The sequence below is a fragment of the Hibiscus syriacus genome, unplaced genomic scaffold (genome assembly GCF_006381635.1).
Source record: "Hibiscus syriacus cultivar Baekdansim isolate YM2019G1 unplaced genomic scaffold, ASM638163v2 tig00014773_pilon, whole genome shotgun sequence".
Classification (NCBI taxonomy): Eukaryota; Viridiplantae; Streptophyta; class Magnoliopsida; order Malvales; family Malvaceae; genus Hibiscus; species Hibiscus syriacus.
The window spans coordinates 155,978-297,804 of record NW_024062337.1 but is presented as its reverse complement, the minus strand read 5'-3'; the positions used below and the strand labels follow the sequence as shown (position 1 = coordinate 297,804).

The window sequence follows — 141,827 nt, the reverse complement described above, 5'->3', positions numbered from 1 at the left end:
TGTAGGAAGGGTACTCAAGTCGATTTTATGTAATTTCAAGCCAAGGTTCATGCAATTTTAAGAACCAAACGTACCAAATTTGACCTAAATGGTTAATTACTGTTACCGGTACGTTATGAATATTAAAATGATTAGGCTTAAATGTTCCATTGCCACCTGAATTATATCATTTGTACCTAGTTCCTGAATTATATCATTTGTACCTAGTTGCTCCTAAAATATTTTTTGGGACGTTTTGTCCCCCTCAACTATAAATCGTTATCTCGTTTGTTCCATTTCATCAACTCCGTTAAAAATAAATCTCACTGACCAATTAAAACACACCAAATCACCCTTTAATATTTAATTTTTTTATCTGAATAAGTAAAAAATGATATTTGCAACTATTAAAACATACAAGCGTATCTTAAAGGAAAACTCAAAACAAGGCCAAGTCTGAAAACCAAAGCAAAAGAACGAAGCTTCAACAAACATAAATCAGCTAAACAAAAACCCACCCTCAAAACCTCTCTTTTAAGACTTGAGCATCTCGAAAATGAGCCAGACAGGGTGAGGAACCGCTTTCGCACCGGAGTAAAGTAACGTGATCTCCGGTCATTTGTGTGTCGCAGGAAGGCGTTAATCTGGTGGACCTACCCACCAAAGATCCTTGCGAGCTGCCTCTTCAACTGCAGTAGGAGCCTCCTAAATCCATACTATAGGGCTGGAGAAGGTTTTTCAGGCCTCGGCTAGAATATGGGCAGTGTTGTTCAACCTCCTTGAGAAGCTCGAACGACCCCCTTTTTAGATTTTATATTTGAAATTACTGGGCAGATGTCTGATCGGTCTTCCTTGCTGGAGTTGATTTTGAGAGTGATCGTTAAGGCGTCACCCTCAACCAAAAGTCGGCGAAACCCAAGGTCTTCAGCAAGGCATAGAGCCTGATAGCAAGCGAGAGCTTCGGTCATCTCAGGACTTGCCACGATCGAGTTTGGGTGAGTGGCAGAAGCCGTTATCTGTCCCATATAATTTCTATGGATAATCCCTGAAAATGATTGATGCTTAGAGTAATCCACACATGAACCCAGGAAAACTAAAAACCATGGCAAATTCAAACATGCTTAAACACAATAAGTTACTCAAATTATATAATCCACATCAAATGGGCAACGATTTCATTCTAAAAAGAAAACCCAAATTAAAGATGAAAAAACGTGAGTTTCTCGAGGATGTTGTCATAATTAAATATTGAAAGGTTCAAAATATTAAATTATTTAAGAAAAATATAAAAATTTATTTAATATTTAAATTCGAAATTCAATATGAATCAAACGATATTAGTGATTAAGAGATTGTTGTTATGCTTGAGGTTCTAAGTTCAAACATATATATAGGGGTATGAGCGTTTATTGTCAAATAATTAAGAATGTTTAGACAAATACTACCTTGTATTTACATTAAATTTAAAAAAACTCAAAACTAAAAAGATAAATTTTAATTTGTATAATATTTAAATTTATAATGACATAAATTATAATTAGATAAAAAAATTGAAAACACACAATTATTATTTTTTAATTTAATCCATATTTAATTAAATATTTAATAAATTTATATATTTTTAAAATTTAAATATTTAGTTTTACATAAATTAAAATATTATTAAATTAAAATTATATAAAATATATAAATTTTAATAGGAGCTAGAGACTAGGCCCTAAGGGAGTTTCGTGTCCGGTTCCATATACCTCTTTAGATTCTTCTTTTTGGATTTTAACTTAAACCCATTAAAATTTTACTTAAAAAACTGGCGAAAACAATCCAAAAAATGTGTGTATATATAAGTATTAACCCGTAGCTTAAAGGAGATGGGAAAAAAGCTTACGATTTCTGTCTTGTCTTCATCGTTATAATCCTCGGTTTTGTTTTGCTCGTCATTTGCAGGTTGTTCATTGGAAGAAGAGTTTTCGGTACGACGGAAGTCGCCGGAGACAAGTGGCTTCCCTGGTGGAGGTGATCGGTAGAGTTTGGAATTTGGCCATCATTCAGCCGTGAAGAAGGAAAAAAGACCGAAGAGGGAATGGGAGAAGAGGGTCTGAGACATGTGGGGGAAGAGGGTATTTTAGGGCTATCCTTTCTTTTATTTTTTAATTATTTAAATAAAGAAAATAAAAATTAGGATGACGTGGAGTGTTCTAATTGGATAATAATTTTTTTTTAACGGAGTTGACGGGATGAGGCAAACGAAATAACGATCTATAGTTTTGGGATAAAACATCTCGAAAAATACATTCGGATGTAACTCGATACTAATGGTATAGTTCATAGGACAACGAGACATTTAAGCCAAATGATTATGTTAGACTATTATAAACCATGTAAAGGCTCAAAACTCGAATTATAAATGATAAGCGTAAAACTACACATTCATCAACATGCTCATGCATCCAAATAAATAACGTCAAACTTAAACCGAAACATATAAAATGAAACAAATGAATATCATGATGTCCTTCTTACACTTTTAAACTAAATGAATCATATCATAATCTCCTGTGTACACCGTAGCAGCTTCTCCTACCTTTGCATAAAACATTGCTGCCCCAATGACCTTGCAAATGATAAACGCACGGACATAACAAATTAATATTCTTTTTTTTAATTAAAGATACATTAGTTATATTTTTTTTAAAATATAATTAAATAGTATTTTGGTCTTGTGGTTAAGTGGATTTTATAACGAATTCAAAATAAACGTTTTGATTATTTTATTAAATGTTGACGACCAATTTTAATATTGTGATTTTTATTTATATAAGTAAAACTAATTTACAATGGCATGAATCACATACTAAGAGAGGGAAAGATACACGTAAATATCATTCAGAACAAGAGAAAAACTACACTTAAATACAAACGTAATCGGCCACGTAAAAGGGGGAGAACCAGCCGACAGCGGCAAACTGACTTACTGGTTTCCTATGCCTTTAAGGTATGCTAATCAATCGTGCACTTGGCGCACTTGGGATTATCATAGTGGTATGAACGTTGCTGCACGAGTGGATCATTTGATGTGAGCCTTGTGATGCATGTATCACATATTCACGGCTACCACATAGCCGGCAGTCCCCATGATAATAACAACCAGGTTCATTACGATGGCATCGTCGTGGGGGCCAGTGTCTCTGTGGTGGCAGTGGTGGAGGCAATTCAGTGGGCGGAGGTGGTGAGCATATCTGTGTTGGTGGCGGCGACGGGGACGCTGGGATAGGTTCTAACTTGCATGGTGGTACCTGACGTCCGTACCTGGTTTCAGGTGGACAGTAAGTAGGGGTATAGGGTATGGCCGAGGCTGGCGGTAAAGGAGGATGAAGAAACCCAACAACAACAAGTAGAAATAATAAACTACCATTGCCTCTTTGTTTTCCCATGGAACAAACTTTGATCATTCCATAATGCAACCAGTGGTATATATAGGAAACGCAAATTAGTGACACTTAAGTTCCATCCAACAAGATGGAAACAAATTGGGTCATCTGTTGAAACCAACAAGCCAGTGTGATCATTGAGTCTTCCATTATATAGTTGGTGGGAGATATTTACCACTCTGATTTATGATGGTTAAGGTTTTTACATTGCTATGTTAAATACTTTTTCTTTTTTTAACTTAGGAATTCAAGTTATTTGTAGTTTTATTAATTTTTTTAGGAGATTTCAAAATTTCAAGTAGTAAGTAAAATAATAATAATAATAACTAAAATAATAACATTAATCATAAATAAACTAATATTATTCTACTATTATTTCAATTTAAGATTGGGAAGGATTCAGGGGATTGGGTCTTTGTTTTGGGAAAGGTTGGGCATCAAAGGGATAGTGGTCACGGTTTGATTAAATATTATATATAAGATTTTGTTTATTAACATATATGAATTCTTTATTGGCTTTCTTTATTTTTAATAGTTATCCATTTCATATATCAATTAATTATTTTTTTATAGTGTTCTATTTTGAATAATGATATATGCACCACAAGACTCACATTAAATGAAGATGAGCTTGATTCATATGTCCGAAGCCTTAGAAAAGATTACCAAAACAATAGTTGACTTGACTTTTTGAATGAGATTCATCTGTTATTTGGTAGACATGTCTTTTGGAGGTATGACCGCCTATCTCTTAGCTTTCCAAACATACTTGAAATGCGTCAATCCGATATCGGTAACTCAAGATACGTTTATTTTAGTGAAGATAATACATGCAAAAGTTCTTATACGATATTAAAACATGATTTGTAGATATTACGGATTTTTAATATTTTATTGATTATTTGTAATATAATTTAATATAAGAGTTACATTATATTTTAAGACTAAATTTATTATTTTATTAGGAATTAGAATAAAATATTATATTTAGTTATTATTATTTTTTTATTAGTTACTTAGGACCTTGAAACTCCTCTCCTATATCTATATAAAAGAAGCTCTATTTATCAATGTAAATCAGTTTTCTTTGGATTGATGATACAACATGAGAATATTTTTACAAGTACCGATTGTCTTATGTATTCAAAGCATTCTTCATCATAAAATTCTTCAAATTCTTAATGGATGAGATCTTCACACTTCGGTTTGCTTTTTCATTACTATCATTTTAAAGAAGGGATCGATCTTTGTACCATTGATCCTTTTGGTAGGGGTCTCGACCCTTCTTTTGTTTTGGGTCGCGTAGGTGGGGGTTTAGCTGTGGTGTGGAATATGTCGGTTTTCTCTCTAGAAAGCTCCCACTCAAACCAGAGATTCATCTACATCTCTGGTAAGTGGTTAAATTTGAGTGATTAACTATCAATAGTTTGCGTTAATGCTCTGAACAATGAACATTACAGCAGAACAGATCTCTTTGTGGAATGATCTCCTTAGATTGAGTAGTGTGGAATCAAACCTCTGGCTAGATGCTGAGGACTTTATCGTAGTCCGCAACAAAAGTGAGAGAAGTGATTGTGTGGGGGGGGGGGGGTTGTGGGGAATCTATGAATCCAATGATTTCATCTCTAATTGTAAGATGGTAGACTTACCGATGATAGATAAGAAATTCATGTGGTTTGGCCCGGCCAATAAAAGGAGCAGGCTTGACCGTTTCCTAGTGGATGAAAAGTGGTTCTTCGGAGGAGATAATTTTGAACAGTTTGGCCTCAAGTGTTTGGTGTCTGACCATGACCCGATAATGCTAGTTATGGGTGATGTTGACTGGGGTCCTAGACCCTTTAAGTTCTTCAATGGATGGCTAAATAATACAAATTGCTGTAGTTTGATCAAGGAAAAACTTCAGCGAAATATTGGTAACAGGGAGAACTTGGTCTCAAAGTTATAGAGTTTGAATGGGGCTTTAAAGAAATGGAAATCCCATCCCTCGGCTGACTTTAATTCCATGGCGAAGGCTTTGGAAACAGAAGTTAACAGTTTGGAAGAAGATGGCAATGTGTCGAGCTTGAGCTTGAGCTCTCGGGATCAGTTAAAATTGAAAAAACTGGATAAATAATTATGGGAAGCTTTGATATTTTAGGAGCATTCGTGGAGACAAAAAGCTAGAGTCAAGTGGTTTCGTTTGGGTGATTCCAACACTTATTTTTTTCAGAAAGCGGTTAAGTTTCTTGCTTGTAATATCACACTTGAAGTCTTTGGAGTGTAAAACAAATGGAACCAAAGAGGTTAAAGTCGGCTGTTTATAATCATTTTCAGAAGCATTTTGATTGCCAAAAGCGGGATTGGAATTCTATGTAAGCTCAAGAATCTGGATTTTGTGTACTTTAAATGTGCAGTCCCCTTTCAATTTCCTTTGGCGAATTGGTTGGCTGTATCTAGTTTATTGAGAACAAGTTGGTATAAAGCGTGGTGATGATTGTCCGTGTTGGTGATCGCCCTCATATCATGTCACACCTCAATTTAGGGGTAAAAATTTATTGATTTAAAGTTTGAATTAAATTTCAAAATAAGGGGAAGTTGGAGGATTTAATGTGTAGTTTTCCCATTTTTTTTCTTAAAAAAAAGGATATAAACCCACCCACAAGTTTGGAGCCAATAAAAAATCACACCCATTTGTTTTCTCTCTCTCTCCATCTTTCTCTTTTAGTTTTTCTTCCAAAGAGCTTCCACGGCCATTTCGTCATCGTCCACTGCTCCGTTTGCCTCACCGCCAGTACCATCATGTTTTTGAGATTGTTTCGAGTCGATCGGTGCTCAATTTATAATCGAAAATTGTGGCGTGTAGGAGGGTAAACGAAAAGAAATTTCGATCGGTTTTAAAAGCATCTCTCTATCGTCCACCGTCACAAACCAAGTGTGGTATGTGCTTTAGAATCGTCTAAAACATGATTCTAGAATTTTTGGTGGCCGTTCGACGACCTTAGGTTGACTCACGCGCCCCACAACCGCCTCCTTCACGTGGGGGTTGTTTTGCAGTCAAGAGGTTTTGAAAACCAGTTTGAGCCGGCTGGATCGAGCCGCCTAAGTTGAACCACCCAAGTAGCCTAAGCTGAGTCGTTCGAGCCGCATAAGCTGAATCGTCTGAGTCGCGAGCTGAGCCGTCCAACCATTGATTGAGTTGCGTTGACTGTTGACTGACCGTTGATCGGTCGTTGACTAGCGCTGACCGAGTATTGACTCTTTTTGGGACACCTATCCTATTTTTTTGATGTCTTGGGTTCATTTTTGGGGTTTGTTTCATCAAATTCGAACACGATAAGCTATTTTTCAGTGTTTTATTTTCTAAGTTGATCTGATTTTCATAGTTAAGACCTATTTATGATTTTCATAGTTAAGACCTATTTTCTATTTTGAACTTTTATTTATAAATTATTTACGCTTTGAAATAGTTTTAAGAAATTTTAATTTTTTCTCGGTTTTTATAATGGGTCGCTCTGGTGACCCTAATATGACACCTTGAATCGGATTGGGTCACCCGCATCGATCTGAGGGGGTTGCATATAAGAAGTTTTCTATAATTTTATTGCAATTGTAACCCTTTTTTGGAGGTGTTTGTCCGTGTCAATTTTGTCCATGGTGGGGCCCTACCTTGAAGGTTAGTTTATATTGTTTATAGGTGTTCGTGAGGAATGTAGAGTTGGTGTAACACCCTAAACTCGATGGGGCCTAAAGTGTCACATTGGGCTACCGAGGTAACCCATGAATTAAAAAACTCCCTCATTATCTTTTAAAATATACTCAATAGTAAGCATACAAAATTTTCATTGACACATAATTTAAAGAAAAATAATACACATTGAGGTTTACAACTTAAATACACAGGTAAGGTTCTATGAATATGCATACCCACTAAAGCTACAGTACAATACTCTGAAGGAGATACTGGAAGTTCTACTGTGACGGTGCTCCACGATCTACTAACCTGCCAATAGAAACATTCGAAGGTTGAGCTTACAAAACCCAAAAGTATAATCACTAATCAAGAACAACATTAAGAGTTCATAATCATAAGCATGCTAACAATATGCTACTAAGTAGTAGGTACATACATGACCTAGATCAAACGCTACCTACCTAAGGCTTAGTTGTCATATATATATATAGAAAGAGATAGAGTAGGAGTTTCGTACTTCCCTATATCCTTTACTAAAGGTTTAATCATGAATACACCTTTAAGAGTCTCTAACCTTAATGACTATATCTACTGCACATTGTCTAAATGAGCTATTGACGCTCTTATGCATTATATGAATACAACACTAACTGTGCTATGAAACATATAAACATAAACACATGGTTGAGGTAGGCAGCATGGTGCGGCAGAGAGGATACATCTCAGAGTTCACGCATCCCTCTAGCCTACTTAAATTACTATACAACACTCACAAATTGAGGTAGACATCATAGTGCGATTGAGGGACTACATCTTGGAGCTCACATACACCTTCAGTCTACCTACAGTACTATACGACAAACAAGCTGAGGTAAACATCATGGTAATACTGAAGGACTATATCTCGGAGTTCAAACACCCCTCTAGCCTACCTAAGAACTCGTGTGTAAACTAGGGTGAGATCCAAAACTACAACGAAAATGTACACCCCACCAACTTACTCCATCAAGTCTTGGGCATTTATGCCCAGCTGGCGAAAGAAAATGTCGTAGCATTAATTGGTATATACCTGGACATACAGAAAAATATACCATTGCCCTACTGCTAAATTAACGCGGGTGTTCTGATTGTTTCTCGAGTGTCATAAAAAGGAAAATTTTATGATACCTATATCTTTAGTTACTTAAGCTATTTTTGTTCTTGTTTGCTGCTCTTCCTAGCTATTACCTCGCTCGTTCCCTTATATAGAACATTATGCGAAGGTTTTTTAGTATTTTATTGCTATTATTTATTAGGCATGCTCTATTCTGATAGTTTGATACTTAAGGGCATTTTAACCATTCTCTTCCTATGGCAAAGTTTGTACGCCTTCTTGGGGTTTTACGACTATTTCTGAGTTTTCTGTTTATTGAATGTATTATTTGTTAGCCCGATGTCTGAATTGAGTTCAACAATGGGTAGCGACATTCTGATCACCCTCATTGAACTTTTTTTCAACACCTTTCGAATTAAAAGGACGTCTTATACCTCCTAGGTTCACTGACATTCTCGAAGCCTATGCTCTTCTCTATTTTTGAATCTAACTTGCTCGATATTCTGTTGGTCGGTATACAAGGTCGGGGTTATGATGTTGAAAGCCCTGTGCAAATTCTTAAAAAGAGGCCCTTAGTAAAAATTGCAAAGCTTGAATGCATTATATATAGGGAGATTGGTGATATTACTAACTCAAATCCTAACGGCGTGGGATAGGGAGATCATGAAAATGAGCTCATTTCTCGTAAAGTGGAGTTATACCCAAAAAATGAGATTTTTATTGTAATAAATCTAATTTTTTTGGGCCCTTACTATTCTGGGGCCCTGTTTCGTCGCTCAAGTTGATCTTGTCATAGCCCCTCACCTGTTGGTATATCCATTGTAACGATATTCGTTCCCCACTATCCACAAATGTGCTCGACTGAAGATACTTCGACGTATACAGTTTAGAATGATTACCTCTATGGTAACCCATTTCCATAAGTGTCTCTAGGCATGTTTAGGCGTTTAGGTCCCTCAAAGACTTATTCTTACAATTACAAATCGTTCTTAGCTCTTACGGGCCTTAATCGGGTCAAAACTGACCATCCAAAAGGAGTATTATTGATACTCTACTTGTAGTAATGATACCCTAGGGTTAGGTACCGATACACTATGAGTATCGGTACCAAAAATGCATTATGTTTTGGAAAATGGGGCTCAGTGTCATTACTGACATCCTGAGTATCGATACTTTTGGGTCAGCATCAATACTCCCTTGGCAGTATCGATACTCCTAGCCTGAAATCCTTAATTTTTACCCCAATTCATCCAATATCGATATTGTTCATCCCAATATCGATATTCAAACCTTGAAATGATTATTTTAAGCCCGGGAGAACAACTGAAAACCATCCTAAAGGCCATAGTTTGGTTGCTAATCACATGTTAAAGCTTTAGGGAGTTAACTAGGGTCTTAAAATAGCATAAAAACTTCTTTTTAACTTCTAAAACTTAATTTGATCATAATATCAAATATAAACCCTAAAATGCTTAAATACTCAAATATTAGCAAAACTTCATACTTTGAAAATCATAACACTTCTAAGGATTAAAAATACACTACTTTGATGCTAGGATCCTGAAATGAATCTCCTTGCTTAACCCAACTCCTTTTCTTGAAGATTTTGATGAAAACTCCCACTTTTCCTTAGCTAGAATTAAACCAAGACTTTGATTTACTAAAACAAAGTTGCTAAGGAGGATTAGGAACGAAAATGATACTTGAGAAAAGCTTAAACTCTTATATTGTCTTGACCTTTGAAGAGGAAAAAGAAGAATGAGAAATGAAGAAATTGAAAGAATATAAAGACTTTATTTTTGAAAAAGGAATAATAATGCTTTTGGTCCTTCCTCATCTTTCCACTATTCAAAAACTCTCTTTATGATTAATTGGGTCCAATCCCAATCAAATTAAGCTCAATGACTTAGATAAAAAAATTCACGGGTCAACTTACCTTTCGGGTAAACCCGAAACTACTAACCGAAACTTGGGGTGTTACAGTTTGTTTTTTGTTTGGTTTTTTATGGATGCGGGTTAAGGGTCTTGTTTCGCTCTGTTGAGCTCGTGTCTTTTAGTTTGTGTTGTTTATGCCCAGTTTAAGAGCACTTTTTTCCTCCATTTTGGCTTAGGGAAGTTTTAACGAGGCTCTTAATCTCGGTCCTAATTAATAATAAATAAAATCCTTCTCGTCGGACAAAAAAATATGATACTTATACTCACGTTGAATACTGTAGCAATATCGCAACATCATTTATACCTCTAAACCTTGATTACACACTCTCCAAAATAGTAATTATAAATTAAAAATATAAAATAAAAACCTCACAAGAAAAAGATATTTGCACATATAATACTTGAGCAAATTGATAATTAAACCCATAAGTGTTTTTACAAATGAAAAAGACAATAGCTAACTCTAAAACTCTCTCATATTGGTGTATGCTTTAAATAATGTGTCTTCTTGTTGATGAGATTTTTTAGCTTTTTTTTATCCTCTTTATGATTTCTTGTAATTAGGAGTTATTGGGATGCAATAGAGTTATTATCAGCAAAGAAACACAACATTTATGACACCAAGGATTGATTATTTTTCAAATATTTGATCGTTACCAACCAAAGGATCGTTCTTTCGAGAGAAGGGATCGATCCTTCGAGAAGGGATCGATCCTTCGAGAGAAGGGATCAAATCTTTTAGGCTTTTCTAGAAAGGGATGAATCTTTTTTAGAAGTAGATCTGTCCAATAGCTATTGAGATCTCAAGGATTGGTCGTTTTGAAGAAGGGATCGATCTTTGTACCAAAAGGATTGACTTTTTAGATAAGGGGTTATTTGAAAAAGTCTAATTAAATTGGAAAATATTTAAAATATATTTTATTAAAAAAATTCAATCAACTCAAAATTCAAATTTTGCAATTATTTATTACATTATATTTTAAGTTCAACAATATTCCCTTTTGGTATAGCAAATCTCTCTGAAAATTGGTTTGAGAATTCATCTTGGACACCCAACATAGTCTTCTTAGTTGAATGTAGTCAAATGAAGCTATGAAAATGCTCATAGTGTACATATTTACATATCTTTATGTTGAATATGTATATGTCTAAGGTTGAGCTTTTGCTTTTAATGGATTCATAGCTCAAGTTTGGGTGTTCTAGTGAGAAGGACTTGATGAATCCACCAACATAAAATGATAAGTTTTACATTTTTAATGAATTCATAGCTCAAGATTTGGATGGTCCTAGTGAGTCAGACTTGATGGAACTTGACGAATTCACTGAATTGATAAGATGAACTATTAAATGTTCTTAATGAGTTCATATCACAAACTTTGGGTGGTTCTTGTGAGACAGACTTGATGAATTCACTAAATCTTAAAAAATGAGAGGTTGAACTTTCTAAATGCTCTTAATAATTATCTCTGATTTGAGTGATCTATAATGAGATGAACTTGATGAAATCACCGACCAAATTGTGAATGATTAGTCACCTTTCATGAAATATTTTGGGTTGTAACGTTCTAATCCAATACTACCCGAAGATTGATGGACCAAGGATTCATACTGGACCACCGGAGTGGCTAACCCAAAAATTTTCATTTTAAAACAATTAAGACATCTATTTTAAGTCATCCATAATAATAATGAAAAAAATGAAATAGTAGTATTTGATTTACAAAGTACGGGAGTCCCCAAAATACATTCCAATTAAATTTAACGATATTTCAAAATACAATTACAACTCGAATATATGAAGGTCTATATACAATACATACCCTCTAAAAATATTCTCAATACGTACTCAAAAGCTTGTGTCGCTCTGGCACGTAGACTGTGCAATTCGCTCCTCGAATGCTCCACCTAACCTGCGCACGGAAACAAATTATGAACGCTGAGCTCACAAGCTTATTGCCACACTAATAAGTAAACTATACTACATGCTTCCTCTATATGCACATGCTAGTAAACATAAATATTAGCATACAAGATACTAAGCTAAACATGCATACAGAGGTAGGCATCATGGTGTGGTTGGAGGGTTTTGCTACATCCTAGAGGCACACACCCATCTAGCCTACCTAGGGTGAGAATCAAAATTTTTACATCAGAAGCGTTCACTCGACCAGCCAACTCCTTACGAGTACTTAGGAAATCTACGCCTAGTCAGTAAAGAAGTGACTTGTTTGGAAATTTCTAACAAACAAATGTTCACCCTGTTAATATAGTAACTCGGGGGTTGTGGGTTTTTCCCGAGTATCATACAAGGGCTAGTTTTATGATTTCCTATTTTTAGCTCGTTTCTAAATGTAATTATAATTATTAGCGTTGTTCTCATTTGGAATCTTATTTGAGAAATTTCCATGGCCTTTACTTGTCCTACTCATATTCTTAAAATGAATAGGTTTTTTTATCCAAATAATGACGAGTGTAACACCCTAATCTAGTCTAACTCAAAGATCAATGGATTAGAACGTTACACGGGACCACCGAAGTGGCTAACCCAAATATTTCCTTAAAAATGTCACTCAACATAGATAAATCAAATCCATAAGGTAAACATGATTTTAAAAACATCACAATTTAACGTTTACAAAATAGGAGCTCCATCGTAATAATCAAAATATACATAAAGTTCAAATAAGAAGAGTTACAACTCAAATACAAGTATGGTCTCTATATAGTACATGCCAACTAATAATATCTAAGATGTACTCTAAATCTAAAAGATCCAAACTGGGAGTCATAATTGGCGATAGCTTCTAGATCCAATCGCCAAAGAACCTGCGAATATAAACACATTTCGAACGTTAACCTCACTGTTGAACTATGTTTCGGTATAACAATTTAAGGCAAAATGGTTTTTGGACTTGAATTGAATTTACAAAATGTATTTGGACTTAATTGAATTTATTCAAAATTTACAAAAATAATTCAAAGTTTTTAATTTAAAATTGAGCACAAAAATGTATTTGTGAATAGTAATTTACTATTTGAACAGTAAATCACGTTTGAACAGTACCGAGGCTCAAAAATTTCAGTATGTAAAAGGGGAACTGATTCCCCTCAAGGGGGGTACCGATTCCCTCACTGTTCATCAGCCCAACGGTCATAATATTTGAATATTATGAAGGGGTATCGATTCCTATGAATAGGGGTACCGATTCCCCCATTCTGGGCAGCCTATTTTTGCAGAAAAATCATTCCCAAACGGCTCCAAAAACATCCCACGGCTAGAATGACTTCAAACAATTCCAGCTATAAATACAAGCTAAGGACACTTGAAGAAGAGAGAGAGAACCTATCCAAGTAATCAAAACACAAGAGAAGAGGTTTTTCATTCTTATTTCATTTCTCTTGTAAATATTTTGTTCTTGTGAGCTTAATTCTTGTAAACACCTACCTTAGAGAGGTTTTCTTGTTTACATTTTTATCCTTTTGTAAAGGGGAAAGGTTCTAGCTTAGCCGTGTAAAAGCTAGGGAAGGGTTCTAGTTTAGCCCGGAAAAACTAGGGAGTTTGTAAGGTTACTCTTATCCTCAAAAGAAAGAACAAATTAGTGAATTTTTGGAAAATCCTTGGTGAGGAGCTAAGGTAGTGGACGTAGACTTTGATTGAGAAAGTCGAACCACTATAAATCGGTGTCCAATTCTCTATCTTTCAATCTCCTTACTCCCTAAACACAAAACCATTCCGACCCCTCTTTGCAATCGTTCCGATTGTCGTTTTGAGCTTCCAAAAATCCTAACAATTGGTATCAGAGCCTAACTCGTTAAGAAGGTTTAACCACCTTGACGATCCTAGAAGAAGCTCTACCAATTCCCGACACAACCGAGAAGATGGCTTTCACCTCTGGCTGTTCCACATGGAATCCTCCCTACCAACGAACAAGCCTCCATACTTCAATGGAGACAACTATTATCATTGGAAGAAATTAATGAGGTATTCATCCAATCCAATGATCTTGATGTATGGGAGATAATCGAGAATGGCTACTCTTCTCCAAAAGAAGGAGAAGAAGCGGAGTGACAAAGAACGGAAGAAATCTCAACTAATGCCAAGGCCATGCACATGTTGTTTTGTTCATTTGGTCCTGAAATCTATGAAGGGGTTTCTTCATGTTCAAGTACTAAGGAGCTTTGGAATAAGCTCGAGGAAATCCATGGACAAGAAAGAAGAACCAACAAAGGTGGTGTCTCTAATGGCTTATGAAGAGCCCGAGGTATCTTCTAACTCAAATGAACTTAATTCATATACATTTGATGAGTTACAGATGCTTTTAATAGGTTATATTCGGAGTTTGAGACCATGAACTCCAAATATAAGAAAATGATTTCAAAATTTAAAATTGAAAACGATTTTCTTTTGAAAACAAAATAGATTTTTGAAAGCCAAAATGAAATTTGAAAAAGGATTTAGAGCTTTCAAAAATAAAATTGATAGTTTTGAAAAACAAAATTTTGATTTAAAAGTTAAGCTTGAATGTTTAACAAAAGAAAAAGAAATCATTTTAAATAATTCATTTGTTCAATAATGACATATGCTCACATTGTCATTATCATGGTCATTTGGAACATACTTGTCCTTTGAAGAAATGAAAACGTTTTAAAATTAGGCAAGTATGGGTTCCGAAAGGAACAAGGGGCATTGAAACTAACGTCCAAGGATCCAAAGAAATTTGGATACCAAATCTACTTAAATGTCTCTTGTAAGTGTGTGGGAGCAATGATCAATCGCCAAAGAACCTGCGAATATAAACACATTTCGAACGTAACCTCACTGTTGAACTATGTTCGGTATAACAATTAAGGCAAAATGGTTTTTTGGACTTGAATTGAATTTACAAAATGTATTTGGACTTAATTGAATTTATTCAAAATTTACAAAAATAATTCAAAGTTCTTTTAATTTAAATTGAGCACAAAAATGTATTTGTGAATAGTAATTTACTATTTGAACAGTAAATCACTGTTTGAACAGTACCCGAGGCTCAAAAATTTCAGTATGTAAAGGGGAACTGATTCCCCTCAAGGGGGTACCGATTCCTCACTGTTCATCAGCCCAACGGTCATAATATTTGAATATTATGAAGGGGTATCGATTCCCTATGAAGGGGTACGATTCCCCCCATTCTGGGCAGCCTATTTTTGCAGAAAAATCATTCCCAAACGGCTCCAAAACATCCCCAACGGCTAGATATGACTTCAAACACATTCCAAGCTATAAATACAAGCTAAGGACACTTGAAGAAGAGAGAGAACAACTATCCAAGTAATCAAACACAAGAGAAGAGTTTTTCATTCTTATTTCATCTTTCTCTTGTAAATATTTTGTTCTTGTGAGCTTAATTCTTGTAAACACCTACCTTAGAGAGGTTTTCTTGTTTACATTTTTTATCCTTTTGTAAAGGGGAAAGGTTCTAGCTTAGCCCGTGTAAAAGCTAGGGAAGGGTTCTAGTTTAGCCCGGAAAAACTAGGGAGTTTGTAAGGTTACTCTTTATCCTCAAAAGAAAGAACAAATTAGTGAATTTGTTGGAAAATCTTGGTGAGGAGCTAAGGTAGTGGACGTAGACTTTGATTGAGAAAGTCGAACCACTATAAATCGGTGTCCAATTCTCTATCTTTCAATCTCCTTACTCCCTAAACACAAAACCATTCCGACCCCTCTTTGCAAATCGTTCCGATTGTCGTTTTGAGCTTCCAAAAATCCTAACAATTGGTATCAGAGCCTAACTCGTTAAGAAGGTTTAACCACCTTGAGACGATCCTAGAAGAAGCTCTACCAATTCCCGACACAACCGAGAAGATGGCTTTCACCTCTGGCTCGTTCCACATGGAATACTCCCTACCAACGAACAAGCCTCCATACTTCAATGGAGACAACTATTATCATTGGAAGAAATTAATGAAGGTATTCATCCAATCCAATGATCTTGATGTATGGGAGATAATCGAGAATGGCTACTCTTCTCCAAAGAAGAAGGAGAAGAACGGAGTGACAAAGAACGGAAGAAATCTCAACTTAATGCCAAGGCCATGCACATGTTGTTTTGTTCATTTGGTCCTGAAATCTATGAAGGGGTTTCTTCATGTTCAGTACTAAGGAGCTTTGGAATAAGCTCGAGGAAATCCATGGAAACAAGAAAGAAGAACCAACAAAGGTGGTGTCTCTAATGGCTTATGAAGAGCCCGAGGTATCTTCTAACTCAAATGAACTTAATTCATATACATTTGATGAGTTACAAGATGCTTTTAATAGGTTATATTCGGAGTTTGAGACCATGAACTCCAAATATAAGAAAATGATTTCAAAATTTAAAATTGAAAACGATTTTCTTTTGAAAACAAAAATAGATTTTGAAAGCCAAAATGAAATTTTGAAAAAGGATTTAGAGCTTTCAAAAATAAAAATTGATAGTTTTGAAAAACAAATTTTGATTTAAAAGTTAAGCTTGAATGTTTAACAAAGAAAAGAAATCATTTTAAATAATTCATTTAGTTCATAATGACAATATGCTCACATTGTCATTATCATGGTCATTTGGAACATACTTGTCCTTTGAAGAAATGAAACGTTTTAAAATTAGGCAAGTATGGGTTCCGAAAGGAACAAGGGGCATTGAAACTAACGTCCAAGGATCCAAAGAAATTTGGATACCAAAATCTACTTAAATGTCTCTTGTAAGTGTGTGGGAGCAATGATGATGAGAGTGATGATATTCAAGATGCTCTAGCCACACATGAAAAAGGAATGGGTAACCTCTAAGCTTAATGCTTTTAATTTAGGTTATTTGGTTGCTCATTTGATTTTAAGCATGCATGAGTTTTGGTTTTAAATGATTATGCATCATTGTTTTAATCTCATGTATGTTGAAAAGATGATTATGATGAACATTTATTTTTGAGAATTTTTAGTTCATCATAATGAATTTTGGTCAAAATTGGTTTTAAATGCTAATGATATCTCTCTAACAATTGATATCAAATTTCAAAATACTTTGATTTTATAAATTTTAATTTTTGGCCTAAATTTGAATGTTTATGCATGTGGTCTAAATGAAAATGATATCTCTCTAGCAATTGATATCAAATTTTTAAAATTGCATAACATTTTTGGAAAACTTTATGCAAATGCACTTAATTTTAGCAATTGTTATTAATATCAAATTTCAACAATTGGTATTGCATAAAGTATTTTAGACTTGGATATATTGAATTTCATGTGCTACAAACATGTTTGTTATTCTTTTTAGAAATTCAATATTTTGTTTAAGTGTCAAGATCTTAAAAGCTTAATTTTGTTTGGAATACATTTATTGAGGGAGAGCTTTGATTTTTCAAATTATTTTTAAATGTAAAATTTACTACTTACTCTCCAAAGTTATTTTAAACTTCAAAGATTGAATTATTTTTGATATAACAAAAAGGGGGAGAAGTTTAGTTTGAAAAATTCAATTTCTTAATGAAAAAGGGGCAGTTTAACATTTTCATATGTTTTCCAACAACTAGTATCTTTTTCATTAAACATTTTATTAAGGGGGAGTTTTTGCCAAAAACATTTTTTTCAAATGTTTTGTTATATCAAAAAGAGGGAGATTGTTGAACTATGTTTCGGTATAACAATTTAAGGCAAAATGGTTTTTGGACTTGAATTGAATTTACAAAATGTATTTGGACTTAATTGAATTTATTCAAAATTTACAAAAATAATTCAAAGTTCTTTTAATTTAAAATTGAGCACAAAAATGTATTTGTGAATAGTAATTTACTATTTGAACAGTAAATCACTGTTTGAACAGTACCCGAGGCTCAAAAATTTCAGTATGTAAAAGGGGAACTGATTCCCCTCAAGGGGGTACCGATTCCCTCACTGTTCATCAGCCCAACGGTCATAATATTTGAATATTATGAAGGGGTATCGATTCCCTATGAAGGGGTATCGATTCCCCCCATTCTGGGCAGCCTATTTTTGCAGAAAAATCATTCCCAAACGGCTCCAAAACATCCCCAACGGCTAGATATGACTTCAAACACATTCCAAGCTATAAATACAAGCTAAGGACACTTGAAGAAGAGAGAGAACAACTATCCAAGTAATCAAACACAAGAGAAGAGTTTTTCATTCTTATTTCATCTTTCTCTTGTAAATATTTTGTTCTTGTGAGCTTAATTCTTGTAAACACCTACCTTAGAGAGGTTTTCTTGTTTACATTTTTTATCCTTTTGTAAAGGGGAAAGGTTCTAGCGTAGCCCGTGTAAAAGCTAGGGAAAGGTTCTAGTTTAGCCCGGAAAAACTAGGGAGTTTGTAAGGTTACTCTTTATCCTCGAAAGAAAGAACAAATTAGTGAATTTGTTGGAAAATCCTTGGTGAGGAGCTAAGGTAGTGGACGTAGACTTTGATTGAGAAAGTCGAACCACTATAAATCGGTGTCCAATTCTCTATCTTTCAATCTCCTTACTCCCTAAACACAAAACCGTTCCGACCCCTCTTTGCAAATCGTTCCGATTGTCGTTTTGAGCTTCCAAAAATCCTAACAATTGGTATCAGAGCCTAACTCGTTAAGAAGGTTTAACCACCTTGAGACGATCCTAGAAGAAGCTCTACCAATTCCCGACACAACCGAGAAGATGGCTTTCACCTCTGGCTCGTTCCACATGGAATACTCCCTACCAACGAACAAGCCTCCATACTTCAATGGAGACAACTATTATCATTGGAAGAAATTAATGAAGGTATTCATCCAATCCAATGATCTTGATGTATGGGAGATAATCGAGAATGGCTACTCTTCTCCAAAGAAGAAGGAGAAGAAGCGGAGTGACAAAGAACGGAAGAAATCTCAACTTAATGCCAAGGCCATGCACATGTTGTTTTGTTCATTTGGTCCTGAAATCTATGAAGGGGTTTCTTCATGTTCAAGTACTAAGGAGCTTTGGAATAAGCTCGAGGAAATCCATGGAAACAAGAAAGAAGAACCAACAAAGGTGGTGTCTCTAATGGCTTATGAAGAGCCCGAGGTATCTTCTAACTCAAATGAACTTAATTCATATACATTTGATGAGTTACAAGATGCTTTTAATAGGTTATATTCGGAGTTTGAGACCATGAACTCCAAATATAAGAAAATGATTTCAAAATTTAAAATTGAAAACGATTTTCTTTTGAAAACAAAAATAGATTTTGAAAGCCAAAATGAAATTTTGAAAAAGGATTTAGAGCTTTCAAAAATAAAAATTGATAGTTTTGAAAAACAAAATTTTGATTTAAAAGTTAAGCTTGAATGTTTAACAAAAGAAAAAGAAATCATTTTAAATAATTCATTTAGTTCAATAATGACAATATGCTCACATTGTCATTATCATGGTCATTTGGAACATACTTGTCCTTTGAAGAAATGAAAACGTTTTAAAATTAGGCAAGTATGGGTTCCGAAAGGAACAAGGGGCATTGAAACTAACGTCCAAGGATCCAAAGAAATTTGGATACCAAAATCTACTTAAATGTCTCTTGTAAGTGTGTGGGAGCAATGATGATGAGAGTGATGATATTCAAGATGCTCTAGCCACACATGAAAAAGGAATGGGTAACCTCTAAGCTTAATGCTTTTAATTTAGGTTATTTGGTTGCTCATTTGATTTTAAGCATGCATGAGTTTTGGTTTTAAATGATTATGCATCATTGTTTTAATCTCATGTATGTTGAAAAGATGATTATGATGAACATTTATTTTTGAGAATTTTTAGTTCATCATAATGAATTTTGGTCAAAATTGGTTTTAAATGCTAATGATATCTCTCTAACAATTGATATCAAATTTCAAAATACTTTGATTTTATAAATTTTAATTTTTGGCCTAAATTTGAATGTTTATGCATGTGGTCTAAATGAAAATGATATCTCTCTAGCAATTGATATCAAATTTTTAAAATTGCATAACATTTTTGGAAAACTTTATGCAAATGCACTTAATTTTAGCAATTGTTATTAATATCAAATTTCAACAATTGGTATTGCATAAAGTATTTTAGACTTGGATATATTGAATTTCATGTGCTACAAACATGTTTGTTATTCTTTTTAGAAATTCAATATTTTGTTTAAGTGTCAAGATCTTAAAAGCTTAATTTTGTTTGGAATACATTTATTGAGGGAGAGCTTTGATTTTTCAAATTATTTTTAAATGTAAAATTTACTACTTACTCTCCAAAGTTATTTTAAACTTCAAAGATTGAATTATTTTTGATATAACAAAAAGGGGGAGAAGTTTAGTTTGAAAAATTCAATTTCTTAATGAAAAAGGGGCAGTTTAACATTTTCATATGTTTTCCAACAACTAGTATCTTTTTCATTAAACATTTTATTAAGGGGGAGTTTTTGCCAAAAACATTTTTTTCAAATGTTTTGTTATATCAAAAAGAGGGAGATTGTTGAACTATGTTTCGGTATAACAATTTAAGGCAAAATGGTTTTTGGACTTGAATTGAATTTACAAAATGTATTTGGACTTAATTGAATTTATTCAAAATTTACAAAAATAATTCAAAGTTCTTTTAATTTAAAATTGAGCACAAAAATGTATTTGTGAATAGTAATTTACTATTTGAACAGTAAATCACTGTTTGAACAGTACCCGAGGCTCAAAAATTTCAGTATGTAAAAGGGGAACTGATTCCCCTCAAGGGGGTACCGATTCCCTCACTGTTCATCAGCCCAACGGTCATAATATTTGAATATTATGAAGGGGTATCGATTCCCTATGAAGGGGTATCGATTCCCCCCATTCTGGGCAGCCTATTTTTGCAGAAAAATCATTCCCAAACGGCTCCAAAACATCCCCAACGGCTAGATATGACTTCAAACACATTCCAAGCTATAAATACAAGCTAAGGACACTTGAAGAAGAGAGAGAACAACTATCCAAGTAATCAAACACAAGAGAAGAGTTTTTCATTCTTATTTCATCTTTCTCTTGTAAATATTTTGTTCTTGTGAGCTTAATTCTTGTAAACACCTACCTTAGAGAGGTTTTCTTGTTTACATTTTTTATCCTTTTGTAAAGGGGAAAGGTTCTAGCGTAGCCCGTGTAAAAGCTAGGGAAAGGTTCTAGTTTAGCCCGGAAAAACTAGGGAGTTTGTAAGGTTACTCTTTATCCTCGAAAGAAAGAACAAATTAGTGAATTTGTTGGAAAATCCTTGGTGAGGAGCTAAGGTAGTGGACGTAGACTTTGATTGAGAAAGTCGAACCACTATAAATCGGTGTCCAATTCTCTATCTTTCAATCTCCTTACTCCCTAAACACAAAACCGTTCCGACCCCTCTTTGCAAATCGTTCCGATTGTCGTTTTGAGCTTCCGAAAATCCTAACACTCACAAGCTTAGTTACACACAATTAACTCTAACATACTATATGCATTCATCAAATAAGCATGCGAACATGAATTATCATGAACATATGATCAATACAAGACTCAACAAAATTGGGTGTCATTGTGTAGTCGAAAGATCACATAGCATCTCGAAACTTACACCCCTATATCTTACTTGAGGCACCCTAGATAAGACACGAGTCACAAACCATCAAAATATTCATCTAGAAAGGCCCCTATTGCCTAGTACCTAGGACGCCTCTGGGGTCATATAGCATCAGAGCCTACGTCTTGTTAGTCTACTCCTCAGAGTACTTTGGACGTCTCTGGGGTTGCATATCATTAGGGCATACGTCCAACTAGCATTTAAAGTACACATGCACTGACTTCACACATTCGGATGTCTAATCATACAAGAAGATCATCATAAATATAAACAAGTTCGGGTGTCCTCATCGTTTCTCGAATATCATACAAGGGCTAGTGCTATGTCATCTTAATTTATGTCATTCTCAAGGAAGATCAAAACTTAACCTTCAATTGAGTTTCTTACTCGATCAAGGATCAAGGTATCAATATTGGTTGTCTAGTATTGATACTGACCTTAGGAGGGTATCAATATTACCTCGAGTACTGATAACAAAAATTGCTTCGATGTTATAAAAATTCCCTCAGTATCGATACTCTTATCTAGAATATCTATACTCTAACACATGGGTATTGATACTTCCCCAATTACCGATACAAAAAATGGTTTCGATGTTTTGGAAAATACCTCAGTATCGATACTCTTCCTGGGAGTATCGATACTATACCCCTAGTATTGATACTCCCATGGGTACCAATACCAAAAATGGTTACTGGAATTTGAGTTACTGTACCAGTATCAATAACATTCCTATGGTATCGATACCAGTGGAACAATATCGATACCATATGAGCAAGTATCGATACTCTCTACCCAAAACTCCCATCAATTTAGACTAATCGAAGGGAGATATCAGTACTGTTCATATAGTACCAATTCTTGTGCCCAGAAACATCTTTTTTCTATGAAAATACAACCCTAAACCCAATCATTCATCACTTAAACCCCTATTTGTTATTTTTCATGGCTAAAGTTTGAAAAGGTACACTTGGAAGAAATCTTGGAGGATGAGGATTCCATTTCTTATCTTATATTTTTAGATTGGAGAGGCGAGGTTCACAAAGTTATCACCTTTTTTTAATCTACAAGAAAGGAGATGGAAAATGGAGTTTGAATGGAGGAAGGAGAAGATAAAGTGGGGAGAGAAATGAGGATATCATTTTCCTTGTTTTTTCTAGGTGACTTCACAATATTGAATGAAATTCAGCCTTTGAAACAATTAAGGGGTTAATTGCTCTCCTAGTCTTCCTCATTTCATACTCAATTCAAAAGCACCCTTTTTATGCCTTAATGGGGTCAAGCCAAAACCAAAACAAGGTAAACCTTAACCCAACATTCCTAACTGGTTCCTTGGCCTATTTAAAACTCACATGGGTTTACCCAAAACTACCAACCCATAAATTGTGGCATTACAACGAGCGTATGGATACTTTTAATTGGAGTATCAATACTAGGACACTAGGGTATCAATACCAAATTTAGTTTTGATGTTTCAAAAATTTCCCTAGTATTGGTACTCCTAACTGTAGTAATGGTACTTCTATATGAGGGTATAGATACTGCCCTGGGTACCGATACCAAAAATAACTTTGATGTTTTGAAAATTAACCTAGTATCAGTACCCATATTGGGAGTATCGATACTCGACTCTCAATATCGATACTCTTCTGTGTATCGATACCAAAATTGGCTACTTGAATTATAAACTTGGGAATGGTATCGATATTACCCCTTGAGTATCAATACTTGTTATATGAGTGTTGATACTCTAGACCTAAATAACTTATGCAGTTTAATAATACGAAAAACAATATCGGTATTGTTCATCCAGAAATATCAATTTTGGGTACGAAAATGCCACCTAACACTACCCATTTCCCCCTTAAGGCCATAAAATGATGTTTAAGTCTTATGTAAGTTTATAAGCGTCATAAAGAGTCATTTTGCATCCTTAAAAACACTTAAAACTAGAACTACAATAGGCATGCTCGTATACATCATAAACTAATGCAAGCTAAGCAAGGGAACTTAAAGGTCCACAAATGGTATAGGAAGGTTAGAAATGTGTTATCTTATCTTCATATCTACTGGAAACATCTTCAATCACCCAAGATCAACTTCTCTTTGTCCTTGTCTTTGGAGCTTTCGCTAGTCTCTTTCACTATCATATCATGAGAAAATGAGTTACTAACTCACCTAAAGGCTTAACAAGATTAGAAATATGGTTTCAAACCTCTACAAATAGATTAGGATCACTTACGAACTCTAAAACCTAAAACCCATTTTAAAACCCCCCATCTAAGGCTTTCTGTAGTCAAATCTTAAAATAGGAGGCTTGGATGAAAACTTAGGATGTTAGGACTTTGTTTCATAGATTAGAAATTATGAAATGTGATTGAGAGACAAGAAGTTCTCACATTTGTTAGACTTAAAGAATGAGGAGGAATGATTTTGAAAAGGGATGATGAAGAAGGCAATGAGACAAAGTCTCCCAATGAGACATAGACACTCATAAATGGGAATAAACCTTTAGGAAAATTTAGGGGTAATTTACCTTTTTCCCCCCCAATTTGCTCAACTCTTAAAAATATCATTTTAAGCCTATATGGGCTCAAGCCCAATTCATGATAAGCCCAAATTAACCCTAAACATTTAATTGGTTACTTGGTTTGCTCTAAAGCTCACTTGGGTTACCCGAAACTACTACCCTGGGATTTGGGGTGTTACATGGGAGGTTTTTCTAGTGCAATTACCAGCATCATGGGGTATATGGGCTAAATTTGTTGATCTGTCACGGAATTCACTTGGTGAAGAATTTATTCGTGTGTAGTGAATTTACTTGTATTTTAACAAGTTCTAGATTTGTTCATTTATTAAGAGAAGAATTGCTCATTCCACTATTTATTAGTTCCAGATATAATTAGTTTTACTTATACAAATAAATTAGTCCTAAAACTTTTGAACATTTCAATTTCATCCCCCATCTATGACCTTTATTCTATATTAGTTCTCAAACTTTTTGAACATTCTAATTTCATCCCAAACTATACATATATACTAATCACCTTCATTATTAATAAAATCGTTAGGCCAATTCATATTAATTATATGTTAAAAAACAAAATTTAGGTTACATTAAGGTTGAAATTAATTACATATTTGGATGGATTTGGGGATGAAATTAGAATAGTCAAAAGTTTAAGGACTAATTTAAAATGAGAGTTATAGTTTGAGGACATATAATACAATTAACTCTTTAAATCATTAAATATCATTTTGGGCCAAATCATTTGATTATTAGTGTTAGGCTTAAAGGCATTTAAGGCCTCAAACTTTTTTTAAAATAAATTATTTAAGGCCTCAAACTATAAAAAAAATCAATTTGAAAACATGGTATCAAAATAATTTTGTGTGATGTGACAATATCTTATTAATCGAAAAATAATTTCCTAACTAAAAAATGATAAAACTTAAAATGATTAAATATAATAATTTAAGGACATATGACCAAAAATAGTTTAGGGGCTTAAAACAAAAGGAGAACATAGTTTAAATACTTTTACTTTAAGCCATTTTTTTAGTATAATATAGGGACTAAAACCAAAATTTAACCTAAAACACTATTTTAGGAAAATGAGGAAAAATGTGTGGTTTCTCTTATGGTTGAATATTGTGTTTTGATATTCGAAACCTATAAGAAGATCCCATCTTTCCTCCCATTCAACCAAATATCAAAATCATGGCCAATATTAACATCAACATTATTCTTCCCATTTGCCTCATTTTCTTGGCCATGGTTTCTTCTGCTACTGAGCAGATCGAAAAATCCCATGTTTCGATCTCTAAATTGTTTCTAATCCGACATGCATGTCAATCCACTCGGTTCCCGCTATTATGTGAAAGCTCTTTAGCACAACCCTCCCTTCTTCCTCCCAAACCAACCACCGTCCAAATCATCCAATCCGCCATTTCCGTCTCTAAGGACCACCTTAAGAAAGGACAAGACATGGTGGCAGAAGTCACCGACAGCGTCCCCACCGCCCATGTTAACCACACCACCCTCATCCTTATTTGTTTGGAGATCCTTGCATACTCAGACCACCGCATGGAATCTGCCAGCCACGCGTTAACACAAGGGAAGGTAAAAGATGCACGTGCATGGATGAGTGCCGCTCTTGCCTACCAAAAAGGAAGTTGGGGCAACATCAAGCGCATCAATGACACCATGTCTATCGCCCACGTGATGACGTCTCTGGAGGAGTTGACTCGTCTCAGCAGCAATGCGTTGAGCATGATGGTGGCCTATGATAATAACGGGGAGGACACTCTCTCATGGACCCCTCCCAAAACGGAACGGGACGGGTTTTACGAGGACCGACCGGGTCAGAAATCGGAGTTGAGATTTGAAGGGGGGGTTCCCACGAACTTGAAGGTGGACATAACGGTGTGTAAAGATCATATAGAGTGTTACAAGACGTTGCATACTCAGACCACCGCATGGAATCTGCCAGCCACGCGTTAACACAAGGGAAGGTAAAAGATGCACGTGCATGGATGAGTGCCGCTCTTGCCTACCAAAAAGGAAGTTGGGGCGCCCTCAAGCGCATCAATGACACCATGTCTATCGCCCACGTGATGACGTCTCTGGACGAGTTGACTCGTCTCAGCAGCAATGCGTTGAGCATGATGGTGGCCTATGATAATAACGGGGAGGACACTCTATCATGGACCCCTCCCAAAACGGAACGGGACGGGTTTTACGAGGACCGACCGGGTCAGAAATCGGAGTTGAGATTTGAAGGGGGGGTTCCCACGAACTTGAAGGTGGACATAACGGTGTGTAAAGATCATATAGAGTGTTACAAGACGGTGCAAGCGGCCGTAGACGCTGCGCCGGAAAACGCAGCGAGTCATTTTGTGATTAAAATAAGGAGCGGAGTGTACCGTGAAACAGTGAGGATTGCGATTGAGAAGAAGAATTTGGTGTTTTGGGGGGAAGGGATAGGTAAAACCATTATTACAGGTTCTTTAAATGTGCACCAACCTGGGATCACTACCTTTAGTTCTGCTACTGTGGGTAAGTCTTATCCCTTTATCTGTTGTTTTTCAAAGTTTCGTTTGCTTTATATTTATATATATATATATATATAGTTTGATGTATTGCAGGTGTTCTTGGGGATGGTTTTATGGCGAGAGACCTCACGGTCGAGAACACGGCAGGCTCCGAAGCCGACCAAGCGGTGGCTTTCAGATCAGACAGTGACATGTCCGTGATCGAGAACTGCGAATTCATCGGCAATCAAGACACCCTGTCCGCCAATTCACTCCGACAGTTCTACAGAAACTGTAGTATCCAAGGCAACGTGGACTTCATCTTTGGAACCGCAGCTTCGGTGTTTCAGGATTGCCTACTTTTGGTGGCTCCCCGAACATCAAATCCCGAAGAAGGTGACAACAATGCCATCACGGCTCAGGGCAGGACCGATCCGGCTGAATCAACAGGTTTCGTCTTCCATCATTGCGTAATCATTGGAACGGAAGAGTACATGAAAATCTACAATAAGAATCCTCAAGTGCACAAGAACTATTTGGGAAGGCCATGGAAGGAATACTCAAGGACGGTTTTCATAGATTGTAATATCGAAAAACTTATAAGTCCAGAAGGATGGACGACATGGAGCGGAGACACTGGATTGAAGACCCTTTTCTATGGAGAATTTAGGAACATCGGAGGAGGATCCGATTTCTCCAAGAGAGTTCCATGGAGTACCCAAATTCCACCACAGTTTGTACATGCCTATTCAGTTGAGAATTTCATTCAAGGAGATCAATGGATTCCCAAATCACAATGATTTTTTTTTAATTTCATAAATGTAAAGTTCACTAAGGTTTTTTTTATATAGTTACACCTCTGTTTGTAAAGGTAAGAAAAAAATTTACAAACATAAAAATGTTGTAGTATTATCAAAAGATCCATCATTGTAAATTTGTAATAAATACTTATTTTATCTCATTTATTAATACAAGAAACTATCATTATTTTCAACTTTTTTACTATACATAAAAAAAATTTGTATTAGAGAACATCATATTGAACTCCCTTAATGAGTATATTTCTTAAAATTAATCACAACATCACTCATAGTGATAATTATTTACATGATCCATACACTTGAGATCGTCATTATCTAAACATCATAAATCATATATTTTGGTACGTCAAACGTCCAAAGTAATTGATTATTACATAAAGACTTATGATAGTGTAAAAATGATCCTTAAACTCGGATTGAATCTCGACTTAAATGAAAAATTTACCTTTGGAGTTGTCATGACCTTTTAAATTAGATGGGATCGAATACTTAAAAATTATCTTTTTAAAATAGATCTATGTCTTATCAAATTCACTTGGAAATGTTTGAGATTCAATTACACATTAGGAATGATGAGCATCTCACAACATCATGAATCAATATCAGACTAGTTATATGTTTTCTTAATAATGAAATTTATAAATTCACCCAGATTTAAAACGCGACCTTTATACTTATAGAAAAAACAAATATCAATTTAGATATATAAATAAAATATACATTAAAAATATATCTTATAAGAAAAAAATATACTACTAGATTAAATTATACATAATACATATATATAATTAAGAATATACTAAATATGAAAATATATATAATCACAAAATAGTATAGTATCTATTAATTAAAGTAATAAGAAATCAAAAGTATTATATATAATTATTAGTATTATTTTTAAAATATACTAATAATATAATAATATGGTTCAAAATATGTACCAAAGATCCTAAAATATTTAACTTGATTTAATGAATGTTTATGTTCACGAATTAGACTTCGTATTGAGCTTGCTAGAATTTAGTCCAGACTGGATCTATTTACACGACCTACTTTCTTATCCTTTTAACATCAAATTTCACGAGACGAGCGAGAGATACTTGAGTCTAACAAATGTTTGTTTTTATTATTCTGGAGTTAAGAATGAAACTCCTTTGATTTTTGTTTGTGTTTAATGAGGTGAAGTCTTCTTACATCCAATGATACATCTAATGATATAGATCATTTATATCGACGATTAAGATTAAAGTATATATACACAATCCTCCTATTTAAGAAAATTAAATCAAGACTAAGAATATATTTAATAGATATGAGATTACATCAAATATGGAAAAATTATAAAAGAAAGTTCGTATAAGTATTAAACCTATAATCTTCTTGTCATAACTAATATCCATGGGATCTTCAGCATTCCCCATGGGAAGAGTCAACTTGGAGCCCAAATAAAAATTGAGTATTACAGTTGTTCATCTTTACTCATTGTGTGGAGCTGGAGTAGAGTAAAGACAAAAAATAATCGATTTTCTCATACTAGGGTGATTTGGGTTTGAATGAACTAGGAAAGTTATTTGAAATATCATGTATATCAAACTTGGAAAAATTAGAAGTTGGTCCACTCTATTACGAATTAGGGCTAGATAGGAACTATATTGATTTACTTCACTTCTGCTTTAAGATCTGGTTTGATGCACTTCACTACTACTTCAGGAAGATCAAATATGAAAAAAAACAATATTTTATCCACTCTGTTGTTTCTTCAAGAAGACATGATATGTATTGATTAAATTTAAAAAAAATGATATTCATTTCAGATGCGAGAGTGACTTATGTCTCACTCGAGGTACTAGTCACGTGGAGTCATTAGATGTATGTTTTGATGTGAGTATGATTGATGTATCATCCAAAGTATATATATTAGTGGGCTAGAAGGGTGTGAGTCTTATGATGTGCATGACCTCAAACTATATCATGATACATGCTTGTGTGTGTTAGATGGGTGTTTGAGCTCTGTGATCCCAATCTCATCCTTAGTATTATATTGAGTTTAGGATGCGTGTTTAAGCTTTGTGGTCTAAGTCTCATCCTTGTTGTTGTATTGTTATTGTGATTGCAAATATACATTGGATAGATGGCTTGATAGTATTGATGGCATTGGTAACGTTGTTTCTCTAACTATACTTATTGATATATTAATTTTATGAATGCATGTAGTATAGTAGAGTTATTGTGCGACACTGAGTTCTTTAGTTCAACATTCAAAATGTGTTTATGTTTATAGGTTACATGTTTTGTGGAGCACTATGGGACAATAATATTATTGGAGGAGTCTCAATAAAATACTATAATACCACTGTGACAACTTGGTGGGCATGTATAGGTTATGGTTTGAAGTTGGGTCAAAATGTATTATCTTATTTATTTATGTATGTATGTATGTGTTGGATTGTAAATAAGGGACAACTAGACTTGATTATGAATCTAACCATATAAGGCAACTCTTCTAGTTCAACTTGTACACTTAATAACAAATTTTCAAAGTTGTCTGACAGAAGTTATTTTGAGTAGAATCTGCTGCCCTGTTTTCTGACCTATACACGATTAAAAATTCATATATTTTTGTGTACACCTCGAAAGCAGTCACCATTTATTTTAAACGAATCTATACTGACATAAAATTCTAACAGTGTAGAGATCATTCTCTAATCAATTCTTTATAATTTATGGTGAATTTCTAAACTCACTGTTCGAATTCTAATTTCTAGACAACTTTCCTTAATTAGCATCCTTAGCTTAATTTTATAATTTTGTAAGCTTAATAAATGAACCTTTAGGCTAGAATAACAATTCACATAACATTAGGAGTCACTTCTTACCATAGTAACTTCGTCACTAGCTCATCGCAAGACAATGTTTGTACAATAACACAAACACAAATTAAATGCACTCACCTTTACCTTCCTGTCGAATCTCCTCCTCGATAATTTTCTCAATTTCTGCACTTTTTCCTTCTTTTTTGAGCTACTTGGATCACTAGATTTATTGAGGTCTAATGATGTCATATAATAACATAAAATGTTCCAGGTATATGTTAGTATTAAACTTACATAATTTAAGCGTAAATATAAAATTCGATAGAAATAAAATCGATATAAAACTAAATTGTAGTCCCATCAAAATTTCAAACTTCTCAAAACATTTCCTTAAATTCTAAAAATATATATTTCCATTATCAACCTTTCAACTTTTGCTAATTGCACAATCAAACCACTAATTATGAATCCTTTCTAGAATTCACCATAACTTCTCATTAAATTCATAATAGTCTTTCACTATTAAGGTCATGTCACATTAGTCACTAAAAATTTCCAGCACCATAATAAAATATTCAAATCAACACTTGAACATTTAAAAACTTGCAATTTCATCCTTAGCTTTCTAAAACTTTTCAATTTCAACCACCCAACTTGATAAACTTGAAATTCGATCCCAACTCAACATTTTAACTCCAAAATCAGCACATAAATAAAATTTCCAGAAATGTACAATTTTACCCAAATTGTACTTTCATATTTAAAAACTTGAAATCAAGTCCCTATTTCTCGAATTCCACCCCTAAATTTTACCAAACTTGCAATTTGGTTCCAACCAATTTTGTAACTTAATTTTCCAACATCTTAATACTAAATATTATTATTGAATACTCCAAATATCACATTTATATAATAATGTCTCGCAATCCTTAAAACTTGTAAACTATCCCTTTTCACTTTTAAGGTTCCAAATTGATCCAAATCAATCTCCAATTCACATAGAATACTTATAATATCATTTTTAAACCATAGGAAATTTTTCAACATTTTTCCCTTAATATTTTCCCTATGGCCGAATACCCCATGTCACTTTAGGGAAACTTTTTGTTCAATTTCAAGCATGAATTCAATCTTGTTACAACAAATTCATGCTATTCTAATCATCACAACATCAAATTTAATCCTAATCCAAATCCAAATCATCTCTTAAAATCTTAGCCATGACCAAGTAATATATAAGCACCTACGCTTCATTTTGGTCATTACAGAAGCTTTAGAATTAATCAATAAACAATATTTATCAAATATCAACATCCAAGCATGTTTAACAAGAATTTCTTATACCAAAAGATAGAGAATTGAATGTAGAACATTTTCCTATTTCACAACTTAGTCCAAAATCCTTCTAAAATAGCTCAAAAATGGAAAATAAAACTTTTTCTCACCTTGGAGGGGTTCATGACAGCAAGCTAATAGAGAAGAAGAATTCTTGATTTTTCTAACAATTTTCATGATACACGTGGCATTTAAACAAATTAAATTAAATTTAAAATTCAATTAATGAAAAATCTCCAAAATACCATTAATGAAACTTGATATTTACCAATTGCCATTACAATATCTTCCATCAAAATATTCCTTAGTCAAAGTCGAACCAATTTGATTTTGACCTTCTACTTTGGCCATGTAATTTTCAAAAATTGCACTTTAGTCACTAAAATTCTACTATTCGGTCAAATCTAAAAATTTACACTATACTGAGCCAAATTTCTATGATCTAAAATATGGAAATACTATTTCTAAACATTTTCTAACATCCTTCAATTTTTCACAAAATTCCAATTCTATTCGATTATCCGATTCCAATACCGAACTTTTTCGCTTTATAGTTTTTAACACAAATCCCGTACTGAAAATCTGATTCTCACAATAATCCTTGTTTTAGACCAAGTTGTTCATTTACGGGCTAAATAAAATATGTAACTTTTCAAAATTACATTTTTTGGTCCCTAAACTATTCAAAGTTTGCACTTTAACCACTAAACTTTCAAACCTTACCTTTTAATCACTAGATAAAAATTTGGGGTATTACAATTCCTTCCCCCTTAAAGAAAACGCGTCCTCGAATTTTCCATACGTATCTACATACCTGAAATAAACAGACAAGGAAACTCTTTCTTCATATCTTCTTCTCGATCCCAAGTCGTTTCCTCAACTTTATGATTCCGCTAAAGAACTTTTATTGACGGAATCATCTCATTTTTTCAGTTCTTTGATTCCATATGCTAAAACTTTTAATGGTTTCTTTTCATATAACAAATCTGACTGAATTTTGGTTTCCTCTGTGTAATCACATGTAAATTATCTAATCTATACTTTCAAAGCATCGGTATATGAAACACGTTATAAATTTTATCCCTCTCCAAAATTAATGTTAACTGGTAAATTGTCGGACCAACTTTCTTTACAATCTCATACAACCGGTAAATCTTTGACTTAACTTCCTTTTATGCTCAAGTCTCATAACCTTTTTCTAAGGTAAAACTTTGAGAAATACTTTATCATCTCCTTGACATTCAATCAAATCTGACAATACTGATCTCCACATCAACTCTGTAACAAGTATACTATCATTTTTCATTAAAAACTAAACATCTAAAGATCTTAGGACATAGAATGTTTTTCAACTAAGTGCATCAGCTACTGCTTTAGCTTTTTTCGGGTGATAGTCAATAATCACATCATAGTCTTTTAAAAGTTCAATCCATCTCATTTACCTTAAATTTAATTCATTCTGAGTGAGCAAATATTCCAAACTCTTATGATATGTATAAATGTAACATCGCTCATCATATAGATAATGACGCCAAATCTTCAAGGTGAACACCACAACTTCTAACTCTAAATCATACGACGGATGATTCCGTTCGTGTGTCTTTAACTGCCTTGAAGCATAGACTACCACTTTACCTTCTTGCATTAAAATACATCCCAAACCATTATGAGATGCATAACTATAGGTTACATAATATTTGTATGACTCTGGCTGCACTAATATCGGTGTCTCTGTTAGAATATTTTTAAGCATATCGAAGCTTTCTTGGTATTTTTTAGTCCAGAAAAGTAGTACATCTTTTCTAAGTAGTTTGGTAAGTGAAGAAGCAATCATTAAGAAATTCTTCATGAATCTCCGATAATAACATGTTAATCCCAAGAAGCTTCGAATTTCAAAAACATTCTTTGGAGTTCTCCACTCCACTATAGCTTGTACTTCCTTGGGATCTACTCTGATTCATTTCTGTTGAAATTACGTGGCCCAGAAAAGTGACCTCTAGCAACCAGAATCCGCATTTTGACAACTTAGCATACAAATTCTTATCTTGCAGCACCTGAAGTACAGTGCGAAGATGCACATCATGTTTTTCTTTAGTCTTAGAATATACCAAAATATCATCGATGAATACGACTACAAACTGGTCCAGATACGGTCGAAACACCCGATTCATCAAATCCATAAATGCTTCTAGAGCATTAGTAAATCCAAATGGCATGACTACAAACTCATAGTGAACGTATCGGGTCTTGAAAGTCGTTTTTGGTATATATTTTTCTTTATTCCTTAACTGGTGGTACCCCGATCAAAGATAAATCTTTGAAAATATGGAAGCGCCCTGAGCTAATCTAATAGGTCATCAATCTTTGGAAGAGAATACATTTATTCTTCATCGTCATTATAATAAGCTAACGCTAATTTATACATAGCTACATCTAATCATCTTTCTTTTTAAGTAACAGTAACAATGTACCATACAAAGTTATATGCGGTCTGATAAAACTTTGATCAAGTAATTCCTGCAACTGAGCCTTAAGCTCTCTGAATTCTATTGAGCTATTCGGTAAGGAGATATCGAAATAGGTGTTCTGCCTAGAGCAATATCAATCTTAAACTCTACCTATTGATCAAGAGGTAATAAGGATAATTAATCAGAGAATACATCTGGAAATTTCTACTTATTCACTTTACTCTCATTCTAAGACCCAAAAGTTTCATTGATATAATAAATAAATTCTAAGAAAATGCATGTTTAATTCAATCTTTTATTAACACCGCTTATTCAAGAATTCTATTCCCAACATTAAATTACTACTATATTACTTGAAGTCATTCTTCATAAACTTTCTCATTTCAATCTTACTCCAGTTACTATAAATCTTGAAACTCTTCAAGTTCTTCAAATAAACAACTATTCTTATTTGAACTCATTTTAAATCTTTTCAAACAATAACATAATTATCATTTGATTCACTAATAACTTAGCTTTCTTTAAACTTTTAGTATTCAATCTACTTACCTATAAGAATTCCAGGATCATCGATAAGTTCAATACTTTTCGGATCCTCCTCAGTCTTAACTTCTCTTATAATCCTTTTAAACCTTCTTATATATTCCTCTAATTATGTTACCTTATTAAACTCTGGGTCATTTCTTTCACAGAATGGAGAAAAATCCCTTACAGGTCTAACCTTTCTTGGGTGAGATACTAAAGTCCTCCTGGATCCATTTGGATCGGTTTTAGTCTCGATTCTATTTCTAGTATTATCTTCGTTCTTACTCTAGTTCTTAACTTCCGACATCTAACACATACATTTCCATATCACATTAGTAAGGAGTAGCATCATCAATAAAATCATAAAACCATACCATATCATTAATTTTGATATTCTAGTGACATGTACATATTTCTAACATAACATAGGCTCAATTTAGGCCAAGAATCGACTAAACCTTGCTTTGATACTAATAAATCTAACACTCATAGCCTGTATACGACTCAAAATACAAGCTAAAGAACATCAACTTTAGGAACTTTCACTGAAAGTAAATGCTAAAAATTTAGTTTCATTATAAAACATTCCTTTATCAATTTTATTTCTCACTTCATTTAGCATGCATATTCGTAAAAATAATAATTTATCATTCCAAAATAGGCTGATCTTATGCAGCATTTAGGTAGTTCCATGCGGTTTCTTATATATATACATCTGCCTAATATTGCTTAATTTTAAAACCATTTATAAACCGTTCAGAATATTCGTCCATATTTACGACTATAACTAAAATTAATAAAAAATTAAACAGTCATAAATTACTATTATGGGCCCTTTGAAAATAAATCTGATAAAGCAACCTAACGGATATAATGTACATGCCACTAATAAATCAAAGTTAGGATATCTTACTGATATTGTCGGTAGGTTTGATTTCAATAAGATGCTGGCAATCTCCTTACTTCACGTCCTTTACTTTATTCAAACCTACGCATGAAAATCATCATGCACTAAGTAAAACATAGTGAGGCAATAACATAACTAAAATGATATAAAATATAAATTTCAAAAAATATTATAACATGAAACTGTAATTTTAATGAAAATACTAAAGCTTTCGAACCGAGTTGTTCAAGTTGATTTTCCCTTGAAACATGAAAATCATTCTCACATGATTTCATCAAAAATCATGTAAATCAATAATAATTGTCGTAAACAATTCATTTTCTTGTCATTTTAACTTATAAACTCATAAAGATTCTGATGAATAATACAGATAAAATCACAATATCATGATTTCTTTTAACTGGACGTCATTCATAACTTTCATATTCATTTTCATATTCTGTCATAACTTTTATATTTATATGTATAGCCCAATGTATATGCAAGAGAATATAAGGTACAATAGTTTAAGGTGCGCACTAGGCACAACACGGTGCCAAATCATAACCGAAACTGTGATATGATGCACTTCAGTGTAATCATAACCTAAGCACCAACGGTGCTGAACATTGGTATACGAATATACCAAAGCTGAACTAATATCTCATAACTGGAAAGTACTCACTAAATGGCATGTCAAATGTACCTATGACTCTCAATACAACATACAATGGGCTTATATGTATCATCATAGAATCATTTATTAATTTGTGTCTAATAACTATAAAACATCTTATTTCGATAAATATCTGATAACAATAATCATCTAAATATTTGATAACTATAAACATTTAGAATTTATCATCATAAATATCATACTTGGGTAGTTCATACCCAAAATCATTCATAAAACTTGTTGAAAAATATTATAGAAATATTCCTTACTGAAAATTTATAAATCATGCTGGAAAATAAAATGAGATTGACTTATTACAAGTCGTTCTCGGTTATAATAATCAAATAAATAAACTGCACTCACTTTAACACTTTATTTTTAAAACAAAAATCAAAATATAAGCCTAACTAAGCTTTAGATTTAAATCATTTGCCTTCCACTACTTTCAATACACAATTCATCAAAATTTCATATTCAGGTAGTTTGCACAACCTTCAAACAAATATTATTATGTATTAATATATATACTGAAAAATTATTTTGTTTATACCAATGAAAACTAGACTCGAATAAAAAACTAACCATATAAGGCAACTCTTCTAGTTCAACTTGTATGATTAATAGCGAATTTTCAAAGTTGAGTGACAGAAGCTATTTTGAGCAGAATCTGTTGCCATGTTTTCTGACTTATTCACAATTAAAAATTCATATTTTTTGCGTACACCTCGAAATCAGTCATCATCTATTTTAAACGAATCTAGACTGACATACAAATCTAATGGCGTAGAGATCATCCTCTAATCAATTCTTTATAATTTATGGTGAATTTATAAATTCACTGTTCAAATCATAATTTCTAGATAACTTTTCTTAATTAGCATCCTTAGCTTAATTTCATAATTTTGTAAGCTTAATAAATGAACGTTTAGGCTAGAATCACATTAGGAGTCACTTCTTACCATAATAACTCTGTCACTGGCTCATCGCATGCCAATGTTTGTACGATAACACAAATTAAATGCACTCACCTATGGTTGAATACCCCATGTCACTTTTGGGGAACTTTTTGTTCAATTTCAAGCATGAATTCAATCTCCTTAAAACAAATTCATGTTATTCTAGTCATCACAACATCAAATTTAATCCAAATCAAAATCATCTCTTAAAATGTTAGCCATGGCCAATTGATATATAAGCACCTACACATCATTTTGGTCATTATAGGCAAATGAGGGTATCGATACTGTAAGGTCAGTATCGATACTAAGGGTAAGAAATGGGTTTTAGTTCAAGAGGAGTATAGAAGCAAATGAGGTTTCCCAAAAGCTTTTAATTACTTCCTAATAAGACTATAAGTGGAACAATATTAATGTTTAATTCAAACGTAGAAACCAAATAATTAGTGACAAAAAAGACTAGCATTGTTTGATGCTCGAGAAATGATTCAGACACCCGAGTTCCTTTAGAAAAGCTAGTGGAGTAAAAAGTATAGATGCGGTTTGGATATACCCTTAAAACCGACTAACTAAGGCCAAGACATAACACTCGCAAGGGGTGGGTTAGTCAGTGATATGGTGTCCGATGTAGAATTTCGAGAGGCATATCCCAGTAGACTAGAGGAGTGCATGAGCTCCCAGATGCATTAATCCCTCAACCGTACCATGATGTCTACAATAGCATAGAAAGTGAATATCGCAAGGATATTCAATAGGCAAATCAAATCCGTAAACTTGATAGTTATCCTTTCAGTGATATGCAGTTAATATGTTTTAGCTATTAGTGTGTCGCTAAGCTAGTTAGCTCAGCCTTCGGATTGTTTTCGTGGGTAGGTTAGTAAATCTAGCAAGTGAGGAGTAGTAGATAGACCAAAACCTAGTTCAGAACAGTGCAGATTCAGAGTGCATCTCAACATTTTTGAAAGGGCATGTATATTTGTAAACTTTATTGTCCAGTTGAGTCGTAGTTTCAGTAAAGTGGTATGTATTATTTTTGTAAAGTGTAAATATTTTAATTTGGAGCTCCTCAGAGTAAAGATTTTGTTTATTCTTTAGTTTATTTTACAATTGTTTATATTTAAATAAAGTAAGAAAAAATTGGTCAGTCACTTCGGTGGTTTCGTGTAACACCTTAAATCGATCGACTTTGTGTCGTGCTATCTAGGGTGTTACATATTATTATTGTCCATGCCCATAATAATATTTGATTAAGGATCTTTTAATAATAATCATATTATTATATGGACATTATTATCTTTTAGCTTATTTAATGTACATAAATATAATAAAAGAAAATAACAGTAATGCCTTTATTAAATAAATACGATAAATAATCTATGACAGTGTAATCATCATATGATTCGTCTTTAGACATACTCTAACAAAATTAACCCTTAGAAAAAAGATAAATGAAAAAGGGGCCAAACAACCGAAAACATGTCAGAAAACATAAAAAAAAATTATCTTAAAGGTAGATAAAAATGTATCATACATACAGACTTATTGAAAATAAAAAAAAATATAGACATTTGACACTTATCAAATAAAGTTTGAACCAACGTCTTTTTAGAGGTTACTATCCTTTCAAATTAAAATGTATTTTATAGTTTTGTGATCGCTCAATATGTGGTACTTAACCATTCAAGTAATATATCCAGATTTTCATGGAAAATATGACAATGACAAAGTCAAGATCTTATGCCACATAATTCTCCTCACACGATTTAATTTAACGAGAAGCATAGGGCATAACCATCATCTCCCCATTATAAATCAACATTTTTCTGTTTTGTAGTATAACTTAACATATTTAGTATTGTTTTATCCGACAGTTATGTTTATACTTTGACATCTGTAATCATTTGGGAATCCATTCATCTCCTTGAATGAAATTCTCAACTGAATAGGTATGTACAAACTGTGGTGGAATTTGGGTACTCCATGGAACCCTCTTGGAAACATCGGATCCTCTTCCGGTGTTCCCAAATTCTCCATAGAAAAGAGTCTTCAATCCAATGTCGCCACTCCATGGCGTCCATCCTTCTGGACTTACAAGCTTTTCGATACTACAATCTATGAAAACCGTCCTCGAGTATTCCTTCCATGGCCTTCCCAAATAGTTATTGTGCACTTGAAGATTCTTATTGTAGTGTCTCATGTACTCTTCCGTTCCATTGATAATGCAATTGTGGAAGACGAAACCGGTTGATTCAGCTGGGTCGGTTCTGCCATGAGCCGTGATGACATTGTTGTCTCCTTTTTCGGGATTTGATGTTCGAGGAGCGATCAAAAGTAGGCAATCCTGAAACACAGAAGCCGATGTTCCGAAGATGAAGTCCACGTTGCCTTGGATACGACAGTTTTTGTAGAATTGGCGGAGTGAATTAGAGCACAGGGTGTCTTGATTGCCGATGAATTCGCAGTTCTCGATCACTGACATGTCACTGTCTGATCTGAATGCCACTGCTTGGTGGCCGTCGGAGCCTGCCGTGTTCTCGATCGTGAGGTCTCTCGCCATAAAACCATCTCCAAGAACACCTGCAATACATCAAAACCATATGTGTATATAACAAACGAAACCCTGAAAAACAAGTGATAGAAGGGAGAGGACAGACCCACAGTAGGAGAATTAAAGGTATGGATCCCAGGTTGGTGCACATTTAAAGAACCTGTAATAATGGTTTTACCCATCCCTTCCCCCCAAAACATCACATTCTTCTTCTCAATCGCAACCCTCACTATTTCACGGTACACACCGCTCCTTATTCTAATCACGAAGCGACGCGCTGAGTTTACCGGCGCGGCGTTTACGGCCTCTTGCACCGTCTTGTAAGTACACTCTATATGATCTTTACACACTGTTACGTCCACCTTCAAATTCGTTGGAACCCCTCCTTTAAATCTCAACTCCGGTTTCCGACCCGGTCGGCCCTCGTAAAACCCGTCTCGTTCCGTTTTGGGAGGGGTCCACGAGGCGGTGTTCTCCCCGTGATTATCATAGGCCACCATCATGCTCAAAGCATTGCTGCTGATCTGCTCCAAAGTGTCCAGAGACGACATCACATGGGCGATGGGCATGGCGTCGTTGATGCGCTTGAGCGCGCCCCAACTGCTTTTTTGATAGCCATGGACCGCACTCATCCATGCACGTGCATCTTTTATCTTCCCTTTTGTCAACGCGTCGCGGACTAATTCCATGCGGTACTCCGAGAAAGAAAGCATCTCCACGCAGAAAAGGACGACGGAGGTGTGGTTAACATCGGCGGTGACGCTGTCGCTGACGTCTGCCACCATGGATTGTGCTTTCTTAAGGTGGTCCTTGGAGACGGAAATGGCAGATTGGATCATCTGGATGGTGGTTGGATTTGGATTGGGAGGGAGAACCAGAGATGTTTCACAGAGTTGCGGGAAGCGAGTGGCTTGACATGCATGCCGGATCGGAGACGATTTAGAGACGGAAACATGGGCATTTCCATGGTGGAAGACACCAGCAGAAGAAACAACGGCAAAGGAAAAGAGGCAAACGAGAAAAATAATGTTTACGGCCATGATTTTGGTTTATGGGAGAAAAGATGGGATGTTCATATAGGTTTTGATTTCATCCAAGCAGATTCAGATGAATATCAAAACACCAATTAGCGTTCAAGCATCTTTCCTGGGATTTAGTTCACGTGGGTGGCGAAGACGTAAGCATAGCCTATCCAATTTTCTAAAATAGTATATTTTGTTTGATTGCGCTTTCATACTTTCTAGTCCCTATACTATTCTAAGAATTTTGGATTTAATCATTTTCATTATAATATTATTAGATACTCCAAATTAAAAACAACACTAAATTTAAGTGATGGTGTAAAATTTTTCTAAAACGAAATTCAGAATATGAATGATAAGTAAAATATTATAGGTGGAATAATACTTGATCACTTTTTTGGAGTTATTAAATGATTTATTATCTTTATATATGATTTGATCTCTTAACTATTGTAAAGGAGAAGGCGTTGATTTATTTATTTAAATTCATAAAATCGAAAATATTTTTTTTATCTTTCTTCTTCCTCTCCCCCCAAATGTATTATATATATATATAACTGTAAACGGTGGATTTTATGTCAAGTCAAACACTCGTTATTAGGTTAACAAGAGTTAATGGTTAAGAAACTAAAATATATTGATCTGATAACGTAAGCGATCCTTTTTAAATTGGTGACTAAAATCAAATAGATCGCTAACATAAGAGATCGCCAATATAGTTTACTCAATTTTTAAGTATAGAGATTGAACTTTAAATTTTGTTAAAGTATGGGGATTGATGGCATATTTTAACTATTTGAAATTTTTAAATAGGCCCATGTCCATGATAAACTTAATCAAATAAGATCTTAATATTTTTTTGGGTTAAATTTAACCACATTTGATTTGGATTGAATTGTAAGGGAAAATTTAGAATCTAAAATAAACAATCATGTTTTTGAGTACTTAACTATTTTGATCACCTAACTATTCATTTTAGTCACTTGTCGTTTAATGATGATGTTGATGTGTTATCATAAGATAATATACCACATCATCATTGAAAAAAATAAAAATACCAAATATGTTGAACTTTTAAAGGTAGTTGAGGCATGATTTTAAAAACAAAATAGTCGGGTAACCAAAAAGGAATAAAAGTCATAGTAAAGGTTCTAAGTGTGTATTTTACTCTTTATTTTTTGATTTTATTCTAACAATAACATGCTTACATGCATGGTTTTCAGAACCGGACCGGTTAGCGAACCGGTCATGCTATCGGTTCACTGGTTCAACCGGACGACATCATAATTATTTAAAAAATTAAATAAAAATACCAAAAATATTTAATAAAAAATAATTTTTTATATTACAAGTCATATTCAAAGCAAGTCATAACATATATAAGTTAAAAACCATAAAATCAACTGAAACAAAATGATTCAAATTAACTACAACATAATATTTAAGGTAAAACATAATAAATAATAAATATAATTATATAACTATAATTAAAAAATAAATTTGGGGTTAAAAAATCATAACAAAATGATATTGTTTGGTTTAATTTTTTTTTTAAATAATCCCACATAGCTAAGAAACATAGAAGAGCATCCCAAAAGTCTAAAGAGCAAAAATATGAGAACAAAACAATCTCACATTGCTAAGAAATATAGAAGCGCATCACAACTAACTTCTATAAATAATAGAGGTAATTTGGCATTCAAAATCATGGAGCCTTTTGGTGAGCATTGAGTGAACTATTCTTTAACTTCAATCAAGCTCGAATTTTAGGCTTCAATCGAGTTTCTAATTTTTTTTTTGAGTTCAAGCCTTTTTGAGTTCAAGTTTCAATATTATATTTCGAGTTTGAGTTGAACTTGATAATTTTTAGCTTGTGAATTTGAGTTGAGTTGAGCTTACTTTTAAAGTTTTCAAGTTTGAGTCGAGCTCAGTAATACTCGAGTTCGACTTAACTCGTTTAACAAACGACGTTGTTTGGTCTATTTTTTTAAAAAAAAAACAAAAAACCCGATTTTTCCCGATTTTTCTCTATTTTTTTCAGTTTTCAGCCGGTCTGGTTCGAACGGTTCAACGATTCTGACCGATTTACTAATAGCGGTTCAACCGATTTAAATTAAACTGGACTAAACAATAATTCCTGATTAAACCGATTGAACCGACCGATTCGATCCGATTTTTAAAACAGAGCTTACATGTGTTTTTTTAGACATGATAATGGTTAGTTTACCCTATTATTTATACCTAGCGGAGCACTTGAGCAGACCAAGTCTCCTTTTCGAACTCAATACTCTCGTCTTGATCCATTGAATTATTATTGGCTGCTCTACTCATACTTTCTCTCCCCTTTCGCTCGATTCTTACTCATTTGCATCTTCCTTGTTCTCATGGTGAGTCCTTTTCTATCTCACTCTGTTCCGATTGTTTCTAGGGTTATATCTCGTCTCTGTCTAAAAAACTTCGGCTTTATCCTGAGAAGGAAAACTAATTAGGGTTCTTTTTAGGGTTTCAGTAGCTCTCTTGATTAATGGGTCTCTGATGATTTCTTTGGATTTTACCTTGAAGTCTTTTTTACTTATTTAAAAGTTTCCCGTTTTCTATCTAGCAACTTTCAGGGTGGTTGCAGTTGATTGAGTTGTTGAATTATTATGAAGGCTGAAAATCCTTGCTGGGTTTTTCCTCGTTTATTTTTCAAGCCGTTGAGTCTTCGCGCTGTGCTTTCGTGCTAAAGTTTCTTTTTTTTTTTTTGTGATTGTATTTGCTGTTTTAGATTGAAATTGAGCTAGATGAAAATAGGAGACAATTGACCGACTGGAGATTTGTGAAAATATATTAGAATAAATGATAGCAACTTTTTTTTTTTTTTTGCTGAGATTGAAAGCTCATAGCTTTCTATTGTTTCTTGGATAGACATTTGGATTGTTAAGTTCTAAGCTTAAACAAACTGATATTCTAATCTTACAGATAGCTAGTTGCTCGATTTAAGTGAGGATATTTGCTCAGTTTTTGCTACAAAAAAAAAGTTGTACTACGCTGTCTATCTTTCAGATGGCTAGTTACCATGTTGAAAGAATTTTTTTGTGCAAAATAGTGTGTTATTGTTACCAGTGATAAAATAGAATTTGAAAATTTTATGTAGTTGTTAGCTTGTGACCATCTTTTTGTTGTTTAAATAGTATTTTAGGCATCTATCATTTTGTGTAGCAAACACTATTTCCTTGTGGGCTTTGTGATATCTGTTTGCTTGAGTCGTTATTAGGTTTTATCGTATTTCCCAGAGATTGCTTAACAACATGAGCATAGATGGCAGGTTAGATAGTCCTGTGAATGCTATAGTTCTATGTATCATAAGAGTACATTTGTTAGGGTTCTAATATCAGACATAATTTTGCTGCAGTACTTTTTACAAGGTCAGTGGTTGGAGGAATTACCAACTGCACTCCTTAACTGATGCAATTGTTTTTGCAAAGGAATTCCTTCCTCAAGTGACACATTGGATATGAGCCCATATTGATGCATTAATAGCAGTTTGTTAGTGAAGAGAGCCAAAGTTTTTGACATTGCATATAAAAGTCTGGATCATAATTCAAGAATGAAAAGTTTCTTAATCTTTGGAGTTTGTTTTGCTGAATCATCCTGATGGTCAATATCATTGTTATTGTGGAGGGAAGGATGTGTTGTGAAGGAATACATATTGCTTCCATGCATGAAATGGCCAAAGATCATGTTTTTGTTGGTTGGAACAAATGTCTACAAGTACATAACCTGAATGTATTTCTCAACATGATATAAAGCAGATAAATTATATAGATGGTAGTTCATTTGTGTATATTGAGGAACATTTTCTGACAATCTAAAGAAGAGTCAGATGATTTATGTGCCAAATTGGTGATAGTACATGAATTTAGCTTGTTTTACCGTCACAATTCAAATTTTATTCCGGTCCTAGTATTTGAAATTTCTCCATTATCCAAAATATAAAGCACATTATCAGAATAAAAATAGTTTTCTTCATTTTGAGAATTGCTATATTTATGTATTAAGATGACAGGATTTTGCATTTTAGTATTGTAAGAGCAATAAGAGTTCAGGTCTTGCTGGATATCTGGTTTTTCCTAGTTCTAATTATTTGATTGTATTGATTTGATTTATGCCCATTACTACAAAAATTATACTTCTAAATTTGAGGATATTCTATGCCTGATGATGTTGAGAAATAGGCATTATGAGGGTGCTATACTGAGCTTTCGATTGCTATTTGTATATTTTGGCCTTTAGACTTGTGCTACTTCTTCATGTTTCACATTATGGTAAATTTAATCTCTTGGTTGGATATTTTTATTATGTGCTTGGATGCTCAAGATATTAAGTTGAAGAGTTTTTAAGTTCTAACTTTTTTTGGTGTGGGTATGAGTGGATCCCTTTTTTTCTCATATTTTGGATGTTTTCACCTTACTTGGTCTCTGTAAAACAATGTGCTAATCTGCGTTTTACATGTTCCGTATATCACTGTAATATAAGCAATTTTTTTCTGAATTTTACTGAATTCTATAATGTCACTTTCTTTAACATATGTTGGGTGGAAATTTTCTTGCCTCATTATTGAGTTAAATTACATATATAACTTGGGGGACTACTAGAGTCCAATAAAGGCTTTTTGAGATATGTAATTGCATTTGAAAGTTGGCTTAATAGTGTTTGTTGCTATAGATTTAAAGTGGTGGCACTTGAGATTTATTGTAACGTATCAACTTTAAGGCATGCTATGCCCTGCTGGTTGTTCTACCTTGACATAATCTTTTTTGTTATGAGACATGGGATGAAACATGTATTTGTAGCATTTCCCTTGTGTTAGTCCTTGCTATGGATTGAAATGTTATAGACACTATCTGCTGAATTGCTAGAAAATCTTAATGTGTTCCTTGGAGATGTTTTATAGTTTGCTAATCTGAAACACATTTCATTGAGATATTTCCTTGGTGTAGTTTGTATGTGCAACATGAAGTATGATGCTAAATGTACTCTCATGTGTTGGGATCTAATCGGTATTTAGTGTTTTCTCTTATTCTATAATTGAGTAGCAGTTTTCATAGCTATCACCAAACAAATGGGGCAAGGTTGTTGAATTTGGCAGCTTTGAATTGAATGGTTGGGTGTGGAATATTCAAACCAGAAGGAATCTGTGTGATTGGGAATTGGATCAGTGGCTGGATTTGATGGAAAAACTGAAGGATCTTAAACTGTCAGATTCAGTAGAAGACTTTCTATCTTGGTCTGCAAGTGGTGATGGACTGTTTTCGATAAAATCTTGCAGAAATGCATTCGGAAGGGAGTCTGGGGGCTCTGATTTGTGGTTAAAAGGGGTGTGGTTGGAATTGTCACCACCACGTGTCGAAGCTTTCCTATGGCAGTTAGCTCATCAGAAAGTGGCAGTAAGAGCAGAATTGGTGAACGGAGGAATGCAGCTAGGTGATGATATCCTTTGTCCTTTTTGTAAAGAACACGAGGAATCAGTACAACACTTATTCATTTCGTGTTATGTAGTATGGGAATTGTGGAACAAAATAGCAAGCTTTTGGGATCTAGCCCTAGTCTTTCCAAAGGACCCTCCTTCTTTGCTTAGTCATTGGGGTGAGTTGAGGGTGAAATCGTTGATTTGGAAATTCATTCCGGGAGTCGTATTTTGGTCTATTTGGAAAGCTAGGAATGAAATGGTGTTCGAAAGATCTACTCTTGACAGGCAGTCTCTATTTTTCATTATTAGATTCAGATTATCTAAATGGTTTCTAGCCAAGTGCCCTAAGTTTCCTATTCAGGAGGATGTGCTGATAGGTGACCCATCTCTTGCAGACGGTATTCAAGTTCATAAATTTAAGGATTGTCAGGTGATTCGTTGGATCCCACCCCCTGTAGACTATTTGAAGATGAATGTTGATGGAGCTGTAAGACTAGATGGCTCGGATGGAGGTATAGGAGGTATTTTAAGAGATTGGAATGGCTGCACTCTCCTGATTTTTTTAGAAAATGTTGGTCAAGGTCCCCCTCCAGTTGCTGAGTTAAAGGCTATAAAGAGAGGCATTGAAGTATTTTTGTCTTCTTGTTGGGTTTTTGTTGGTAGGTTGATTGTCGAGAGTGATTGTAAGTCTGCAGTGGATTGGATTCAGTCCCCGGCTTTGGCTCCTGTTTTTCTATTGCCTCTAGTTAAAGAGATCTCAACGCTCATCTCTGATAGGGTGCATTCAGTTAGGCTGATTCCAAGGGCGTGTAATGGGGAGGCAGGCAATTTAGCAAAGAAGGGGATTGGTTGATATTATGGTCTAATCAGTGGTTTTTCCTGTTTTGTATTAGTGGGTTTATGTTGTTTGTAGAGTTCTTAAGCTTTATGGTATCCAGTATGGACTTGTTAAATCTTATGTAATTTCTTGTGATCAATAAAATGTTTAAGGCACTCTTTTTCTCCTTCCGCTGATTAAGGAGCTTCCATTCAAAGCTCCATTAATCAAGGAGGAGGTTTTTAACGAGGCCTAAAATTCCTATAAAAAAAAATAGCAGTTTCCATAGGCAAAATAGTTTTTTCAGAAATTCAACAGAAAAATTAAGCTAAATCTGGTTTCAAACAGTATGTAATGCTGTACACTAGTGCTTGCGATTATATCTGAACATTGACTTCTGGATGTGGGGTATCTTTATATCCATGTTCTTATTTTGTTTTCGGAAATTTGACCTCTGTTTAATGAAATCAGGTTTTCCCCAATGCAGCAGAGTGGACATGAGATTGACTGTGATGTGATCAGATCTTGAAATAAATCAATGTTAATCATAAGACAGATGGATGGTCGCAGTTGATTAGTGGCTTAATTCCATATTTCCAGATCATACGGCATCGATAAGAAATTGTGTTTCTGGTGAGATGAGTGGAAACAGAAGACGAGGTTCTAAGTGGAATTCGAAAGAGGAACACCAGCATTCTCTTGAAAATGTACGAGATAGAGCTTGGCCTGCAAAAGCTGGTGTGTCTTTTCATGATAGAGAATCAGCAGACAGATATTTCTCTTCAGAGGTTGGTGGGAAGGACAAATGGTCTGCTGTCGGAGTCGGTGACATGATGAAATCTAAGCATGGACAGCCTATCAGGGAATCTTTACATGGAAGCAGAATTGGCGAAAAGGATGATAATAATGACTTTGTCAAAAATGGTAACACTGTAACTCCATGGGACAGGGATGAGACCTACAGTAGGAAAATATCACCTGGTCTTGACGATTGGAGGCTTAAAAAACGACACAGTTCTCCTAAAGGTGATTGGAACAGGTCTCACAGGTTGGATTGTCTACTTTGTTTATCCTTGGTTGTTATTTATCTAAATGTTATCCTGTTTGTTTGTATACCATTTGTATACCTGACTTCATTTGATCAATGGCTTACGCTAATTCTTCAATGTTGTTACAAAATTGAGTCTCATATATTTAATGTTTCTGTTTTGCTTTTTCATTTATGTTGAAAATATTTATCTATACTAAATATATTACAAATTTTCCCCCATGTTGGTTCTCTTGAAATCTTGTGTTGTTGCTGCGATTGCATCTCAGCTTAATTTTTTTAATACAATGCTTTAGTACTCTCTTAAGTAGTTCCATTATGGTTCATGCTTATTTTTGTGGATAAAGGATTCTGTTTTTCCATCCTTCTTCCTGTGTAACTCTCACCTTTCTTTCGAATAGTATTGGTTTTTTGCTTGTATCTAATCTTAGTTATATCCTCAGAAGCAGTAGGAGCCGGAGCAGAAGTCGCAGTAGAAGCAGGAGCCGGAGTCCAGTTTGTGGAATTAAGTGGCAACCAGGATTCCATGAGAAAACCAGAAAAATATCTGGAGTTTCAACTCGATTATGTAAAGATTTTATGTCTGGGAGATGCAGGAGAGGCAGTCAGTGTCACTTTCTTCACCAAGATATTCAAAATCACGAGGATGGTTGGGATAATAGAAAAAATAGAGCTGGTGCTTCAAAGTATATTACTCACGATGATGGTAAAGATTACCCCATTAAGAGTGGAAGGTCTACTGATTGTTGCACTGATTATCTGAAAGGTAACTGCCGCAGAGGTGCATCATGTAGGTTTGCTCATGATGGTGCTACTGATGGCTTCAGTAGAAGAAAAACAAATGAGGTAAGTAGTGAAAGGGAACATGTCAAGAGGAACCGAGTTAGAACACCAGAACGTGATGGTGAGCGTGAAGCTCGTAGAACCAGTGATATTCCTTGCAAATACTTTGCTGCAGGAAATTGTCATAATGGAAAATATTGTAGGTTTTCTCATCTTGGTCAGTCACGTGCAAGCCCTGAAAGGTCACGTGGTGAGAGAGGTGTATGGGGTCCTAGCCCTGTTAGTTTGGATAAGTTGCACGATGGTGCAACGTTGAGAGATGCAAATGAAGCTGAGATACCCTGGACTGGTCCAAAATGGAGTGATCTTAATGCTTCAAATGATGTGAACAACTCATGGACTTGTTCAAAACAGAGTGATGCCAATGACGGGAACAACTCATGGACTGGTTCAAAATGGATTGATGCAGGTGCCTACATAGGGGCTACAAAGTTGAGCAAGGACACAGTTGAAAATCAGGGTGCCTCCAAACCAAGATACTCTAATTGGTCCATGGATGAGACATGGCAGCAAAACTATGATCTCGATGGAAAGAACATTGAGGGTAACATGCAGCATAAAACAGTTGGTATTTGCAAGGAAGAAGGATTTCCTAGGAAGATAGAACATGCTGGTGATAATATGGGTGTATCTGAACCAAAAGGTTCCAAGGAGTTGCTTGGTGATATGGAAATGTCCCCAGAGTGGAATTATAGGATCCAATCTTCTGTTAAAAAGGAACATTCTTATAGTTCAAAATCAACTCCTGTCGAAACACTTTTACCTACTCAAGAAAAGAATATAGCTAAAGAGGCCATGGGTCAGGTGCATGATGGTTTTGCAGCTTTGCAGCCAACATTAACTGAGAAATCTAGCATTCATCAGGACCACACGAGGGGCAGCTGTGCTGTAGCACTGCCATCTGTTAGCAGTGCCCGTAGCACGAATTCTAATTCAGACATTGATCTAAATTTGTCTACCAACGTATTGCCATTGCCAATCTTTGACCAGCCTGGGCCAAGTCCAAGTTCTGTGCCTTATTCAAACTTAAATGCTGTTGCAAATAGTCAATTGTTGATCCCTTCTAATGAAGTAAATATGAAAGGTACCCAACGTAGCCTGCTGTGTCAAGAGGAGAAAGCGAGGAACAAACTAGATGCTGGGGATGCAAATATATTACACGGTAATTCTGGATCTCAGACTATGGCAATCAATGAGCAGGTCACCCAACTTACCAATCTTTCAGCCTCTCTAGCCCAGTTATTTGGAAAGGGACAGCAACTTCCATTGCTTCAGGTTGCTCTTAATTCCCATGATGGAATGCAGGTAAATTCTTTTGTGAACTCTGGAGGTCATGTTGAGTCATATTCTGTGCCTACTGTACAGCCAGGTCAAAACATTATATTCTCAAAACAATACGACCCTATATCTGATGGCATTGAGCCTGCCAAGAAGCAGGGCACAGATGCTAAGCCTTTGGTGTTTACAGTACATCCTGGTGCAGAGAAAAAAACGGCAGATGGCCAAACTGAACTATCGGCTAGTAAGTTGTTATCATCATCTCTTTTGGGTAATAGCGGTGATGATTATCATAATGGTAACAGTTCCAAAAGAGAGCCTGATCTCGATAGCGATAAGCCAAACCAGCTGGAGCCTGTTGCAAGTTCTGAGGGGAAGAAGGAAAATGGAGGAGTTGAGGAAACCAAGAAAGCTGAAGGGGAAAATGGCCCATCAGAGAATATAGATGCTGATGACAGGACTGGTGAGGGAAAGAAAAACAAGGATGGTAAGGGAATCCGTGCTTTTAAATTTGCACTCGTTGAGTTTGTCAAGGATCTCCTCAAACCAACATGGAAGGAAGGTCACATTGGCAAAGAGGCTTACAAAAACATTGTGAAGAAAGTTGTTGACAAAGTGATTGCCACTTTTCAAGGGACGAACATTCCTCAAACACCTGAAAAAATTGATCAATATCTGTCGGTTTCAAAACCGAAGCTTGGCAAACTTGTACAGGTGAATGCAACTTCCTTTTAAATTGAAGGGTTTAGAGATGAGGTGAGGGGAAGAAAAAGAACATGAGACCTTCCCTTTGTTGTCTTTTCCCTTGTGCTTTGCATTCATATCTTGCTTTCATTTAAGCCATCATTTGCATGTTTTGTGTTATTAGTTATCACCTAATAACTTGTTAATAAACAGGGAACTTCAATGTGCATTTTGTCATTCAAGTTGCAACTCATTGAAATCCATGGTTCAAGTTGATAGAGAGATTCTTGCTATGATTTTATGATTTCTTAGACCGTTCCATTTCATGTGTAATTTGCTGGCCTTACAAAATTTTATCCTGTTGCAGGCATATGTGGAAAAGATTCAGAAAAAATGAAAGAAACCGGGGATCCTCATATCTTTTCGTGATATTATTCTTATGGTGACATATCGGAGCTATGGCAACATCCGTTTTTTGGCCTCCTGTCTAGTTTATGTACACACAAAGAATACTAACGTCGTCAATTTATATTTATGTTTAGTCCTAAGAAGTAGGTTTATAACTGCATGTAGATATTTTGTTGGAAGTTTAACATATGGTGCTAGCACCTGCTTTCCATCTGTATGAGTGACTGCTTTTGATGATTCAAAATCTAGTGCCTGAAACAGTTATTATAATTTACTCTACTCACCATCATGCTTGCTGAACAATGGTAGTTATGCTTCAGTACCCATATATGATTATTATATGGGTTCAAATAGGGGTGTTCATTTGGTTAAAACGGTGGCCGATCGAACCGAAATACTTTTAACTGAATTAATTGAACTTTATTTTTTCTTTAATCGTTAACCGAATCAAATTTTTTTTTTTTTGAAAGTATTAATCGAACCGAATAAATTTTGGTTAATTCAGTTAATTTTTGAATTAATCTAAATTTTGTAGAATTTTAGAATTTAATATTTTTAATTAAAAATAAATTAGAATTAATTTAAATAATATCTAATTAATTTGATTCAAACATTTTGTATTTAGTTTTGAGATTATTTTAATTAATTAATATTGATTTGAGTTTTAAATGGGTTTTAAATGGATTGGGTCAACTAAGTTTCTTAATATAATTATATTTAAAGGTTAATTTGATTAATTAATCGATTTCGAATCGAATTAATCGTTAACCAAATTCTAAAAAAACCTTAACCGTTCCCCGACCAAACTAATTCGATGGCCGACCGAATTAATCGAACTAATTCAATTCGGTTAGTAAATTCGGTTAAAACCGAATTTTGAACACCCCTAGGTTCAAATAATTAGGGTTGTAAACGAGCCAAACAAGAAACTTGGACTGGAATTTGATCAATGGCTTTTTAGCTTGGGCTCAACTAAGTTGTTTTGTAATTAGATGATGAATTTTCAAAATTATTTTAACAAAAAATGGAACATGGTAATTGTAGCAATAGTTACAAGAAAACAAAAGCATGTTTGAACTTTTGAGACTGAAGAACAAGACAATAAAGTTCAAATTTTAAAAATTGTAAATTGATGTTGAAATATACATTATAAACAAAAGGTTTGTTTTCTTTAACTAAACAAACTTTTAATACTTGAATTTTGTTTCATTGGTATCTTCAGCCACTCGTCTTTTTAAGTCAAATTTGATAATAATAACAAATAGAATTAGATTGATGACTAGCTTTTCTTAAAAATTTAAATAGTAATAAATAAACATCACACGTCACTATCTTACCTATATTTATAAATTACGATAAAAATTTAAACCGTAGAAGTTTTTTTTAACCTTTCATAAGCAATCACGTAACATTCAAAAGATTCTTCGTTTCGTCAGGGAGATGGTATATATATATATATATATATATATATACATACATACATATATATATATATATAGAGAGAGAGAGAGAGAGAGATTCATGGTTTTCTTGTTCGGTTGGATGAATGCATGCACAGAGATGCTAAAATGCAATTCCTGATAAACCAAATATTACATCCAATTATGAATACCATAAATGATACATGATCATGATAATATCAGGGATATATGATAACTAGTTCAACACCATGCAAACAAAAACAGTTGACAAAAAAGTACCATAATCATGACAATATCAGGGATCGATTGCCATCGGAGTAATTCGCCGCTTGGCTGGCTTATTTGATATGGGAGTATTCGCTAATATTGGTGATACCTGTTTCCCATCACTCTTTTCTGCACATTCCGACATTTTGTTATCTACTGCGACTGGATCATCAACTTCGACCACCATGTCACCAGGGTTCTGGACAATTGAGCTTGTATTCTCAATGTTCATGATTTTAGGTTCTAGAAAAAGAAAAAAAAAAAAAGACCAAATGAGTAGAAAATTGGTAGATGAACATCACAATATAAATGGAGACACAAGACTAAACCTGATAGAGAAATGGGTAGTCCCAGTTCGTCCTTCTCAAATTCTATCAATGTACAATAACCATCTTGAGAGGACAATGCCAAATAACTTGCGTCGTATGACCTTTCAGCATTAAATAAAACCAGACACTCAGAACTACAAATGATAGAATTTAATCAAAGAATTAGTCATTAACTATCTACTTGGGAAGTCATAATACTTACCAAGCAATGTCAGTTATGGCTGCATAGTGAAGGCCAGCCAAAATTGCTATTGGAGCCACACTCTCAGTATCATAAAGATACAATGAATTCAAAGTTGCAACAGCAAATACAAGGCGATAAGGAAGCTTGAACAAACCAGCTGCGAAGTCAGGATACAAAACTCAAGATTACCATTAAAATTCACGGTGAACTCCTGAAGAAATGAGCAGTACCAGTGAAAGATAGATACCTTGGTTTGTTCCCCTAAGTTGGAAAGCTAAAGGGCAGAATCGAACTGCAACAACTGGTTTGCTAGCACAAGGGAGCTGCAAAGAAGGTCTGCTACACAGAAATGATAAAAGCTAATGTAAATAAGATATCCTTTTTTATCAAAGCTAATGTAAATAGAACTTAGTCCAAGCAATTTAGATTCTGAAATTCATACAATATTGTCAGTATGGCTGTTTTGCATTAATAAGTGAAGATGTATATTCATTATATTTAAAAGAAAAATAGGAAACGTCTTTACCTAGAAAGGTCTTTTCTGGAAAAGACATAAGTGGAGTTTATTGTTTCAGATGAAGATGATATTTTATAAGAACCTGCAATGCAAGAAATGTCAAACAAAATGCAATGGTATCAATGGAAGCAAAGCAGCATGTACATGTTCTTTATAAAAGCATAAACGATGTGAGGAGCTACAGTTAAATTCTGTAAGTGAAAGTGGTTCAGAGCTATATCCATAAGTATGTAATTGAACTATACATGCATTTGAGTGAATACCTGCTGGCACCAGTAAAAATGATCCATCAGGTGACCAAGCTAATCGACGGAAGAATGATGGAAGTGTTTCGTCATGAAAAAGATGGTTTTTTACCGACTGCATCTCAAACCATGTATAAAGTTAGTTACAAGTAAAAAATATACCTTGAATACAGAAAACAATAAGAAAGTTGCAACCTTAGCATCATCTATTGGTTGCTGTTCTGCCTTTGTGATGGTATGTTGACAAATATAATTCAGCTTCTCAGCACCCTTTGTTTTTGTTTGAGGCTTACTAACATAAATTCGGCAAGTCCTATCTGAACTGAGAGAAGCAATATACTTGGACAAGGGATCCCAAGCAACACCTTGGACATAATGGAAATGTCCATCCAATATCTGATGGACAGAACCTGAAGATGATAAAAAGCTATAATCATAATGATTAAAAAATAATAATAAACAAAGCGTTTTTATCAGTATTCTGGATAATCTCGTTTATACCTTTGTTAACATCCCATACAATACAAGAATTGTCAACAGATCCAGAGATGAGAAATGCGCCATCAGTTGACCATTGCAAATCCAGAACATCTTTACGGTGAAATCTAGGCAAGAAGAAGCCCGGTCATAAGAACAGAACTCATAGCAACAATACCAGACTGTAAAAAGGTAACCTATACCGAAAATTTAATTTCAATATTAACTATCGAACAGGTGAAGGAAATGTCAAAGTCCTCTGGTTGAATCCAAATATAGCTGAACAAGGTTAGATTAGACTGCTGGTACCTACAGGCATTGTGATCACAGTTTTTACATATGTTTTAATGTTAATATGGGATGCATTTACCTGCAGTTCTCAGAATATAAATAAAGTTGATAGAATCATCACTGAACCACAACAATTTGTTAGTATTCAACCTCACACTTACTAATTGAAGGATCAAAATAATTATTTTAGCCAAGGAACTTTCAACCTAATCAAGTTTCACCCAAACTCGAAAATGAAAAACCAATTTGTAAGAAACAACAATTTTGTAGAAGCTGTATAATGCATTCAGATTAACGCCTTACAACAAACTTTTGAAAACTTTCCAACTTTGACCAGTTTCTGTAGTGTGCAATTTCCATATGATCAGTTCACCTCCTATCAAACAGAAAACTCATTTTCAGAATTTGCCGACGCTACCAAACTCTATTAACAAAAATAATTAGAACAGCACCATATTATATGAAGAAAATTTAAATGATATACCATCGGCACCAGAGGCAAGTTGTTCTCCTGCACAGCATAAAAAGGACAAGATTATCTCAGCCATCAAAGAGAATAGAAAACTTAGATTTGTGTACAAGTTAATTTTATCTTAGATAAACACAACTTCAAAAATGGGTCATAAATTTAAGAAACTATAAACTACATTTATTTCTTAAAATGTTACAAACGGAGTGTAGATACAAGAAGATATGCAAAATTGGAACAGCAATCAACTCAGGCTCAAGTGAATAGACATTGAAATTCTGAGCTTCAGGCAACTCGAGAGATTAATACTCAGTGTGCCATTACATGCCTTCACTGGGATCCTTATATACAATAAATTAAGCACTCAAAGAAGGGGTTTTCATGTATTACCCGAGGGAGAGAAGCGAAGGGCATTAACAGCGGAGCCATGGTAAGAGAGACTATTTTGATATGAAGCAGTGGGCAGTTTCTTCTGCACTTGGCCTGAATTGATTACCCATAGCTGAAAATTCAAAAAAAAACACACACACACAATAATCGAATCAGCCTGGCAGGACACTCAATTACCAAAATAGAATCGATATTAAACCTTGAAATCCCTTGCCTAAGACATGGTTTAACTCACCACTATGGTTTAACATAGTTCTTGATTGCATAAAAAAAAGCAACAGGAGAAATGCAAGGATGGATAAATTAAAAAGAAATCTTGGAGGAGAAGAAAGAACACCTTGATATCGAAATCAGCGCCGCCGGTGGCGAGAAGACCGGAGATGGGATGGAAGTCTAGGGTAAGGACGGGCTTAGTATCGTGCCAATTTATCTGAACCGTACCTCCTTTCATAACTTCTCTTTAAGCCTGTAAAAGAATTGAAAGAATATGATCTGGTTTTTTTAGGGTTAGGCTGAGAGAGTGGAGATGAGACGAGTTATGAAGGTGACTTGTTTTTAGCGCCACTTCCAATTTGGCGGGAAAATGTTATTCCCTTTTTTTCCCTTTTTTATCCAATATTATCTAAAAATAACAATAATTCTTTTAATCAATAAAATAATTTAATTCATACTATCACGATGATTATTGATTTGATTTATTAATCAATTAATTTATATAAAAAAGATAATCAAAGTTTTTATGACACAAAATTCAATTAATTTTCTCCTTTCGAATCGAACGTTAAAAAATATTTATTTTATTTTCTTTTTAATTTTCTCCCAACATAAAAGCCCTATAACTTTATGAATTTTTTTAAAAAAAACTAAAATGGTTATAAAGTAGTATCATCCTATTGTAATCACTTGTGCTCAAACATGTTACGTCTAGAAACAACAACGATTTCTTTAACCAATAACGTAAATTAGTTGGTACATGAATTTTCTATATATTTTAAAAAAATTATTTTTATAAATTTTGAAATATTTATGTCCTTTTAATGATATAATAAGTTTATTGTGTGTCATACCATCATATGTCATTATCTTATTAAATAGTTAACTATTTAACAATCAAACTTTTTGATCAAAATAAAATAAAAATGTCAAAACCCAAAATTTAATATAAAATGAATGGTTGAACCGAACTGATCTCATGAGAGATTGGGAAGCACAAATTTAGATTCCAAAGTAGAGCCGCATATGAACCTTGCATCGCCCTGTGCCACATGTAAGATAAAATAGAAGGAACAGCAAAGTTTGCCAATAGGGGTGAGGCAATCTCAACCTTATCCACACTCCAACCACAATCTTTTATCCAATTCTTCATCTCATCTTCACTCCTTATCCCCACGATTCTATTATACTACAACAACAAACCCAATTCACCTCCAAAAACTCTTACTTCTTTTCTGACAGAAATGGCAGCCATGAACTCCAGTGTTTTGGCATGCAACTATGCTGTCTCTGCTGCCACTGGATCATCCGAGCTTGACACCAAGCTCCCTTCACTTGTGTCTACTGGTCACAACAAGTTTCCTGTGATCAGAGCACAGCAGCCTAAAGTTTCTTATTCCAATGAATCAAGAGCCAGTGAAGGAAGGAGAGCAGCTGTGCTCTGTTTGGCCGCTACCCTTTTCTCCTCAGCTGTTTCTTCTTCAGCAAATGCTGGAGTCATTGATGATTACCTTGAAAAGAGCAAAGCTAACAAGGTCTGGTTTTTTTTTCAATGAAAACTACTGCTGGGGAGACTTTTGTAGCTTCAGAATAATAGATTTAACCTGATTTGCTTCAGGAATTGAATGACAAGAAGAGGTTGGCCACCAGTGGAGCAAACTTTGCCAGAGCATTCACTGTTCAATTTGGCACTTGCAAGTTCCCTGAGAACTTCACTGGCTGCCAGGATCTTGCAAAGCAAAAGGTTCTAATCCTAACACCTGCATCTGCATCTGCATCTTTTTCCTAGTTGATGATATCCTTGTTGGTTTTTTTTTTATTGCAGAAAGTACCATTCATCTCTGATGATTTGGCCTTAGAGTGTGAAGGGAAAGACAAATACAAGTGTGGTTCCAATGTTTTCTGGAAATGGTGATTAGATCCGAATGTACTTTTCACTTTCAACATATGCATCTAATTTCCCCATTTTAGTAGACTTTCTTATCCATTTGTTTTACTAGTTTTCACGGACTTTAGCTACATGCTTATTTCATTTTAGCACCTCCTACAAATTTTCCCAGCAGTTGCAACTTGCATCTTCAGAAAATCAACTCAACAAACAATATATAGGAACAAAGAATGAGATGATTAATTATAACAACAACAACAACAACAACAATAATAATAATAATAATAATATAACTTTACACCAGTGAAATAAATTATGTCTATGATGACTCAGCTGGTTGAATGAACCCTGAGCATGCCATTCATCTTCAGAGTATCAAAAATCAAAAGTTAAAACCGCATTCTAAGGTCCATTCGACTACGAGACTAACCACCCAAGCAAGCTAACTGCTAGACAAATCGTATATTTAGACAAAATTGCAGGAGGCTAACTCAGCCAGTAGCGTTTCTAGCCTGCAATCTTTTCAGATCCCAACTTCATATCTCCCCCACATGGAGAATAGAGGAAGAATCACATGAGCAAGTGAAGTCCGTGCTAATCAAGTTAGTGAATGATTCTCCTTAAAAGTCAGAATTTGTGCAAAGCATCCACAACTGAAAACTGAAATGCATTCGGGAAGTGACCACAAACTTGAGCCTAAAGGCAACATGCCGAGGAGCCATTGTTCTGCAGCTGGGGACATGGCAATGGAAACACAGCATTGGTACAACCTGAAACAAACTCACAATGCCATGCCGCAGTTGGGGCAAGTCCGAGTACTGTAACATTCTTAAAGCACACACCTTCAAATGATGCACCCTTGAGACCAGTGAGTTCGGGAGCTTTTGTTGAATTCAAACTAATGATGTTACTAATAAATACCCCCTTTATTTTAGGAAATGCTTTAGGGTCCCATCCATCATCAGGGTGATCATTGGAGTCCGTACTGAACCTAATGGGTACTTTGACTCGCTCCATCGTTATATTATTTATGGAGATATTCGTAATATATCCCCCTCTACCCTTGTCGGTTTTTATACGAATACCAGCTGCTGAATTCCAAACATTCATATCTTCAATAGTTACATTAGAAATCCCTCCTGACATCTCACTGCCAATGCCAACACCGGAACAAGTTGGTGTAGTGCCGGAGATTCTCCTCACTATTATGTTTGAGCTCGGTCGTGCGATTCTGATGCCATACTGGTCCCATCCACTTTTTACTGCTACAAGATCATCACCACTCTCGATAAAGCAGTCCTCGATACATACATTGATACATGAGTCTGCACAAGCTTTAATGAGAATGTCGGGAAAAAAATGTCTCTGCCATGGGGTTTAGGTTGTTATATGCGAGACGCAACATAGAATAAATTGCATAAGAAGATAGAGAATGACAGTAACATACCAGCGTCTATTCCATCTGTGTTTGGTGCATTGAGGGGAGCCAATATTGTCATTCCCTTAATAACAACATTGCTGCAGGAAAAGAGTCGAAAAACAGACTTTTACTTCCTATTACCTAAATAAAACTAAGCAACCATGCACAAAACAGTATAAGAAACACAGAATAAATGGAAAGACTATATGGTAGAGAGGTCAAACCTGGTGTAAACAGGATGAATGGTCCAAAATGGCGAATTCATGAAGGTTAGGTTAGAGATAAGAATGTTACGAGAGTTCATTATCTCAACAAGGTGGCCTCTTGTGTGGTTTAGCGTTTTGTTCCACCATAAATCCCACCACATCCTACCTTGACCATCAATTGTCCCATTCTGCCCTACAAAATTACAACTACTCATCACACATACTTGATAAATTTTCAGAGACAGGTTTCACTGTAAAAGTTGCTTTAGTAATGGTTAATTTTCGAATCAAGCTAAAGGATGATGGCAGCCAGCTTCTCTGTTGGAAGTAAAGATATCAAGCTGTTAGTCTGCTTTTAAATAAATCCAACTACTAGTTTAATACGGTAGAAATAGCATATAACAGTGCCATTTAAATGCTTTCTAAGATAATGCCTAGCAACCTAGCGTACATGTGAAAGCATTCACTTCCTTCTCATTTACAATTAGGGCTGAGTATTCGATTGAATCGAGTAAATTTGATTTTTTTTGAATTATTCAAAATGACAAGTTGTGTTTTATAACTCGAACTTAAAAAAATTTCGAGTTGAGTCAAGTCGAGTTTTTGAGTTTCAATACAAATTTAATTGTAATTATTTATAGTACTATGGTACATATTAGTTACAATTTATCAACTTTCTATATATATATATATATATATTTCTACTCTTTTCATATTATAGCATTATTTAATAAATTAAATAATATCTAAAATATAAAAAAATATTTATAATATTATATTTCAAATGAGGTATTTTAAAGGTAAAGTATTGACGGAAGTATAAAGGAGTCAAGAAATTATGAGAAGAAAGAATTTGCAGACAATTGTAGTTAAAAGACCAAATTGAGAAAAAATGCAAAGTTAATGGACTGAATTGAAAAAAAGAGAGAGAGAATACATTTTTAGTAAAAATATGAATTGAAGTTACATGAGAATTCAATAGGGGTGGGGGAGCATGTGATTCAAATATAATCAAAAACAGACTTGAATTGAAGGATTGTATTATAGTTTAGGAGCATGTACTTCAAATTTGATAAAAAAATGTATTTTAAATGAAGAAAAAATGAAAGGAATAAGAAAATCATGGACTAAATCGTAAAACTTTTAAAATATTTACCCAAATTTTTTTATTTTTCGAGTGACTCAAAATTTTTAAATCTCAATTCGACTCGAACTCAAAATTTAATTCAATAATTAGAATTAACTCAAATAATTCAAAATTAAAAAAAATAAAAATTTCAGCCAAATCAAATTTTGCTCATGCCCATTTACAATTCCCTAGTCATAGCTCAATCTAATTTGAGAAGAACATAATGTAAATCCACGCAGACAGCCATCATCAGTGATTAATTTAGGAGGCAGTGGACAATCATTAGTTTCTTTATATTTTCACTGATAATTTAATTTTTTTTTTAATTTCATAAGTTCACCTCTTTAAAATATTATGGGTAAACTATACAGGTGATTGTTAAACTATGGTAAAAAAACATTTTGACCACCGACGTTTTAATTTGATCAAACAGACCATTCAACTATTTTTATTATTTTATTAACTTAAAAGATATATTTTATTATTATCTTAAGTTAATAATATGAAATCAAATACATTAAGTACACAAAATATATATCATATGATCTAAAACTTACAGTCTAATACCCTTGGCTTAGTGGTCGCTAGGTCACATGTAAAACCAGGTGCCCCTAGTTTGAACCCTTACACGTCGGATTGGAGGAAATTAAATTTAATGAATTAAATAAATTATAAATAAATATAATCATCCAATTATAGACCAACACATGTCACAATTTAATTGCACAAATAAATTTATTGAATTTAATTAAATTTAGGATTAAAATTCATTTTGTGTAACTATCAAAAACTAAATATGTAATTATATCAAAAATATTTAACTAACACGTCACTATTTCTGTTAAATTTTAACGACGAATAGTTTCATTGAATGACTTAAATAGTTAGACGATCTATTTGAACAAATTAGAACGTTAATAGTCAAAATAATTCTCGACGGTAATTTAGTTTAACTACCTGTAATGATAACGTTGGTAAGGCCATCTCCATGAATAAGGCTTGTATGTCTGGCTCCCGGTCTCTCCCTCCCTCTCCCATAAGATGGCAATGGCTCCACAAGAGGCCATTCCTTTGGATCCTATTGTTCATAAACACACGACATTCAAAACCAGCAGCCTTCAAGCTCAAAATTCTCATTGTTATCTTCAAATCAACAGAATTAATATATCCATATTTGCTGACCTGAGAGCCTAAAATAACAGCACCCTCTTCAAGAAACAGCGTGAAATTACTGGTAAGATTAAAGCTCCCCGTTAACCACTTCCCTCTGGGCACGTTTAGCTGAGACCCGCCGTGGTCCACAAAACGTTGCATGTGGATCAACGCCTTCCAAAACGCTGCCGTATTCGAGGTTTTCCCATCGCCCACTCCCCCGAATTCCTCTATCGACGCAACGTGCCTCCTCACCGGCAACTCCCCGAGCAACCCGGCACAGCTTCCCGGGTCGGAGACGGTCGCGGCTTTCTCGGATTCGGAAACCCCAAAGATTTGAAAAGGAACGATGGATTGTGTGGCGATTTGAACAGAGAGAATGGCTAAGGCCGTAAAGAGAAGAAAAAGGAAAACCCAATACGGTTTTTTGAAGAGAGCCATTATCGAACCAGAATGTGCCTTCTGGGGCTCCATTTTTGTTGAACAAGATTGAATCTTTAATGCTGTAATCGAAAAGGATTCAAAAACTCAAATGGTTATTTCATCATCTTAATTACGTTACGATTTACTGCATACGTTAGCAAAGAAGAAAGCCGAGGAAGAAGACGCTAAAATGCTCCTGTCGCCATTGCCCGTATGCCATCGGTGCGCCTTAAAATATGAATCAACTCTGGTTTAATTCTCTATTTAATCCTTTTACTGTATACGAATTAGGAAGTTTCTCCCTCTATTTTATTTCCTAAGAATTTGATACTCGTCTTTACAAAAGCTGTCAAGTTAGTCCAACGTGATTGAAATTTAGGATAAAGTGCATTAGATGTAACTAAATCATATCCAAATGATCATTTTGGTCATAAACTTTTAGAATTTATAAAATGATTATTAAATTTATCAAATTGTTATAAATGATCATTATATAACAGTTCGATAAAATTCAATATTTATTTCATAATAGTTTGATAAAATTAATAATTATTTTATAACTTTTAAAAATTTAATGATAAACAATTATTTGAACATAGCTTAATATATCTAATATAATTTATATTAAAATTTATCACAAATCACTAACAACAAAAAACTGTTGTTCGGCAAGTTATACGCAAGAACTTAGTTAAAATGTCATTCAACAATATATATATTTACAATAAATTAGAATAAGAAAAAATAAAACCGCAATTTAAATTCATGTTTTCACTAACAATTAAATTAAATTCTAATTTTCCCTAAATTATGAGGATACAATTTCAATAAATTAAAGTAGAAAGATTAATTTATAAATTTTCATAAAAAGAAGGGATGGGATTCAAAGTTAGAACCTAAAACTTTGCAAATATAGACATGTACTTTTAGATCAGGTTGATTCGGTAAAGGAGTTCCTAAAAAAAACAAGATGAAACAGTTTGATATGTTGAGCCAATAGATAGATACCACGTGTAGTATATATATCTAAGTTTGAATGTTATTCTTGGAGTCTCGTGTCCGTTAAAGAAGGTATATCGCGTCTTTCCCGATTTCAGCGTTTTTACCCGAACAATCAATAATTACTTTTTATGTATCATTTCTTCAAATATTATTGATCTAGTATCTATTCTGACAGAGTGATAATAAAACGCGTTTCAAGGTACACGTATTGCAGACGTGAACGGAAGGTGCGGATCATGAAGCACGCCTTCTTGGGGTTCTGTCTGAGCTGGCGTCACGATGAAAAAGCGCGGATTGTAGTTCGCACCTTCACGGGGTTTTCTGACACGTTAGGGAGGAGCGGATCATAAAGCGCGCATTCGATTATTCCCCCTCAATTATTGATCGTTCTACTATTACCGAAGTTGCCTTAAATCTCGGACGATCCTTGTTTATCACCCAAGATTAGTTGAAGATCTAAAAAAAGGATTGTTGCATCAAATGAAATATTTGTAACGAATTTCTCTCGAACCCACGAATTTCGTTAAGAGTTAAACTACAAGACAGGTGGTGTGACTGTGGGTTTTTTTCATGCTCTGAAGTATCCATGCTCGCATGTCATAGCAGCTTGCTCTTATACCCATCAAGACTATATTGTATATCGACTTACAACCATATTCAAAGTATATGAATTTGAGTTCCCCCGATAGGTAATGAGAAAGACCCATATAAAGTTCAGAATTGGCTTCCGATTGTACCATATTTGTCCTTATATAGGGAGGCAGGTCGTCAAAAATCCACTCGAATTCATTGTAATATTGATATTCGAGAGACGTCTAGAGAAAACAAAAGATGTGGACATTGTAGAAACCTAGGCCACAATAGGAAAAAATGTTTATATTTTTTATCATCACGTAATCATTGAGCATCAGAATGTAATTGTAGTTTCTGAAATCTTAGTTTATGTTATTTCATTTTCGTTTACTTTCAATTAATATCATTTGAACATCAACAAGTAATGGGTTACTCAAGTGAAAATTAAATAAAAACATTACAAACTAAATAGTAAAAACAATTAAAACAATTAAATAAAAACAATAAATACAAACATTACAATTCAAACAATTAAATAATAACAACATTAAGAAATAAAATAAATAAGAAGTCCATAATTCAATACATTTGCTGATAAACAAAGAAAATTAGATAAAAACATTACAAACTAAACAAGTTTATCGATGTCTTAATCTTGAATGTGTTCCATAGGGCTTCGGCTGTCTATTTCAATGAGAGTTTCTTCGTATAACTTGCTCTTCCTCCTCACTCTCATCATCATCATCATCATCAGTAGCAGCTACATTTTGTTGATGAGGGACGAATGACGATAAAGCACCTCCATAGAATAAGGACTCTGGAGGTATATGACTAACCATACCACCGCTCATAGAAAACTGTAAAAACTATAAAAACATCGAACATCGATGAATGTGATCCATACTGAGCCGGAGGTGTATGTGTTTGTGTTGAATCACCACTTGCCAAATAAGCAGCATATGAAGCCCACGTCAGATCTAGAAGCATGACAGTATAATATCCGCCATGAGGTGTCATAAAACCATATGGTTGTGGCATCTGAATCGGTTGCAGTAGCGTCTGAACATGCTGCAGTGGCATCTAAAATGACTGTGGTGCCATCTGAAATGGCTGCGGTGTACCCATGTATAGTGGCAGGTTGGGAATGTAAACTGGTGTAGACGGTGGCTGTTGTGATGGTTCCGGTGTTGCATCTGAGGACGAGCCGGAAACGCCTGTTCTCCGTCCACGAGTCGGGAGATGATAATGTTGTGACGGTGGATGCTTTTCTTGACGCCGATGAATACTCCCACCTCGTGTTTCCTTAAAAAGTAGGAATGGTTTCCCGTTCGTGTTGAACCACTGATAATAGTCACCCGCAACCGAATAATGATCCACATAAATCGGCTCCCTAAGGGCAATACGTCTACGTCGATCCTCCGGGATCATTATCCACTCCCTATGCTTCAACAACATGTTGGCATCCTTTTTTCCTCTTCTATCGACGTTATGCATATTGTCAAGATTCTTAGGTGCTTCATAAATGTGTTGTACGAAACCAAATTGGCGGAGCACATGATCAATAGGATGCCACTCGACAATAGCATAACATATCAGAGGGACCACCAAGGTTTCAAATAGCGGTTTGCGACTGCAATAGCCCCCGCGAAATAGCGGTAGCGCTGCCTTCCGATATACCCGCTACACCCGCAATAGCGCCCTCTATGCCCACAATCACGGTAAACACAAAATGACCGAAAACGCGATCACGATATCGATTTGAAACCCTGGGGACCACCACCATCCATACATCTAATGAGTCACTCAAGTGATGTAGGATGCAAAGCCTCATTTCCTAAGTAGATTAAGTAGCCCATTCAAACTAAAGCAAATATATATAATTCTTACCAAAATAATATTCTAATTATATAACGATAATTAAAGGTAAATAATAAAATTTAAATACATATCTCTGTACAAGCATTCTAATCAGCCGAATTTCTTCCAATTAATCTAGTATATCACGATGATTTTTCCTTGTATATGACCACCTATTCAATGTAAAAAAAATATTATTTATATACGAACTCAGTATTGAAATTACCTCAGCAATAAGGGGTTATTCACGACCGGACATAAAAAAGACATGCGATACCACGTCTATGATTGGAGAAGAAGGAGACATCCGTCGATAGTATTTTTTATAATCAGTTGTCCGACACATTTCTCTATACAGAGATGCCAAAATTAGGGTGTCCCAACTGAATACGCCGACAACGTGAAAATCTTCTAGGTGACGCAACCACATACAATGAACTTGGTTGCGAGATGTATTGGACATCAAGATCCCTCATATGAGTTGTAATATGCAAGATCGGGCAAATATTTTAGCTTGTTCCTCGGAACAGTCTTCACTTAAATGTTGAAAATTTGTAACCAACCATGATAACGGTATTCGACCATAGTTGAAATTAGGCGGGATATCTCCAAGATATTCCTCGCACAAGGAATGCCAATTACCATCCACCACACCATAAATAACATCTCCATCTACTGGAATCCCCAAATATACGTAAACATCCTATAGCGTAATAGTGCACTTCCCACATGGAAGATAAAATATGTGTTTTTGGTCTCCACCTCTCAATCAGTGCAGAAATAAGGTTGGATTCAAGGTTATAGTGCCCTTCATATTTCGCTATGTAACTGAATCCAACCTTGGCTCGGTCAGACACGACTCGGTATATCTAACTTAGCGTTACGAATAAATGGATCTAATATATGGTCATTCCCCTAATTAAATAAATAATATAAAAAATAAAATATAAAATAATACTAAAATAAATAAATAAAACATTCACAATAATTAAAATAACACAATTTATAATTGTTACCTTATAGACAAAATGACTCGAGATATGATTATCATCTAAATACATCAACCTGACTTCCATTTTATAACAACAAAAAGTAATAAGAAATTAGTTAATTAAATAATAATTAAATAATAAACTATTAAATGATTATATTATAATAAAAAAATTATAGCTTCTAAAAACGATAGCAAAACTTACTTTAAGCTTGCTACAAGAATTGATAAGGAAGAGAATAATTTTTTTTGGTGTGGTTTGAGTGTTGTATGGGAGGAAATTTATAGGAGGGGAGGGGGAGGGAGGGCGGTTGGGCGGTATTAAAGGGGTAGGTGGTAATTTAAATGAAGGCACGGATTACAATTTGCGCTTTTCCACTGTGGGACCGGCTCGGACAGAACTCCATAAAGGCACGTTTCATGATTCGCACCTTCCGTCCACATCTGCAAGGCGCGTATCCTGAAACATGTTTTATTATCACTCTGTAAAAAATAATACTAGATTAGTAATATTTAGAGAAATGATGTCTGACAGGTAATTATTGATTGTTTGGGTGATTTTTGCGTAAAATGGCCACGGAATTCTTCCTTTTTTATAAAAGAAGTAAGGAAAATTACATTATTAATCACTAAATTATTATTATTTTATTTTAATCATTAATCATTAAAAATAATCACAATATTGATGTAATTTTTTTAAATTTTCTACTCACCCATAATGGCGACTCATTAGTGAAGAAAAAAAATAAAGAAAATATGATGTTAATCATTGAATTAAGTTAGATAATTATTATATTTCTTTTAAAATTAATATCTAAGTTACTATTCGGATGTTACAAATGGGGTTTGGTGTCCAATAGGCAAACATGCATAAATGTGCTAATGATTTAGTTAAAATTTATTGTGAATAAGAAATAAAATAATATTTGTTGTGAGAACATGAATAAGTACATATATATTAATAAATTGGGATTAAGATGTAATTATTCAAATTTACAAAATGTGTAGGAAGTTAGCGAGATGAGATTTGAGTGATGGAGAGGGTGGCAACGGAGGCGGAGGAGGCGGTGGAAGTGGATGCTTCTACTCCCACAGTTGAATCAATGATGGTAGGCCTTGTGAGTGGTCTGCTTTCCAATGACCCTTTGCTCTTCAGTAACACAACTACCTCGGACATGCTTGGCCTCAACGCCGCCGCTGATTGTGTGCACATCAATCCTATTTCCACCATTCTTTTCGCTTCCTCTACCTCGTATTCTTTCCCATCCAAGCTTTCCTCCACTAACTGGTGGTGCATGTTATTCTCGTACAATGTCCATGCCTGCATCATTTCATAACTCGTTAGGAAGACGAGATTTAACGGTTTGATATAAAATAATGAATTTACCTTTTTGAGGAGGAAGGAATCAGGATCGCCCGTGGTCTCATGGCTTCTTTGTCCACTTACAATTTCAAGCACCACAATCCCATAGCTATACACATCAGTCTTCTCTGATAGTTGTCCATGGATTGCATACTCCGGCGCTGTGTATCCCCTTTTCCAAAACAACAAAGAGAAACGTAGACTTTTATGTCCCGAGAGCAGCAAGAAATAGCATTTAATCAATGAAATAAACTTACAAGGTCCCAGCAAATTTGGTGCTCAGATGGCTCTTGTCCTGAGGCAGAAGCCTCGCTAGCCCGAAATCAGCTATTTTAGGCTGGAAATCATCGTCCAAAAGGATGTTACTCGACTTTATATCTCGATGAATGATGCATACATGAAACTCCTCGTGCAGATACGAGAGGCCTCTCGCGGTGCCCAGAATTATGTCACATCTTTGTTTCCAGTTCAGAGAACCTCGTCCTTCACCTGTTGAGTCACATCCATAATTAGCATCGGCATCGATACGTAGAACGAAAGCTCGAACAAGAAGAAGAGTTACCGAATAAGAATTTGTCGAGGCTGCTGTTTTTCATGTATTCGTAGACGAGGAGAAGTTCGGGTCCTTTGTTACAACATCCAAGAAGACGGATAAGGTTCCTATGATGAACGTTACTTATTAGCTTCACCTCACTTTCGTAGTCTAACTTTGCTCTCTGTGATTGCATTATGGCCAGCTTCTTAATGGCAACTGTTTTCCCGTTCTTTAACACACCCTGCTCCCAATACAACACCAAAATTAGTGCACCCTTTAGTAGGTCTTAGAATAAATAAATTTTATTATGCCAACGCTAAGGATTTTACAAAGGTACTCGAGCATAGAATCCTAGTTTATATATATATATATATATATATATATATATACATTGTTGTACATGCACAAAAATCTCATCAAATGGATCGATCCCGAATTTTTCAAACTGAATCATAATGAAATTTGAATCATAAACTCTAACAAAATCAAATTAATAAAATTATTGAACTGTTTAGGTATATATAATTTACCTTGAATACTTCACCAAAACCACCTTCTCCTAATTTATTTTGGAGGCTAAACTTTTTAGTAGCAGCACTCAAATCTTTGTATTTGTAATTTATGGGGCCTCGTAACTCCGTTGCTCCTAAGATGTCACCTGCTACGTATCAATGCAAAATTGTTTAAATTTAAGTTTCTTTGTGCCCAACTATATGCTAATGTATAGATATTCATTTTATATACAGTATGAGTGGTAAAAAGAAAAGAAAATGGGAAATAGGAGATGGCAATTAGGATTACCTCTGATTGGTAGGTCGTTTGAGGCTGCCGATCGTTTAAACCAGACAAGCAATGTTATTAGAAGCAAAAGAAGTGCAACACCTCCCACCAACCCTCCTATAATGCCATTCCTTGTGCTTGAACTACCTGCAGTGTTGTTAATTGGTGGTCACTTGATGGATAGATCTATATGAGTGTGAAATGATGAGGATATAAAGATGAAGAGGGGTTACTTGGAGTTGTCAAGAAGGGTGTGATGTCGATGGTCTGGTTGTCGGCAAAGAAAGGAGAGTCGGAGTACCTCAGGAAACACCCTACATCCATAGCTCTACCATCGGTATTAGGAGGGCATCGCTGAATGTCGGTATTCGCCACTTGCATGCAGTCTCGGCACCCACTTTCAGCAATGGTTTCGATACACTGTGCCACGCCGTACACGGTTGCGTTTCCACCGCCGACCACTTCCTTCTCAGTTGCTGCAAAGTAACCACTAATCTTTGGTGTGGCCACTTGAAGATCTGCCAGCAAGTCCTGCACGGTTGCTGCGAATGCACTAGGCTCCGATGCCGACTTATTCCCGCAGATCATGGTGTGCCCTTCCTGAGTGTATTGGTCATAGAAGTTGTTGCTCTCATACCTAATCTCAACACATTCACCCAACCAAAATCAAAACATAATAGTCATAGTATTTTTGTATTGATAATCGTATATGATCCTTCGATTTAAAATCACCATGGTTCTGATATTGATAATCATAAACAAATAATGAAAAAGTAAGAAAAAATTGAAGAAAAAAAGACAAATTGTTGCAGTCACATGGTGTCACATATGGGCCAGTGCCACTCACTACAAATGAAGAAGTTAGCAAGATTATCAATCAAGACTAATTTATATTGCAGGCTATAGTTTGAGGACATTATTTGCAATTAACCCTTTGCTAAGATCATAAACATGGGGAGCACATCAAAGGAAACAAAACAACCGTACCGAAGGAAACAGCCATCGTAGATGACACGAGCACCGTTGGCAGCAGAGCAGCGACGGATTTCGGCCACGGCGGCATCGAAGCAAGCCAAGCAGTCGACTCGGGAGAGGTAGTTCCTGCACTGCACCATGGCATACACCCCGCTCGCTTCTTCCGCCGTAGCGAAATGTCGGCTGTCGTCGTTGAGCTGCTCCCTGAGCCGGAGAAAGGTGGAGTTGAGGTCCCCGGTGAAGTCTCTGAAGTTGGTGACGTTGTATTGGCTGCATCCTGAGTTCAGCAGATTCAGCTCTGCGTCTGCAGCTGATCCCCACCACAAAAGTACGATCGTCAGCACACAAGTTATGCACTCTGGTTTCGCTTGCATTTTGCTTTTGCAATTTTGCGGACTTGGTCTTCAACAAATATGGTTTTATATGGATGGAATTTAAAACGGTCCAATTACAATTATAGTCCTTTTACTATGCTCAATCTTTTATTTAATCCTTTAACTTTCATTTGATATAATTCCTTCTTTTTACCTTTATAACATTGTAGACACCAGTTTAATCCGAATTTTTTTTTATCATTTTTATTTTTTATTATAATCAGTAAATATTAAATATTAATATTATTTCCTTATTTTTGCAGACCATTACAACAAGCCCAAATTAAGTCCGATTATAAAGAAACCAATCGACCCTAACATTACAGCAGACCCAAACCCTAGCCCATCAAAATTCAAAACAATTAGGGTTTGAACCCCCTAGGATTTCAATTAGTTACCGTCGTTGCTCATACCAAGAGTCACTCTCGCCGTCACTGCTTTCGTCGTTTGCTTTGGTCACGTCGATCACAACCAACAAAAATCAAGCATGAATAGTGGAAAATATTAATCACCATTTACCAAACCAAATCTAGAAAACCCATTAAAAAAAAAGGGATTGAATCCCAAAAATCTAGGATGATTAATGCTTGGGTTGGAACAATCATCGCCCTCTCTACACGTAAAAAAAGAACTTTATATGTATAAATAGTATGTATGCTTTTAATGTATCATGTATTCTTTTATTAGGTAATTTAATATATATATATATATATGTTTTGTAATAATTGGAACATGAGAGCTTGCCTTTTGAATATATATATATATATATATATATATATATATATATATATTATTGCATGGATCATTTTTGTATTTATTAAACTTTCCTATTTTACTCTATTCATGTTTTCCATATATATATATATATATATATATGTGCCGTGTGATTTATTTACTTTACTTTTCCTATTAAATTATTAATTTACAAAACATATATGATGTATTTGGAATTTGTTTTGTATATAAGTGTCATTTTTAAATGTATTTATGTGTATTTCGTGTGGAGCCCACCTTTGTGCCTTAAATATACATATATTTGCCTTTCACCTGTGACCTATAGTCTTTGTTTCCATGTCAACTCTTTATTTCCTTGTTAATTTATGTGCTAATTTTTTTATTAATGTCTAAATGTATGTAAATATATTTTATTTGTACATATAAGTTTAGGTTTTAATTTTAATTAATATGTATGATACCTTCCTCGTAAGTTTTACTTGGATTCAAATCAGATAATGAGATAAAAGGTAATATCTTTTTATTTTCAGTTCATTGTAAGTGATTGTCTTAACGAATAAGATGTCACTTCCATTGACTTAAAAAAAGGTATCTTAGCAAGTGAAACAAATAAAAATTTGTTTATTTAAAATTTAGGGTTGGGAAAAATAATGTGTTCTTTTAATTAAATTCACCGAGAAAAGAATGTTATATTGAATCTAAGATCTAGTCTCGATGTCTTTAAATTATTGAATATCCTTATTCTCATTAAAGGTTGGTAAAATAATTAATTAATTGTATTTGTTTGATGTGTATTTTTTAATTTTCATCTTATATTGTATGCTTTTAAAAGGGATCTCAAAATAAATTATATTCAAACATATAAGTTTTATTGCAAGAAAAACTAATTAATTAATATGATATCGATTTAGGGTGTTGTGCGAGTGCTAATCCTTCTCCACGCGTAATTGACTCCCAAACTCGAATTTTTTGGTAACACAAATCGTAAAATTTTTGTTTTAATTATTTTATTAAAATGACAAATATATTTTTGGATGCCCAATCACACCCTAATCAAATATTGGTGACGTCTCTACGAACCGATTTTATTGTTTGTTTTAAACTCGAGTACCAAATTATTAGAGGCGAATATTTTTACAAAATCCCGATTTTTTAATCGACACCTAAATTTTAAAAGGAACGCCTCGATAAACATCATTAGCTCATGGATTGCTGTCGTTGAAGTACTGAACTGGATTTTCATTTAAAAAAAAAACAATCCTAAGCATTCAACTTACATGTATGATTGAACTTTTAAGAAATTACGATTGTTTAATTGAATAATCCGAAGTACATGTAATTTTTCAAAAAAATTATTGTGATCTTTTTATCTTAGAAAATAAGTTTAATGTGATCTTTTGATCAACGTTTTCGTTATTAACTGTTAACATAATAGTTCCCAGTGCTAATATAGTGGTCCACGGTGGTTGATAAATTGACGGATAACATGACATATAGGCTAAATTGGTAACTCAAATATAACAGATAAACAATCACGTCAGCACCATAAAAATCAAACGACGAAAAAAATTGGTCAAAGGAGCCACATTGAATTTATTTTATGAGCTAAAGAGTCGCAATCAAAGAAAAAATAATACGATTTAAATTCAAGAACCTTTTTTTCCTAATAGAGAATTCCAAGTTAAACTCATTTAGAAAATGGGGTCCTTAGAAAATGGGGTCGTTTGAAAGGTTGAAGCTTGACTGTGTGGAAATGAATAGTGATTTTTTTTATAATAATAATTTTCATATTTTTTTAAAAAAAAATTATTATTTGAAGAATGTATAGATTGAGTAGGAAAGAAACTTAACCAATTGCAATTGGTTACATTTGGTAGCTTAACCATTTGGTTATTTATTGCATGGCGGCTAGGGCTGTAAATGAGACGAGACAGATTGCGAGCTATTCGAGATCGAAACGATCAAGGCTCAATAAATACTCGGATCGAATGGACTCGAGCTCGAGCTCGACTCGAGTTCTTAACGAGCTGAAACGAGCTACTCGATATTCGACTCGAAAAGCTTGTGAACAGCTCGAAAATATAATATATTAAGATTTTATTTTAAAAAATAAATTAATAATAATATTAATATTTATATATTGATTTTTTTTAAAATACAGTAAGATTTCATATATTTAAGATTTATGTTCGAGTTTGAGGCTTCAATCGAGTTAAGTTTAAGAATTTTTTTTTCATTTCGAGCCTTTTCGAGCTGCTCACGAGCTTCAATTCAGGATTTCGAGTTCGAGTCGAGCTTGAAAATTTTAAGCTCGCGATTTTTCGAGTCGAGTTGAGCTTAGCAATACTCGAACTCGACTCGGCTCGTTTACACCCTTAATGGCGGCTTTCAATAATTAAAATTCTACTTTAATAGAATTGCATAAACTGTTATAAATCCAATAACATTTTTGTATAATGATAATCCAATATTTGGGTAATTATATGGAATTTTATCACAATAACAATATCTCCAGTCAAAATACATTTTTTTCATTTCGATTCAACACCTTAGGTCTAAATCTGACCACTATTTTCGGTGAAGATTAAAAGTGAAGATACTGAAATATTTTAGTTGAGATTCACAGATTTCGGGACATTTTCGGTGAAACAACCATCATATTCGGACTCTGGGGTCGAGACGAACCGACCAATGAATTTTGAGATCGAACGGCCACCATCAACGACGATAGACGGTGATCGGCATGAGAAATGACATTGTGGTCGGCGACAGCAACGGGTCACCTGATTTGCAAAGTAGAGAGAAAATGGAGGAAAAGAAGAGGACTCGAAACAACGTCGTTTTAGTGTATATTTGAGTTTTTTAAAAAATCGTCATTTTGATGCTTATGACATAACATCTTTAGAGAGATAACGATAGAGAGAGTAAAAATAATTCAATATGTAAAACTTAGTGAATAAATTAAAAAAATCGAAAGTATAATGAGTAAAATAGAATAGAGAGTAAAGTTTAGTAAACTGTGTAATTTACCTTACAATTAATTAAACTTATTCGATTAATGTAAAACTAGACTATAAGCATTTATTATATTTTTATTTAAACAAATTTATATAAATCATTAGTCATTTTTAGTTTTTTTTGTGGTCTTGGGATAATAATATAATATTGAATTCAAAGGCCGGCGGATTTGAAAAATATACTAAACAAATATAAGTGGTTACATCAAGTGGCTTACCCATTATGGCTATTTATTGCTTGGCAGCTTTCGATAATTAAAATTATAGTTGACTTCTAAGGAGAAATTAATTGATTAAATCGCACTCATTGTTGTAACTTTCAATTTCTTAAATTTAAATTATTGTAATATATTTTTATTTTTGTTTCATTTATAACCTTGAGAAATAAAAAATTCAAATGATGTGTCGACGTGGACAAAATGACATCGTTTTAGTATAGCTATTAATGTTCAAAATGATGTCATTTTATGCATTGAACTTTAGGGTGTGTTAATTTTGCTATTAAACTTTTAAACGTTCACTTTTACGCATTGAACTTTTTATCCACTATTGAAAATGAATTGATGATCTTCACCGATCATTATTCGGGACAAGATCGATAAAAACTTTTGTATTTCACTATTATTTCTTCTCATATGATTAATTTTCAACAAAACTCGCCTAGAATCGATGAAATTAAATATAAAAAAACTATCATTTTTAGGGCTTGAGCGTATTAAAAAATTCAGACGTTGAGAAACATTATTTCGAGAAGGTAAACAATATACCTCAAAATTAATCTAACCAAATTGTCATAAGAAGAAATAAGAGTATTAACACATCAAATCTTTAGATAATTTGTCAGTTTATTTTATTTTATTTGAGTAGGTTCACTAGTCACTTTATATAGGATTAGGTATGATTTAGATTCACCTCATAAAAGCAATTTTCCAAACCATGATCATGTAGAGTCACATGAATTGTAATACCAAATAATTGGGCCACTTCCACCACTGAGAACTAAGCTAGGGGAACTGGTGGATACAATTTGGTAAAGATAAGGGTACCTACCAGATGGGACACCTACTTTTACTTTGGTGGCCCTTGTAGGAGCCCTCACTGCCCTGATCATGCATTTCAACCTATTTTAAAACAAGATTGGTGATCATATTCATGGAGGTTTTCCTATTTTCTACTTGATGTTTTGTTTGGATTTTCAATTGTTGCTGGTTTTCTACTCTTTGGTGGACTGATGTAAGATTGTACAATATGTATGTACTCCTCTTCCTGCCTAATTCAACAATATTGAACCACTCACGTAACGATCGTTATTCTGCAGCTTCAGTCTATTATCAACCGACCGGAACAGCATTCATTACGACAAATACAATACACAAAGAAAGAAAGGGAAGCTATATCAATCCATTTAGTTTCAAATCATTGCATCTCACCACAACAGCTACAAGGTTCAGCTTTGGAGTTTCTCATAAGAAAAATATAGAAATGTAATCCATTTCCTTTTCTGTGTAAGCAAACACTTGAACAGCTCTTCAAGCTGTTTCAAGATATCGTGGACCATTATTTGCCAAACTGTCTCTGTCATGTAAATAACTCAACAGTAAATGTTTGGAAGTGTATGTAAGATTGATGGTATCCACAAAATTTGCGATCATCAAGTCAGATATATACTATCTAACACTGCAAATCCGGCTGCAACCCCTCCTTCGTTAGACGATGATACCTTGGTCCGCATCAAGTAGCCGCATTGGTCATTCATGATGACGTTCTCCTTATTCCTGCGAGTGCAAACTGATGACTGTGCATCCCAAATTATAAATGTTGACAGTAAAGATTTAAAGATGTGAAAACCGTTTCAGTCTATCCTCTTCATTTTCTATAGCTGTGTCCGACAAATATATGGAGATTTCACAACATACCCATGATCGGGATTTGATAAGTGAAGAGGGAATTTAATAGCATTATATAAAGCGACACTAGCAGTTGTAATCAGATGAAACAAAACCACAAAGATGTACGTACCTTAAGTAAGCACCGTATACCCCAAGCTCTGATATAGCATGATCTTTATGACAAATGCCATCACGAATCAAATATGTTAGAGAAGCAGCTGGGAAAATCCTCTGCATAAGTATATAGGCACCATCTTCTCCGGAGCCCTCCTTTTGCAATCGTAGAAGGGTTTCTTTCACATCACCACCATAGATATTGTTCCCTGAAGCGGAATTAAAGACTCAATTGTCAACTGAAAGAATACAATGAAGAGCTGTATTTTTATTCTAAAGTCTTAAGATATAGAACCTCCTCCTTCTCTTTGGGGCTTCATAACAAATAACTCGGGTTTTTCTATTGCTTCTTTTATGATGTCCAAGTCAACCAAACTCCACAATCCAGCAAAACATTTCCGTAGTTTGGCGATATCATCTTTGTTGTCGAGGAACCTACTTCCATGGATACCAAAAAAAATTAAAGAAAACAACATGCTATAATCTTTCAAGTCTCAAGATTCATAAGGGTTCCCATTCTTCTACTTTCAATATGTAGTAAATCTTTCAAGGAGGTGGTTCTTAAGTCTAACTCAGTAAATCCGTTGATAAGTTGGACAGAGAATTACTTACCTCTCAAGTACATTAGGTTTTGCAAGTTCTTGTTGAATCTTCTTAGTTCCTGCTAAATGATATGATATTGATGGGCACTTGATAGCTGAAGACTGCTCCATTAGCAGTCTAGCACTCCACTCCTAGAAATCGGAAATGTAACAAACATCAGAAGCACAAATAGTACAAACCGGTCTAATGTTGCTGTAATTCTCAAGGATGACTAGTTCAGAGTGTGTGTGCATGCCTGTGTGGTAACTATAGAAACAGCAAGAATAAAAGAGTATCCATCCAAACCATATTAGTGACAGCAGTTTTTGGAGAATAGCAAGAAAAATGACCGTTAAAATCTTAATTGTGACAAGTGGAAAGAGTTAAATTGCTTACTGATTCTGAAGGATAATCAGCTGGCGTATACCCTGCTCTAAAATAGATAACTGCAACTGCTTGGCCACCTCTACAGGTTCAAGTATTTCAGATATTAAAAGTAGAAGCTGGCTTGCCAATTCTAAAATCTAGACAAGAAAATTCAACTCAATGCAGTACTATGAAGATACATACACAGCAAGTGTGCCATCAGGGAGAAGTTGGCCTTCACTATCAATTTCAGCCAGTGTTTTCCTAATACTTCTTACATTATACGTGAAACCAAGATAAGGAATGCAATGCCAAGTAAGGTCAGGATCAAAGCTTTCAAAAAGGAAAAACAATTGAACATATTTCGTTTTTTATGGAAGGTTTTACCATATTTGTTCAACCAACAGAGATAAGGTTAAAAAGGATATCTTTCCCTCAACACTGTACAAAGCCAATGTTGGTCATACATATTGCGTTCTTCGGTCTGAACAACAACCATAACTACAGCCCTGTACCCAAAAAAGAAGATATTATAAGCGTCAAAATGACTTGAACAATTGCAGCGAGATGAAAACCACCTGGGGTTATTATATTCAGCCCAAGCTTTAGCCAATGCCTCAGCAAACTGCAATCTTGCAGTGTTTCCTGGGATCATTTTAGAATCTAAGCCAAGTTCTTCACCATAGTCATCAAGTAGAGTCCTGCAAAATGACTAGCTATGGTATAGAAACTTGTTGATAATTCAGTTTTCTGAATATCTTTCAAGCTTTTGCATCAGTTAAACAACAAATAGTTCTACTACACCTTTAAGATAAATTTCCGAATATTAGGGACACAAAGAAGGTGTCGTATTGCATAAAGATGTTATTCATGCCTATAGTGGTTATGCTCTTTTCAATTTGGGTTAGCAATTAATATAAGCTGGTGAAACTTCCGTTAGTACTTGATCACTACCAAGCAAAATCCTAAACCCTAAACCCTGATTATAAGATATCCCATCTCGGTGCATCATGACTTCTTCTTTGCATGTTTAAAGAGCACTGCACCTAATTCCCTAAAATTAAACTCAATGTTGAAGTTGCAATAACAAACATGTGCCAATTGACTATTTTTTCTCAATAAGCTTCATTCAACATGCAAATTCCAGCACAGCAATATTCAAACTTAAGCGGGTAAATAATAGAGTTATGTTAGAAATGCAAAGAAAAAATACTTATTTGCTCAACCTGTGAAGGTCGGTCACAAGACAACCAAGACCAGCAAAAGAAGATGAAATTGTGTTCAACTCTATTTGGAGGAGTAATTTGGTTTTCTCATCAAGCATGTAATCTGATCGATGTAAACCCAATCGTATTTCCTGTTTCAGCAATATTCAAACAATGCGTGTTTCCACATTTAGAGCAAATGGTATGGAAAGTATACCTTATAGTACCATTATTATCAAACATCTTTAACAAGATTTTCATGCACCAGGAAAGATAAGAGCTCGTGAAGTAGCTTTTTGTTCTTAATAGAGCCTAGTTTACATGGTAACATAAAAATGGAAAATGAACACTAGTTGAAACAGTGACAAAGAGCATGAAGAACAAAACCTAAGTGCACAGAGATTCCAGAAGTATATCCTAATATCATGTCTCAACATTAGAATCCTCCACTTACTTAATCAAAATAAATCCTTCCCACATTATTAAAGACCAAATATCCATAATCATTACTCACTTACCTCTTTCTTACTCATTTCTAGCATCTTGGAATGAATATCTAAAAGTCTAGAGGTAAAAGCATCTGCTGTTTTGGTCCTGCAATGTCAAACATAGACAAAATCAATTTACAGCAAACAGTCTTCTTACAAAACAAATTCGATTATGGTTCAGAAAATGGCATGTCACTTAAATTCAGCTACAAGAACAAAGTAGATACATAACAAAAAAATATCAACGGCGGGTAGAGATTGAGCAGGACAGCATACCTAGCTAGGGAGTCTTGCAGGAACTTTCCATCTAAACTTACACGGTCGACTAGTTCATTGAAAATTGGAGCTAGTTCACATGCTTGTTTCCAATGGGATTCTGGAAATGGGGTAGGCAACAAAGCAATTGGAGCGTGAACCATGCCGAGACCAGGTAGCTTCCCAGATCTCTGTAATTAGACACACCCCCATCAAAGTCAAGCACAAAAGAATAATATAATCCACACCCTAACTTAGAGCATCTTTCCCTAACTTAACTTGCTGTCTAGATTCACTTTATGAGTTCAACCAGAAGTCAACAACAGAAAAATGGCGACAGAATTGCAAACAAAATTCATTTCAGTGAGAATAATCCTAGCAGAGTATTTGGGATGAAATATGACCTAACAATGACTAAACAATAGGGCAGAAGGATGATTTCAGTACGATCATGTTTGCTGCACTTAAACCATATTATTTTCCCAGTTTACCATAAAACGATCAACCTGAATAGAGAATATGAGGGTAAACACAGAAATGGTAAAAAAGAGTAAATGATAACAAAGAATGAAGAACTGCTGACTGATGAACCTGAACATTTCTGTCACCAACGACAAGGCCATGAAGAGAACTCCAAACAAGAGCATCATATACTATCTTTTGAATCAAACCTTCATCAATACCATGAAAATCAACGATGGGCTTTTGTGCAGCGGCAATACCCTTTTGGATTTCCATCTCGCCAGGTACTCTCCCGTGGTTGAAAGACCCAATTTTTAGACCAGCAAAAAGCGAGTGTTTTTTAGTGGGGAAGAGATGCTTTTGGGGAGTGGGATTGTATAATGCGCTTGTTTTTGGGTGTGGCTTAAAAACATTGATACAAAGTGAGTCAACCGAAGATGGAAGGGAGGAATGACCAACACCCATTTGGACGCTTATCTGGCTCTCATTCAGAATGGCCTATAAGGAAACGAATCCTAAAAAGTATACGACTTAAGCTGTGCAACCAATACAGAAATTAAAGGGTAATTTACCATTAGTCACCAACTTATTAAGTAATTCTTTCTATTTGATTACTAAACTTTTTTTTTTGATAAAATCGTTATTAACATTTTATTTTTTTATTGTGGTCGCCAAAATAAAAGATATAATGCTTATCTTCTCGACTCTCCACCCATAGCTGTTAATGTTCTTATTCTTCTGTAAGCCTAAGCATCTAAGCTCCCCACTCATGATTTTAAGTTCGTTGTTAATCTTCTTTAACTCTGCTTTGAGATTGTTAGGATGCCGTTGGTTTCCTGTGATTTGATTTGAGTTGAGTTGATAGATCCAATTGTATTTATCGTAAGATGAAATACATCAATAAAATAAACCACAATCAACCTTGGATTTCCCCTTCCTGCATATAATCGAATCAGTACAACAACTGCATCGGAAAAATGAAACAAGCTTGAAGTAGAGATTGATGGAAAACATTATAATTTAGAGTGAATGGACATCAAAATCTTGGACATGAAAGTGCTTGCAACGGATGCTTCAGCCTTACAGAGAACTCATGCTGTTCTTCCATATTGACATCATATCCACCCCGAGCTTTCCATTCAAAATTCCACGCCAAATTTGCCACAAAATACTCTAAATGAAGTATGGCCAATGCATACGCCGGACAAATCCTTCTTCCTGCACCAAATGGCATCATCTTTTTCTCTTTGCTCCCTGTTATATCAAACCCCTCTCCATCTTCTTCCTCATCATTTAGAAATCTTTCTGGTTTAAACAACATCGGCTCTTCCCACAATTTGAGATCCATCCCCATATCTCCGATCATGAAGTTTACACTCCCATTTCTTGGAAGCAAATAACCATGTAAAGCCACGTCCTTTGTCACTGCATGAGGCAGCAAAAAGCGAAGCGGTGGATGTTCCTTCTAATACCACTGCTTTTAGATGCGGCATCTTATGCAAATCATCTTCTTTCACCATCTTCTCTTCGTGTCCGATCACTCTTTTCATCTCTTCAAACAGCTTCTCCTGGATATCTGGGTGTTTCACCAAGTTTGCCATGATCCATAACAGAAGTGCCGATGTATTATCCGTTCCTCCGTTGAGAAATTCCGAGCATAAACCCAGAATTTCTTCTACATTCAGGCTCCTATTCTCTTCTGGTAGCTTCACATCCAACAAGGTATCAATGTAGGATGAGAAGTCTTGTTTGTTATTTTCTTCTTGCTTAACCTTGTTTCGATTTAGTATCAATGGTATGATCAAGCGTCTCGCTTCTTCTTGTAGCTGTAACATCTTTTTCCCTTGTTTATAAAACATGATCATTGTTACTCTCGGCATGATCGAAACCATGCTCATTTCACCGAAAGTACGCATCATATCTCTCTGGACATCAGCTATTTCCTTGATTTTCTTGACTTCAAGTTCTTCTCCGAAGCACATGAAGGCAAGCAGGCTAAACATGGAGTTCCGGAACTGATCCATCACTTGGACCGAATGATCAGCAGATTGATCAGACTGAAGCTTAAGGGGTTTCAAGAGTCTCCCCAACTTCATCTTGCGAGCAGGTGAAAAGATCTCACACGAGAAGGATGGAGCATTTCGGCGGTTAGGTTACGGCGGAGCACACGCCATGTGGAGCCGTAGTTGGAGGTGGTGATAAAGACTTCCTCTTTACCATCCAAAGCTGGAGGACGGTCCGCAAAAAGGACATCGTCATGAACCAAGGCTTGGTGGGCGAGAAAGCGATCGGCGATGAAAATAGCCCGGCGATAACCGAAGTGGAGGGTGATTATGGGACCGAATTTGGCATGAAGGGAGTGAAGTATATTATGAAGTCATTAAAAGATTTGCGGAAGAAGAACAAGTTGCCAACCATGGGGAGAGGACGTGGCCCTGGTGGCAACTTTGGGGAGAGATAGTTAAAGATGAGTTTGAGGACAACAGCGATGGAGATGAGGAGACGATGAAGAACGAAACCGCCATTGTCGAGAATGGTTACTGCATGCTACAAGAGATTCCAACGTGTATGCTTTATATTTTACAAAGGTTTATAGAATTTAATCTCTATACCTCCATTTTATGATATTATATACTAGTTTACAAAGGTTTATAATTATTTTTTAGGGTTAACTACACAAATGATCTTTTATGTTTGTGTTTTGTCCAATTTTGATCATTGATTTCAAAATACATAAGATATAATCACCTTCACTTTTATTTAATTAAGATATTGTCACTTTTGTTTTTATTTATTTAAGTGACGATATTTTGGTATAATCACATATTTGGTCCCTATTATTTATATATTATCTTAATGTAGTCATACTTTTAATAAATTAAAATAAATTTAATCCTCCAATCGAACGATGTCACGTTTCACTGGTGCCATGTGTCACCATTCAGTTGGAGGACTAACTTTATTTTAATTCATTTTAATTTAATATATTTATTTTCCACCAATTTGCTTTGCTTTGTTAAATTAAAATAAAGTCAAACTTCCAACCGAATAGTGACACTTGACACGATGTATGATACCAATGACAGTGACATCATTAGATTGAATGATTAAATTTATTTGAATTTATTAAAAGTATGACTACATTGAGAGAATATGTAAATAACATGGACCAAATGCGTTATTATACCAAAACATTTAGCGGCAGTTAACCGGTGGTGAACACATCTTAATTAAATAAGATCGAAGTAGAACATATCTTATGTATTTTGAAATTTGTGACTAAAAGTGGACAATACACAAACATAAGTAATCATCCGTGTTCAAGTGATAATATTTATTATAATAATTTAATTATTTAATAATAAACCCTCAAATACCTCACGAATTTCATACCTATTAGCATAACAACTATTATAGAGACCATTGATATATTTAAATCATTTATAAACACCTCAATGGATAAAGCCGGAAATTGGTTAGGAACAAAAGAAAACTTTTGAAATTGTCTTTTGTCTTGTAGAGCTTAGCTGTCTGATGGTACTAAATAAAAAAAAGCAAAATGTCAATTCACTATAATTTAATTTTAAAAAAAATCAAATTCTTCTCATTAAAATTAAAATCTGTTTATAGTTAAGATGGTGTATTTTAGTAAAATTATAATTCTATTTTCACATTCAATTTCAAATTGATATTTAAAAATTAATATTAAAAATATTAATCTCAAATAAATCCGACTTGAACTGAACCGAACTCATCGGATTGTGCAGACCCTAATCCTTAAACATATCTAACAAAACAAACAGGAAAGTTTCAATTAGGTAGGTCTATCATATTAAAACAAAAACCCAATAATCAGAGATAGGAATCAAAGCAGATGAAGATACTTTCCCAGATAGTCCAAATAAATTTTAATCATAATTATGAAGCATCTTGGCTGGAACTATCAGTTCACTCCAAACTGCTCTTTGTGTTTTGAGTATTTGTCGGATTCCATAGTTTCACCATCTTCTACTCAATCTCTAAATAACCCTCTCATAAATTATTTTATGGATCCTTTTTATCATATTATCAACGATCCCAACCAATTATAAAGATATACGTTAATCTTTTTTCTATGTCATTCACACGCATAGATTTTATTTTCCAAACAAGTCTCGTCATTGATGTACAGTAAAAACTCTTTAAATTAATACTCGGTAAATTAATAAACTCTCTAAAATAATAAATTTGTATGGTCCCGACTTGGGCCAATGTAAAAAATTGAAAAACTCGATAAAATAATAAGATAATAATTTTTCGTGAGATCCCTTTATAATTTTCGGTCCCAAGAAAATCATAAATTAATAATTCATAAAAACTGAAAAAAAATATTACACTCTATTGAAATATGATTCAATAGTTGTCTATTTTCCTTTAAAGTTCAAGTCTATTTGGAGCTCATTATTAATTTAACTCATCCCTTGCAACGTAATTCTAAGAGGCATAGACTAATTTGCCTTTTTATTTGGTATGTACAGTATAATTACTTAAAAACTCTTTAAATTAATAATTATTAATTTATCGATAAATTAATAACTCTCTAAATTAATAAATTTCTCCGGTCCTGACACTATTAATTTATAGAATTTTAACTGTATATCAAATTAATTAAACCTAAATTTAAGCATTGTTTTTGGGTCTTCATTAATTCATATAAAAAAGTTTTACTTTCTTTCATATATATTTTCTTCTTTCAGAGTTTATCTTTGTATCTCTGTTCATCTAAGTTCTTTTTCATGGCTTTCTACATCAAAGTACCTAAAGTTTTCATTTATTAAGTCATGAGGGTCATAAAAAAAACTTAAATTTAGGTTTATGCCACAAACTGCTTTGTGTTTTGAGTATTTGTAGGATTGCATAGTTTCATCGGCTTCTATTCAACCTCTAGATATCGAAAAATTATTAGATGGATCTTGCACATCACGTCATCTCATCCTAAAATATTTTTTTATTTCATTTTTTTCCTATCATGAATCTCTACTTCTTTCTTATGTGTAAATAAGAAGTGGTCGGTTATTTAAAAATTATTTTAAAATGAATAAATGTGATTCACTGGGACATGAATGACGTGACGAGTCAAAACTATAAAATAATTTCTCATAAATATCCCTCTCGGAATAGTTTAAAAATTTGTTCATTTATTTGCTTGCCCAAATTCAATGGCGACAATGACGTGCTTACTGAAGACTCACAAAGGTAATATCTCAAATATAATTATATATATATTGGTAGAGGCATATATAAGCTTGTAGATTTCATGGACATAATCGTGGTCAAAGCCTAGGGTTTATATGAGCTTGTAATGGATACTTCATCACTATAGTAAACTCTTGTTTCTCTGATAAATCTACCTCGTCGCCATTCACAGCACTCCACTTGAACCTCCAAATCAAATTAGCCACAAAATATTCCAGGTGAAGCATCGCCAATGCAAGGCCTGGGCAGATCCTTCTGCCCACCCCAAATGGCATCATCTTAATCTCCCTACTCCCACTTATGTCAAACCCTTCCCCCATTCCATTAAACCTCTCGGGCTTGAATTCCATGGGATCCTCCCACACCGTCGAGTCCCACCCCATCTCCGCCACCATAAAATTCAACGTCGCCTTCTTTGGCACCGACCAACCGTTCAAAACCACGTCTTCCGTCGCCGCATGCGGTACCACGAAATGTGCCGGAGGGTGACGCCTTAAAGTTTCCAAGATGACAGCTTTGAGATATGGCATATTATGTACATCTTCTTCTTTCACCATTTCAGTGCTACCCTTCTCTCCCATGACCAATTTGATTTCCGTGTATAGTTTTTCTTGTATGTTTTGATTCTTAACCAAATTCGCCATGATCCATTGCAGAGCTGTTGATGTAGTATCGGTGCCTGCAATAAGAAACTCCGAGCAAAGTGTAACCATTTCTTCTTCCTTTAACTTTCTGTTCTCTTCGGGAAGTTGAAGATCTAACAATGTATCAACATAGGCTAAGACGAATTCATGATCGGTTTCTTGTTTCATTTCGATCTCTTTCTTTATGTTTCTTCTTGCTCTTATCAGAGGGATCAAAACATCGTCTACTTTTCTTCTTAATTGCTTGAACTCTAGCCATCTTCTACGAAATATAATCTTTGTCACACTTGGCATGAAATTTAGTACGTTGAATCTACGAAGATCCAATAGAAAGGTACGATGGACGTCCTCGATTTTTCGTACCTGTTCCGTTTCGAGCTTGTCGCCGAAAGACATCAGTACTAGCAAGCAAAACATGGCATGTTGGAAATGGTTTAGTACGTAAACTGGCCCACCGGATTCATGCTGAGACTCGAGGCGATCCAACAAGATTTTGAGCACCCAATTGCGTGCATGGTTGTAGGATTTTACACGCGAAGGATGGAGAATTTCAGATGTTAAGTTGCGCCTCAAGAGGCGCCAAAGAGGGCCGTAAAAGGCGGAGCTGATGTTGAAAGCTTTGTTGGTGACAAGGGGCTCAGGGCGGTCGGCGAAAACCACACCGTTTTGGATCAAGGCATGGTGAGCCAAGGAACGATCCGCGATGAAGATGGCGGGGTGAAAGCCAATCCAGAGGGTGACGATAGGACCAAACTTAGCGTGGATGGATCGGAGTCTTTGCTCAAATTGGGAAGAAGATAGGCGGAGCCATAGAAAGTTTCCGATGATTGGAAAGGTCGAAGGCCCTGGAGGAAGACGGTGAGAGTGTTTGCCGGTGGTGATAAGAAGGTTGAAGCTGTACATGATGACAGCAGACATGCAAATGGAGAAGAGGATGATGACCCCTGGCTCCATTTTTAGTGGAAGCTAAGCTGAGTTTAGTTGTAATGGTAATGCAGTGAAGACCTAGCTATTTATTAAGCAGGAAAATAGAGGGAATGCGTACATTTTTTTAGTTCGATGTCGAATGATTTGGTTGATTATTAATGTCCTATTATGAACATGTATTAGCTTTCTCCGAGGTAATACTCTTAATTTATTCTCACGGTGGTGTTACCTATGTCCTATGTTTTCTTGTAATTTCCAAATTTTGGATCCTATGTTTGTTTGGATATAACAACTTTTTTTAATAATTTAGGGTTAATAAAAAGCAGTTTATGTATAAAGGTAACACTTACATTCCTAATCTTCATGTTCGAACTCGAAACCTCAATAAATAATAATAATTCTTTTACCACCAATATCTTTTAGTTCGTGCCGATGTTACAAATGCACTCGAAGAAAATAAGGAATTAATATTATTTAATTAAGAAGCATTCTAGTTTTTATTAACTATTTAAAAAATTACAAGTGCAGCTGTAACTGGATTTTTAGCCACTAAATTTTCTGTGGTTAATTAAATTTTAGGGTAAACTATATGTTTAGTATCTTAATTATTACTTTTATTCCGATTTCGTCATCTAATTATTGTTTTTAAAAGTATTTATAACATTTAATTTTAATTTCATTTTAGTTATCTGTCATGTCATTAAGAGATTATAATATTTTGGACCCATACATAAACTGGTTTATCAATCTAACTGCATAGACTACATTGGGCTCCTCAAGCAATGTCGATGAAACAGCCTACACTACTGCTAATTCACTTAGACAAAGGCCTAGAGTTCCAGGATTGGAAAGGGTCCATATCCAAGTCCTCAAAACCGAACTCCAGAAATTTATATCTGAACGTGGACAGGAAGGGTTTATGCCGATGAGAAAGCAGCTTTGTCTGCAAGGCATAGTGGGTATCGAGAAAGCAATCACACGCTCGGGTCGAATTAGAAGGATTGCATCTTTGATGAACCTCTCCCTTGCATACAGACAACGCAACCCAAAGGGAAACTGGGACAACCTTGAGAATCTGCAGGAGGAGGTGAATTGTTTTTGTTACTGTTTCAAGTGTTTCTCTTTCAACTCAACGTTCTAGCACTGTACACGTCCGGTAATCAGCCCAATGAGATGGTAGAAACTTATTGTGATACAGACTGATCATAAGATGTACAAGTTGATACTGAGGAACTATCTAATTGCCCTGTTTCACCTTGCAGATTAATCGATTCCAGAGGAGCTGGGGGATGGATCCACCCTTTATGCCCGATAGAAAGTCATTGAGCATGCAGGTTTGTTGAAAGGTCATTCAAAGTAGCATTACTGTGATCATTTATCCATCATTTAGTTCACTCGATCGAATTCTCACCCCTAGTTGTATGCGCATTGGAGAAAAGGGTTTGGGGTGGGGGGGCTTCATGATGTTTCTCGTCTGATGTCGCTCAAGGTCCGAAAGAAGCACCTGAGTAGTGCCAAGGAAAAGCTGATAGACGACATAGCAGCAAGTAGTGGCGTAGAAAGTGAAGCAAAGACTCCCATATTGAAACCATTATGTCTCGCAAAATACACACACGTGACTCACAAAGCTAAAAGATTTAGACATTAATTTGGCTGAATAATTCATTGATGAATATAGTTATTGTAAGGTAAGTACCGATACAGCTATTATCGTATCATGGAATCAAAATGTCCGATGTCGTTTAACCGGTGCAATAGACACGGTTATGACGACGATACTTGTCGTCTCTCTGCTTGCCCCATTCATGAATCCTGAGATGTAGCTCTGCAGCTGCTATCAGAAAATACACAGCCTGCTTTGGGCTCAATATTTCAATCACAGCTTTAAGTGTTGCCAGCCTAAGCTCATCCGCCCTCTGTAATATTTCCTTCATTCCTTCCTCCTTCGACTCCATGGCCGACTCGACTTTCTCCTTCTCAACTTCATCCCCTCTCCTCATCATTTCCGATGCCATATTCGATAGCTCGACCATCGACGAGTCCGCCACCGTCTCTTGATGCTTCGCCATCTTTTCGCTTATCTCTTTTTCCTCCCTAATGGTCTTCCCCTGCAGCTCATTGACTCTCCACATCTGTGTTGGCGAGAGATCACCCAGATCTCCCCTTCCCAACCCACGAATCAGCTCGTCGAGTTGGTCCTCGAGCTGGATCCCTGATTTCGAGTAGAGCAAGTGAAAAGCCATGCTGGGCCTCCATCCCCCGATCCAAAGAAAGGCATCCTCGAACCTGCTGGTCCATGAAGGTGATAACATGGCCAACACATCCTGCTTACCCCACTTGTCCTTGGCCTTGTAATAATGCTCGTAATGCTCCATCACCCTCCGGACGAGCAGACGCAGGCTCTGCTCGTCCACACTGCTCGGCTGCTGCGTAGCAGCAACCAGCTCCTGGAGATGCCGGTTTTGCTCCACGAGCCAGCAGTCGAAGAAGCTTTTGAACGTCTCAGGCTGTCTCGAGTCCATGTAGGCTTCACAGCTTGGAAGTAGAGCCATGGCCCTCATACTAGATATATGGAAGAGAGACGGCGGATGCTATACGAGGCATGAGCTATGGTTCAACGTATTTTCACGTGACAGCTTGATTAAGGAAAGTGTAATGTGAATAGTTGGTGTTGCTTCCGTCACCAATTTGTCGGATTCATGAGTTCCTTAGGGAAGAAGATGATGGAAATGTTGTGTGCAACTAAATCGGCCAATCAGAGTTGGGGTTTGATCTGGTTGGAGCCAGCAATTTGCGGTGCTGCATGTGCTCGTCGTGTATATCTGTCTACAGACGTTTATTAAATACACAAAAACAAGAGGCAATTTGCGCGTTGCCTTGTAACTTGCGATCTGATTCCTTGTCGGATTTGTAATCCTACTCAATATCAAAGCAACCCAGACAACCTGGATCATTGTCGGTTTGTGGCTACTGCTCTGTTTTTTAGTGTCTTCTAGGTAATATATTATATAGGTTTTACTATAAAACAACTCCTATTTAAATTATTATTTTTAACTAAAAACAATTCAAGAAAAATAAAAGTAAAATAATATAGAAAGATGAGATAAGGAATTGATTTATAAGAAAATGGTCACTCCACGTTAGCCCTTAACATGTGTGACGTAAATTTTCATAACTATTTTTTTTAAAATAAATATTAAAAAATAATTATGACTTTATTATTTTAGAAAAATTGATATTTTGAATTAAAATGAATAGGAGTCGTCATCGGCCTTTGGATTAGCTAGGTCGAATACCTAAAAACGTATTTTTAAAACAATTTTAAGAAAAATCATTTTTTAGACAAAAATTTGTTTGCGTTATGAGAAAAAATTTTAGGGTTCGGAAGTCGATACGCGTGAAGAAGGATAAGCACCCCACAGCGCCCAAAATTGGTACTTAGCCGCTTATATGTTGACGTAATGGTGGAACTTAAAATTCGAATCAAAAGTAAAATTACGATCTATTTATTGAATATTAATTAAATTAAAAGAAAATCATTTAACTTGATAAGAAATCCCGAGATTTGTAATCCTTCATCGGGAAAACTATCTCACCTATTTCTTATCCGTAAAGAATATTCTATCTTTGAATTACTAAAAAAATGATATAGAAAATGGGCATAGAATAAAATCATGATTCATTTGTCATTGAACATACCTCATTGATACTACTATTTAAATATAACAAGATAAAAAATAAAATTAAAGCATTCAACATTGTAAAAATAGAATAATAACAAAGAAATAAAATAAATAAAATAAAAGATAACGATTTCAATAAACTCATATAAAAGTAATTGTGTTTTCAAGTTCATATTCCATTAGAATATCGTATCGGATTGCACCACTTCGATCAAATGATACTTTCCACGTCCGTTCTACGAATAATGTTTTAAAAAATATTTCGGGTGTATATATATTAGGGAAATTGTGAATGTCAAACGAATTAAAACACAACTAAGCTTAGTATCCATATCCTAAAATAATTGAAATTTATTATAATAATGAGATGCCTTAGTAAAAATATGCATTTATATATATATAAATATAGTCCAATAATAATCCATATAAAAAATAAAGATAGAATAAAATAAAACCAACCACCTATATGAATCAAAGTAACAAATATAATATTAGTACGAAAAAAAGGTTGAACCGAAACTGATTAAAATAATAGGGTCTAAACAAGTAAATAAACCAAACTAGATCTAAACAATGAGCAAAAAGTACATCAGAGTAATTTTAAGGACCTAGAGCTTAAATTACCCTTTTCATATAGTACAAATGAGGGACTAAAATGTAATGAAAGTAAAACACATAGGCTAGATTCAATATTTAACCCAAAATGTAGAAACAATGATCAAAATATAAATTTATTAAATGCAGAGGATAATGTCTGATATTAACAAAACATACGCAATAACAACAAAGTGACCATATATAAGTTTACAAATGTAGTGCACGAAATACAAAATAAATAAGTTACAACAAATGACTGAAAAAGAAAATTACAAAAACAGAGGCCCTATAACATAGATTACCCACACGCTGAAATTACAACCCAGATCCCTCACCAAACGGCGTCGTTTGGGACCATATATATAAGACCGAACCGTAGGCTTAATTTCGGCCTAACGATTCATTTCTCATTTCCTTCCTCTCCTTAAAAAATAGAGAGCCAAAAGGCTCTCAAGCCTCTCTCCCTCTCCGCCTTTTCTCCGCAGTTGAGAGAAAATAGAGAAGTCATGGTCGTCGTAGTCGACGGCGATGGTGCAGGAAAATAACCCCAAAACCAAACCCTTGGCTTCTTCCTATCTTCAAGTGATCTGGGTCGTTGGATGAGTTCATATCTTAGGGCCATGGTTGAGCGACGCTGGGGTAGAAGTCACTAGAAACCCTAATGTATTTAGGGTTTCGATAAGATGGGTCGGGTTGGATCGGATCGGGGCTCTGGGTCATGCCATTGGGCTTCGAGTTAACTGGATTTTTCTTGTTGGGCTATCTGGGTTGGGTCTTCGGTTTTGTTGTTGGGTTATCTGGGTTTCAGGCCTGTAAAATGTAAATTAATAATAATAATAATAGCAATAATAATAATAATAATAGTAATAATAATTAAAAATAATTTAAAACCAAACCCGAAAAAATGGGTGTCTACAAAAATAATATAGAAAGATGAGATAAGAAATTGATTTATAACAAAATGGTCACTCCACGTTAGCAACCCTTAACATGTGTGGCGGAAAGTTTCTACGTGGCTGAACAAATTTTCTCCAAAATTACTAATGATGTTAATATGTTAAACTCACTATCATTACAAACTAATATTTTATCTACACGGCCGAATACTGCAACTTGCAAAATATGCTAAAAGATATTGTTCATCAACAAAATAATGTGTTTATTACTGTCATGGGAGTAGTTTCCAACGAAACGAGAAACAATATTGTGAATTATTTCTTGATAGTTGTCTCTCTTTGGCTATTAAATCTATAGTCTTATCGGAGATATTATTCAAGTTTTTATTCGAGTTTAAAGTTTGTATGTAATAATAGACTTAGGGGTTATTTGTTTGGCTCTGAATGATTCAGAGCCAGCAATTTGCGGTGCTGCATGTGCGTCGTCGTGTATATCTGACTACAGACGTTACTAAATACACAAAAACAAGAGGCAATTTGCGCGTTGCCTTGTAACTTGCAATCTGATTCCTTGTCGGATTTGTAATCCTACTCAATATCAAAGCAACTCAGACAACCTGGATCATAGTTGGTTTGTGGCAACTGCTCTGTTTTTTAGTGTCTTCTAGATAATATATTATATACGTTTTACTATCAAACTACTCCTATTTAAATTATTACTTTTAACTAAAAAAATTCAAGAAAAATAAAAAAAAAATAATATAGAAAGATGAGATAAGAAATTGATCTATAACAAAATGGTCACTCCACGTTAGCAACCCTTAACATGTGTGTGACCGAAATTTCTACGTAGCTGAACAAATTTTCACCAAAATTACTAATGATGATAATATGTTAAACTCACTATCACGACAAACTAATATTTTATCTACATGGCCGAATACTGCAACTTGCAAAATATGCTTAAAGATATCGTTCATCAACAAAATGATATGTGTTTATTACTCTTTGGCCATTGATGCACTTCAGAAGATGGTTCAAGGTAGTTGAGTGTGTTATTTTGCAGCACATAACCCAATTATTGTTATAGCAAAAATTGGATATATCCCATTGATATGTCTGTAAATTTTAAATGGTGATTGTATGTTATCGGAAGATATTTGTATGGGGTGATATTTGAAAGGACTTAGGGTTAGGGGAAGGTGAAGCATCCCTAGATTATTATTTCCATCTGCCAAAACTCATTGGTAGCTAATTTTACGTTAGAAAGAAAGATACAAGACAGAGCTAAGATTTGTGGTTGGATTTAGATTTTCATGCAGGGTCTTGTTATATATCTGCTTTTGACAGGGTAGGCTAGTAATCACTGTTGCCATCTGTTTTATACAATGGGCGGCTGAACTTGAGGTGACTGTTGAAATTTGGTAGAAGTATTTGTTTTTGAATAACTAGTTTGTAATAACCTTAAATGGTAAGTATGTCTTATGGTTTTAAATACTTCTTCCTCAACTATCTGTATGCATGGTTTTAATTACTAATTAATGGAAGAACTGAGTCATTGATTACCTTAAGTGCTAGCAAGATGCCTTTATGATGCTATCTCAAGAATGAAGGAGGCTGTTGAGCAAGGAAATGCAATTGCCACTGTGGCAGAAGGGTTGGGAAATGCAATTGCCATGCTGGATATTACAAGATGCCTTTAAGAATGAAGTAGTGCTCTTACCATGCAGATTGAAACCTGTGATTTCTTGGTTAACATTTTGTTTTGTTTGTCATGTTCTTTTCAGGACCACATGGCTTCGTGGAAACTTTGAGGGAGCGGATGTTAAAGCCATCCTCGTCAAATATTGTTGCAGAAAATTCGACGTAGCTGTCGATGGCCTTTTATTTTAAAATTCAATTTCCTAGTAGCCATGTTTGTTTTATTGCTTCATTTACCAACCCTTGTAACTTCTTCCTTTTTCAGTGTTGCAATTGTTTCTTCATCAGACTCTGTCTCTGTTGCTGCAAAAATGATGCGGGATTTGCAGGTTAATTCAGTTGTTACACTTTGGGGAACAAAATTCAGGACATACTAACGTAACTTAATTTTTTAGTAATAATTTTTTGGACTGTTACACATATTTGGTATGGATTTAAAGGTCTATGTTGAGTCATTTGACATATCTTGTGATTTCTAATGGTTGCTTTAATGCTACGAACTGCAGTTCAAAGGATATCTGTAAGGTATAGCTCATAAATATACCGGAAAAGAGGACAGGGGATGGAATGGAGTGAGCGAAGCGAACATCAACTGTCCTTACAAAGAAAGTCTCATAGAGGGGGTTACGATTATGTGGGTTGGGAGTGCGGGGGTTGTGCCCCCACGGTACGGTACAGGGTTAATTTTGGAATTATGTACCAGGGTTTTCTATTATAAATAGAAATGTAACCTAAACCTATTATCATTGAATAAAAAATTTTCTAACGCCGCCTAGGCACCGAGGACGTAAACACATTGCCGAACCTCGTTAAAATTCTTGTGTTCTTTTGTTTACTTTGCCCGATCCTTATGCGAGATGTGGCACAAAATCTATCTCCTGGGCTTACACCAGTGGAAAAGGTTCTTCTTGATTTTTTTATTGGGTAAATATATATTTTGGTACCTAAACTTGGCTTCCAATTGCAATTTGGTATCAAAACTTTTTTTGTCCAATTAGGTACCTAAACTTAGCTTCATGGTTCAAATTGGTTCCTATAAGCCATTTAGCATAAGTACCAATTCGGACCAAAAAGCGGAGTTTGAGTACCTATTTTTAATTATCTGAAAATAATTATGACTTTTGGATGGTTGAGCAGCTTTCGAAAGAATTCCAACTGATGTCTGCTAAAAAGTGTGATTTAACCATAACTATTAGGGAGGAAGACTCATTAATTTTTCTTGTTCCATGGACATGAAGCAGCTGCAAGTTATAGGAGAAAAAGGACATGTTTGTCACCATTTCCTCACTTAATTCTAGTAATAATCAAATCCTGAAACAAAAGAAAAATAAAACAAGAAAAAGAAGGTCCTAATCTCTTTATTACTTTATTCGCGACACTTAATCAGTTTTTTATTAACAGGATAGACATAACGACTTAAAATCGACACTAAACCTATACCTTTTTTTTCATCTTCCAGTGATGATCATAAACGCCTTCCTATTTCACATTTATTTTTTGCCGATGACTTAGTATTATTTGGGAAAGCCTCGACTGAACAAATGAGTGCTATAAGGATAAAAATGAAATTTGAAAAAAAAAGAATAGAAGAAAAAATGTTCAAGGGGTAAATTGATATTTTGTATAAAATTTAAAGGTCAATTTAAAAATTAACCCTTTTGATAACATGCCATATCATCTTTATAAGAAGAATTAATGACTCAATTATAATAAATTTGTAACACCCCAATTTAGGGGCTAAAATTAAGAAATTATAAAGTGGTGGATTTAATTGGTATTTGGAAGAAATTTGGGGATTAAATTGTCAGATTTCAAAGATGGCAGACCGTTTTAAGAAATGCATGAAGTTTAGTGGCTAAATTCATGATTTAACCAATTTTTATATAGGTTGAATTATAAGTTCCCCGTGCGCAGGTTCAGCGGAAAATTTTCCAGTTTTCCTCTCCCGTTCTCCCTACTTCGAACTCCGATCTACTCGCCGCCCGACCTCCGATCGACGAGCCGAAACCACCATCGTGTTCGTTGTCAACCGAGGAACAAAACCCCTCAAACCTTTCATCGTGAATCATCTCCGTTCGTCGTTAATTTCAGTCGGAAGTATCGTCGGTAATAACTCGGTTTTAGTTGGTTTTTCATCGATTCACAACGATCGGGTCATCCGTTTACGACACCTCCCGCACCATCGTGTTCCTTGTGCCGTTCCGAGTCCACCGGTGTCCTCCCTTTTCTCCGGCGGCGGCGGCGCGTGTAGAGGTGAAGCGGTTAAAGTTTCCGATTTGTTGAAATCGAGCTCTCCGCCGTTCAAAATTGTGAACCGAGCTTTGTAAGTATCTCGAAATCGCTCAAAATAATTTTTAGAAATTTTTCCGAGATTTTATCACTGTTCACGCGCCCCCACGCGCCGCCACTGCGCGTGGGGAAGACAAAAGTGACCGGTTTGACCGGTTTTAGTGGATAGTTGACCGGTTTGACCGGTCATAACCCGACCCGACCCGACCCGTTTACCCGACCCGTTTACCTAACCAGTTGACCCGACCCGACCCGACCCGACCCGTTGACCCGTTGACCCGTTGACCGTTGACCCACGTTGACCGTTGTTGACCAAAACTTTGACCGGCTTTGATCGAGCATTAAACGACCTTTGACTTCGACCGAGTATACCTATCCTGACATTTTTCGACGTTCCAAATCCGATTCCGCTGTCCGTTTTTCGAAATTCAAACCCGAAGACCTTTAAATTGCCGGTCAAACCCGTTGACTTTGATTTTGACCGAATATTCCAAATTTCCGAAAAGTCATATTTTATGCTTTCGACGTCCTGAATCCGAATCCGAAGTCTGTTTCGTCAAATTCGAACCCGGTAAGCCGTCTTTCACTGATTTATCACCCAATTCGATCCGTTTATCGTAATTAAGCTTCGTTTCTGATATAATTTATGTTGATATGTATCTGAGGAATTATTGGAAGTTGAATTGAAGATCAAAGGCGTTCGAATGGAATTTTTATGGTCGATCGGTATTGCACGGAAATCGAGGTAATACTTTACTACCTCTTTATGCTTTATGAAACATGTTGATATTGGTAAATGCATGGATAAGATAATGTTGGTCACTTTTGTGGAGTTGAATAATTTATACACTCGATATGAATGTGGTAGAAATTCAGTAACTGAATATGGATCGAATGACTAATATAAGAGATTGAAAGATTGTTAGAATTAAATTACAAGTTGTGATTTGTGATAAAGAAATTGGCCATGGATTTGTAAATTATATTTTATATCATCAAAGGTTAAATGTTAAAGGTACTTGGATGAGAAATTATGAGAATACTCCGGTAGGGTAAAATTCTGAAAATACCCTTATATTGTAAGATGACAAGAATTGTCCTTGGAAGTTGGTTAATAACTCTGAAAAGATATATTGATTCGGTAAAATTTCATATGTGCATAAGAAATGCTAGTTTTGCTTAGGAAATACGGATAACCGGTTTTTAAACCCGAGGGTTTGTGCAAGATACTAGAAGTCGGTTAAAGAATCATTTTAAGATCAAAGAATGTTTGGGAAAGCAATTAATATAGGATCTCCAAATTATATTATTTTTTGTTAAGAGTTAATACCGAAATTATCTGGTTAAGAAATTACGAAAATGCCCTTGAGAGGTAAAATAGTCCAAGTTGACTCTGAATGAGAGAGTAACCTGAGAATTTGTTTTTAAATCGATAAATTACTGATTTGGTTGTTGAGATCCTACCTTTGTATGGAAAATTTTCTGAAAATTCGTTAGTAACATTTGAAAAGACATTTAACCTGGAAATTACCGAATTGAGTAAATACCTGAAGAATGATTTATCGAATGTGTTATTTGGTCAGAATTGTTTGAAAGGACTGAAGTAAGTGATAAGATTAAATTAAATAATAAGATCAGACGTAAGGAAATGATGGAAATACATTGGATCTGTAAATGACCAAAATACCCCTGGAATGGAAATGACTCAAGAATGTCACCAAGCTCATGAATGAATGGATATACTCAAAGCTTTGTAATGAATATAAAAACGTTGAGAACCAAAATGCCCTTATGACCTAGAATAAGTAAATGTCTTGGATTAATTAAGAAATCCAAATAAACATGGATGTTGTGCTACCAGTAAAAGTTATGGAACGCAACTTAAGTGATCAACCAACGCTAGTGCTATATCATTACCTGAATGATATAATTACCACTTGAATGTTTGTTCGTCTTCTCAAATTTGGATCGATGATAATTCTGGAAGTACTTGGTTCAGCTCAACTTTAGAGTGCATACAGTACTAATAAGTGGGTATTCGTGAGATAAATCAACCACGAATACCAGAATGACTTTATTATATGACTAAATTGAATTGAAAGGGAGTGCAACATGTATTTGAGATTCAGAAATGTCTGAACTATTCTGGAAAACTCTAAAGTAATCGGGATAAACTTGCTTACTAAATGAACTAAGTAACCTCAATGACCGAGGATTAAATAGGTGATTGGATGAGTTTGGAAACATTGTATGAATTGTCCTTATGGTTATGAACATGAATCAAGTACGTCCATATTTTCTGATATCGTTGAAACATGGAAATGTAATAAAGACCGTTGGAAGATCTATTCAGCGATAATTATGGGATGATCTATTGATATGCATTTTGGTATTAAAGAGTGAATGCATTGGAAGGATAATGAATTGATTTGTTGACATGCATCAGTCTGTGAGTTGTGTAACTTGAGTTGTTTGATAATACTATCGATAGTCATAGATCGTAAATGACTTGAATCTTCGATTACATATTTTGATCTAAAATCAATTCGGTCATGTTTGAAAACGCAAGTAACGCAGAAGGAAAATATTCTGAATACCTCATTTGGTACAATTGGGCTGAAATCCTATGAATTCAAAGTATATTCCTGAATACCCCTGATTGTTTGGGTAATGGAATCACTCGCAGTAAATCTGAATTTAGAATTATTATGTAAAAAGGTTCCTGAACGTTTTCCTGATGCACATGGAAACTTAGTGGAATTCTAAAGTATCAATCAGAAATGTCTGATTATATCGGTTAGAAATCGATTCTCTTCAATGAGATCTTATTCCTGGAATCTGATCAAATTGCACAAGTTCGTGTTATCTATATTGATAACTACAAAATGCGTCTGAAAATATATGGATTCTCTAGTGTGTTCCTTATATTTTGAAAATAATTGTTTTATTGTTTTAACACGTGGTACACTGAAATCTATGGTTTCTGTTTTATGGATGCACCGACTTAACGGTGATGGCTTATGGATTTGTATCATTGTATAAATTGTATCTTGGAGATACATATTTGTAAAGTACAGCTCTGATCAAGCTGGAAAATTTTTATGGACCTAATGTGACACTTAGGTAGGCTCTGCGGCCCTGAGATCATTCTCGGGTAGGCCCTGCGGCCCTAAGATGTGTTCTTAGGTAGGCCCCACGGCCCCGAAATCTATCTTGGGTAGGCTCTCAGGCCCTAAGATGTTCCCTTAGGTTAATTCTTTGTAAGATGGTTTTAAAATACGAGTTTAAAAAGCTCCACTACAATATGGTTTATGGGATTTTACTGAACTATCATTTGATTAGTGTACCTATTATGATTTTATCGTATTGATGAAACACACTAGACATCCTATTTGACCTCATGAAAACGTGATTGTATGAAAGGTTTCTTATGAACTGAGATTCATGGCTTCTACTCGATGAACTTCTAAGGGAACCCCAAATTATTCTACAAGCTGGTATACATATGATTCAATAAGGAAATTATATGGCTTTCTATTTATCTACATGTCATGTAGCATCATCTGGTAGTTCTGTATTACTGAGCTTTCCAAAGCTCATTCTATTACTCACCTTTTCAGGTTAAAACAATTGTACCAGTGCATCTATCGACTTCAGTAAGGGAGTTCTTCCGGCGTGGTTGCAGAGTATGGTACTTGTGATTAGGGGGCATGTAATTGTATTTTGATTTTTATACGAGTTTGGAAATCTGTTTTATTTTTAAATAGTGATAAATGATTTTATAAGTTTACATGTTCTGATAAAAATTTTTAAAATTTCCGCTATTTTTACGGTGGGTCGCTCCGGTGACCCTAATGTGACTTCCCGGATCGGATCGGGCTACCCGCATCGGTCTGGGGGGTTACAAAATTGATAAAGTAAGTGATTACAACACAACCTTTTCAATTTCAATTATTAAAATAAAATAAAATGAGACAAAAGTGATCAAACGTACAAGTTACCTAAATGACCAGAATGATCCTTTAGTTTTAAATTAGGGACCTGTAGTGTACTTTACCCTTGTTTTAATTGAGTAATTAGTTTTGACTAAATCGTTGACCATTTAGTGGTAGCGTAAATAGATACTTGTTTTCCCTTTTTCGTCTTTTGCATTGTACACATTTCTTTAGTTGCAATGCCTCGAAGCTTATCGCGGTCTCGTTCTCGGTCTCCCTCGTACCGGTCCAGGCACAGCCGGCGAAGCCGAAGAGAGAATAGCAGGAGAAGCCGTTCGCCCTCTCCACGTCGGCGTCGGAGCCGTTCACCATCTCATCGACGCCGTAAAAGCCGCTCTCCGTCTCCAAGGAGACACCGTCGGCTAATCTCCTTGTCTCCTTTGCCCAAATCTCCATCCCCATCTCTTCCGAACCATCAAACCAATAGGTATCTTTCCTTAATTGGAATTTTATTTTTGTTTCGGATTAAAATTATTTTTGTTTCGATAGTATTCAGATTACAAATTTTTCTAGGCTCCATAGTCTTATTTGTTGCGTGAACTTTGATCGACAGCAAAAACGTTAGACTATATCGTGAAGTCATTTTTTTAGTAAAAAGTAGCTTATTGCCTATAACATTAAGCATATTCATATATGATTGTTCTATGTAAAACTGAAAAAAAAATCCATTTATTGAAAGTAGTTTATTTGGTTTTGTTTTTAGGCTTCAACAAGAGGCTGAACTGAAATTATTAGAGGAAGAGACGGCAAAGAGATTGGAGGGAGCAATTCAGAAGAATGTTGAGGAGAGGTTGAACTCAGAGGAAGTTAAGATGGAAATAGAGAGACGGTCTGTTGAAGGGCGTAAGAAATTGTTCGAAGATGTTACCACCCAACTCCAAAGAGAAAAAGAAGCTGCTCTTGCCGAGGCAAGGCTTAAACAAGTAAGCATTTTCAACTGAAATGTTCTTGCAATAGTATTTGTATATTATATGGCTTTGTACTTTAGTCTGCACAAATGAAGCTGGTTATTTAATTACCCCTCAGCAAAACTGATTATTTCTGAGGAAACTGAAGGAAATGGCCAACTAGTTTCTTTAATTGAAATATAGATTTTAGTGATATTTTTGGCATATAGATGGTGTCTTTACTTAGATTCAAGGTGAGTGCTTTATTAACACCCAGATCAATTCAAGGACAGTCTTAAGGCACTTTGTGCTTATGAACTAAAGGTGCTGTTGCTCTTTGGATAAATGGGAGGCATGCTGGCTTCGCACATAGCCCCTTTATTTTAACGGCTTCTTGACTCATAAGCATAGTTGTCAGGTCCATGGTATGTCTTGGTTCATTATACGGGAATGGAGATGAGATCTACCGCTTCAAAATTCTTTGGTGCAAGAGTGGTAGTTTACATTGGTCAGCTATTTCAGGTTATAGTATACATGTGTTACTTGAACTCGAGAGTAGATTCAGGTACAAGTATGTGTCCAAAATGGGTATATCCAATGTTTCTATGATTTTTCAATTCTTTGGAGGATCTTTAGAGGATCAAATTCCATATCAATGTCTGGAAATGTGTTTGACATGAGTGTTGGACACGGGTATTTCAGGAAAAATGAAGAGCTGAAGTAATATAGTAGTTTACTATGAACCCATTCTTTGATTTCTTTTGGTATTTTCTACTTTTTGTAATTTTAGTATTGAGATTCTGATGGTGGTGATGATCTTTTTATGTTAGCTCTAATGGTGATTAATTGGTTTCTAAAAAATTCTAAATATGAATGTACAAATATTGCGATCGATCATTTTGGTCAATTTATTTAAAAACTAATTTAGCAAGCAATTAAAGAAAATAAAAGAGTAGGGATGGGTGTAGGGGAGGGGGAGGCTTTAAAAATTAAGTTACAAAGAATGAGATTCCTTTGATCTTTCTGTATTGGTGTCTTTTACTTCTGAAAGTGTTGGAGACTCCTATTTAATGCTTGGAAGTCATTTATGATCATTGGAGAAGTTTTGAAAGTTGAAATCGAAAAGAGTTGTAAATTTTGGAAGCCTGCTCTGTTACCAGTTCGGCAGTTCCTAACTATTCTATGTACACTTATCTTGATCCACTTTTGCTATGATATTAACAACTTGGGCAGGAACATGCACGGAGAGAGAGAGAAGAGTTGGATAAGATGCTTGAAGAGAACAGGCGGAGGGTGGAAGAGGCACAAAGACGTGAAGCGCTGGAGCAACAAAGGAAGGAGGAGGAAAGATACCGCGAGCTGGAGATGATTCAAAGGCAAAAGGAAGAGGCTGCACGGAGGAAAAGCTTGAAGAAGAAGAAGAACATGCAAAGCAGATGAAGTTGTTGGGTAAGAGTAAGTCTAGGCCGAAGGCTCCATTTGGAATTTGATTATAACCAAAACATGTATCATATCATTGTATTGATATTGGTCTCAATCTTTTGGTGTTTGTTTGGGAACTATTGTACCGAGTCGGGATACACCTTGTTCTTCTCTGCTACACCTTGATTACAGTGTTTGGTTCACGTGATCCTACTTCTCTGAGAAACTGTGTTGGACCGGAAGTGAAAGGTACACGGTTGGTTGTAAGCTATTTTTCAAAAAAATCAATGTAAGGATTATGTTTTTTTTTGTTAGGATTGATGAAGCTCGTTCGATCAACCAAAATATGCCAAGAGGGGTTGAATTGGCCTTTTGAAGTTTAGGGAGTAAGGAGTTTAAAGATAGAAAAAATTGCACAATGATTTATAGTGGTTCAACTCCCACAATGAAGTTTACATCAACTACCTAAGTTTTTCACTTAGGATTTTTCAACAAATCCACTAGTTTGTTCTTTCTTTTCCAATGATAAAGAGATAACTTTTATAAACTCTTTAGTTTTTCAAAGGCTTAGTTAGAACCAAAACCTTTTTACAAATGAAAATAATTGTAAACAATAAAACCTCTAAAAAGGAATGTGTTTACAAATTAAAGATCACAAAAACAAAAAATATTTACAAGAGAAAGAAAATAATGAATGAAAAAAAAATTCTCTTGTTTTTGATTGCTTGGATAGGTTAGTCACCTTCTTCAAGTGTCTTCAACTTGTTTTTATATGTTGGAATGAGTTACTAGTTGTTTTTAGCCATTGATGATGATTTGGAGTCGTTGAGAGCTGAAAAATCTGTAATTCTGCGTAGGGGTTTTGAAACTTTTAAAGGGGGTTCAAAACTTTCATTTAAAATTTTAACCGTTTGAATAGGGGATTTCAAAACCTATAGCTCATATTTACATTATGCATTTGGGATTTCGAAATCTCTTGAAGGGGTTTTTTAAACTAGGCCCAAAATTATTTGTTTTGCATTTTAAAACTTAAAAATTTTGAATTATTCTTGTAATATTTGAACAAATTCAATTTGGTCCAAAAAATATTTTTGCCCTTATTCGTTATATCAAAATATTAGTTCTACATTTTTTTTCCCTTTGGATTTATGCCGTCTGCTTCTCTTCTCTCGAGTTTAATAGGCTATTCACTTGCATAACTAAATGGGATGAGTAATTAACCTTGATTAGATTACCAAACACAAGTTTTGTTATGATTATGTCCATTAATGAAGTTACACGGTTCTTGTTAAGTGATAAACCAATTTACATAAAGAAGCAAAGAACAATAATTAACTATTTCAACCCACTTAAGTAATTAGGCGAATCATGTGTTGTTCTTGCCATCTTCTTGGATGGTTTCTGAAGCTTTAAATTTCAACCCAATTGGTTGATTATAAGCCCTCCTTAATTTTTGTGATGGAATAACATTCACACCAGTCCTGAGTTAGCTGTTTGTCCCTGTAGACATTTAACATCTACCGTCAAACGACCTTATCGACGGTATGATAAAAAAACTCGACATGATATCGACCTAGTCCTCAGCTTTGTCTACTATAAACACTTCTACCTATGTTGCTGGGACTCTTTATTTTTCTGAAACATCCATGTCCGGTACCAAGCACATCTAGAAATTGGTATAGAGGTATAACCTCCAAATACATGGAAAGGCTTTATGGAAAGCTGAACATACCGGTGTTGAACTCATACCAATATCTAGCACTTACAGTACTCGAGTCCAAGTAAGATAGTTAATTGCTTTGTTTTACCTATAATTTCTTCATGAACATATTATTTTGATCACTCGTAATCGAGGAGATAAAGAAAACTTCCTCTGGTGATCAATAGCGTAGATGAAAATGGTACTACCGGGCCGTTGATTCTCGGTGACCAAGCTGTCCATTTGTACCCCTTCCCCAGGAGAAGACGTTCTTCTCTTCAGTAATACCAAGTGTGTGCCTCCACCCACATGAAACCTGAACTACTTTTTGCCAAGTAACAAACAAATATTGTGAATGGCTACTAGAATGCCAGAAAGATTACTAACAAGTTAAAGTTAAAGCATATGATTATTAAGAGCAGTCAACCAGCTTCTTCATCAATGGCTACTATGCATATCTGAAACAATATTTTAGGTTCCAAGGTAAATGTGTTCAATCAAAACACAGGGGATCTAAAAGATGAAACTAAAATAATCATATGAATGGTAGCCCAAAGGCAATAGCGATCGCCTTCAGACACACAAACTCTCTTCTGCTGATTTTACCAAAAGAACTTATCTTCTGCTGATTTTAGGATTTACCTGTCAAGTTGGTCTGTAGTAATCTCTCATTTATTGGAACAAATCCTTGAGGTAATACTATTCAAAATGAAAGAATCTTGCATCAAATTCATGCATTCCAGCCCTCTCCTGAATCAGCCCGAATTGCATACAGAGGTCAAAGTTTCTCTGATCTATATATGAATACAGAATAACCTCTTCAAGTACATTTGCCTACAATCACATACTATTCGTGAAGATCAAAAGAACCGATATAACCACTTGAAGTACATACCCGAGCTCAGCCACTTCGAGTTCAAAATAATACTCGTTAAACTCCAGGAACCAAACATTGAAAGTGAGAGAGAGAGATTATATGTGCATGAGACATGCAAAGAGGAGAGTACAAACAAGCAATGAAACTCCAACTAAAAGTAAACACACGACACTTACTGGAACGTGCTTGGTTCACTCCAAGAGCATGTGAATTAAATTGCTTTTGTTTTTGGAAGAATCAGTTTGTTTAATTTATAAATTAATAAGGACCGAAGAGGTACTTAAATCAAATATTTCAGTTCAACTCATGCTAAATTTAATATTTTAGATTAAAATATTTACTTGTACGTGTCCTTTTTAATACTAGAAGGATTAGAATGGATTTCTAGTGTAGTATAGGGACTGTTGATAACACTTTAACGACGATATTAATGACTTTCACTAATTTTATATAATGTTAATTTACATAACGATAAGTTAACCTCCAATGTTTATACAATACTACAGTTTGACCCCAGTTATATAAAATAAACACATAAAATACACATAAAATACCTGTAATATTTGATTAAATAGTCACTTTGACCCTTATTATTTTTTCTTTTCAGTGTTTTGACTCGATGTTTCATTTTGGGTAAAAAGCCTCATTTGTGGATAAAAATTGTTAGTTAACAAACGGTCAAGACTCTAAAATAAGGACCTTTTTCCCTAAAACAAAACATTAGGGGCCAAAATACTCCAAAAAATGTGGTCTAAAATGATTATTTATTCAAACGATAAGGGTCTTTTTACCCTAAAATGAAACATTAGAGGCCAAGATGCTCCAAAAAATAAGATTTAAAATGATCATTTATTCAAACGTTAGGAGCCTTTTTGACCCATGATGAAACATTACGGGCCAAAATACTCTAAAGAAATAGGTCAAAAAGAACTATTTAACATATATGGTTGACGAAAAACGTTTAATGTTATAAAATTGATTTAATTACTCCTTTTTAAATTTATTTAATTTATTAAGTTAAGACTATTGTAAAAATAATATTTGTTCTAAATACTTTCAACCATTTGGCAATGATCGTTCAATCACTCTGATGTAGAACCGTGACCTTTAACAATCATTTGTCCAACTCTTAATGCATTCTACGAGTCCATCGACTTGAAGCATAACGACTTAGTAGCTTACCAAGTTAATTTGAATTATAAAAAGAGAACCACTCAACATTCTTATGAATCAGTTAGAGCATTACAGCAGAGAGATGCAAGCATTTGGATCCATATATTGGTATTAAACCTTTCCATTCTCACGAGTTTCAATGTTCCTCACAGGTCCCTTGAACCATTTCCTTGCATCCACAAACCACCATAGCATTACCAGAGACAACCCCACACCTAGAGCTACCGGTGCATAATTGAATGTCTCCCAAGCGATCGGGTAGTACGTCGGTAAGAGAAACACCGAGCACGTGTAACAGATCCACACGAAGGCTACCAGGCACACCGGTCTGCTTGCTCTGCCCAAATAAAACGGTCCGGCTTTGAAGTTCTTCTCCGGCATTACCATTCTCGCAAATATCGGGACCGCGTAGCCACCGACCCACCCGATGGTGCATATGGAAGTTATGGCCGTAAACACTACATTCACTTTCAATATTGGCAGCCCCATAAGTATACATATGGCCGCACATAGCCATACTGCGTTCGATGGAACTTTGCGCACCGGGTGCACTTGTCGCCATATCGATGAAAAAGGGACCCCTTTGTCTCTTGATAAAGCATATACCTGAAAGTTACAATGGTGCAGGATGAGTAATCAGTCAGCCAGTGATGATTAGTAGTAAGTTCGATGTATCGCTCGGAAATGGTTCTCGGACTCGGCTATCAATATTAGATTACTTACAACTCTGGCTGCACTGGTGGTGATTGATAGCCCACCAAAGAAGAAAGAGCCCCAGATGATAAATAGTAACACTATCGCTCCAGCAGAATTATGGTACCTCCCATGGAATGCATCGTACAGTATTTGTGCAGGCACAAATACTCCCGCAGTTTCATTGCTCGGATCATAGAGGGAACTATAATCCTGAATAAAACAACATATGGCAAATAAATGCAAGATTTTCATCTTCATAACGACTTCGAAAAACGATCTATCTATCCATCTATATATACGCAGACACATACCTGAATGCTGAAAGTAAGGGCCAAGATATAAGCCCATCCGAACACCGAAATAATCCCAATGCTGGACAGGATTGCAATAGGACCATTCCTATCTGCATCTTTAGTCTCTTCAGTTAAATGTGCTGCTGCATCATACCCATACATCGAATACTGACTGACGAGAAAAGAGAGGATGACCGCGTACGGTTTGCTCGATACTCCCGTCGTGTCTGCCCCCAGTTCGAAACTCGTGAATACATACGATGCCGATTTCGTAGTCAATGCTACCAATGGGAGCATTATAACTAAGACTAAACCTCCAATTACCTGACAAGATACAACATTAGAAACTATAACCGGCTTATGGAACTACACACAAGGGAAGGCACATTACCTGCCACCAAATGGAAATTATGTCGATGAAAGCAATGACTTCTAGCGCTAAGGTATTGAGCACTGCCCATATTAAAGTGAGACTCACATACATGCATAAGAAGAGCCACTTGGGAGCAAAATATCCGCCGTCTTTATTAGTTCCGGTGCTTAACAAGATAATGCTCTGCAGTGTTTGTGATCCTGCATAAGCCTTCAATGGCAGACACACATAAACATAGGTTAAAAATTCAAACAATTTACAAACAGATTGCCCTGTGTTTATCTTTTTTAAGTATACCTGGGTACCTATGCCAGCAATAAGCCCTATGGTCTCGAGCCAGGCGCAGCACCATGACGAGAAGGGACCCCATTTAGGACCAGCTAAATGGGCAGCCCAGAAGTAAAGGGAACCTGTGGTCTGTCGAAATTTACAAGAGGCCAGTTTGATGAATAATAATACAATACCTTATAGGGCATGTTTTTTTAATGAGAATGCAAAGATTGTGAGAGAGAGAAGGGACAGACGGGGAAAGAGGAACAGATCTCAGCCATGGCAATTCCAACAAACCAGGTGAAGAAAGAGACAACAACCCAACCCCAAACAAGAGCAGCAGGGCCTGCATATTGTAGGCTTGAGCCATACAGGGGAGTGATCCCTGTGAACAACGTCATTGTTGAGAATGAGATTGCAAGAGTCTTGAACAGAGTCTGCAAAAGATTTATTTTACAAGCATGGATTGTTATGATTAACAAGATCAAACTCAGATAAAAAGACGAACAAGAACAAGAAGAAGAAGAAAAAAACCATTTCTCTTCTGAGTTCTTGCTTGTAGCCAAGCTCATTAAGGCGTTTCTCCCCGGAATCCATGCCTTGGGGTAGTGCCTGTCGGCGCTGCTGGTGGTGATTCAGGTGGGAATGGGAATAGAGAAAGATCAAAGAGAAACAGAAGATTCAAAAGGATAAAAGAGAGAGAGAAAATAAGAAATGTTGACTCATGAAAGGTTGGTGTTTGATATATATATATATATATATTGTTATTTTTCCGCCCAAGAAACCATCATCAATACCCAGTTTCACATCTCCTTTTCCTGCGCTGCTTTTATATATATATATATATGGATGTGAAGTTGTGGAATAGTCATGCGTGCATGCATCATCATGTTGAACGAGTATTACTAATATAGGGTTGCTTCCTGTAACTGCATATTTCTTGCTATTAGGATATTTGGTTTTATTTTTATAGATTTGGATAGTAAATATTTTAATTACTATTTATAGCAGATTCATAGAAAATATGAATATTAACATTTGAATATCTATTACTGAAATTTACTTCATTTTTGTGGATGATAATTATGAAACCTTTATTTATTTTCCGTTTTAATAAACTTTATTTTTTAAAAGTTCATTTGTAGGCATAAATCAAGCGACACCGATGGTAAAGAATGTGTTGTTATTTTTTGAGATCTCGTGTTTGAGCGCCATAGATGTCAGTGGTGCGAACGTCTGATGTCAAATTGTCGAGAGTTATCTTTGAACAAATATTACATTTTACTTGCCTCGTGTTTATAAAATAAAAATCAAGTATTTAGGGTTCAAGCATTATGCAATGAAGATAATTATTTGTGTGTATTCTTAATGTAAACATATTAAAATTATATTCTTGAAATAATTAAAATAGTTGAAAAAAATGAATCTAATATTTCATAAATATCAGAATCTACCATCTAAATAAGTAAACAACCTTTAGCTGGGCGTCAGTTTTGGCAGACGAAATCCGTAAAAATGTTGACTTTGAAAAGCGTGGCCATGGAGGTTGCTTTTTCTACGGGGACTCAATTAATTAAGTCATTCTTGTCGTTTCCAACATCTAGTGTGTTGACTTTCAACCTTGATCCCATGCAGTTGAATATTACAACGATGGATCTTTATGCATCGTCTCAACAGCCTCACCTGCTATTCGCTCCATCACAAGGTCAGTACCTCTATAATGTGAAAGGGTTTTGCCTCCTCTATTATTAAAAGAACATAAGATAAGTATAAACATGTCTAAAAATTCAACTTACACGTGCTAAATTTCCTCTGTCAACTATGAGCTAACATTTAGCACTCGAATTGACATCAGAACGAATGGAAAGACTTGACTGGCATGCATTAACAGTTGAGTCAATACAAAGCCTGTTGTTATTGTGTCAGCGTTGCAGAAAATGGATGCTTAACCCTCCTTTCCATTGATAGAATAGAAAGACCAAAATGCATGTATTAATGAACAAGGGTGCAACACAAGTAACTAAACCTAACAATCTACCTGCACTCACTCGTTACACTCGAATATACAAGAGAAAATTTATACATTTTTTTATAGAAATAGAGTAGGCCTCGTTAAAAGCCCCCTTCATAACCTCCATGTTACATCAGTAATGTAAAGGACATTGGAAGGAGAAAAGAGTACCTAGAAATTTATTAATATAAGAATAATACAAAGCCAGTTCCTTACAACCTTCTGTTACAACATAACACTTAAAAACACAGCGTGATAATTCGAGTTAATGCAAATCTTGTTCTGTGTTGACTATCCTCCGAGCGAGGATTCTGCAGAAGACTGATTTTCCAAATGATAAAAATTCAGAATCCTGTTGCCAAGTTGTCCAAGGAACCAAAAGTATATTATATAATAGCCGACGAAAAACTTTATGTTACCAGTTCATATAAAGGATGAAGCAAATTCCATCCTCATCTCTCTGATTCTGACCCATTTATGGTGCCGGCAAGGTTATCTGATGCTGATGTCTGTCTCTGTCTCGATCTTCCCCGCCCTGAAAACCACAAACCAAGGACAGCGAAATGAATTTTTATCTTACAAGAATCATGCGCTCTGGAGTTTGAGTCTCTCATTAAATCCGAACAGCAGAATATATTGAGCTTGAAAACGAAACAAACATTCCTCGTGCTCATCACTAACATTCTTTGCTACATTGCCCCAGGGAACATGGCACGACCCTTACATCCCCCTAAAATTCAAATTTCTATACTGCAAGTGGTTTCCAGAGTGGGAAGAGACGGAGAGTCTAACCAGAATTCTTCTTTTTCTTCAATGAAGCCTGCTTGGACTTCTTACGTTCTTTCTCCGTCTTGGTACAAATATCTTTGTATTTTTCAAGTACCCTTTTTCTCTCTTCAACAAGGCCTAACATCTCATATGCATCTGCAACTCTTTGAACTATTGATTGCTCTGGAGGTTTGCGGCCAAAAGATTCCAAGCCTTTGAAAAGCTTTATGATAACAATAAAAAATAGATCAATACAACATGTTGGGAAAAGAAGTTATGGAAAAAATAAAAACAAGCTGAACTTTTAATGAAGCAAGACTAGAGAGAGAGAGAGAGAAGGAAAAAATAAGTCCATAACAACTGCCAAAAAGAACTTTGACCTGTCGAAGATCCGAAAACTGCCTCTAAGATATTAAGTACTACCTTTTCAATATATACATGGTTGACAGCTTGTAAACAAAACATACCTTTACAAGATTCTCCAGCATGTTGTTTCTATAGTACACTGCTATCATGAGTCTACATAACTGCCAAGGAACTGAATGTAGATCAGCACCAACTTTCTTCACCCAAAATTGATGTGCTTCCTCCGCTCTATTATCCCTATCCAAAGCTCGTAGTAACTGTGTGTATGTCCCCATTGTGTTTCCCTGCCCTTTGCTTAGCATCCACTTGATGACCTAAGAGGGAAGAATGGTTGTTGAACTTGAATTCATATTCAAAGAGTTCAAACTTGACATGATTCATTATATTTTTTTTTTGATAGAAATTACAGGCCTCATTAAAAACCCCCTTCTTGATTAAAGGAATTCTTGAGAAAGTTCCTTAATCATTGGAGGGAGGAAAAGAGTGCCTTAGGATTTTATTGATCAGGGACTCATTACATAAAATACAACCAAGACACACTGTCAAAGCCATAAAAATTACAGAATATTTAAACAAAACTCCCTAAACGACCAAACCTTCCTTACAATAACAAAACTTTCCCAGCCCCTTCAGCCTCAATAGACCAAGAACCTGCTAGAAAACCTCTATGACACTTAATAATATTCATCCAATCCCCTGTTTAGCTAGAGAATCAGCCTCAATGATTCATTATATTTTGAAGCAGGAGTTATTCTAGTAAGCATCAATCAACCTTCTCTCTTGATTATACTAGGATATAATTCTTCTTGCAAGCAGTTATCTTCAATATGTGCACGACCTGCCCTAACCTACACTAAGAAACATAAGGGCCAACTGCCAAGAAAAATATGTTCTTACTAGTTACTACTACAGTCACAGATTAACCCACTTATTGATTCAAGAACCCAAGTACCTTGGATGGTATCTTCTTTCTTAACTTGAAACATAATTGTTAAGCATCCGAGAAAAATCCAAATGGAAATAGGCAAAGAGACCCAACTTGATTATAAACCAATGGAAACCAAATACTTAATAGATGAACACTACCTAAGACTCCCTCAAGTGTAGCTAACAAAGGCCTACGCATTAACAAGCTCACATGGGGTTGGGCAAGAACAGAACACACTTAGCCTCGGATACGATGCTAAGCATCCACTTAAAACCATTTGACAAAAGATAGAGATGCTCAACTTAAGGATGACAAGTCAAAGTGTGATAACACCTCTTAACAATAAAATATGATGATAGTGATAACTAACCAGTTCAGGTGACTATGTAATAGTGTGACAAAGAAAATATAAATCATCCTGAAGGGGGGGGGGGGAGCAGATTAAAATGCAAAAACATAATTAAAGAGACGAATTGCTGATACCTGAACAACTCTATGCCACTGATGCTCCTTCTCAAGAGCAAGGATTACATTTTTAAGAGGTCCAATAGGAAAACTCTGCTCCCAAGCAACCCATGTATCAAGAGTGCCATAGACAGCTTCTTTACTGTCTGTAATATCGAGAAGCTGCATAGATGGAGTTAATTTACTAAGTTAACTACCCACTTTAGCATTCAAAATTAATCCAAGGTGAAAAAAGATGCACAATTTTATACTTACTGTGGTTACAAGAAACTTAATCTTATCCTTTCTTGAGACATTTTGTCCAATTTGGTGCTTCTGCTCACCTCCAACATTTGGTTTGGGATAAAGATTCACCGTTTGGTTATTACATTGATCCTGAAATAATTCCTATATCAATTAAGGCAATCAAACAAGATGAACTCAACTAGCAAAGTTGAAGAACTCAGCTGGAATAAAGCAGCATGTAAAAGCTGAAGGGAAATGATTAAAAATTTAATAAGATGTGTCATCTCTATAAGCATCTATCATATTTGTGAAATCGTGATTTTTAAAAAGATAAATAAACCCATTGTATACAAGGAAGAAATACAAACTTAAAAAATAATTGCTCAACCCATCTGCTAATCATAGAAGACCTTATTGAAACATGTTTCAAACTTAAAGGATCCCTCATTTTACCTTCATTTTATTTCTATAACTCAAAAAAGTTTCTATGGCATTTCATTCTCATAAAAAATGATGTAGATGAGAACTGAAGGAAAATGAATAGAGATAAGAGGATGACCTTAACAATTAAATGGAAAGTACAGCAAGGTGATATTTGATGACTAGTCAAAAATTAAATTTTGTGATATCTACATATGTTGCTTTGATTCTTCATTATCCCTAAAGTGTTTGTATGACATATAGCTAGGCATGGTATGCAAGCACAACCCTGCAAATATATAAAAGAACTTGCAAAAGAATTGAGTACACCCGTTTTAGACACATAATCATATTCGACACTTACCCAGAGTTCGAGTGGCATATCTAGTTAATCATTTTAAGGACCCCTTCACATAATATTCCAAGTCAAAAATCTAGAAAAATTAACTAGTTTAAACAAACTTATTTCATTCAATCTATATTAGTTTAAACAAACTTATTATCCCAGTGTCACCATACATGACATCTTCTATAGAGTAAAACCCCATTGGTTGTAAAATCACTACAAAATAACATATTACAACTTCAAAAACCTAATAAAATCAGATTCAAGTTTTTATTGTTCAATATTTATATTATTTTCAATTTACCAAATAAAATTTAACTAAAAGTTATTTTTGATAAAATTGGATTAAGAAAGAAAGAACTTCCAGTTGAAACTCATCCTTACAAGGAGTGTAAGGAAGCCAAGTCTCCCCATGATCTATCCGGGTTCATTCCAATAACTACTCAGCATATATATGTAATTACTAGGCTTGACTTGCTCGTGCGTGTTAGTTGAACTTTTGATTTGGTAATATGTCTCTCTGTCACAAGAGTATGAACTAGATTTTATCTGTACTGATATGAGGCTAAGCGAATAGCTCATGAACTTTTAGAATCAAGATCAAATTTGAAGAATAAAACTCTATCAAACTTAGTCATATTTTTAAGGCCTTTTTAAGTAAAGTCCAAGCGTATTAACTCTGTTGATCAACTTGATAGATTATACCACTAACAGGAAAATGACAAGCTTATTAACAATAAATGCTACAACATTTTTTAAACATTACAGTAACTCAATGACAACAGATAAACAAAAAAAATTTACCTTCACTACGTGGCCAGAGTGTGCTATTTTTCCTTGTCCTTTGGGAATGACCTATATATATATATATGTATAGAAAGTTCAAGGAAGCAGCAAATCAGACAACCTAGCTGTTAACATTCCAGTGTCCCCCACACCCATTTATCCCCCAATTTTATTTTTCAGTGTAGACCAGGCAGGAGGAAGGACGATTATTAAGTGATCGAAGAGACATGAAAAATTTTAAATTGTGTTGAAATTGGAACAACAATATTCACACACATACATACATATATTTTTAAAATTTATTCCTCCGCTCTTAGATTTTAACTAGGCAAAACAAAAAAAACGTAAATATTAGACCAAACCAAAATGAAACCCTCAAATAGAAACCAATCATTGGATGAATCTCAACCACGGGTGGAATCTCAAGGACTTGTTATCCAGTATTTAGTTAATACTTGACACCGGATTCTAGAGGGAGGGAAACAGAAAAAAGTCCAGAAGCAGAGCATTTGAATAAGAAGACATTTAACTAACCATCAAAGAATAACATGGCCTTCAAAATTATAAATAAAAATGAAGGATGAATCGCACGGTAAACTTATTCGGTAATTTCGTCAAACAGGTGATGGGGGTAACATATTTCGGGTTCAGTTACGAAGAAACACTCGAAAATTAGAATTTAAAAAATGACCTGGTCATATGTAGCATAGGAGCAGCCTCTCAACAACGCCGATGTCGCGGGAAGAAAAATCATCGGGGTGGAACGCCCCGAAATCTACAAGTAATAATAGTAATAAAACAATGAAGTAGCATTTGATTGTATAAGAAAAGATTGTACACGGAAAAGGAGAAAGGAAAAGAGTACTCTTTGGATTGCAACTCGCAGCATCGGAGTTAAAGGCGTGGTGGTGGTGGTTTCAGAGACAAGCCGGAGAAGAAGAAGCGGTTCAATTCGTAAATATCCGACGTACCTACTGGCTGGCTACTATTATTCCTTTGAAGCTGCTTAATTCAAAAAATCATGGTTTTCAGTGACCAAAAATCCCATATAATATACGATTTTAACCAATTTTTTTCGGATTTGCCAAAATGACCAACAAAATCGTAATGCGATCGCTAATTCGCAACACGATCTCCATTATCGCAAATTCGCGTTGCATTTTCGCAATGCGATAGTTGAAAATCGCGTTGCGATGGTCTACAGTATCGTTGCGATTTTCCCAATTCGCAATGCGAATAAGTAAATCGCAACGCGAATTGGGAAAATCGCAATGCGAATAAGTAAATCGCAACGCGAATTGGGAAAATCGCAATGCGATACTGACTATCGCAATGCGATAATAAAAAATCGCAACGAGATACTTACTTTCGCAACGCGATATTGACTTTCGCAACGCGATTTACATAACGCCATTCGTATTAACGCGTATTTTTTTTTCAAATTCCAAACACGTATTTTTTCTTAATAAATCGGAAAATGAACCGTCCACAGTAATCGCAACTCATAACCTCAAACCCAAAAACACAACACTCAGTCCCATCTCCATCTCTCACTCTCTACGGCGAAATCCGTCCCCATCTCCGAAGATTTCCGTCCCCATCGCCGGCGAAATCCCTCACAACCATTCACAGTCAAAAATCCCTCACAATCATTCAGAAATGGAAAATCAACCTCCGAGGGTTAGTTTTTTTTATTTTTATTTTGAAATTTTTGCATTATTTTAGGTTTTTCATATTGAGATTGATGATAAGTTTACTGGTAATTTCAATAATAGATTAACCATTTCACTTAGATTTCTTATTAAATTCATTCGATTGCTGCCAATACTGCTAAACTGTTTAGCCTGTGAAGTTAGTATTTGTCTTTGCTTTGTCTTTTGGTTGAAGTAATGCAGAAGAAGAATAGTTTCGAGAATGAAAATCGCAACGCGGAAATAACTATCGCAACGAGATAATCGCAACGCGAAACCAAAATCGCATTGCGATTTTCATTTCGCGTTGCGATTTTCATTTCGCGTTGCGATTTTATTTCGCGGTTGCGATTTTCATTTCGCGTTGCGATTGTCTGGTCGCGATAGTCATTTCGCGTTGCGATTCTCTCGTTGCGATAGTCATTTCCGCGTTGCGATTCTCATTATCTCGTTGCGATTTTCATTTCAACCAAAAGACAAAAACAGTGTTGCAAATTTTAGTTTCAAGAATAAACTACTATTTATGTTTATTGTTTTGTTTTTGGTATATCTTGACAGTGTAATTTTTGGTATATCTAACTTGGTATGTTTATTGTTTTTTTGTAGAAATTTTTTTCGGCTTCATTGACATTAAGGAATAAAGTTAGCCTAGCCACTACAATTGCTTCGAAGCTTTCACCTGCACAAAGAAAATTGTTTGAAGAAACCTGCTTCGGGCCATGGTTGAGAGTACAACATCCGGGTGGAGATGCTAGTTTGACCCATTTGTGGCTTCAGACCATGACTAGCGATCTACCCGACAGTATACAACGTGGTGAGGAAGAGATATGGTTTCATTTTCCACCGGCGTATACTTGTTTTGGGCGGAAGGAGTTCTGCTTAATCACTGGTCTACGATTCGGACTCGATGATGTAGGCCGGTACACTCGTCATATCACCCGCCCATCATGGTTATCCAGGGTTTTTCCTGATGAGTCAATAGAGAAGCCGAACTTACACGTCGACGACATGAAGAAATTGTTTAATAAGAAGATGGTTTTACTCGGATGAATGACGTCGATGTTGTCCGAGTATGCCTTCTACTACTTTTGTATGCCGGCTTTCTAGGCAGAGAGGCCAGACAACCTATTCCTCAGGAGCTAATATTATTGGTAGAGGACCTAAATGCATGAAATCTGTTTCCGTGGGGTTCGTATATATGGAAAGCTACCTAGACTAAGTTGTCGTCTGCCTTTGATGACCGCAAAAGTTTGTGGGGCGATGGGTCGAAATACACTTTGTCAGGCTTTGTTTGGGCCTTTAAGGTAAGAATTTCTATATAATGTTTTCAAAATTATAATTAATTATTTAACAATTACTAATGTTTGTTATTATATTGTTTGTAGATTTGGATATTCGAGGCTTTCCCCAACATGCGGACATATGCATTAAAATCCTCAGATGATATTCCTAGGGCTATTTCCTGGAAGAGGAAACGTATGTTGGATTGGGAAGACTTAATACCATATGCGACAATAAATAATGTAAGTTAACACAAATACTATCATATATAAACAAGTTATTAATAGTAGACGTTTAACTTTGTTTTAGTTTTTATATTTTTAGGAGGCCAACACTCCATTAATGAGACTGACACCCACGGAGGCTGAGCTTGCCACTGATTGGTGGCAAGCTAGTCAGCATTTTTTTGATGGCACGAATGATGAGCAGCCTCCACTTCCTCCACTTCGAGAGCCATCACCTCACCCAGAGCCATCACCTGATCGACCCGACTATACACCTCTACAACGAGAGCCATCACCTATCCCGTCACATCATCGAGTCTCTTCTCCACCATCACCTCATGATAGGCGACCGACAAAGATGCCACGACTTCTATCTCCCTGTTCTCCACCTCCACGGGATGAGTCAAGGGAGTTACGTGATGAGGTCAATGCCTTGCGTGAGGAGATCGGTACTCTACGCGATAACGATTGTGCATGGCGTGTGGAGGTGTCTACTTTACGTGGTGAGGTTGCCGCTCTACGTGAGATGGTAGTATTGTTGCAGAATGAGGTTCATACTCTACGCAACGAGGTAAGTTTAAGATTTTCCATATTTAACTTGATGATAAATTTACTCGTAATTTCACTTAAATTAACCATTTCACTTAGATTGCTTAGTAAATTTATTCGGTTGCTGCCAAAACTGCTAAACTTTTTACTTTAACACTGTGAAGTTAGTATTTGTCTTTGTTTTGTCTTTTGGTTGAAAGTTTGAAATATATTTATCTTTGTTTTCACTGTTTAAATATCATGTCTGTTTATTTACTGATATTTGTATTTTTATTTAGCGGACCGATAAGGTGGATGCTTTACGTCGGGTTTTTCTTGCACGACAGAGTTCACGCATCAGACGGCGTGCACGTGCTATTAAGTCTCTGTATACCCCAATAGTGCGAAGACACCGCAAGAAGAAGCCCGACTCGCCTATCATCCCTCAAGAGTCTACTCCTATCGTTGAAGAGGCCCCTATCATTCCTCGAGAGTCCCCTCCCACCGTTCAAGAGGCCACTGTCATCGTTGAAGAGGTCCCTCCCACCATTCAAGAGCCCGATTCACATGGCGTCATATGTAGGATTCTTGAGAAACCCTCTGACGTGCCGGACATGATGGATTCAAGTTGGCTCTCGTATGAGTTACCGGCCAGTACCATACCGGTATCTGAAGAGGAGAGGAAACAACTACCGGACACAATTCTGGATAACACCCTTTGGGCTAAGACCGCAGTTGATTTTTATCTACATGAGCGAAGCCAGGGGTGTTTCACTGACATATGCAAGCTCAATGATGATATCTATTTGTTGCTTGATCGGTCTTGGTGGGGCGTATTATTAGGGGTCGAAGACAATGGCTATTTCGATGGAGGGGTAAGTCTTATATTTTTCTTATATTTTCATTTGATTAATTTGTTTAAAAATTAATGTAATTCACTAATATATGTATTTTTTTGTAAAACAGCATATCGATGCGTGGGTGTCACGTCTACTAATAATTAGGAAACTTAAGGAAAATAAAAGAAATACACGGTATACAATAATGTCGATGGCTTTTAACGCAGTTCACTTGAAGAATCAAAGAGATGAATCATTTGCGTTGGGCAATGGACAAGCTAAACTTTATCCTGCATGGTGGGAGGTCGATAAGGTTAGTGTTTATTTTAGATTGAGTTTAAAGGTATTCATAAATAAGTGCGCAAATGAATAAATTATTACTTATGATTGCAGGTGTTTATCCCTGTTTTGGAACGTAACCATTGGCTTCTCGTCGAGCTTCAGATCCCATCCCTTAAGGCAATAGTATATGACAGCATGATAAATTACATATCATTGGCTGATTTAAGAGATATTATTAAGGGATGGAGCTCTTATTTGGCTAAATACTTGGATGCGATAAATTATTGGACTCGTTCTGGAAACAAGAAGCCAAAGAAGCTCAATATTACAGTTAGCAGAGACGAGACCGCACCACAACAAACGAAAGGACCCAGAGGGGATTGTGGTCCTCTCGTATGCTTGGCGTTGGACCGTTTGATCACAGGAAGTATAAAGTATCTACCTCCCACCGATATAGATAGAGCTGCAGTAGGCTTGTGGTTTCGACATTATATGGCTAGATCGATATACGAGACGCTGCCTACCTGCATCCGCGTTATAAAATGTCCATAAACAATTGGTATGTTTATAGGCTTGTGGTTTGAAAATGTTTGGTTAAGTACCTAGAATTCAATAATTTGCTGTTTGTAGTTTTAGATGTGTAGAAAGTGTTGTTTGAGCAAATGTTTGGTTTATGCAGGTTAATCTCAGAAGTGAGCTGCGTGAAAATGATGTATGGCTGCAAAAGTTGATTCAATAGTAGAAGTGTTATTTTCTCAAATAATTATTGCTTATTTTTGATTGTTTAATTGATTTGTAAAAGGTGATTTGTAAAAGTTGATTTGTTTAATTGATGTTAACATAATTCTTATTTGTGCTTGTTTAATTGATTGAAATGTAATGGTTGATTTTGTTGATTTCAATCTGCATTATGTTGAAGGCAAAAGGTACTATCGCAATGCGAAATGAAAATCGCAACGAGGGAATCGCAACGCGAAATTAAATTCGCGTTGCGATTTTCATTTCGCATTGCGATTCCCTCGTTGCGATTTTCATTTCGCATTGCGAATTAGCGTTGCGATTTTCATTTCGCATTGCGATTCTCTCGTTGCGATTTTCATTTCGCATTGCGATAGTAATTTCCGCGTTGCGATGGACATTAAGATGATTGTCTATTAAGTGATAACAACTGGAACAGATCATAGCAATTTTCAAACTCAAGTTACTAATACATGCCTAACTGAAAATGTTAAAAGTTCACACATAAAATCTACATAATACAACGTTTGCATTTAAAAATCACCTAAGTTAACAGTCCCAAAAGGTGAAGCCAGTTGTGATTGGGATTTTAAAGATGATTGCGATTTTGATTGCCTTTTTATTGACACCATATGAGCTTTGAATTTTGATGATGATCCATATTTTGGTAGAGGAAAAGATGATTGTGATGGCACTGGTGATCCACATGTCAACCTTGTATGACCACTTTCCTTGCCCCGACTACATGTCGATCTCTTCTTCTCTTCACCCTTAGACGGTATACGATCGTGACTTTTTGGTCGGCCAGGTAGCCTTCTGTCCATGGTTGGTGGCAAAACTGTTTGTAAGTCATCTGGTATGTCCCACTCAGAAGGATGTGAAATAGGGTAAACAATCTCGACATAAGTCTGTCGATATACTTCTGTAGTGTAGCAATCTATAGCGTATGTGCTTGAATCATCTTGGTTTAGATGAAGAGCAACTTTTATAACATGGCCACATGGATAACCAGATGTTTTCCATTTCATACAACTACACGTCCTTGCATTTAGATCGACAAGCCCATTTAAGTTATTATCCATTACTTCAAACAAAGTGTTTGAACATGGTTCAACTCTCCATGACGTTGACTTCACAACACGTTTCGTTATCTTTTTTTCAGTCCATGGTGTAACACGATGTTCCAATGTTCCTGTAAATTTAAATAAATAATACTTAGTAAAATATATGATAAGTTACGAATTCAAAGAAATAATACCTGCATGGTTTCTTTTCTTGTAGTACCACTGTTGAATAGAGGCTCGAAAAAACTCCATTAACATAGTAATGGGTAATTTCCGGGAATGACGACTTAGAGCGTTAATTGATTCTGCACTATTAGACGTCATGAAACCATATCTTGCTCCAAGTTGATGTACTCTTGACCATCTTTCAAACCCGACATCTTCTAGTGTTTGAGCACACTGAGGCAAAACACGTCTTAAACAGTTTATATGCTTATTGAAATCCACTTCCCGATAAGCCTTTACAGCCTTCCAGTATGTCCATTTGTGCTTTTTTATACCAGCAGACCTTGATTTTAGATTTCTATACAAATGAACACCACAAAGTCCATGAAAAGCATCTGGGAAACACCTTCTAGCAGCGTTGTCAATTGAGTTTGCCCTATCGGATATGATTGTCAGATTGCTAATAGGACCTATGCAATCCCTAAGATGCCCCATAAACCATGTCCATGAATCAGAGGTTTCAGATTTGCCAACCCCGTAAGCTATTGGCAATATCCCATTGTTAGCATCCATGGCTACTGCTAATAAGTTTACTCCAAGGTATCGACCTTTCAAATGTGCTCCGTCAACTATAATAACTGGGCGCATGCAAGTAATAACGAACGAATCTACAAAATATATACATAAGAAATAATCATTTAAATTTTAAATGCATGTAACTAACAGAAATGAGTCAACAAATTATATTGATTTACTAACCGCAGCACCAATGGCGATAACAGCAACTCAAAGCGTCCATCTCTATCTGTTTTGATATGAGTTACCGACCCAGGATTTTTCAGCTTTAAATTGTGACAATAAGCCGGCAGTTGGGCAAACGATGCTTCTGGCGACCCCCTCAACAATTCCAAGGCATAACATTTGGCTCTCCAAGCTTGAGAATATGATATACTAATCTTGAACCGAGCATTCATGTCAGTCATAATTTCATGTCCCCGATATACCCTGCCATTCAAAAACATTAACTCAGCCAGAAAACCACCCAACACCTTTTTGTTTGCCTGTCTATGGTGAGGAAAAACTTGGGTTCTTGAACATGTATGTTTATCAATAAAGGTCCTAACTTGAAACATTGCGCAATCTTTTATCCTCTTTGCAATCATACGCCACGTACAGTTTTTGTCAATCGTACACCTTGTTTCGAAACGATCTTTGCTTGATTTGTTAACTTTTAGTTGATAGCCATCTTCCACACATTTCGTATACAAAGCTATCTTCAAGTCTTCCTTTGTATCAAAACAATCATCTTCTTGATACGAATAACTTTTGTGTAACAATCAACTGCTTTCTTTGCCAACTCTTCTTCCGTAACTGAAGTAATTCTGGCATATTCCAGTTATACTCCTGTGGCATTTCTTTTCTTCGGGACTTTTTCTTCTTCTTTTCTTCTTCAGGATTATATGAATACAGAATGGATGTTCAACATGTTCATTCACAGTCGTAACTTCCTCCTCATTATCATCAACAACATCTTCCTCGGCAACGGGTGTTTCATCATCAAAATTCGGGTATTGACCAATATCAAAATCTTTACACGCAGGGTCTGTTTCTTCTTCTGAAACATCATCAAAATCCGTGTATTGACCAATATCAAAGTCCGGGTATTGACCAAGATCAAATTTTGAATACTGACTAATACTCACAATTTTTTCTCTTGGCTCATCATCGTCTAATTGGTCAATACGAAAACCGGAATTTGGTGCTGAAAGTTGATTTGGATTTGGATTAGAGAAAGGCTGTGGGTTTTTTTGACCCACTTAGTTGATTACTACCCGCTACTGACCCAACAATACTACTTCTAGGTTCAACAACATACAATGTAACATCATCACTTGAAACATTAATGTAAGCAATGAATCGTTCAACATCTTCATTGTCGGTTAACAAATAAACTTTACCATTTCTCTGATAAGATAGCCTAAATCCACTTAGGGGCTCTAAATTCAATTTCTTTGAAACACGTAACATTAGGGTTTCATAAGTTAACTTCTTTAATGACAGTTTTAGTTGAAGATTCATGGGTAAAGGCATATATTGTAAAACACCATGAACATTCTCCCATGACCCTCCAAAACACAAATCTATCCAAACATGATCAACATTAGATGATTTCATGGTTGTAACTAAACAAACGAGATGCGAAACTAAGACCTGTTGCCGGATGGGGAAGGATGTCGTTGGATATTGGAACGAATGTCGCCGGAGAGTGATAGATGGAGATGGCATGAGTTGCGATTTAGGGATTTAGGTTATGAGTTGTTGCTGCTGCGTATATATACACTCAAAATTTGGCTTGCGAAACTAAAACCTGTTGCGAACTTTGAAACTCGCATTGCGATTCTGTATTATCTCGTTGCGAAAGTCAGAATCGCATGCGAAAGGCAATCATTTGACCATCGCAATGCGAAATGCAAATCGCAACGATAGAATCGCAATGCGAAATGAAAAAGGCAACGAGGATTAACATGCATAAACTTTTAACAATTATTATTGAATTCTAGGTACTTAACCAAACATTTTCAAACCAAAAGGAGTATATATGTTAACAAAACTTGCATTATGTGTATTTTATGTGTGCACTTTTAACATTTCAGTTAGGCATGTATTAGTAACTTGAGTTTGAACATTGCTATGATCTGTTCAGTTGTCATCACTTATTAGACATTCATTTGACTATCGCAACGCGAAAATGGCTATCGCAACGCGAAAATGGCTATCGCAACGCGAAAATGGTTATCGCAACGAGAAAATCGCAATGCGAAATGAAAATCGCATTGCGATTTTCTCGTTGCGATTTTCATTTCGCATTGCGATTTTCATTTCGCATTGCGATTTTCTCGTTGCGATAGCCATTTCGCGTTGCGATAGTCTGTTTTTCCTTCAATATAAAGCAGATTGAAAATCAACAAATCAACTATTACATTTCAACACAAATTATGTACACATCAATTAAACAAATCAAGATTTACAAATCATCTTTTACAAATCAATTAAACAATCAAAAAATATAATAATTCTTATTTCTTCATCAATTATTGAATCAATGATCAACAACTTTGTGACCCCGTACATCCATTTCACGCAGCTCACTTAAGGATTAACCTGCAGAAACCAAACTTTGCTCAAACAAGACTTCCTACACATCTAAAACCTACAAACAGCAAATTATTGAATTCTAGTACTTAACCAAACATTTTCAAACCAAAAGGAGTATATATGTTAACAAAACTTGCATTTGACTTACCAATTAACAATGAACACTTTCATAACGCGGATGCAGGTAGGCAGCGGCTCGAATATATTGCTCTAGCCATATAATGCCGAAACCACAAGCCTACTGCAGCTCTATCTCTATCGGTGGGAGGTAAAAACTCTGTGCTTCCGTCGTCAAACGCGCCAAGCAAAGGCATACGAGAGGACCCAATCCCCTCTGGCTCCCGGCGATTGCTGTGGCGCGGTCTCGTCTCTGACAACTGTGACATTGAACTTCTTTGGCTTCTTGTGTCCAGAATGACTCCAATACTTAATCCCATCCAAGAATTTAGCCAAATGAGAGCTCTATCCCTTGAAAATATCTCTCAAATCAGACAGTGATATGTAATTGATCATGCTGTCATACACTATTATCTTCAGGGATGGGAGCTGAAGTTGGACGAGAAGCCAGTGATGACGTTCCAAAACAGGGATAAACACCTGCGATCATAAGTAATAATTCATTTATTTGCGCACTTTTTTATTAACACCTTTAAAAAATTTAAAAAAGTAACACTAACCTTATCGACCTCCCACCATGCAGGATAAAGTTTAGCTTGTCCATTGCCCAACAAAAATGATTCATCTCGTTGATTCTTCAAGTGAACTGCTTGAAAAGCCATCGGCATTATTGTATATAGCGAATTTTTTTTATTTTTCCTAAGCTTCCTTATTATTAGTAGACGTGACACCCACGCATCGATATGATGTTTTACAAAAAATACATATATTAGTGAATTACATTAATTTTTAAACAAATTAATCAAAATCATATATAAGACAAATATAGTCTTACCTCCCCATCCAAATAGCCACTGTCTTCAACCCCTAATAGCACCCCCACCAAGACCGATCAGCAACAAAAACATTTCATCGTTGAGTTTGCTGATGTCAGTGTAACACCCTTGGCTCCGCTCATGTAGATAAAAATCAACTGCGGTCTTAGCCCAAAGGGTATTATCCACAATTGTTCCGGTAGTTGTCTCCTCTCCACTTCAGATACCGGAAGGGTACTAGCCGGTAACTCATACGAGAGCCAACTCTCATCCATCATGTCCGGAACCGGTGGGGGTTTCTCAATACTTCGATATATTACCCCATGTGAATCGGGCTCTGGAATGGTGGGAGGGACCTCTTCAACGATGACAGTGGCCTCTTGAACGGTGGAGGGGAATCTTGAGGGAGAATAGGGGCCTCTTGAACGATTGGAGGGGACTCTTGAGGGATGACCGGTGAGTCGGGCTTCTTCTTGCGGAGTCTTCGCACCATTAGGGTGAACGGAGACGTAATAGCACGTCCACGCCGTCTGATGCGTGAACTCCGTCGTGCAAAGAAAACCCGACGTAAAGCATCCACCTTATCGGGCCGCTAAAAAAAATTAATACATAAATCAGTAAATAAACAGACATGATATTAAACAAAGACAAATATGTTTCAAACTAGCATTGTATTCACCCAAATCATTATTCTATCATAGTTCACAAAATGCTCAGATAACATTCCAGAAGTAAGCACTTATATAAACATTTAAAAGGACAACATATATAAACATTCCAGAAGAAGAATAGTTTACTTTCGCAACACGAAACTTAAAATCGCAACGCGAAATGACTATCGCAATGCGGAAATGGCTATCGCAATGCGAAATGAAAATCGCAACGACAAAATCGCAACGCGAAATGAAATCGCAACGACAAAATCGCAACGCGAAACACAAATCGCATTGCGATTTTCATTTCGCGTTGCGATTTTGTCGTTGCGATTTCATTTCGCATTGCGATTTTGTCGTTGCGATTTTCATTTCGCATTGCGATAGCCATTTCCGCGTTGCGATAGTCATTTTCGTGTTACGAAAGTAAACTATTCTTCTTCTGCAAATTGAAACTTGAATGGATTGCATTACTTCAACCAAAAGACAAAAACAAAACTAAAAACAAATACTAACAAAAACAGATTGGCAGCAACCGAATGAATTACGAGTATGAAAAATATTAAACTTACCTCGTTGCGTAGAGTATGAACCTCATTCTGCAACGATGCTACCATCTCACGTAGAGCGGCTACCTCACCGCGTAATGTAGACACCTCAACACGCCATGCACCATCGTCTTTGCGTAAAGTACCGACCTCCTCACGCAAGGCATTGACCTCATCACGTAACTCCCCTAACTCATCCCGTTGAGGTGGAGGTAAAGAACAGGGAGATAAACATCGTGGCATCTTTTCCGGTCGCCTATCTTACGGTGATGGTGGAGAAGAGGCTCGATGATGTGACAGAATAGGTGATGGCTGTCGTTGTGGAGGTGTATAGCCGGGTCGATCAGATGATGGCTCTGGGTGAGGTGATAGCTCTGGGCGAGGTGATGGCTCCCGAAGTGGAGGCTGCTCATCAACCGTTCCATCAAAAAAACGCTTACTAGCTTGCCACCAATCAGTGGCAAGCTCAGCTTCCGTGGGTGTCAGCCTCTGTAGAGGAGTGTTGGCCTCCTAACAATATAAAAGCTCAAACAAAGTTAAATGTGTACTAGTAATAACTTGTTTATAAACATATCGTAGTATTTATGTTAACTTACATTATTTATTGTCGTATACCGTAGTAAATCTTCCCATTGCAAGGTTCGTTTCCTCTTCCAGGAAATAGCCCTGGGAATATTATTTGAAGTTTTTATTGCATATGTCTTCATGGCGGGAAAGGCCTCAAATATCCAAATCTACAAACATATAATAACAAACATTAGTAATTGTTAAATAATTACTATAATTTTGGAAACATTATATAAAAATTCTTACCTTAAAGGCCCAAATAAAGCCTGTCAAAGTGTATTTGGAACCATCGCCATGCAAACTTTTTCGATCATCCAAGGCAGACGATAACTTATTCCATGTACTTTCCATAAATACGAGCCCCACGGAAACAGGTTCCACGCATTTAGGTCTTCTACCAATTTGATTAGATCATTTGGAATAGGTTGTCTGGCCTCTCTGCCTAAAAAGCCGGCATGCAAAGAATTAGAAGGCATACTCGGACAACGTCGACGTCATCTATCCGAGTAAAACCATCTTTATTATTCAAAAATCTTGTCAGGTCTTCTACGTGTAGACTCGGCCTCTCCAGCTCAGGAAAAACCCGGGATAGCCATGATGGGCGGGTAATGTGTCTAGTGTACCGACCTACATCATCTTGTCCGAAGCGTAGACCGGTGATTAAGCAAACTCCTCCCGCCCAAAACACGTATACGCCGGTGGAAAATCAAACCATATCTCTTCATCACGACGTTGTATAGTCTCTGGTAGATCTCTAGTCATGGTTTGAAGAAACAGGTGTGTCAACATCGCATCTCCACCGGGATGTTGTACTTTCAGCCATGGCCCGAAGCATGTATCCTCAAACATTTTTCTTTGTGCAGGTGAAGCTTCGACGCAATTGTTTTGGCCAGGCTGACTTTATTTCTCAAGGTCAATTGAGCCGAATAAAAAGTTCTACAAAAACAATAAACATACTAAATTAGATACCAAAAACTACACTGTGAATATATACCAAAAACAAAATAAACATAAATAGTAGTAGTTTATTCTTCAAACTTAAATATGCAACACTGTGAATTTCGTATTTGTCTTTGTTTTTTTGGTTGAAGTAATGCAATTCATTCAAGTTTCAATTTGCAGAAGAAGAATAGTTTCTGAAAATGAAAATCGCAACACGAAAATGACTATCGCACGAGAGAATCGCAACGCGAAACTAAAATCGCGTTGCGATTTGCATTTCGCGTTGCGATTCTGGTTGATTTAATAAGCAATCTAAGTGAAATGGTTAATCTATTATTGAAATTACCAGTAACTTATCATCAATTTCAATATGAAAAACCTAATAATAATGCAAAAATTTCAAAAAGAAATAATTAAAAAACTAACCCTCGTTGGTTGATTTGGTTGATTTTCCATTTCTGATTGTGAGGGTGGCTCTGAGAGATTTAGATAGACGGATTTCGCCGGAGATAGGGACGGATTTCGTCGGAGATGGGTGAGAGAGTGAGAGATGGAGATGGGACTGAGTTGTGATTTTAGGTTTTAGGTTATGAGTTGCGATTACGGGATATACTGTGGACAGTTCAGTGTTCCAATATATTTATATTCATGTTTGGAATTTAAAAATAAAATACTGGGCCAGGATACTAATGACGCTTTGAAAATCGCATTGCGATTATGTATTATCGCGTTGCGAAAGTCAGTATCGCGTTGCGAAAGTAAGTATCTCGTTGCGATTTTTTATTATCGCATTGCGATAGTCAGTATCGCATTGCGATTTTCCCAATTCGCGTTGCGATTTACTTATTCGCATTGTGATTTTCCCAATTCGCGTTGCGATTTACTTATTCGCATTGCGAATTGGGAAAATCGCAACGATACTGTAGACCATCGCAACGCGATTTTCAACTATAGCATTGCGAAATGCAACGCGCGATTTTTTGCGATAATGGCAGATCGAAAATGCGAATTGGAGCGATTTTCTCTTTTCATAACCGGATAGATTAGTGAACCGGTCATGTTATCGGTTCATTGGTTCAATCGGTTAAATCGGTTCGATCGGTCGGAAGAACCGGACGACGTCATAATTATTTAAAAAATTAAATAAAAATACCAAAAATATTTAATAAAAAATAATTTTTTATATCACAAGTCATATTCAAAGCAAGTCATAACATATATATAAATTAAAAATCATAAAATCAAGTGAAACAAAATGATTCAAATAACTACAACAAATATTTAAGGTAAACATATTAAATAATAATATAATTATATAACTATAATTAAAAAAATTTGGGTTAAAAAAATCATAATAAATGATATTGTTTGGTTTAATTTTTTTTTAAACAATTTCACATGGTTAAGAAACATAGAAGAGCATCCCAAAAGTCTAAAGAGTAAAAATATGAGAACAAAACAATCTCACATTGCTAAGAAACATAGAAGAGCATCACAACTAACTTCTATAAATAATAGAGGTAATTTGGCATTTAAAATCATGGAGCCTTTTGGTGAGCATTAAGTGAACTATTCTTCACTTCAATCAAGCTCGAATTTTAGGCTTCAATCGAGCTTCTAATTTTTTTTTAGTTCAAGCCTTTTTTGAGTTCAAGTTTCATATTATATTTCGAGTTTGAGTTGAACTTGATAATTTAGCTCGTGAGTTTGAGTCGAGTTGCTTACTTTAAAGTTTTCAAGTTCGAGTCGAGCTTAGCAATACTCGAGTTCGACTTGGCTCGTTTAACAAACGACGTTGTTTGGTTTAATTTTTTTTTATTTAAAAAAAACAAAATTTCTGGTTTTTTCTGGTTTTCAGCCGGTCCGGTTCAAACGATTTAGCGGTTCTGGCCGGTTCACTAGTAGCGGTTCAACCGGTTTAGATTAAACCGGACTAGCACACAGTTCCCGGTTGAACCGGCCGGTCCGGTCCAGTTTTCAAAACAATGCAAAAATAACTATAATTCGGGTAAACTATATCATTGACCATGCAACTATAGTCTCTTCTCATTTTGATCACTATTTTTGAATTATTGTTAATCAAGCAGAAAAGTTTAGATTTTTAGATTTTTAAATTATATCTATTTTTTATATATAATTTCATTATATATAATCATTAATTTTTTTTTATTTTAAAAACTAATTTAATTTTTTAAAATAATTTAATGATTATATATAAAAAATAATTTAAATAATTATTTAATGAAAAAATATTTCAAGTGTAGAATTATTAAATCGCATGTTAATAGACTTAAAGAAGAAGACATAAAGCAGCGAAATATTTGATAAACTTGTTTCCTAGATTCATTATTAGCAGTATGTAGAATTAGGGGTGTTCGCGGTTGGTTTGGATCGATTTTGGTTAAAATTCATCCAATCCGAAAGTATAAATGTTTTTCGTTTGGATCGGTTTTGGATGTTTCTAAAAAAATCCGATCCGATTCGATCCAATTAAGTGCGGTTTGATTCGTTTGGATTTGTGCGTTTTTTGATTCTAATTTTTCAAATAATTCAAAGCAAACAAGTGACATGCATAGTAATTTCAGCAAACATCAATTAGCAAGCACCATTAACTTGTGTTCTTAAGGGAATGAATGACTACCTCTTCCATGTTGCAAGGGTTGATTAAATGTAATTCCTTGACTGTACCAAGTCAACAGAACAGAACTGAAAAATAAAAAAAATGGGTTGATTAAATGTAATTCTATGTACTAATGGTATAAGTATAAATGTCAACCAATCAGAAATAGTGTGATGATAATATATGTAAGGCAAATGCTAACTAATGAAATAGAACACACTGATACATGTGCAATCAAGTAGGAACCAGTAGCAACCAGGATTTCTAAGCAAATGCAGTGATTAGTAGGAACCAGTAGCAAAATACTCAACACCTTTGCGAATCTTAAACCACCAGGCCACGGTGTAAGAACGAATTATAAACAGGTAAGTTACAATCCAAAAACTCTCCTTTAATGCATAACTTTAAAGGGTAAAACCAACACAGTAGCAAACCTAACTATATAAGACAGATCGGAAACAGTCCAATCAACTAAAATCCGAACATAAAGATTGCAAAGGCTGATTCATCAGGTCAACTATACCTACACCTTTGAGCACATTAAACCACCCAACCGCGATGTAAGAAGAACAGATTATAAACCGGTAAGTTAAAAACCGAAAACTATCCTTAATGCATAACTTTAAACAAAGTTATGGAGCTTGTGAGTGAGTGAAAATTTGAGGATGAAGAAGCTCGAGGAGCTCAGTAAGAACATAGATTACATACACTGATCATAAATAAAAGCCTTTAGCTTTGTTTAACTATTTAGGGTGACTTCGAATATCTATATATGGGTGTATTTTTTTTTTGGTGTATTGTATGTTAATCTTTGTTTGTTTGTAGACATTCGATGAAGAATGTTAGCTGATTTAGAAAGGGAAATATCCTATAAACATATTTGTAACTAATGCCTCCGGATCTATTGTACCTTTTGTTTAGTTCTTTCAAGTTTCCTGTAATCTGAAGTTTATTTCGAAGCAAAAGGCTTGGGGAAACCCAATATCCTGAATCAACGGATTTGTAACTAAATGCCACCCTGAATCAACGTTCTCAACAGTCCCAATATCCAAAACTACTGTAAAAAAATTAATCAAAGAACACAAACTGATGGGGAAATCCAATATGCTCATGTAATCATACTTAAAAGGTACGCTCACAAACTGATGGGGAAAAGATTGCAGGAGCATGAAGAAAAACGGATTTTATAAATTTAGAGCAAAATCCATGAGTGAATGAAATACTAACATGGATTGGAAATTTCCTGCTGCCATTCGTTCAATTATGAAGATGATAGTGCAGGTTTTTTGCATAAAAACGATTAAAAATGGCTTTCATTTGTTTTTTCATGCTTATCTCAAAACAAATAAACAAATAAAACTCCAAAAATCAGAGCAAGCTTTAGGGTAAGAAGCAAAGAAATAGTACCTTGCAAGATTTTCCTATCGGCAACGGCTTAGGCGTGTGCATGGGTGCCAAAGGTTTTTGGTTTGATTCCTTTTGGTGTGAAAATACTCCCATGTCACCGCCTGATTGGACATGAAATAAAATAAATTAAATAATTAAAATTAATAAACTATCTTCTAATCTATTTGTGACATGTGTCGTCGTCTAATTGGGCATTAATTTAAAATTACAATTATGATCAAATTAATAGAATATATAAATATTGAGGATAGAATGTGTAATTATGCCGCTTTTATTAACAACCATGTCACGACTTCCGTTAAATGTTAACAGCTAGTGGCCCGATTGAATGCATTTAAATAGTTGAATGGTATGATCGATAAGAATTTAAAAATGATGATCAAAATGAAAAAAAGGCTATAGTTGGGTGGTCAGTGTTATAGTTTACCCTATAAATTATAACCTTAGTCACGTAATTATTACTGTTTCAACCTAATTATACAAAGTTACCACTCATGATTTTTTTCTTTTCCATTTCCGTGGTAGATCTAAATTTCACATAATAACAATTTTATCTTTATTGTTTAAATATTATGGTAATTTAGTCAATTTAATTTTGATTAAAGTCCCCTTAACGTATTTTTTTTATTAAAAGGTCAAAGGTTTATCACTACTTTGTGAAAATAACACAATATTATTTATCAAAATAATACTCAAATAGTATAATCAAGTTTAGAAATTATCTTTAACCGTTTAAAATCTATAAATTCAAATCTCGCATTAATTTTATGAGTTTTTTAAAGTGTTTAAATGTAAGGGTGAACTACATTAATGACCATGCAACTATAGGATGGGTCACGAAATGACAACCATTTATGACCACTGAACTACATGTGTCACAATTTGATTGAAGAAATAAATTTATTAATTAAATTGAAATTAGGAACTAATTAAGAATTAAAGTTAATATTGGTGATCAAATTGAATAATTCTAAAATCGAGTGATTTAATCTATAAATTTAAAACATGACTAGAATAAAAGATTTTAAAGTTAATGCTCAAATTAAATTATTAGACAATTTAAAACATAATCAGGATCAAATTACATTAAATGAAAATCTAAGAAAACAAATCATACACAAGTGTTGATTAAAATGGAAGAAAACAAAGCAGGGTTCCAACGCCATGATTGTGTAACTTTACAAGGACTCGTGCCCTAATTATACCAATTTTATTAATTGTCACGCACACACTTCCGTTCAATGTTAATGGTGTAGATGTTTAATTTGTCTGGGGCCTTTACCATTTTCAAATGAAAGTAGTTCTGGGGAGTTAAAACCAGAAATAAACGTGAGAAGGCAGTTAACAAAAAGTGAGAGCCATTATTGGTAGTTAAGGAGCACGATACTGGGGTAAGGAAAAACGGTAAAGGGTTCAGTTTTTGGGAATTAAACCAGAGGAATAAATCAAAGGAACACAATCAAAAAGAAAAAAAGACAGGGAAAAGAAAACCAACGAAAAAGAAAAAAAGGGAAAAACGGCTCCCATTTCGATTTTTGGAGAGAACACAACACAAATTTGTAAAACATTGAAAGTTTGAAGCAATCAAAGACTTATCAAGGGTATTCTCCATTTCTCATCTTCATGTTTTTCTCTGCGTTTTTACTTCTGTTATGTGTGTGCATGTGTACTCCAAATAGGTAAGGCATAAGAATAGAAAGGGGTTTAGATATTTACCTGGGTTGTGCGGAATCAGTGGGATCATCGGGTATTCTGACCCTCACATGCTCGATCCAGGGCCCGATTTGAGTGCTAGAATATAACTTAGAGTCCTTGTTGGCTTTGGTTCAGTGGTTCCATCAGTTGCTTTGGAAGTCAATCGAGGTCATAGAGCGTAGGTGTTGGGTGTTAGGTGAGGGGATTTGTTTTGTCGTTGGTTTGGGAAAGTAGTCGAGGGTTTAACGGCCACCGATCTGTGGTGGCCGGCGTAGAGCGAGCCTTTAGGGCTCTCGGTCGAGCGCCGTTCGGTGAGGAAGAAGAGAATAGATACGTGAGGGTTAGCTTAGGTGTTTCTTCTGTAGGAGTTAGCATAGGTTTAGAGTGAAAAGGCCATTGGAGATTGATGGCCAAGCTTCAGTCGATGGGTCTTGAAATGAGCAGAGAGGGCTGTGAGTGAGGAAGAAGAAGATTTAGACAGTTGAGAGGGATAGAGAACGGCGAAGATTTCGTTGGGTTAGATATTAGGGTTATGTCTAAATGTTAAACGCCGTCGTTTCATCCGATATTTTCCTAGTTTCTATTTCTGACCCGGTATTATGCGCGCATTCCATTTCGGTCCCCAAAATCAGGCATTTCGAGCTTTGCTGTTATTTTAATATGGTCTCTTAATTTTAAGCGTTTTACATTTTAGTCCAGTTCCATATTATGGTCATTTTTTGCACTGTTTTTACATTGGTTATGTAATTTACGAAACTTTCATTTTGGTCCTTGAACAAATCTTTTGCACATTCTTAATTTGGTCTTCATATTTATGAGTGCTTTTCATTTTAGTCCTGAAATGTTTTTATGTTTTATTTTTAAAATATAATTTGTAATTTTGGTTGTTTGACAATTTAGGCATTTGACATGTTTTTTTTAATGATTAATTCCTACTTTGCATGCTTAGTTTAATTTCATTTTATTATGGTCCTTCATGGTAATTTTTGAATGTGAAGTCGAGTTATTAATAGTATGTTTTATTGTATATATTGTTTATTTTAATGTATGTTAATGTCGTAAATATGTTTTTTTTATAGATTAGAAGTTTATTTGAATGCATGTCATATTTTAACTAGTTTTTGCATGACATTATTTTGCTAATATGCATGATAGCCTCACGTGCATCACTCGACCGTATTCATAATTGGACTAAGGGTATATTCTCAGTTTAAAATTATCGAAGTGGGCAGTCATAACTGATTGAGGTCCGCTTTAATAATTTTAAAATGAAAGTATATCCCGAAAGTGAAACAAAAATTGACTCGTCACCTAAAATTTGGGAACGAGAGAAAAAGAAATGTTCGTTTATTTAAATTCATCGAGAAAAGGTTGTTATAACTTTTAAGATCTGGTCTCGATATTTGTAAATAATCGAACATTCTTTATCTTTCTAAAATGACTTGGTAATTTTAATTTAATTTGTTGAGTGTTTGAATGTTTAAATTACATTTTACTTTATGGGATCAAGAATCAAAATAAACTCGAATTTATAAAATTCATTGCAAAGACGTTAATTAATCGACTAGGTACCGATTTAGGGCGTTGTGGGGGTGCTAATCCTTCCTTACATGTAACCGACTCCCGAACTCGGATTTTGGTAACGCAGACCTCAATTTGTTGTTTTAATTAAAATTAATTTTATTTAAAATGACAACGCATTTTGGGTGTCCAATCACATCCTGATCAAAGATTGGTGGCGACTCTTCGAACCTTATTTGTCGATCGTAAAGGAAATTCAAATTTTCGAAACGAGAGGTCTTTTAAATCGCATATGTTTTTAAAATGAAAAGAGACAATTAAGAATTAATGTGGTTTTCAAAATCTCACCTTTTTTCACCCTTAAGAAAAATCGTCTCAACAGCTTGGCGACTCTGCTGGGGATCTTTTTTTTAGAGAGTCAAGCCGATAGTCGATTAATTAATTGTCTTTGCAATTGAAAATTACAAATTCGTTTTAATTGATTTTTGATCCCTTGTTTGGTTTTTAATAAGTTTGTTTGTATTTAATTTTTTTTTAATATAATTTGATTGACAATTAAATAGTTGTACTGATCTGTTTGTTAATGATTTCAGATTAATTGTGTGAATTTAGGAATTGATTTTGAGTGTTTTTATTGTTTGTTTTTTCGCTTTTCCTCACACACTGCACAGCTGCATTATCATAACATGAGCTAAAACCCCGCTCCGTCCTATTTAAGTAGGAGTGAGAGACTATGCCCTCGTGTGGTTTTCACCTCCGCATGGGATAGTGGATCGCTCCTGGAGCTCACGCCTTATGGTCCTCGTGATGGTATTCACCTCCGCATGGACATAAGGAGGTGTGTTCCCTCGAAATTGAACTCGATCCCCTAAAGCCTGTGATGGGCCAGGATTGAGGGTTCGGCAGCCCAAGGGGGCACCGGCAAGGACAATTCGAGAACCTATTACGTTAGAACCTAACCCGGCATATAGTCAACATAGAGCCCGAACTTAGGTTAAACCAAACCCGAACCTTAAGAATCCCGTGAGGAGGGTACACAAGGAAAAGCTTTTTTGAGTCATTTATTTTCATTTTTCGAACAAGCATGCGAACTAGATATCATGCGGTTAGGTTTATTTTGAATAAGTATGCGAATTAGATATCATGCGGTTAGGATTCTTTTGTGGATAACAAAGCATGGGGGGTAGATATCATGTTGGGTAAGATCTGATAAAGCATGATGGGGTAGTCAACATATGTGGGTAGGATTTTTGAATAAATTATTACTTTTTGCTTCATGCTTACTAACCGATCTTTTGTTGTTTTTGCCTTGTTCTTTTCTGTTTTGCATTGCATTCATTACATGGTGTTGATTTGGGGTCGATGTCATAGAAGGCCAGTTAATATGGAACGAACGGTTCAGAAGAGGTTGAGGACAATGCAGATGTTCTGAGATGGTCGGAACAGTCCCAATTGACCAATGGGACAGCGTGATGCCTGGATATGTGTCAGAGTTATTTGGTTACACTCACATCAACGGGTCAGAATGATCTAAGTGAGCTAAAGAGATATGGGAAGATGGACATAGCCGATAAGGATGTTTTTATCAGTTGTACGGCGATATTCCTTATCTTCTGGATGTTCTATTGACCGAAGTCTGTTTAGAGCATTGGCACAGTTCTGGAACCCGGCTTATAGCTGTTTTCACATTGTAGAGTGATCTAACGCCAACAATAGAGGAGTATCAAGCTTTGGTCCGTTGTTCGAGGTCACAGATGGATAGAGTATATACCAAGCTGCCAGTCACTCCTCATTTAAGAAGAAATTACTATTGATGACCGGAATGGTGAAGATTGGGTAATCAGAAACATTAAGAAGAAGGGAGACAGTGAATGCATCTCTTGGGCTGCTCTGAAAGAAGTAATTGCTCATCATCCTGATAAAAGAAAGAAGCTTGACTTGTTTGCTTTAGGGATTTATGGGCTTGTTATTTTTCCAAAAGTGCTAGGATATGTAGACGTATCAGTTGTTGACCTGTTTGAAAGATTAGACAAGCGCGTGGATCCTGTTCCAGCTATTCTAGCTGAGACGTTCCGGTCTTTGAGTTCTTGTAGGCGCGAGGGAGAAGGACGCTTTATAGGATGTGCGCCTTTGCTGCTAGTGTGGATTCTGAGTCATTTCAAACATGTTGAAAGAGCACCAGGACGAGTATTTCTAGATGGTTTTTCACCTTTGAAGGATTTTCTTGCTAAAGAGTGGCCTGGGGGTTTTACTGAAGAAAAAATGGATGGTCATCTTCAAGGATATCAGAGATGGAGATATTTGTGGCGAGCTTCGTGGAATACCTCTTCGGATATACTTTACCGATGTGGAGAGCGAGATTGGGTTCCTTTGCCAGGTATATGGGGTTCTGTTGGATATGCACCGCTACTAGTTTTCAGACAGTATGGGTCAAGACAGTTCATTCCAGCCACATGGGACTTGGTAGGGTCGGATTTTGCATTCAAAGGAGATCTGTATAAGGGTAAAGTTAAAGGGGTTGCTGAGGCCTGGAAGCAAACTCGTCGCGTAAATTTGTTTACCTATGATCTCGAGTTGTCTCAAGAGTACGAGCAGTGGAGAAGCGGTCGAGTAAATGACAATATCCCGATGGTGAATCCTGAAAATATTCAGCCAGTGGAGGAACAGTTGAGAGTGGTGCCATCTCCATTAGAGTTAGCCAAGCGCGATTTCGAAGCAGAACGAAGACAATGGAGAATGACTTTGCAGAAGCTAGAAGATGAAGTGTATCAAAAAGGATTGGAGATTGACATTCAGAAGAGTAGAGCAGATCGAATTGAAAAAGTAGAGAAGCAACTTCGACTAGACTTTGACGATCTTCGGTCAACTTATCAGCGAATGGTAAAAGCTCAGACAGGTTCTAGCTCGAGTAAGTCTGTTGAATTGAGGCAAGAGGTGGCGAGCCTCAAAAGAGTAGCTGGAGATAATCAAGAAGAGCTCAAGCAAAGCAGGCACCAAGTTAAGATTTTATCAAAGGAGAATGATTCTTTAGAGCAGCGGTTACAAAAGAGTCAAGCCCAAAATGAGAAGTTGAAGGAGAAAATTTCAAGTTTAGAGACTGCATTACGACAATACCGAAACAAGGAAGGTAGCTCGAGCCAGGGAGAGGTGAAAGTCTGAAAAAACAAGTGAGCGAGCTGAAGCCATGGTTCAAGATTTTCAGAGGCAGGCAAGTGAGTTATCGATAGTTCCTATGAGGGGGATATACAGTGGCGTTTTCGGTGGGAGCGAGCTCAGGCGAGAGTTAAGCAAATAGAGGATTTATTGCTTGTTACTTAAACCACGCGCGGGGAATAGCTCAATATTTGGTCATTCTATCTGAGGAAGCTGCTGATGTGACTGAAGAACTGGATCCAGAGGCTGAAGAAAATCAGAAGATTGTAGAGTTACTAGCACACGTACAAGAAATAGGAGAGATGGTGCAAATTTATTTGTGATATGTTTCAACTTTGTAATGAACGTCGTTCTAATATAAGAGTGTTCTAAGGAGTCGTTCCAGGATCAACACCCTGCATTTTGCATATGCATTTTTAATGCATTTAATTTTTGCACCGCATTTTCATTCATAATCATATATTTATATTCATTAATAAATATCAGCGATAACAAAATGACTCTATGACAGAGTAATACTGGAAAATCCCAAGTATATCTACAGAACAAGGAAGAAAGTTATGGAAGACAAACTTGCCCAAATTGAGAAGGCTCAGTCAGAGTTACAAGATAATATCAAGAAAATGCAAGAAGATATGATGAATGCCCAAAAGGAGATGTTTGCCAAGTTTGCGAGTATGTTGGAAGGAAGAAATCCAGAACATGGGAAAAGCCCTATACCAGAAGGTGTAACTGAAGACCCACTTCATCATCCAGGGTTAACCCCAGAACAATCTCAGAATGTTCAAGTGACCCCTGTTCATGTCGGGAAGGTGCACATTAATCCAGTCGGTGCTTCTGTAAATGTACAGCCTGGATCTAGTTCATATCAGGGAGAACATCAATATCATCAAGTTCCGGACCTTGATGAAGAAGCCAAGAAGGACCAAAACAATCTGCTGGAACAGAAATGGAAGCAGTTAGAAAGAGAGGTCAGAGCCATGAAGGAAGATACCAGTGTCTATGGATTTGACGCAAAGGAGTTAAGTCTAGTTCCCGATCTGGTCTTGCCTCCAAAGTTTAAAGTTCCTGACTTTGAAAAGTTTGATGGTACCAGGTGCCCCTCTGCACATATCACAATGTTTTGTAGGAAGATGACCGGATACATAGGGGACGATCAATTGTTGATACACTGCTTTCAGGAAAGCTTAACTGGTTCGGCAATCCGATGGTATAACCAGCTGAGTAGAGCTAATATTAAATCGTGGAAAGACTTGGCTAAGTCCTTTCTTGAGCAATACAAACATGTAAAAGATGTTAGGCCAAACAGGATGATGTTGCAAGGAATGGAAAAGAAGTCTAACGAGAGTTTTAGACAATATGCTCAAAGATGGAGAGATGTAGCAGTGCAAGTCCACCCGCCATTGGAAGAGGAGGAAACAAATATGCTTTTTGTCAACACCTTAAAGGCTCCTTTTTTCTCGCATCTTATCGGTAATCCTTATCGAAGTTTTGCTGATGTAGTTACGGCAGGAGAAATGATTGAAATGGCTGTTAAGAGTGGGAAGCTTGAGGGAGGAGAGTCTAGTAAGAGGCCACCAACGAGGAAAAAGGAAAACGAAGTCAGTAATGTGAGGCACTACGATTCTAATAACATCACTGTTTCCCGTCCTCAAGGAGCAGGGTCATCAACACAAAATGACAATAGACAAGGGGTAAGGGACCAAAGGAGAGAGAGGCCTCAATTTGATCCAATTCCGATGACTTATAAGGAATTGTTTTAGATTTTGTATGATCGACATGTGGTTTCGCCGTATCACGTGACACCAATGCAACCTCCTTTTCCCAAATGGTATGATGCTAGTGCTCAGTGTGAGTACCATGCAGGAAACCCTGGGCATTCCATTGAGAATTGTACTGCTTTTAAGAAGGTTGTCCAAGCTTTGAGAACGAGGAATGTCATCAACTTTGGTGACAGTGAGCAGCCAAATATAGCTCAGAATCCGTTGCCAAGTCATGCAGGGGCAGGAGTTAACGCGATTACTGAAGAAAAATGAAAGAGAATTGTAAGGAAGGTTAGTGATGTAGTATCACCCATGAGTTGGGTGTGGTGCCAGATGGTCAAGGTAGGATTGTTGAAGCCCAGTTTGATGGGTGAACAGTTTAACAGTGGAGAGGTGTGTCAGTATCATAACAGTGAAGGACACAGTATTCAGCAATGTCCTGATTTCCTATCTTTGGTACAAGACTTGATGGACAATAAAGAAATTGAGTTCTTTAGAGAGATTGCTGAAGAAGAGGAAGCGGAAGTTTGCGCTTCAGAAGGATCGTCTAAAGGGGTATACAATGCCAGTTGTCCTCTAATTATTACTCCCAAAAAATCGAGTTGCTGAGAAGGTAGCCCCGAAAGTGGTTATTACACCTCCATCTCCATTCCCATATCGGGATAATAAACAAGTGCCTTGGAGATATGATTGCCAGATGGGAGATGTAACAAAGGAGAATGAGGAAGTAGATGAAGTGGGACGCTTTACTAGAAGCGGTAGGTGTTATTCTCTTAATCAACCTAAAGAGTCTGAGAAGAAGGTTGCAGTTAATAAGGGGAAAAAGGTTGATGTGCAGATAGAAGATGATAAGCCTGTTATTAATGAACCAGTAACCGAGAGTGAAGCGGTAGAATTTTTGAAGTTCCTGAAACACAGTGAGTACAGTGTTGTGGAACAGTTACACAAGTTGCCTGCCCGTATTTCTGTTTTATCATTACTTTTGAGTTCAGAGGCCCATAGGAATGCTCTGTTAAAGGTTTTGAACCAGACTTTTGTTCCGAAAGAGTTGCCCATTGAAAAGTTGGATCGGTTAGTTTCCAATATACAAGCTGATAATTTTTTATCTTTTTCTGAGGATGAAATCCCTTCTGGGATGATGGGTAGTCAGAAGGCGTTGCATATTACGGTTAAATGTAAAGGGCATGTGTTGTCCCGGGTCTTGGTTGATAATGGTTCAGCTTTGAATGTGATGCCTTTAGTGACTCTGAAGAAGCTTCCATTAGATAGTACACTTATGAGAACCTGTCAAAGTGTGGTTCGAGCTTTCGATGGGACTAAAAGAGAAGTGTTGGGCAAAGATTGATGTTCCTCTGAATATTGGTCCAGCAACTTATGAAGTGGAATTTCTTGTAATGGACATTATGCCTACATACAATTGTTTGTTGGGAAGGCCTTGGATTCATCAGGCCGGTGCAGTTCCGTCCACATTACACCAGAGACTGAAATTTGTGATTGATGGAAGGTTGGTATGTATTCATGCTGAAGAGGACATTATTGCTTCTGTTTCTACTACTGCTCCGTATATTGAAGTTGATGAGCAAGCTGTCGAGTGTTCTTTCAGATCGTTGGAATTTGTCAATGCTACGTTTGTGGCCGAAGGCAGGAAGATACCAAAGCCTCAATTGTCAAACTGTACCAAGATGGGGCTTAAATTGACTCTTGGAAGAGGAGCAAAAGTTGGAAAGGGTTTAGGCCGACAGTTGCAAGGACCGGTGAATCCCATAGGCCCTATTACTAAAAAAGATCGATTTGGTTTGGGATATCAGCCAACTTCGAGAGATAAGATGAGGGGAATTAAGAAGGGCCAAGAAATCAGAAAGGCCAGATTGGCTGGTGAAGACCTTAGCTGGGAACCCATGACCTTCCCGCCGTTGAGTAGCATTTTCATGTCTGGGGGGCATATGTTTCAAGGGAATTCAAGGAACACCGAGGTGATAGTTGAGAATGCCTTGGGAGATTTAGGCATTAATGGTATAACTGATGATGAATCCGAGGAAATGAGAGTTATGGGCATTTATCCTGCACCACCGGGCTTCGTGTTGAACAATTGGACCGCGGAAGAACTGCCTGTAGTTTACAAATCTGTTACAGAGTAATACACTGGAACTTTCTCCCTGTTGTTCATACCCTGGGGCAATAGGTGATTTTATGTAAAGGGTTAAGCTGTTTG

At 35.6% G+C, this 141,827-nt stretch overlaps 12 protein-coding genes and 2 pseudogenes across 17 annotated transcripts; 4 read left to right on the top strand and 10 right to left on the bottom strand.

Moving 5' to 3' along the window:
* Window positions 1-23,665: 23,665 nt before the first annotated feature.
* On the top strand, window positions 23,666-27,510 carry LOC120207430 (probable pectinesterase/pectinesterase inhibitor 51). Its single transcript, XM_039206880.1, has 4 exons — window positions 23,666-23,792; window positions 25,438-25,799; window positions 26,192-26,735; window positions 26,825-27,510. The coding sequence occupies exons 1-4, from the start codon at window positions 23,666-23,668 to the stop codon at window positions 27,508-27,510; spliced, it is 1,719 nt and encodes a 572-aa protein (XP_039062811.1).
* A 10,688-nt stretch (window positions 27,511-38,198) lies between these two features.
* Window positions 38,199-58,026, top strand: LOC120207462 (photosystem I reaction center subunit N, chloroplastic-like). The gene is made up of 5 exons (XM_039206916.1): window positions 38,199-38,210; window positions 46,671-46,673; window positions 57,322-57,628; window positions 57,712-57,837; window positions 57,919-58,026. The coding sequence occupies exons 3-5, from the start codon at window positions 57,338-57,340 to the stop codon at window positions 58,006-58,008; spliced, it is 507 nt and encodes a 168-aa protein (XP_039062847.1). The 5' UTR covers window positions 38,199-38,210; window positions 46,671-46,673; window positions 57,322-57,337; the 3' UTR covers window positions 58,009-58,026.
* LOC120207429 (probable pectinesterase/pectinesterase inhibitor 51) lies at window positions 38,997-40,778 on the bottom strand. Its single transcript, XM_039206879.1, has 2 exons — window positions 39,845-40,778; window positions 38,997-39,767 (listed from the first exon to the last, which is right to left on the bottom strand). The coding sequence occupies exons 1-2, from the start codon at window positions 40,776-40,778 to the stop codon at window positions 39,088-39,090; spliced, it is 1,614 nt and encodes a 537-aa protein (XP_039062810.1). The 3' UTR covers window positions 38,997-39,087.
* LOC120207458 (zinc finger CCCH domain-containing protein 38-like) lies at window positions 43,046-51,442 on the top strand. 5 transcript variants are annotated; one of them, XM_039206910.1, is made up of 4 exons: window positions 43,046-43,147; window positions 47,501-48,077; window positions 48,521-50,912; window positions 51,250-51,442. In XM_039206910.1, the coding sequence occupies exons 2-4, from the start codon at window positions 47,668-47,670 to the stop codon at window positions 51,277-51,279; spliced, it is 2,832 nt and encodes a 943-aa protein (XP_039062841.1). In that variant the 5' UTR covers window positions 43,046-43,147; window positions 47,501-47,667; the 3' UTR covers window positions 51,280-51,442. The 5 variants fall into 5 exon arrangements, with proteins under 5 accessions (XP_039062841.1, XP_039062843.1, XP_039062842.1 ...); XM_039206912.1 differs by lacking the exon at window positions 43,046-43,147 and having other exon boundaries at window positions 47,355-48,077; window positions 48,521-49,246; window positions 49,292-50,912; XM_039206911.1 differs by lacking the exon at window positions 43,046-43,147 and having other exon boundaries at window positions 47,355-48,077; window positions 48,530-50,912.
* Window positions 52,918-56,420, bottom strand: LOC120207460 (chromatin assembly factor 1 subunit FAS2). Its single transcript, XM_039206915.1, has 12 exons — window positions 56,218-56,420; window positions 55,881-55,992; window positions 55,506-55,532; window positions 55,325-55,397; window positions 54,755-54,858; window positions 54,449-54,663; window positions 54,272-54,368; window positions 54,018-54,090; window positions 53,739-53,827; window positions 53,510-53,648; window positions 53,308-53,408; window positions 52,918-53,221 (listed from the first exon to the last, which is right to left on the bottom strand). Exons 1-12 carry the CDS (start codon window positions 56,329-56,331, stop codon window positions 53,007-53,009), a joined length of 1,359 nt encoding a protein of 452 aa, XP_039062846.1. The 5' UTR covers window positions 56,332-56,420; the 3' UTR covers window positions 52,918-53,006.
* A 415-nt stretch (window positions 58,027-58,441) lies between the features above and the next one.
* On the bottom strand, window positions 58,442-62,362 carry LOC120207459 (probable polygalacturonase). Its single transcript, XM_039206914.1, has 6 exons — window positions 61,919-62,362; window positions 61,694-61,814; window positions 59,632-59,800; window positions 59,429-59,505; window positions 58,643-59,306; window positions 58,442-58,610 (listed from the first exon to the last, which is right to left on the bottom strand). Exons 1-5 carry the CDS (start codon window positions 62,360-62,362, stop codon window positions 58,678-58,680), a joined length of 1,440 nt encoding a protein of 479 aa, XP_039062845.1. The 3' UTR covers window positions 58,442-58,610; window positions 58,643-58,677.
* Window positions 62,363-67,712: 5,350 nt separating this feature from the next.
* On the bottom strand, window positions 67,713-70,771 carry LOC120207457 (cold-responsive protein kinase 1-like). The gene is made up of 8 exons (XM_039206908.1): window positions 70,400-70,771; window positions 69,646-70,049; window positions 69,434-69,559; window positions 69,163-69,290; window positions 68,660-68,873; window positions 68,355-68,586; window positions 68,122-68,269; window positions 67,713-68,055 (listed from the first exon to the last, which is right to left on the bottom strand). The coding sequence occupies exons 1-8, from the start codon at window positions 70,759-70,761 to the stop codon at window positions 67,747-67,749; spliced, it is 1,923 nt and encodes a 640-aa protein (XP_039062839.1). The 5' UTR covers window positions 70,762-70,771; the 3' UTR covers window positions 67,713-67,746.
* A 5,190-nt stretch (window positions 70,772-75,961) lies between these two features.
* Window positions 75,962-80,361, bottom strand: LOC120207450 (glutathione synthetase, chloroplastic). Of its 2 annotated transcripts, none has more exons than XM_039206901.1 (12): window positions 80,004-80,361; window positions 79,434-79,603; window positions 79,188-79,263; window positions 78,691-78,821; window positions 78,043-78,165; window positions 77,889-77,973; window positions 77,669-77,745; window positions 77,495-77,564; window positions 77,129-77,250; window positions 76,812-76,951; window positions 76,533-76,725; window positions 75,962-76,288 (listed from the first exon to the last, which is right to left on the bottom strand). In XM_039206901.1, exons 1-12 carry the CDS (start codon window positions 80,337-80,339, stop codon window positions 76,165-76,167), a joined length of 1,647 nt encoding a protein of 548 aa, XP_039062832.1. In that variant the 5' UTR covers window positions 80,340-80,361; the 3' UTR covers window positions 75,962-76,164. The 2 variants fall into 2 exon arrangements, with proteins under 2 accessions (XP_039062832.1, XP_039062833.1); XM_039206902.1 differs by having other exon boundaries at window positions 77,669-77,749; window positions 77,893-77,973.
* Window positions 80,362-80,910: 549 nt separating this feature from the next.
* Window positions 80,911-82,492, bottom strand: LOC120207428 (annotated as a pseudogene).
* A 2,694-nt stretch (window positions 82,493-85,186) lies between these two features.
* On the bottom strand, window positions 85,187-86,707 carry LOC120207453 (cytochrome P450 89A2-like). Its single transcript, XM_039206904.1, has one exon. It carries the CDS (start codon window positions 86,705-86,707, stop codon window positions 85,187-85,189), a length of 1,521 nt encoding a protein of 506 aa, XP_039062835.1.
* Window positions 86,708-88,326: 1,619 nt separating this feature from the next.
* On the bottom strand, window positions 88,327-89,462 carry LOC120207455 (protein DOG1-like 3). Its single transcript, XM_039206906.1, has one exon. It carries the CDS (start codon window positions 89,239-89,241, stop codon window positions 88,423-88,425), a length of 819 nt encoding a protein of 272 aa, XP_039062837.1. The 5' UTR covers window positions 89,242-89,462; the 3' UTR covers window positions 88,327-88,422.
* A 10,533-nt stretch (window positions 89,463-99,995) lies between these two features.
* LOC120207456 lies at window positions 99,996-102,225 on the top strand (annotated as a pseudogene).
* Window positions 102,226-105,998: 3,773 nt separating this feature from the next.
* Window positions 105,999-108,201, bottom strand: LOC120207451 (amino-acid permease BAT1 homolog). Its single transcript, XM_039206903.1, has 7 exons — window positions 108,066-108,201; window positions 107,786-107,968; window positions 107,559-107,678; window positions 107,280-107,471; window positions 106,907-107,212; window positions 106,623-106,805; window positions 105,999-106,505 (listed from the first exon to the last, which is right to left on the bottom strand). Exons 1-7 carry the CDS (start codon window positions 108,126-108,128, stop codon window positions 106,011-106,013), a joined length of 1,542 nt encoding a protein of 513 aa, XP_039062834.1. The 5' UTR covers window positions 108,129-108,201; the 3' UTR covers window positions 105,999-106,010.
* Window positions 108,202-109,847: 1,646 nt separating this feature from the next.
* LOC120207454 (pentatricopeptide repeat-containing protein At4g18975, chloroplastic) lies at window positions 109,848-114,812 on the bottom strand. The gene is made up of 8 exons (XM_039206905.1): window positions 114,712-114,812; window positions 114,538-114,621; window positions 113,865-113,915; window positions 112,325-112,444; window positions 112,088-112,231; window positions 110,778-110,990; window positions 110,335-110,533; window positions 109,848-110,077 (listed from the first exon to the last, which is right to left on the bottom strand). The coding sequence occupies exons 1-8, from the start codon at window positions 114,733-114,735 to the stop codon at window positions 109,995-109,997; spliced, it is 918 nt and encodes a 305-aa protein (XP_039062836.1). The 5' UTR covers window positions 114,736-114,812; the 3' UTR covers window positions 109,848-109,994.
* Between the last annotated feature and the right edge of the window lie 27,015 nt (window positions 114,813-141,827).

Bases quoted from the DNA above. Each gene is read 5' to 3' on its own strand.
- LOC120207429 (XM_039206879.1), bottom strand. From the start codon at position 40,778: ATGGCCGTAAACATTATTTTTCTCGTTTGCCTCTTTTCCTTTGCCGTT. The intron at 39,768-39,844 runs GTCTGTCCTCTC...GATGTATTGCAG, and splicing joins CTTTAATTCTCCTACTGTGG to GTGTTCTTGGAGATGGTTTT.
- LOC120207455 (XM_039206906.1), bottom strand. From the start codon at position 89,241: ATGAGGGCCATGGCTCTACTTCCAAGCTGTGAAGCCTACATGGACTCG.
- LOC120207430 (XM_039206880.1), top strand. From the start codon at position 23,666: ATGCAAGCTAAGCAAGGGAACTTAAAGGTCCACAAATGGTATAGGAAG. The intron at 25,800-26,191 runs GTAAAAGATGCA...ACACAAGGGAAG, and splicing joins ACGCGTTAACACAAGGGAAG to GTAAAAGATGCACGTGCATG. The intron at 26,736-26,824 runs GTAAGTCTTATC...GATGTATTGCAG, and splicing joins CTTTAGTTCTGCTACTGTGG to GTGTTCTTGGGGATGGTTTT.
- LOC120207457 (XM_039206908.1), bottom strand. From the start codon at position 70,761: ATGCAAGCGAAACCAGAGTGCATAACTTGTGTGCTGACGATCGTACTT. The intron at 68,874-69,162 runs GTAAATTATATA...TATTGGGAGCAG, and splicing joins GTTTTGGTGAAGTATTCAAG to GGTGTGTTAAAGAACGGGAA. The intron at 68,056-68,121 runs GTAAATTCATTA...GAAATGATGCAG, and splicing joins ATTCCTTCCTCCTCAAAAAG to GCATGGACATTGTACGAGAA.
- LOC120207454 (XM_039206905.1), bottom strand. From the start codon at position 114,735: ATGCTGCGAGTTGCAATCCAAAGA. The intron at 114,622-114,711 runs GTACTCTTTTCC...TATTACTTGTAG, and splicing joins TGCGAGTTGCAATCCAAAGA to ATTTCGGGGCGTTCCACCCC. The intron at 113,916-114,537 runs GTCATTTTTTAA...ATATATATATAG, and splicing joins CCTATGCTACATATGACCAG to GTCATTCCCAAAGGACAAGG.
- LOC120207453 (XM_039206904.1), bottom strand. From the start codon at position 86,707: ATGGAGCCAGGGGTCATCATCCTCTTCTCCATTTGCATGTCTGCTGTC.
- LOC120207462 (XM_039206916.1), top strand. From the start codon at position 57,338: ATGGCAGCCATGAACTCCAGTGTTTTGGCATGCAACTATGCTGTCTCT. The intron at 57,629-57,711 runs GTCTGGTTTTTT...GATTTGCTTCAG, and splicing joins AAAAGAGCAAAGCTAACAAG to GAATTGAATGACAAGAAGAG. The intron at 57,838-57,918 runs GTTCTAATCCTA...TTTTTATTGCAG, and splicing joins AGGATCTTGCAAAGCAAAAG to AAAGTACCATTCATCTCTGA.
- LOC120207460 (XM_039206915.1), bottom strand. From the start codon at position 56,331: ATGAAAGGAGGTACGGTTCAGATAAATTGGCACGATACTAAGCCCGTC. The intron at 55,398-55,505 runs GTATATCATTTA...TCTGTTTGATAG, and splicing joins ACTTGCCTCTGGTGCCGATG to GAGGTGAACTGATCATATGG. The intron at 53,409-53,509 runs GTAAGTATTATG...TAATGCTGAAAG, and splicing joins GCCATAACTGACATTGCTTG to GTCATACGACGCAAGTTATT.
- LOC120207458 (XM_039206910.1), top strand. From the start codon at position 47,668: ATGAGTGGAAACAGAAGACGAGGTTCTAAGTGGAATTCGAAAGAGGAA. The intron at 48,078-48,520 runs GTTGGATTGTCT...TTATATCCTCAG, and splicing joins GATTGGAACAGGTCTCACAG to AAGCAGTAGGAGCCGGAGCA. The intron at 50,913-51,249 runs GTGAATGCAACT...ATCCTGTTGCAG, and splicing joins AGCTTGGCAAACTTGTACAG to GCATATGTGGAAAAGATTCA.
- LOC120207459 (XM_039206914.1), bottom strand. From the start codon at position 62,362: ATGGAGCCCCAGAAGGCACATTCTGGTTCGATAATGGCTCTCTTCAAA. The intron at 61,815-61,918 runs GTCAGCAAATAT...TATGAACAATAG, and splicing joins CTGTTATTTTAGGCTCTCAG to GATCCAAAGGAATGGCCTCT. The intron at 59,801-61,693 runs GTAGTTAAACTA...GTAATTTTGTAG, and splicing joins TACCAACGTTATCATTACAG to GGCAGAATGGGACAATTGAT.
- LOC120207450 (XM_039206901.1), bottom strand. From the start codon at position 80,339: ATGGGTGTTGGTCATTCCTCCCTTCCATCTTCGGTTGACTCACTTTGT. The intron at 79,604-80,003 runs GTTCATCAGTCA...GTCTAATTACAG, and splicing joins TTGGTGACAGAAATGTTCAG to AGATCTGGGAAGCTACCTGG. The intron at 76,726-76,811 runs GTTCTATATCTT...ATTCCGCTTCAG, and splicing joins GCCCCAAAGAGAAGGAGGAG to GGAACAATATCTATGGTGGT.
- LOC120207451 (XM_039206903.1), bottom strand. From the start codon at position 108,128: ATGGATTCCGGGGAGAAACGCCTTAATGAGCTTGGCTACAAGCAAGAA. The intron at 107,472-107,558 runs GTATACTTAAAA...CTGCCATTGAAG, and splicing joins TTGCTGGCATAGGTACCCAG to GCTTATGCAGGATCACAAAC. The intron at 106,506-106,622 runs GTAAGTAATCTA...TGTAACTTTCAG, and splicing joins CCACCAGTGCAGCCAGAGTT to GTATATGCTTTATCAAGAGA.